General features: G+C 34.5%; 13 protein-coding genes and 1 long non-coding RNA gene across 14 annotated transcripts; 6 read left to right on the forward strand and 8 right to left on the reverse strand.

Moving 5' to 3' along the window:
- Positions 1–2,265: 2,265 nt before the first annotated feature.
- Positions 2,266–12,019, reverse strand: LOC123659451 (guanylate kinase-associated protein mars). Its single transcript, XM_045594666.1, has 10 exons — positions 11,928–12,019; positions 11,633–11,721; positions 10,534–11,479; positions 9,496–9,638; positions 7,172–7,330; positions 6,526–6,685; positions 4,694–4,887; positions 4,077–4,151; positions 2,743–3,088; positions 2,266–2,458 (listed from the first exon to the last, which is right to left on the reverse strand). The coding sequence occupies exons 1-10, from the start codon at positions 11,929–11,931 to the stop codon at positions 2,331–2,333; spliced, it is 2,244 nt and encodes a 747-aa protein (XP_045450622.1). The 5' UTR covers positions 11,932–12,019; the 3' UTR covers positions 2,266–2,330.
- Positions 12,020–12,257: 238 nt separating this feature from the next.
- Positions 12,258–21,102, forward strand: LOC123659673 (diphosphoinositol polyphosphate phosphohydrolase 2). Its single transcript, XM_045594870.1, has 3 exons — positions 12,258–12,710; positions 12,786–12,941; positions 20,008–21,102. The coding sequence occupies exons 1-3, from the start codon at positions 12,612–12,614 to the stop codon at positions 20,221–20,223; spliced, it is 471 nt and encodes a 156-aa protein (XP_045450826.1). The 5' UTR covers positions 12,258–12,611; the 3' UTR covers positions 20,224–21,102.
- Positions 21,103–23,694: 2,592 nt separating this feature from the next.
- Positions 23,695–31,801, reverse strand: LOC123659452 (protein CC2D2B). Its single transcript, XM_045594667.1, has 13 exons — positions 31,775–31,801; positions 30,870–31,470; positions 28,745–30,225; positions 28,384–28,690; positions 28,102–28,289; positions 27,913–28,033; positions 27,640–27,811; positions 26,993–27,556; positions 26,581–26,895; positions 26,417–26,494; positions 25,905–26,059; positions 25,046–25,163; positions 23,695–23,915 (listed from the first exon to the last, which is right to left on the reverse strand). Exons 2-13 carry the CDS (start codon positions 31,256–31,258, stop codon positions 23,730–23,732), a joined length of 4,074 nt encoding a protein of 1,357 aa, XP_045450623.1. The 5' UTR covers positions 31,259–31,470; positions 31,775–31,801; the 3' UTR covers positions 23,695–23,729.
- On the forward strand, positions 31,560–40,781 carry LOC123659550 (regulator of MON1-CCZ1 complex). Its single transcript, XM_045594758.1, has 12 exons — positions 31,560–31,766; positions 32,100–32,470; positions 32,976–33,097; positions 33,394–33,494; positions 34,130–34,243; positions 34,410–34,542; positions 34,997–35,097; positions 35,178–35,335; positions 36,939–37,086; positions 37,551–37,793; positions 38,049–38,268; positions 40,631–40,781. Exons 1-12 carry the CDS (start codon positions 31,647–31,649, stop codon positions 40,684–40,686), a joined length of 1,887 nt encoding a protein of 628 aa, XP_045450714.1. The 5' UTR covers positions 31,560–31,646; the 3' UTR covers positions 40,687–40,781.
- A 1,085-nt stretch (positions 40,782–41,866) lies between these two features.
- On the reverse strand, positions 41,867–43,462 carry LOC123659370 (alcohol dehydrogenase class-3). Its single transcript, XM_045594586.1, has one exon. It carries the CDS (start codon positions 43,298–43,300, stop codon positions 42,170–42,172), a length of 1,131 nt encoding a protein of 376 aa, XP_045450542.1. The 5' UTR covers positions 43,301–43,462; the 3' UTR covers positions 41,867–42,169.
- Positions 43,463–48,202: 4,740 nt separating this feature from the next.
- On the forward strand, positions 48,203–50,598 carry LOC123659659 (nucleolar protein 11). Its single transcript, XM_045594857.1, has 4 exons — positions 48,203–48,481; positions 48,547–48,711; positions 48,931–49,300; positions 49,494–50,598. The coding sequence occupies exons 1-4, from the start codon at positions 48,350–48,352 to the stop codon at positions 50,582–50,584; spliced, it is 1,758 nt and encodes a 585-aa protein (XP_045450813.1). The 5' UTR covers positions 48,203–48,349; the 3' UTR covers positions 50,585–50,598.
- Positions 50,589–52,609, reverse strand: LOC123659658 (RNA-binding region-containing protein 3-like). Its single transcript, XM_045594856.1, has one exon. It carries the CDS (start codon positions 52,004–52,006, stop codon positions 50,708–50,710), a length of 1,299 nt encoding a protein of 432 aa, XP_045450812.1. The 5' UTR covers positions 52,007–52,609; the 3' UTR covers positions 50,589–50,707.
- Positions 52,610–53,190: 581 nt separating this feature from the next.
- LOC123659689 (chitobiosyldiphosphodolichol beta-mannosyltransferase) lies at positions 53,191–55,827 on the forward strand. The gene is made up of 4 exons (XM_045594879.1): positions 53,191–53,814; positions 54,259–54,530; positions 54,771–55,056; positions 55,564–55,827. The coding sequence occupies exons 1-4, from the start codon at positions 53,264–53,266 to the stop codon at positions 55,775–55,777; spliced, it is 1,323 nt and encodes a 440-aa protein (XP_045450835.1). The 5' UTR covers positions 53,191–53,263; the 3' UTR covers positions 55,778–55,827.
- Positions 55,828–55,875: 48 nt separating this feature from the next.
- Positions 55,876–56,926, reverse strand: LOC123659605 (NHP2-like protein 1). The gene is made up of 2 exons (XM_045594810.1): positions 56,651–56,926; positions 55,876–56,329 (listed from the first exon to the last, which is right to left on the reverse strand). The coding sequence occupies exons 1-2, from the start codon at positions 56,651–56,653 to the stop codon at positions 55,940–55,942; spliced, it is 393 nt and encodes a 130-aa protein (XP_045450766.1). The 5' UTR covers positions 56,654–56,926; the 3' UTR covers positions 55,876–55,939.
- A 2,325-nt stretch (positions 56,927–59,251) lies between these two features.
- LOC123659551 (cleavage and polyadenylation specificity factor subunit 4) lies at positions 59,252–62,090 on the reverse strand. The gene is made up of 4 exons (XM_045594759.1): positions 61,877–62,090; positions 61,519–61,795; positions 60,972–61,212; positions 59,252–60,200 (listed from the first exon to the last, which is right to left on the reverse strand). The coding sequence occupies exons 1-4, from the start codon at positions 61,977–61,979 to the stop codon at positions 59,955–59,957; spliced, it is 867 nt and encodes a 288-aa protein (XP_045450715.1). The 5' UTR covers positions 61,980–62,090; the 3' UTR covers positions 59,252–59,954.
- A 1,199-nt stretch (positions 62,091–63,289) lies between these two features.
- LOC123659578 (uncharacterized protein C7orf26) lies at positions 63,290–70,376 on the forward strand. Its single transcript, XM_045594785.1, has 6 exons — positions 63,290–63,467; positions 63,542–63,834; positions 65,111–65,365; positions 66,922–67,063; positions 68,508–68,785; positions 69,996–70,376. Exons 1-6 carry the CDS (start codon positions 63,389–63,391, stop codon positions 70,146–70,148), a joined length of 1,200 nt encoding a protein of 399 aa, XP_045450741.1. The 5' UTR covers positions 63,290–63,388; the 3' UTR covers positions 70,149–70,376.
- A 681-nt stretch (positions 70,377–71,057) lies between these two features.
- On the reverse strand, positions 71,058–72,113 carry LOC123659556 (ribosomal RNA-processing protein 7 homolog A). Its single transcript, XM_045594765.1, has 3 exons — positions 72,085–72,113; positions 71,926–72,011; positions 71,058–71,846 (listed from the first exon to the last, which is right to left on the reverse strand). Exons 2-3 carry the CDS (start codon positions 71,957–71,959, stop codon positions 71,086–71,088), a joined length of 795 nt encoding a protein of 264 aa, XP_045450721.1. The 5' UTR covers positions 71,960–72,011; positions 72,085–72,113; the 3' UTR covers positions 71,058–71,085.
- A 444-nt stretch (positions 72,114–72,557) lies between these two features.
- LOC123659453 (serine/threonine-protein kinase SMG1) lies at positions 72,558–109,365 on the forward strand (the record flags this gene model as incomplete). The annotated part of the gene is made up of 2 exons (XM_045594668.1): positions 72,558–79,349; positions 108,897–109,365. Coding segments are annotated over 2 exons (6,819 nt in total), but the record flags the coding sequence as incomplete, so codon positions are not given.
- LOC123659798 lies at positions 93,746–106,032 on the reverse strand. The gene is made up of 3 exons (XR_006744090.1): positions 105,902–106,032; positions 103,169–103,171; positions 93,746–93,755 (listed from the first exon to the last, which is right to left on the reverse strand). It is a non-coding gene; the product is annotated as an uncharacterized LOC123659798 (long non-coding RNA).
- Positions 109,366–144,179: the final 34,814 nt, after the last annotated feature.

The following is a 144,179-nucleotide window of genomic DNA, read 5'->3' on the forward strand; positions in this document are numbered from 1 at the left end:
TTGACTTTTTCCGTTTGGAAGAATTTTTGAAATTGGTTCATTAGTTTTTGAGTTTGATCATAAAAATATTCAAAATAACAAATCCCATCTGTTTGTAGTTAAATTTATTTGTTGTTTTGTTACTATTATTAAGCATTATATATAACCAAAATTAATAGTTAATTTGATTATTTTCAGAATTTGACAAATAAATCGAAGATGTGGTCGATAAATAAGTTTATTTTGTAATTTTTTAACATAACTTCGTTTTTTACTATTACTTTCACATGTTCGTCACATTCGAAACCTAGAATAACTTACGTCTATCTTAATTACTACGTGTAAAAATATTTAAAGTGATAATTGTGAGTTCTAACCTCATCATTGACAAGGAAAGTCAAAATAAATTAATTAATATTAGGAAATTTGAGAAATAGAAAAAAATCAAATTAGCTAAATGGTAAAAATCATTTTGTGGTAATCGTACAAACAAAAAATAATTCTATAAGTTAAAATAAAAGATTTTGTACATTAAAAAAATATATAAAAATTAAATGAAGCATTATTTCTGACTACCTTAAGATATAATAATGTTATTACTAATATAAAAACGCAAACTAAAAATGTAAAATATGTCATAAACCTAATTTGGAAGTTAATTACGACTCTTCTTTACTTATTTAAAAACAAACAATGGCGTCTAAACCAGAAATTTTGGTTATATTTCTGCAATTACAGCAAAACGACCAAAAATGTCACATGAAAATATCGTCCCGTAAGGAAAAATCTAAGTAGCAATATTCAATGGCAAAAATTGTTCAGGCATTTTATTTATATAACGCGTCGATTTGAAATAAAGTTCAATAAAAAAAAAACCCTAACTTTAATTGGTCTATTTCTACGCCTCCTGTGATAAGTGACATAAGTCGAATTTTCATAATCGGAACGTGAGAAAAAAAAAACGTTTTTTTCTGATATAAAGAAGAGAATGGTAACAATATTGATAACGTTATTTCTGACGTCACAAAATAAAGTTGTTTTTCGTATTGTTTTCTAATGTTTACGCGGTTTTTAACTCATTATAATGAGAACTTTTCGTTTGGGACATTTTACAACAACCATGGTCACGAGAGGACAGTCCTCCCGTCGTCGTGCATCTTAAAAACTTAAAAAACCGCGATAAAATCCAAAAAAGTTATTTCATTACAATAAAGATGTTTTTACCGACACCTCTTAAAGACATTGTTGCCTCGGCGTAAAACAGGCTTGAGACGTTGCGACTCTGTGCAAAAATGCGCAGGAAATCCCCGCACCGCGTCTGCCCCGCGGGGAGTTTGATAAGAGTGACAATATAACTTGGCATTCAACAAAACATTCGGCAAACAGGCGTACGGCTCACCTGATGGTAAGCGATTACCGTAGCTTATAGACGCCTGCAACACCAGAAGCATGTGCGTTGCCGACCCTATCCCCATTTCCCCCCAGGAACTCTGATCACCTTACTCGCCAACATGGACACAACACTGCTAAAAATAGTATTATTTAGCTGTTATCTTCTGTAATGTCTAAGTCTCCATATTTTAAACAGTAAATTTCCTGCTGAACATCTTTATTTAGTAACCTCAAAGGTAACGTTATCGATATTGTTACCAATTACTGACCTTAATCTACATCCTGCGGTTAAAGTCTAATCATAACTTATTTGCAGGATAAACTTCATCCACACTGGTGAAACAGGCCAGAGGCATTTAACACTATTTTTGGTGCTTTACGATTTAAATGGGATTGATTGTATGTAATTTTATATTTAAATTTCAATACATTTTAAGTGAATACTGATTTATCTTGAGTTATATCCCTTTGAACCTTAAACTTTTGTAAACTGATAAAATTCAGGTAAATTATGTAAATAGGCAAGTGATAAAAAAACAAATAAGTCTTAATTGTTATTATCTTTATCTTTTGTTTGAGGAACATCCCACTAGGATCATTATTCTATAGAATTTACACAAAGACTTACTGTAACTGTAGGTTTAAAATAACTGTACAAGTATCATTTACGACATAATTTTGGCACTTAATAAATGTGACAAAAGGTACAACATAAAAGTATCCATCGTAAATTAGTTTTAAAATTAAACATTAACCAAAACATAACTAAAATGTATATTGAAAAAGAACAAGAACTTTATGAATCATATTTTAGCTCTCCCGTAGAATAATGATTTTTGACTTGTATCACTTGTCACACGGATGCACATGAATCCTCTTAACGAAGCGGATTGGTTACAACGACCTAAAGAATTCGTTTATTAATAAAATATCAACACTGGATAAAATCAAATTCACAATCACGCAACATGTTCATTGTTATAACTCTTCCGTCTTGACGACCTTCTAGAAGTTCCTTTTACATCGTCTACATTCATCTCAATTTCTTGCAGCGCCTTCTTTTTTCCGCTTTTCTTTTCTTCGACCCCTTAAAAATATTACGATAGTTTCAATGAATAGATAATATAATATTTCTTAAATATTTTTTAATTAATGCTAAATAAATTACAATTTTATTTATTCTCATTATTATATTTTTATTTTTGTACTAGGTTTGCCTCGTGTTTTGAATTATAAAAAATTTAATTTTTTTATTTATTTTGAAAAAAAAAAGGAAAATAGATAATTTATTTCTTAATTTTCACTAACAAAAAAAAATATAACATCTTACATTGTGGTCGCTTTCTGTGTTACAAAGAAAAATAAATATACCTTCTATATTTGGAGTTTGTAAACTCTTACGTCTGCTTCTAGTCATGACCGGACTCCGGTCTTCTGTAGCGTCTTGACGGATAAGTTTAGACCTCCTTCTAGAAGATTCTTTCTTATTCTCTTTCCCTTCTGATGTTTTATCATTATCTATAGTCTGATCAATTTCGATTTTCTCCACGCCTGATATGTCTGATTCATCGTTAAGTTTATTCGATTCTGTGATATCTGAATCCGATTCATCAAATAAAACAACTTTTATTGATTTCTTTCCAGATTTCTTTGCTGACTTCAAGATACTTCTCGCAGGTGTTGCGTCCAAGTTTATCGGTGTCAATGGTATTGGGTCCTGCTGTAATCAGAATTATAATTATAATTTAGGCTCATAGGTTAAAATTACTAACTACACATATTTTTATTTGGGGGGTAAGCTAGTAAGTCCGTGTCGAGAGTTACGAAAAGTGTGCTCGAGCGAGGCGAACAGAAGTTGAGAGGAAGATATAAGTTAGTGAATATAGAAAGAGAGAGAGAGAGTTACGTTTCGTAAGGATTATTTCATTAGTTGTAAAAAAAACGAATGTGCTTTCTTTTTACAATCTTTTTTTTATTGAAAAATAATTATTCGTATATCATCGATTATGAATTTTATGAGGTCGATCGACGAAAAAAATGGTCAAGGAAGAATACGCATTATTAAATATGCAGTCCACTGCTGGACATAGGCCTACACAAGTTTGCACCAAAAATGTCATGAATTCTTTAGATGTTTCTAACTAATAAAAATAATGTTATTACCTCAAAAAATTAATGGGTAGTACCTCGACCTTACAAAAGATTACAGCTAAATAATACTGATTTTTTGTGATTGGGTGTAAGGTCGGCAACGCGCTTGCTAAGCTACGGTAATCACTTACCGTCAGCTGAGCCGTACGCTTGTTTGCCCACCTAGTGATACATTTTAAAAAATTGTGTGTGTGCGTGCGTGCGTGCGTGCGTGCGTGCGTGCGTGCGTGCGTGCGTGCGTGCGTGCGTGCGTGCGTGCGTGCGTGCGTGCGTGCGTGCGTTCGCGTGTGTGTGTGTGTGTGTGTGTGTGTGTGTGTGTGTGTGTGCGCATGTGCGTGTGTGTACTTCTGTACGCACGTACGAAGGTATACTTCATTGGCTAGCTAACTTAACGTTGCTAACTTCCTCTTCGTTGATAAACTAACTTCAGGTTGTCGGTTTTTTGTGACGGTGTGCACACGCATCGTAAAAAGTTACTCTCATCATTTTTCCCTAACGCGTCATAAGAAGAATAACTTCAAAAAGCAATAAACAATATAAACAGCCTTTCTTACCGCACACAAAGTGTCATTATTCTCAATATTCTTGCCGATCAGTGAAGCTCGAAGCATGGCGTATGAAGTTGAATTCTGTTAGTGCATAATGAAAATTAAATTTATTTGATAGTTTTAAATACGATGACATATGTGTTAAAAACAGTGAATACAAAGCAGTAGTGACATTGCTTAATGAAAGCTTTGGTGCATGCAAATGATGTCGCTTCAGCTTGTAATATCCCACTGCTGGGCATAGGCCTCTTTCCCCATGTATGAGAAGGATCTGAGCTTAATCCACCATGCTGCACCGATGCGGGTTGGTCTATACATTCCGTACTATGAGTAACAATTGTTATCAGGTGTACATGATAACAACCGGGACCACTGTGGAACTTAAGAAGCCGACCGATGGCGGATAACCATCTAACCACTGAATTTTGAACACACACAGGCCGAAGACGGGCAGCAGCATCTTAGGTGCGACAAAGCCAGCCCTGCGGTCACCAACCCGCCTGCCCAGCGTGGTGACTATGGGCAACACACATGAGTTCACGCATTTTTGGCGCGAACTTGTGGAGGCCTATGTCCAGCAGTGGACTGCAATAGGCTGGAATGGAATGGGAGACTATTTTTACCTTCGAAGCGGACTTCTTTGCCTCGTTAGATAAAACTGCTTTCAGTAGACTTGGTTTGCGGACAGGAGTCGATTGTATCGACTTTACTGGTGACTGGACACTGAAAAATCCTGCTTCAAACGTCTTACTTTCCTCTGTGGGTGGATTTTCTGGTACATTTTCAACTTGATGTACTTTCTTGGCTTTTCGGGCAGCTGTGAAATAAAATGATATCGGTAAATTAAATAATAATAATAACAAATATTAAAACAATGGTACTTAGTTTTAAATTTTTAATTGTACTTTTTTTATGTTATGTCATAAACTCTCTTCTGTGTGTACTGATTTTGATTATTCTATTTTTTTTAACCGACTTCCAAAAAAGAAGGATTATGAAGCGATTTTGATAATTCTTTTTTTTTGGAAAGGAAATATCCTAAGTGTGGTGCCATGATAAGGAAACCAAGATCTGATGATGGAATCCCAGAGAAATCGAGGGAAACCCTCGAAAATCCGCAATAACTTTTTACTGGGTGTACCGATTTTCGAGAGATCCGAAATCCGAGATCTGATAACTACTTTTGGAGTAATCTTTGATAATGCGTATTTACTTGACTATTTTTTCATCTAACTACGTTGTATTACTTGTCGATATAATTGAAGTCCGTTTTTTTTCCTTTGCCTGCAAACACAATTATTTATTCAAAAGCTTGTGCTATATTGTATTATTTTTAAGCGAAATCTGATGAATAGTTTTTTATCATCCCTAATAATGTGTAATGTACTTACTATACTTATTTATGTTAATTGAAAGAAGTTTTTTTTTGTGTGAACATACACAATATTAATATCTATACTAATAAATGGAGAGCCGGTTTTTTTGTTAGGTTCTATTGCGAAAACTGCTGAACCGATCGAAACAACACTTATACTATAAGATGCAGCGTGTTTCATAGAAAGTTTTAGTATATGATATGTTGGTGATTACTTATTGTGTAAAAAAAATATGGACGGACAGATATATATATATATTTCTTCTGTGCGTGTGTTTGTCACCGAGCTCCTAAAAGGCTGAACCAATTTGGTTACAATTTTGTACGTACTTTTCTATGGGTTCATGGATGGTATGAAAACACAATTGGACCCGCTAAGTGGCGCTGCTATCGGTATGTCAGTAATCAAACTTGGTAGCTGTATTCCGGGCAAGACGTTTGTCTAGTCCGCTAGTTATTAAAATAAAAATTTCATTACAGTTAAGCTTATTGCAAGTAGATTGTTCTGTGTATAAAAGTCTTACCCAAAAGAGTCAACTGCAAGCCTACATGACTATAAATTGTCTGTTAATTTTGATCAATATCAAACCTATCAATTCAGCCTGTTCCATCCCGCTACTGGGCATAGGACAGGATACAGGAGAGGGTAGGCGTATTGAAATAACTGTCGCCAAAAAATAACCCTTTTTGGTGTATGCACCGTGTAGGCTAAACCCCAACGATTGGCGGGTTCGATTCCCACTAGGGATGAATATTTGTATTTGTGACAATATTTCTTTCCAATTTAAATGTCTGGCGCGAACTTGGGGAGGCCTATGTCCAGCAGTGGACTGCAATAGGCTGAACTGTAGATGTCTGTCCTTGTGGATCTCTCCACCGTGCCTCGTAGAGCATGTTAAAATGTTGGTCTCGTGTTATCATATACACCTGATAGCGATTGTTACTCATAATAGACAATATATTCATCAACCCGCAGTGGAGCAGCGTTATGGATTAAGCTCTGATCATTCTCTACATGTAGATAGAGGCCCAGCAGTGAAATATTACAGGCTGAATTGTAAAATATAATAAACACTCTACCAGCGATAATATCCTTCAGTCTGCTGCTAACAGCCGGCTTGGTTTTATTAACAGTGGGTTTAGTGACTCTCTTCTTGACCTCGACTGGTCTTTCTTCATCCACCCAGCCTCGGGCACGCATCTCTTCTAACTTCTTAAACCTCATGTCCACATTTTCGACCTGAAATTGCAATTTTATTAAAAAAAAATGTGTGTATCAACTCCGACGCAACGACTGGAGTTTACTCTTTGAGATTGACAGTCTAAATAGGAACAAAAAAAGTACTAATCTAAGAAAAAGATGAGTACCATATCAAATGATTAATACACGAATCAAATAAGTTACGAGAAACATAACGTGATGAGGGATGCAAATTTATTAACGGCGACTAAATTTTTTTGGTATATTTAGTATTTTAATATATAGACAAATATCCTGTATTTAAGGAGGTAGTAACGGAGTTAATACCCCGATAACTATGTTAGTGGTTCTGCTGCCAATTTTTGACACATTTAACACGCAGGAATGGGTATCCCAAACCACTTGTCCTACCTGAGTATGGTTATAATATTCATCTATATAATATGTTTTATATTAGAAAATATATTAAGGTGCCAACATTAGAAAGAGAGTGAATCAAACTTAAAAAAATACATCAAGATTAACCTGCATAAACACCATATCCCAGAAGCCATGCAAATCTCCAGGTGTGACGAGTGCCTGTGATGGGTCGGGACACTCACATCTGGCTAATAACGACGCAAACTGCTGTAACTTCTGAGACATCAGTAGCCTTGCCTGACCCACTGCCCCTAATACAGCTTCCTGAAAACAAATACAAATGTGAAAAGACACTTATGGGACATATACATCTCATTTTTTACTTCCTGATTCCTGTTTGTATTAGTTATTAGTGGAAACTGGACTGGTTTATGCGATATTTTGTTGTTGTCTCTTATATTTTGTGTTATGTTGTAGTTTGTTAACCGACTTCCAAAAAAGGAGGAGGTTCTCAATTCGACTGTATTTTTTTTTATATTTATGTATTTTTATGTTACATCAGAACCTTTGACCGTGTGGACCGATTTCGACAAATGTTTTTTTAATCGAAAGGTGGTGTGTGCCAATTGGTCCCATTTAAATTTATTTGAGATCTAACAACTACTTTTCGAGTTATATCTAATAATGCGTTTTTACTTGACGCTTTTTTCGACCTACGTTGTATTATACCGCATAACTTTCTACTGGATGTACCGATTTTGATAATTCTTTTTTTGTTGGAGAGAGGATATCCCTAGTTTGGTACCGTGATAAGGAAACCAGGATCTGATGATGGGATCCCAGATAAATCGAGGGAAACTCTCGAAAATCCGCAATAACTTTTTACTGGGTGTACCGATTTTGATAATTTTTAATTTGATCGAAAGCTGATGTTTATCATGTGGTCACATATAAATTTTATCGAGATCTGATAACTACTTTTTGACTAATCTTTGATAACGCGTAGTTGCTTGACTATTTTTTCGTCGATTTACGTTGTATTACTTGTCGATGTAATTGAAGTCGGTTTCTTTTTTCGTTTGCGAGCAAACACAATTATTTCCCAAATACAAAAAGATAAATACAAAATATGTTTGCAAATAAAGTGGGAGGGCCTTTTTAGCGTGATGACATACAATAAGAGGAGACGGTTTTGATTATTGTTAGAAGTACAACTTCTTTACGCACACTTGACTTGGGGAGTAAGCTGGTGAATACGTGACGGGAGCGTTACGAAAAGTGCCATCGGGCGAGGCGAATGGAAGTTAAGAGGGAGATATAAGTTAGTGAAGATAGAGAGTTACGTTTCGTATATTATTGTAGGGGCAAAAATCTAGAGCACATCACTCATCATCACTTCAGCCTATCACAGTCCACTGCTGGACATAGGCCTCCCCAAGTTCGCGCCAAAAATGGCGTGAACTCATATGCTTTGCCGGCAGACGGGTTGGTGACCACAAGAGGTCTATAACAGAAGACTCGTTCTTTTTTTTTCTTTTTTTTTTTCATAACTTGGCATTTCATAATTTTTTGTTCGTAACGATAAAATATCATTTAAAAGGTGGAAAGGAATTAGCTTTTGTGAAGTAATATTTACTAGGGGTGTCACTGAAAGTGTGACAAAGGAACAGGTAGGTGTCCAAAACAGTAGTTGTGAAATGGTAGTGTGAATGAATGTAATGAATGGTGAATGAATATAATGCATGTTGAATGAATGTAACTGAAACATATCTGATTTTAAAAGCGTAAAAACGACTCCTGCTACAAATTATAAGACTAGTTGCACCCTGTGGTTTCACCTGCATAACGATTCCATGGAATCGTCGTGATAAATCAAAAAATCTATTTTCTCACAATTCGATTCAATAGTATTTATGTGAAATTGGAACAAAATACAGTCCTTACAAACTTTCGCATTTATAAAATATTAGTAGGATTGTGTAGTGGTGAAACAGTGTTTACTGTTTCTTTCCATTTTTTTTTTCAAATATTCATGTAATTCCATCATGAAAACATTATCAGTATCACCCAATAATTTCATACAATTTTGATGACGCACAGCCATAGCGGTCACAGCGCTATGGTACAGCTATTTGTAGTGTCAAGAACACGGCAGGAAATATCCTGCTGAAAATCTAGAGCAGCCCGACTGGGGTAGCACCTCGACCTTACAGAAGATCACAGCTAAATAATACTGTTTTCAAACAGTTTGTATTCCTGTGATGAGTAAGGTACCCAGAGCCCCTGGGGGGATTGGTTGTAGGGTCGACAACGCACTTGCGATGCTTCTGGCGTTGCAGGCGTCTATAGGTTATGGTAACTGCTTACCATCAGGTGAGCCGTATGCTTGTTTGCCAAACTAATTGTATAACAAAAAATATGTTTTCAGGCGTAAAGGAGTAAATTCTATTTGAATCTGTTGAGTTTGAATTGTTTAAGTCCAAAATTACCTGTACGGCCTCCGGTAACTGGACTTGCTCAGATATCTTGTCCCATGTTTCACACATTTCTGTCATACGTTTGATTTCAGAGTTAAGTTGCCTCCTGAAGTATTCCACGTTGTCTATCTCACACAGATCTTCATCAAGCAGACCTAAAATAATGAGAAATATATATTTTATATTACGTAAGTGTAATAATTGTTTTTGTTAGTGGAATCATTTTTTTTTATGGATTTTCTAATTCTGTTCTTTATTGAACAAAACCCTGACCAATTATAATGATTAGAAATTAATGATTTAGATTTTTTTTTCTTTTATTAGTAATTACAATAAAAAAACTTTATACAGTAGTCACTATAAACAAAATAAAAATTATTATATATATAACATTATATTAATCATAATTTTTTTTCATTTTTTAAATAAAATCTCCAACCCTCAAAGCGAATTTTAATATTTGGTAGAAAAGAAGCTGTCAAATTCATTTTTTGGTAAATTTATACATTCTAACAACTTAATTTTTGGTATCGCAGAGTAACCCATTTACGGGCGATATCCAGGACGCCCGGCTAGGCAGTCCTAGACCGTATGTCAGCTTCAGCACTTGCAGGTGCAATACCGACCAAACCCCTGCGGCAGCCTACAGCCGCTTTAATTGGAGGGTCCCGGTTCTTACTATCGTTTTATAATAATTTTAATTTTAATATTAAAGTTGTTATTAATTGATACATTTGTTATTTATTATTATTATTATTATTGTAATCGGTAAATTGAACGATTTTCACACTATCTGTAATCTCACAAATTCATTTGAGTTTACTTGGTTTCGTAAGGCATACCCACGCTATGTACTAGTTATGTGTTAACAATCTTTGGAAATGGAAAGTTATTTTTAATCGATTCTCTGAGAAAAAATTATTAGATTTTAATAATTCCTTTATAAGCAGAATCTTATCTTTGAAAACTGTTTTGGTGACGATTATTTAAATTATTTATTAAAAAAAAATATTATACTGTTTATTTTCATGAAAATAAATAAATAATTACCTTCTTCAAGTTTTTTCTTCATCTCCTTCCTAGCATTATCTTTCCCACGCGACAGAGTAACGCAAGGACTTATTTTCTTAGCCTCTTCAACTATCTGCTCCGGTGTCATAGGTAAATCAACATTTATCGGAGACCTCAGTTTCTCCTCTGAGCTAGACTCACTTTTTGGAACTTTGTTTTTTGGAGTGAAAATAATAAGGTCATTTTTAAAAGCATTTTCAACAGATTTTCTCGGAGTTTTACTAATTACTGATGATTTTTCATCTGTACTTGATCCCATACTCGAACTTGAGTTAGACATTAGGGATTTTTTTGGACTCAAAACTTTTTTAGACTTGATATTTGATTTCTCTGTCAATTGTGCCCTACTTCTTAATTTTCTAGTTTCATTTTTAGGAACTGGTTTTGATTTTGCTCTGCTTTTAATTTCTTTGCTTGGTAATACTTGCCCAATGTTTACCTTATCTGCCTGTTTTGGCTGTGATAAAATGGGAAGCTGTGTCATATTTTTGAATATTGGTGGTTTAAAGGTTGCATTTATTGGTGCAAATGATGGAATTTGGTTTTTAGTTTGTTTCGTATCTGTTTTGATATCTTTCTGTTTAGAAACATTGCTGGTCGAGTTTTGTTTGGCTGATTGCGATCGAGTGACACGCCCAGACGTACTGGGCAAGGCTTTAGGTGGAGGTGGGGGCGGCACAAACTTCAGGCTTTGCTGTGGAACCCCAGCTACGAACGGTTTCTTCTTCTGAAGAGATGCTTCCTTTTTCTTTTTCTCTTTCTCTGCCTTCCATTTCTCTAGTTGCATTCGTCTGTGTTCTATTTTAGACAGAACTTTATCAACCGGCGCCGGACTCTCTACTTTCGGAAGATTTCTTATTCTATCAAACACTGATAGCCGAGTACTCTTTCTATTTCTGATGCTGTTCTCCAGTCGTTTCTTCACCTGCAAATCATAGACAAACTATCAAAAGAGGTTTAGATCCTTTTTTCTAAGACAAAAGCATTTGATATCTCATACACGAATGTAACCTACCTCATGCATTATTAAGCGTTACAAAGTAATAGTAATTTATTAATATTAAACTGGATACAGTACCCCATGAGGAACGCTTACTAAATACACCGGTTTGCTTTTGTGCTTCTTCTCGTGGTTCTGCAACAAAGCGCCGAAGTCGAAGCTCTTCTCTGAAACAAAAAATAATTGTTGAAACTTCATCTTCAATATAATCCTATAATCTTATTAATCAATCTTATAGTTGTTATAAACTTTTTTAAGAATTTATTAGACGTTTTAGTTGAAGTATTAGATGGGTAATAAGATAATATATGATATAAATAGAATATTTCATTTTAATTTTACGCTAACTAAATTACTTTAAATATATACTTACCCATTAGATGAAGCTAAAAATAAATTATACACAAAACGGAATTAAAATAACAACAAAACGAAGATTTCAAATAAGTAACTGTCACAAAACTAGCATAGACAATTAGTACTACTTCACTTCACTACTTGTGTTATGTGTATTATTTATAGTGATCTAATATTAGCCTTTCAGCTCTACTTTAAATTATTGTCTTAAGTTTTTATTTTATTAAGGGTATAATTATTGTATTCAATAAATAATTTACTAGGTATAAATTATAAAATTGTGTAGGAATAAATATTTAGGTTGAATATAAGAAACACAACCAGTGCCATGGCAATACTATTTTTAGCTTCCGGCTGTCAGCTGATAGACTCGTCGTAATTGCTTTCCAAAACCTATTTCGATTTTCCCAGAGAAAACGTCAGGCACCATTCAACATGGGCTTGAAATTCGCTATCAAGAGCTAGTTATAGCTGAAATATTGCTCTAATTGTAGTGTTATTGTTATTTTAGTTTCATTTTATATGTACATTGTGTAACTCATAAATTAGTCGAAAATGGATACGTTTATCTTAGGATACTTCGGTTATGGCGTTTGTTGATCACTAAATAATTTTGTTCGGTTGATAGTTTTCTTTCTATTTAATGTCTGCTTTTCGTTTTTAATCGTCTATTTTGTTCGTATTTACGTGTACTCTCGAAATGGTTAAGGAAAAGCCTAATTCAATACGGATATACGACGATGAGGGGTTTAGGCGCCGCGCGGCTTGTATATGCGTACGATCGGACGCCGAAACGGAGGTTAGCATTGTATTTTTATTAGATGATTCGTGATCATGTGGTGATATTCGAGAGTATCGTGTATTTTGTGCGTAGGTGTTGCTTGTGACGTCTTCGCGTCGGCCTGACAACTGGATCGTGCCGGGCGGAGGCGTGGAGCCCGAGGAGGAGCCCTCGGTGACCGCGATGCGGGAAGTGCTTGAGGAGGCTGGCGTCATCGGCAAGCTGGGGAGGTGTCTGGGAGTATTCGAGGTGAGATCTTTGTTAAACTCTTCCTAACCTCATGTCAACATAGTGTCGTCAGTGTCGACATGACATGTGAATGCTCACGAGTTTTGTCATAAAATAAAGTAAAAATAAAATATAACATTCATTATAGTGCAATTTTTTTTAAAAGAAAACAATTTATAACTTACAATCATTTATTAGTATTATTGGATGTAAATAAAATAAATATAAACTTTATTTGATACAAAAGTAGAAACAGAAGTGTAAGAACTTAGAACTGTTTTTAAAATTAATCGTTGTTTTGCTTTTTGTATCATATTAACTTAAAAAAGTGACTATCATCAATAACTTTACGAGTCAATTAACAATATTAGATAAAAAAGTTATTTAAAGATATTCAATATTGCAATTTAAGGCTCAGCTTTTAAAAAATTTACAAACCAATTACAAAAGTTTTAAAAATTTAGTGATTAGTTAATGAAGTAATTTATTATAATTTGATAAGGTTAATGATTTAATAAACAAAATTATTTTTTTCTTATCATTAGACCTCTTTAAGTATGTTTAATTAATTACAATGCACCAGGTGAATGTTTCCATGTAATTAATAATTCCAATTCTTATTTACTTAGATAAATCTTATATGTATATAAAATTCTCGTTTCACAATGTTTGTTAAAATACTCGTCCAAAACGACTGGAACGATTTTTATGAAATTTTGTGTGCATATCGGGAAGGTCTGAGAAGGTAAATGAATAACTAATACCAATTATTATTGAAAGTTATATAGTAATATTTATCAATGAAGTAAATATTTCAATTCGAGATTATAAATTTGATAACATTATCATAATTTTATGATTGATTTCATAAATTTAAATTATATTATAGTAATTTATTTTATTTGTATGAAAAGGCGAGATTATTTATAGTAATTGCAAAGATTCTGATGTATTAATTTAAATGATATCAATTTTAATAGGCTAAGCATTGCTAACCGCATCAATGAAACTCCAAGATACTCTATTGCTATAGGGACGATAAAGGGGGTTAGTTTAGGTTAGTAATTAGATTATACAGTATGATTTTTAACTGACTTCAAAAAAAGGAGGAGATTCTTAATTTGTTTGACATGCACCACACGTGTCATATAGTCCTATTTAAATTTATTGGAGATTTAACAAGTATTTTTCGAGTTACATCTAATAATGCATATTTACTTGACAATTTTTTCATCAATCTATGTTATATTATACTGTACTAGCTGCTGCCCACGATGTCGTCTGCGTGAACGCTATACAGCACCAAAAATACCTACGATTATATTTAAAATAATATTCATTTACCCGTTTCTTCTTTACATTTCATATCTACAGAAAAATTTCATAGATGGCGCTGCTTTAAAATTGTCTTATCTACTTATATTCATTTAATTATGTTTATTGGCTTAATAACTTATATTGCTTGATTTTTATAGTGTGAAGCTAGCTTATATAGCATGGTTATTAACATAATAACAACAACATTCAAATATGCGTCGTTAGATTACACATTGTTACAGAATGTGTTGAAGAAATAAAGGTTCACTGCTCGTTCCCCGTAGGTGATAGCGTGATAATTTGTAGCCTATATGTTGACCCGACTTCTTAATAATATTCGTGCCAAATTTGAAGTAAATCCATGCAGTACCTTTGAGTTTATCCCGGACATACATACAGACATCATCATCATCATCATCATCATCATTACAGCCTATACAGTCCACTGCTGGACATAGGCCTCCACAAGTTTACGCCAAAATAACGTGAACTTATGTGTTTTGCCCATAGTCACCACACTGGGCAGGCGGGTTGGTGACCGCAGTACTGGCTTTGTCGCACCGAAGACGCTGCTGCCCGTCTTCGGCCTGTGTATTGCAAAGCCAGCAGTTGGATGGTTATCCATCGGTCGGCTTCTTAAGTTCCAAGGTGGTTGTGGAACCTTGTTATCTCTTAGTCGCCTCTTACGACACCCACATACAGACAATCAGACAAAAATTCTAAAAACTATATTTTTGGCTTCGGTATCGATAGTAGATCACACCCCAAGTATTCTTTTAAAAAAATATTCAATGTACACTTTTGACGTTCCTACCATTTTTAACCGACTTCCAAGAAAGGGGGAGGTTCTCAATTCGACTGTATTTTTTTTATGTATGTTACATCAGAACTTTTGACCGTGTGGACCGATTTCGACAATTTTTTTTTAATCGAAAGGTGGTGTGTGTCAATTGGTCCCATTTAAATTTATTTGAGATCTAACAACTACTTTTCGAGTTATATCTAATAATGCGTTTTTACCTTACGCTTTTACCGATTTTGATAATTTTTAATTTAATTGAAAGCTGGTATTTATCATGTGGTCAGATGTGAATTTTATCGAGATCTGATCACTACTTTTTGAGTAATCTTTGATAACGCGTAGCTACTTGACTATTTTTTCGTCGATCTACGCTGTATTATACTCGTCGATGTAATTGAAGTCGGTTTTTTTTTCGTTTGCGAGCAAACACAATTATATTATATGTATAGATAACTTTTCACTGGGTATACCGATTTTGATGATTCTTGTTTAATCGAGATCTGATGATAACTTATTGAGTAATATTTCATAACACATATTTACTTGTCTTATTTTTTGTCTACTTACGTTCTTTTACTTGTCGATTGTAATTGAAGTCGGTTTTTTTTTTCGTATTATTTTGGCGCTGCGGTCGCTTAGAACCGAATATAAAATCATCGTATCAAAAATTTCAACCTAACGGCTACATCGTTCCAAGCTTAATTGGCTAGAAGACCAACATGGTGAGTCGAAGATACAGGTTATATCCCCGCTGGAACAGTCGATTTTTTAATATGATATTAAAAGAAAAGCTATTTTTCGTTTACAAGCAACCACAAACATCTATTACAATGGGTGGGGAGGACTCGAAATTTTGTGACATCACATTTCAAAATATAATACTTATTATATAACTTTTAGTATTAAAATAATTTTATTCTTCATACCTGTGTTGAATTGTTATTAATTTTATTGACGAAAGAATTTTATATGAAACAAATATAATTTCGAAAGTGATTTTTAATTTAATAAGTTATAATTTATAAGTAAGGCTAAATGTGACTAAATGTGACAAGGACGGGGGAGGGATGAAAAAATCAAGAAATTCTTGTGACGTAGTTTACGGATTAATAATATTTGTGTTGTTTTTAATTTCTGTATTTTATTTGTAACACATTCGGCTTTATATTTCTGTCAAAATTTTTTTAATGACATTAATTAAATAAATATTAGATACTTACTTACTTATAATACATAATGAAACATCCAAATATTCTTTGTCAATTTCTAATGTTGTATGTCGTTTTCTGTGTCTTAGGTAATATGGAAATTTTACTAATTTTAATAAATCTTTGAATAGTCTACAAGAATTAAATCTTGCCATATAGTAAACTAGCCCGTTGGTTAGTTTGTAGTGACCCTGCTTTCTGCTCCGTGAGTTTCGGGTTTGATTCCAGTCTGAGTCTGCTTGTGATATTTGTATTTACATAATTACTAGCTGAGTCTGCAAACGTCGTTTTGTCATATATGTTCTTAATCCTCCTCCCCCCCCCTTATAATTTACGAATATGAAAAATAGATGTAGGCTGATTCTCATACCTAGCCTTGCACACAATTTTTCATAAAAAACGGTCCAGCTGTTTCGGAGGAGTATGTTAACTAACATTGTGACATGAAAATTTTATATATAAGATGTATTATTTTTGTGACTTAAATAAAATAAAAAAACTATTTATAAGTCAGCTGTTATTACCTAAAACACAAGCATTATATTGTTGATTATAGGAACAGATGTCTGTTATATTTCATGAGTTTTTTTTTTTTTTTTTTATAGCTTAAACATATCTCATGTACAAAATCTTTTCCCTAATAGGGATTATAATGATAAAAATATTCATAGCAAAATTTTTGTATGATACTAGTAGTAGAATATACTAATTCGCACTAAATAAGTATAATAATTATCAATTTATAAAATTATAAAAAAGTATTTATATATAACTTGATTTGAAATTGAACAAAAATTTACTGACCGTCAATCGTATTGACATTGTCTGACATCAGCATTGCTGTATGCGCCTCAAACCTCATTGTATATCTAATTCGATGAGGATCATTCTATATATAATTTTAATTATTAATTAATTTACGAAAACAAAAGCAATAATACATTTTATAGTTATTGATACTGGTAGTGCAAGCAATTATTTATATAGTATATAAATGGTGTGGAGTCATTGTGAGGTTTTTTTTTTTTCTAAAAATGAGGCATACATCTCTTCACCTTATCATATTGATACTTATATGTGGTTGGATTTGTTATTTTAATATTTTTTAACTTTTTAAATATTCCTGTTACATTTATATCAAAATTAATTTCGTCACAAAACTTGTTTTATTTTTTAACTAAAAAAAAAGAAACATTTTTTCTTATTTATGTAGAAATTTTACATATTATAACGAAATATAGTTTACTGCTATTCTATAGGCTATCTTTTGAAAAAACCAGATTATTTTGATTGACAGGCGCACTTAACTGTGAAATATGAGATAGTAAATCTTTTAGTGATAAAAGTCGGTATTTTTTAACGTTTTTGGTCACAGATTATGTTATATGCAGCATTTGTTTCTTTTTGTACAAATTATTTATGTAAAATCAAATCTATAAAATCTCTTTGTACAAGTAGGCTATCTAGCGTCTGATATACAGCCTAGGCCTAATTCAGGTCCTAGTCACTTCACTTCAGCCTATCGCAGTCCACTGCTGGACATAGGTTCGCGCCAAAAATGACGTGAACTCGTGTTATGCCCATAGTCACCACGCTGGTCAGGCGGTTTGGTGACCGTAGGGCTGGCTTTGTCGCATCGAAGACGCTGCTGCCTGCCTTCAGCCTGTGTATTTCAAAGCCAGCAGTTATATGGTTATCCCGCCATCGGTCGGCTTTTTAAGTTCCAAAGTTGTAGTGGAACTGTGTTATCCCTTAGTCGCATCTTACGACACTCACGGGAAAAGAAGGGATGGGGACCTAGTACGAATAGAACAAATTATATAAAAAAATAAGTAATAATAATAGAAAAAATAAGTGTGTTAAGTTTGTTTTGGGAACTGAATGTATACAACATTTTTGTTCAGTTAAGATTTTTTTTTTTTATTATTAAGCTTAAAAAGTTCTTTTAAATCCATATTTTATTAATCAAAATATATAAATCCTTAAAAAATATTGTTTTAGTGTTGTATTTAACACTTGAAACGCCGCCAATAGTAATATCTTATTATTATAAATGAGCTCTTTTAAGCTGGCTTTATCGACAACACAAGTGACGCCTAACTGGTGAACCCCATGGCGTTCAACTTGTTAATCTATACAAATTGCTACTTTTTTTTTTCATTTTTTCTAATATAGTAAAACGAAAAAAAAAAGCGTGTACTCTAGACTACACGATTGAAATATAACTTCTGCACAATACTATACTACTGCACTGTGTTAGACATACAAAATGTAAAACATATAAAATGTGTGTTCGCGCCTCTCTTGCTTCGTTCGCCTCGCCTGATTACACTTTTTATAACACACTCGTCACGTATTCACCGTATTTCTTACTCCCACAAGTCAAGCGTGCGTAAAAAATATTTACTTCAACAAGCTGATATGAAAAAAGTTATCCCTTTGTGAAATATTAGCATAGTATTCGTTAATACTAATCATTTTAATAGGTATCCAGAGGTGTAACTTTTTATCCAATTACCTAATGTTCTTAGTTTTGTGGTAATTGATTAGGTTATTGGTAATTGTCAGCAATTACGTATAATGCTAGAGTTTATTTAAGTTTAAATTACATACATAATTGATTTTTGAAACCGGAATGAAATATTTGTACAAATACAATTATCTTTCCCGAGCGGGAATCGAACCTATAAATCGTCCGTGTTTTAGGCGACTACTCGCACCACTCCACCAGAGCGGCTGTTATGCCCAGCTGTGGGATGTCGTAGGCTGAATCGTGATCGTTATTTCGATATAAGTACACGGCACACATGAACAGACACAGACGCACTGTTTTAATATTATGGTATTTACGGCACAGTCCACTTGTTAGGTACACTAGGAACGTACGAGTACTTAGTGAAATTTATATTATACTTTTTTTTTAAACAAAACAAACATAATCTTTAAATTTTTATTATTTTAATTTAAATTTCACTTTTGTGTGAAATAATATCTATATGAACTTTTGCCATTTGTTTTAAAGTTCGAGCAGATATTTTGGAACTATTTATACTTTCATACTCGCTAATAATATTATAACGTAATCTCTGAAAAATTCAAATATTGTCAATAATTCAAAGTCAGAAATTTCAGAGATTTTTTCCGCCAGGGAAGACGGGTTGTCTTTGCGATGATAAAATGAGTACATATTTACTATAATTTGTAACGGCATAATAAAATACTTACGAACTTAAAATGATAAACGTATCATTTTAAGATCGTAAGTATTTTATTTATTTATTTAGTCAGGCAGTTGGAATAACTTCTAATTGCGTTTATAATGGTAACTAATAACAACATCCATTAGGATTGAAAACAGATACTTTTTTGTGAATGCCCTTTTCTGTGATATCCTTTTCCATATTTACACCACTCTATTACTAAACTATTGTAATACTAGCTGACTCCGCAAACGTTTCTTTGCCATATATGTTATTAACCCGCTTAATCCCCCCCCCCCCCCCTTATAACTTAGGGGTATGAAAAATAGATGTTGGCCGATTCTCAGACCTACCCGATATGCCTACAAAATTTTATTAAAATCGGTCGAGCCGTTTCGGAGGAGTTCAATGTTTAACACCATGACACGAGAATTTTATATATTAGAGATACATTTATATTTAGTAAAAATATAACATGTATGTATACTCTTTTGATATGAACAAAAAATTCTAAGATTCTTCAATCTTTTATCATTTTTTTTTTTATTATTGTATTCCAGAATCGAGAGCACAAACACAGGACAGAAGTGTATGTAATGACTGTAACTCAGGAACTAGCGGAGTGGGAGGACTCACGGCTAATGGGTCGCAAGCGTCAGTGGTTTTCCATTGACGATGCTTTGGCTCAGCTTGCTCTCCACAAACCCATACAACGTCACTATCTGCAACAACTGAAACGCTCCAAACAAACGAAGCCAGACGACCCGGGCAGTTAAACCTCATCTAGATTAAGATCAAAATAATTGCACTGCGTATATAAGCTTAGATTTATGCAGTTCCGTCTTATACTTCATTAAATTAATACCATCTCGGTACTTAATACTTTAACATTTGGTTGCCAGCTAACGCTAGACCAATTTTGTAAATTGCTGATTATGTTAACACAGTTATAATTAGTACATATTGTACAATTGCAATAGCTTTTGTTCTACTTGCCATTATTGTATCATCTGTATGTAATGTTATCACTGTTATGTTATGGGAAATAACCAGAGCGATCGCTATTTGCATGTGCCCTTGAGTCTTACTTTAGTTTTAAATAAGAAATGAGACAAAAACGTTATTAAGTGACTGTGTGCCTCTCTCGTTTGTAAAGTAGAAAAGAATGGTTTACTGTTGATGGTGATCTATTTACAACTACATATTTTTTGTGCCTTTTCCATTTTAAGGTTTGAAAGTAAAAATAATAAAATTCGATTTTGTAAATGTTTGTGTGGTTTTTATAGTTAAAGTAATTTTCACACAAAGAAAATATTTATATTATTTGGAATAATTTGAAAATTGTGTAACGTTGACACACGGTGATGCACTGTCGCGTACTAACACGCATTTTAACGTCTGCGTTCGTGATCGTTTGTTTTATTAATTGTAACAAAGTCCAAAGTTCGTACTTATCATTCGCTACTGTGTGTCAGTAACTAAATATATTTACAATATAATTCTCATTTTAAAATTGAAAATGTACATAAATAAGTAATAAAAATATTAATAGAAACTTGTCAATATACAAATAAGGCTTAAATATCATGGTAATACTCATGTCGCAAATGTTAACTTAAAGAAACAAATAAAAAATTTACTAGATACCGCTGTCATCATGTGACTTTATTTGATGTAATTGTCTTAAATCATCAGATAAAGAATTCAATAGAAAATTTTATCAGATCCAAAAACATTTATCATTAGAGAGATCAATGAAATAGTATCAAAAAATCTTTAAATACTGCTAGCTGTATTCACAAGCAATAATAGACAAATCGAATCAAAAATAACTATTCAAATACGCTTCAAAAAAACCTTCAAAACGTCATTTAACAAATTAAAATTTCTAAGTGATTATTATATTTAAAAGTAAAACTACCACCGATTCGGAATGTAGATTCTTCAGAGAAGAATCGGCAAGAAACTGCACGGTTACTCTTTTGAAAATAACATATTATGTTTTAACTAAACTAAGTAATAGGTTAAAAAGATCAGCTTTGTATTTGTAAAGAATAGAGATAGGAAGACCTGTGTTTGAGTGTGTTCATTCAAAGGCCATTAATACGAGTGGCGCTACTAGAGAGATGAGGAATAATTTCCCTCTTTGAAATGCATTTTTATTAATAAATTTTAAGGGGACATTCATGATATAACTATCCAAAAAAAACTTATCCCATTTTAAATTTAATATATTAAACTTTTCAGTTTTATTTTTTGTTTGTCAATGTATAACTTCAACACATCATCATCATCATCATCAACATCATCAACATCATCATCATCATCAACATCATCATCATCATCATCAATTCAAATCGGTAATGTCAATTCGGTACCATACGCTAAAGATCATACGGCATGATTCATAAATATGTATTTGTGTAAAAGTTACGTCATTGTGTAATTCCCGCCTTTTTTTACTTTTACTACACTAGCACCACAGGTACCTCTTGAAACTTTGAAAATCTTTCTTATGTCTATTCTCCATATTCATAATCTATCATCAATCTATAATCTATCTAAAACATAAAATTGAACTTTTCGATGTTATCAACGTTTTGTATAAAAAGTATTTTCGTAAGTAATTTGACAATAATTTCCGCTATCTTTTGATAGTTAAGGTTGCCATTTTAATAAAACTTATTGAAATAATATTAGAAAACCTTCGTGACATGGCTATTACCTGGCAACTTTGAATACGAATCACAGTTTTTTCAATCGATATATTTAAAATAGTATAAGATAATTTTATGAACTACGAATTCATTTATTTATAATTTTAAGATATTGCTTTTACCTATCACACGATTCTTAATGCGATTTTAGCTTTTATATTTGCTTGGTACACACTAAAGCGAAAATTTTCTTTGAAAAATTAAAATGTTGATAAATGGTAATCACTATATAATTACGTGCTATACTTAGTATGGAGATAATTTTACTGTAGTTCATGAAATATGTGGTCCTAATTTATGCTAAGATCGCAGTAAGACGGTACTGCAAATCATCTATAGCTTCACCTTTGTCCATCGAGTTTTAAGGACAACTGTAATCAATCGCTAGACACGTAACTCTTGTAACATCTCCTTTTGTCTATTTTTACGCATATTTTTATACAGCGACGGAATAAATGTTAATTTTATTTTGTTAGCATTAAAACGAAAAGACATACAATCTTTTATTTTTTTATTTAACTTAATGTTTTTTTAAGGTTCCTGAATGAGTTTAAAAAATAAATTTTATATTGCTCTTCTGGAAGCGTTTCGTTATTGCTCTTTTTACCCTTCTTTTTTCTTCTATTTATCGTTTGGTGACAATATATTGCGTTAAACGGTAATCTATTTTCCTGAATTCGAAGTCATTTATATACCGAATCAATTAAAAATGGTTTATTACTTAACGAAAGAAACGTAGACGTTACACGAACGAGCTTATTTGTTAATTATATTACAAGCGGCGAATACACGCATGAAGGTCTGGATTACAGGTCGCTGATACAATTGAATTCGTATAAAAATTAAATAGTCTTTATCAGCTGGAGGAAGAGATTTAATTTTATTCCACATCAACAAAATAATTCTCATTTAGGTTTTATAGCCTACGAATAGAAACATGGGTACGTTTCACTAAAGGCCCGCAACGCTATCGACCACGACCACAGAAATTTCCGTTCCACTAACGTAAAAAACGCCGCAGGCCTTGTAGACGAATTTTATGTAGAACGCATATTTGAGTGCTGTAAGGTGTCAGCTGTGTGCTTGCAATATGGTGAAAACATGCAACTGTGAGAGTTCAGAGTAAATATTTTGCATGGATTGGAGTAAAACAATTCGACATGGATTCCCGGGAATATCTCGTGCCATTTTTGCCAAATCGAATGTGAGATAACATTCACAATTTTACATTGACAGTTGTTTTTTTAAATTCTGGCCACATTTTGATGAAAGCAAACTCTGACCCACCTATAATTTGTGGGCGAAGTGGACACGATGTGGTCGCGAACAGTTACGTCATCTATGACGTCAAGCGATCGCTCGCGATGACCACAGGCCTTAGGCGGAATGATAGAAATGGCATTACAATAATTACAATCGTTGCGGTCACTTAGTGGAACACGCCCAATACGCCCCCCACGCGCAAGCAGTGAAAATAGGATCTCAACCTTAGCAACACTTTAAAAATTGTTATGACAATATAAAAAAAACTTTCATTAGTATTTCCTTTATTTCATTCGACTTTTTTACATTCTAGTAATGCACGCTAAAAATACCCAAACGCTTATAACGTTGTTAGAATAGGCGAACACTTCTACGCCGAGACCGAACTCGACGTTAGGGTCATCGTTAGCATGTATTGACGTTGATTTAATATTCGAGATTACGAGCTTCGTATTTATATACGGCATGTTTAGAGGAAATCCGAAGATCTAAAAAACAAAAATAATATATTATAATATGTAATTAATATATGTAACGATTAAAATAATAATCTAGACTAACAGGGACTCATTTGAATAATTACTTCTGTAAAATTTAACTTATGGCATGTTCACACTTTTAATTAGTTTTTCGTGACATTAGCAGGATATTTTTAACCGACTTCCATAAAAGGAGGAGGTTCTCAATTCGACTGTATTTTTTATGTATGTTACTTCAGAACTTTTGACTGGGTGGACCGATTTCGACAAAAAAATTTTTTTTCGAAAGGTAGAGTGTGTCATTTGGTCCCATTTAAATTTATTTGAGATCTAATAACTACCTTTCGAATTATATCTAATAATGCGTTTTTACTTGACGCTTTTTTCATCGACCTACGTTGTATTATACCGCATAACTTTCTCCTGAATGTACCGATTTTGATAATTCTTTTTTTGTTGGAAAGAAGATATCCCTAGTTTAGTACCATAATAAGGAAACCAGGATCTGATGATGGAATCCCAGAGAAATCGAGGGAAACTCTTCTACTGAGGTGGGGCACAGCAGGAATTTCCTGCTCAAAATATGGAGCAGCCCGACTGGGGTAGTACCTCGACCTTACAGAAGACCACAGCTAAATAATACTGTTTTCAAGCAGTATTGTGTTCCTGTTGGTGAGTAAGGTGACCAGAGCTCCTGGGGGGATTGGGGATTGGGTCGGCAACGCGCTTGCGATGCTTCTGGTGTTGCAGGTGTCTATAAGCTACGGTAATCGCTTACCATCAGGTGTGCCGTACGCTTGTTTGCCGACCTAGTGACATAAAAAAAAAAACTCGAAAATCCGCAATAACTTTTTACTGGGTGTACCGATTTTGAAGATTTTTAATTTAATCGAAAGCTGGTGTTTATCATGTGGTCACATATAAATTTTATCAAGATCTGATAACAACTTTTTGAGTAATCTTTAATACGCGTATTTACTTGACTATATTTTCGTCTTCCTACGTTGTATTACTTGTCGATATATACCATTTAGGTTACCTTCTCCATTAGTATAGTGATATCATATTTTTGAGAATTTATTAATTTATGAATTGTAATACAATTAACATAATACAATATACAGTAGATAATCGTCTACCTTATATGTGGCTATAAGTTGTTTAAGCCTATTTCCAAGACTTGGTCGAGGTTCCATTGGATTAAAAGCCCAATATTCGTAGTGGGGAAGCATTTCTCTTAACAGACTACTGCAATATCTAAAATAACACTTAAAAATGAGAAACAAAGTAAATAATGTGATAAATAAACGCATCACACTCAACAGCCTCCAACACGTACGATTGAAAGCCACCACACAAATACAAACATCTTGTATGTAACAACAAATGGTTCATAGAAATATTTGTAATAAGCGGGAATCGAAGCTGCGAGAGCCAACATGGCAACATAGCACTTAATAAAGTGACGCCAACCGTCCTCTCGTCTATTTCGTTATTTTATTTTTTTGTTTGAGAATTAAATCCACTATTTTTAAACGACTTCAAAAAAGGAGGAGGTTACTCAATTCGACCGTATAAATATTTTTATGTATGTTCGGGGACAACTTCGTCGTTTATGAACCGATTTTGATAATTCTTTTTTTATTGGAAAGTAGATATCCCTAGTTTGGTACCGTGATAAGGAAACCAGGATCTGATGATGGTATCCCAAAGAAATCGAGGGGAAACCCTTGAAAATCCGCATAACTTTTTACTGGGTGTACCGATTTTGAAGATTTTTAATTTAATCGAAAGCGTATGTTTACCATGTGGTCACATTTAAATTTTATTGATATCTGATTACAACTTTTGGAGTAATCATTGATAATGCGTATTTACTTGACATTTTTTGTTTACCTACGTTGTTTTAATGGTCGATGTAATTGAAGTCGGTTTTTTTCGTTTGCCAGCAAACACAATTATTAAACTAAACACTACGCAAAATATTTGTATCATCACCTGTTCCATATAGTTTTAACACGAGAACGCCATTTTTGGACTTTACTTTTGATTTTTGCCTCTAAATTGAATCGTAAGTGTTCCACGTTTCCTGGCTTGCTGTACAAACCCTCTGTGAGTATTGGTTTTGTCGGAAATAAAGGTTTGTTTAAAACCTGGAATAGGTTATTAAGATATTTGTTTTTGTTTTTTGTACGCATATTATCAAAATTAAAGTATATGTCGTAATATGTTTACTTTACTATGCTTAAAACACAAAAAGCTTATAATACAATTTTTTCGTCTTTATTTGTACTACCGTCGGAAAAAAGTTAATTTTTTTAAAATAAGTATTTAAGGACAATATTAGATGTTATTGACGTTAGTTTACGATTTTTAAATTTCGTGTATAAAAAAAATCAATTAGCGCGAATAGCCTACTATAACGAATCTAACTACAAATAGTTAAAAAAGTAGAATAAGAATTAAGTATTAACATAGAATTCGTTTAAAATTTACTTAAAAATATTTACAGCTTTCCAATCAGACGAATTCGTAAACTCAAATGACACACTCTCGCATGATTGAGAATCTTGCATATTCACCCAAATCTGAGAAAAAGGTTTTGTCAGTCAATATTAATATAAGAAAATTCGTCAGATAATATACTTAAGAGAAAAATAATGAGAATATTTACATTTTCACTGTCGAAGACGTAACTAACTGTTTTGAGAGGACATCCAATTTCTCTCAATTCGAATCTTTCGCCAGATACTGCATCATACACATACCATATAAAGCCATCATTTTTCCTAAATAATTTACTGTTTTTTAACTGGTCGCTTATTGTTAATACTTTATTCTTAAAATATTTCACTAACACGTAACTGCTTTGACCACGAGGCAAACCAAAACCGACAACGACCCAACATTTTATTCCCAATTCCATAAAATAACTAGCCAACAGGATTGTGTGGTCTAATGGAGATCCGTATAAAACTTTCAATAATTCCTGAAAACCAAAATATTGACAGTAAAATTATGGTTACAAAGAGTAAATTAAGTCAACTGTTGAAATATTTCCAGAACAAAATCAGAGATCCCCTTACCACTCCCATTAATGTGACCATATGAGATTCAGTCATATCATATGTAGGTATCAGAGAAACATATCGAACCACTGCATCTACATTCCTTGTTAGTTCATTTTCCTCACTCTTCCAAACCTCAAAATTACTACTTTTAGAAGACGAACTCTTTGAATGACCGGAACCTCTTGAATGAGCTGATTCGTTTTTTTTAGGATCTAATGGAAGATAGTAATCAGGTAGGGGTATAGGTTGAAGAAACTCAGAAACACACATATTTTTACCACAACTACCTATGAATGTTAATGAAATATTTCTATTTGGAAAATCATTGACATAATCAGTTACAAATTTATTCAGCTGTTGTATAATATAGTCATCTTGACCCTGTGTTGGGACTGGTTGACAGTACATTTGATATCCTCCCAAATGAGACACACTAGATGTAATTTGAAGAACCAAAAGTGACGTTTCTTTTTTCATAAGCTGTGTAATTTCTGGAATTAAAGATAGCTTTTCTTTTGATGACACACTTTCGTAGCCAAATATCAAAGGTGGAATGTTTACTTTAAAAGTGCCATGAATCTGAAAATTATTAGGCTGCTCTAATAACAATGTAACGTGGTATGCAAAGTAAAGATATTATAATAAAATATTGAACTACATACAGTGCCCAAACTTAAAACAGTATGCAGAGGTATCTGTATAGCTCCTAACCATCTATTTGTTTTTCTATAATATACTGTACTGTGTAATGACTGATCATCGGAGTGCACTTCTGTAGCGTTATCTTTACATTCGTCATATATATTTAGATTGATAAAGGATAGTGGCTCAAACCTAAAATAATAAATTAGAATAGTAAATCTGCCTTGTTAAGCAACCATTTCAGTTTTATACGAGCATTTTAACCTACAAAAAGCATTTTACCTAAAACCTACCTCGTCTTAAGTTTAACAGAGTGGTTCCAAGTTGGGTGACATCCAATCGCTGTCGGTGTCCTTGCAGATACATCATGATAACTTATACTAACAAACGGTCTCAACGGCCGTACTTTGAATCCTGTAATTTCACAGGACTCGTAAAAATATTTTAATACACAAATTGTGAATTTTATTTCTTAAACTCACCGGCTATTTCATCGTCGTAATTTACTTCCTCTGTCAATGTAGTGGCACTGCGGTCTGTTAAATTGAAAGCTTTAAGTACTTGGATTTGTATTTCTTGTTCATTTATCAGACTTTCCTTCAGAATTTTCTGCTTTGTAATATTCGAAAACCCAGCCAGAGATAAATCCACTTCGTTTAAAAATATACTTCTAAAAAAATGTGTTTCAAAGAAGTTTTAAATCATCTGTTTTATATTAATATCACTATATTAATGTAAACTACCTATAAATATATTATATTTACCTAATACTTATACCTCCAAAATCCCTGACCACATCTTTGTAAGTTTTCTTCAAAAGAAACTCATTTAAGCTTACCATCAAATTTTTATTCAACTTTTCTACAAATTTCATTCCTATATACCTTTGCAAATCTATAGGATCCATCTCAGCACTTTGTTTTACATCACGATAATCTTTCTCTTCACTCTTCTGTAAGCAAGCCAATTGTTCCGTCGAAATCTGACTTGTAAATAACGGAATAGCTTTATCCTCTAATCCAACAAATCCACCAATATTTCTCAGATGCAACAATTTAAATCTAGTGTCGTCTTGACTATTCTCTTTAAAATCAAATTTATTTTGTACATTAATAGATCCAATACAAATGTTTTTTAGTCCATTCATTATGTTCTCATCATTTTCAACGTTACACTCATACAAATCGTTTATTAGTTCTGTTAGTACGGGTAAGCTAGTTTTCTCTTTATTTTGTAGTAATTTTTTGATCTTTTGGCCAGTATTTATACAACACTTAATAGATTCGCCTTGAGTATCGTTAAGTTTTTCGTTCCAGCCGAATTTAACATTTACTTCGCCTGTCGTCCATAATTTCCCTTTAAATAAATTACTAGACTTTAGTCTAGCTTTGTTTTTACGACTAATTTCTTTTATATCATACCCGCTGCCAATTATTTTATTATTCGGCTCGATCGTTTTATTATAAATAAACATATTTTTAATGAAACTTGATTCATTCATATTTTTCTTTATATCAAAGAAATTTATATTGAAAGATGATACATTTTCGTCATTTTCATACAAAATAACATTAACATATTTATTGCAAGGTAGAATTTCAATAGATAAAGACTCTAGAAAATCAATATCGAATTTCCTTTTATCATTCGTATACTGTTCAGATTCGCAAACGAAAACATCATCGACAAAAATTTTAAAATAATAATAATTCGATACATAAGCTAATTTTCTCTTATTTTCTTGTTCATTGAAAATATTGTCATCAATTTTTAGGAATACCTCAGTCGTATTTCTTGCTAATACATCATCGACAATCTTTTCTACGCGGACTTTCAACTCTTCATAGTTAATATTCAATTTAGGTTTTGCAATTATTGTACTCTTTTCATTCATACCACTTGAATTTCTGCCCCGTTTTAATTCCTTATATTCGAGATACTTTAGTACGAAATCGTATTCTATCTGCACGATTAAATCTGAATATTCAGTTTCATAGATTCGAGACCATTCATTTTTAAACTTGGTATCATCCATTTCGTTGCGTTTTACTTCTAATCTATAACCAGTTTTCGCTGTTCCCGATTTCTCTCTTACCATTTCAATATCAAACCATAGTGATAATAACGTATGAATAATTTCTTTCTCTTTCTGTAAAGCTTTGTAATATTCTTCCTTAGACTCTAACATTATTTTTGTGTATTTCAAAACACTGGCATCAAATCTTACATCTTTTTTACTGTTTGGATTTATTTCAATTAATTTTTCTTTTAAGCTGTCCCTTGTTCTTCTATTAACTTCAACATTCTTACTTATGTCGCTTAATGACTTTTTTATTGTTTCGTATTCCTTATAAACATCTGTTAGTTTTGTGGAGAGAAGTTTTTCTAGTGAGAACTCATGATGATGTTTAAACTTAAGATTATTTAATATAACATCTAAAAATCTAGGATTTTGTTTTGTCTCATTTTCTAGATATTCTGTTATGATATCGCTAAAGAGCGACGGTTCCATGTATTGAGCATAAACAACTGTATTTTTTCTTATACTACTTTCGAGAACTCGAGGAAATATTGGACTGATATTTACAGTTTTACGTCTTACTAATCTGCAAAAATAAAGTAATCATGGAATACTTTACCTATTAACAATAAAATATACATATTGATTAAAAAAAGGACAATATTTTTCTAAGTTATCCTTCTTTTGGCGCGTTAGGGAAAAATTATGAGAGTAAATTTTAAAAAGGCGCGTGCACACCGTCATGAAAAAAACCGACACCTGATGTTAACTAATCAACGAAGAAGAAGTCAGCTACGTGAAGTTAGCTAGGAAATGAAGTATTACTTCTTACGAGCGTACATAAGATCACACACACTTTTTTTATTATAAACAGACTAGAAAACAATAAACACAAACAAGAATACAACAAATAAAATGTTACGCGCTGTTTGTTACTGTCAGTAAATTAGTGGGAGTACGCATTGAAATGAATGAGTGATTTTTTTTTAATTTAAATTATACTTCGATGTTTAAGATTCCTTAGATACTATTCGAATTAATTATTGTAATCTTGATGTTTCTTCGTCAAATCTTAACCATTTTTGATGATGATTCATGGAAAAATAGTTGAATATATGTGTTAAGCACATACCGCATAACAATCAGCGAGGAAAAGCTAATTTCTGTATTTTTGTTATCTTTTAATTGTAAGACTAAGCGTAAAAGTATATTATAGATTAAATTAATTACCCGTTTTCAATGTTTCCCGATCTCTTATACTCCAAGATACCACTCAAATTAGATTTTTTCCATAAATAACTATCCTGCTCTTTTCTGTAATTCAAATAATTTACATTATTTTTTATAAGAAGCGGCTTCGCTAACAATTCAGTATTTAAGATATCTAAGAGTTTTTTTGGTTTTTCTTTCTTTTTGGTTTTTTTCTTCTTTGATACAGCCTTTTTTATTTTTTCCGTATCATCCTGGACAAAGAAATTATATTCGTTTACCGGTGTAACGAAAGGTTTGGATGGCACAATATCTTCTCTAATTACTTCTTGACTTATTTCATGATATTCTTCACTATCACTTTTGTTTAGATAATCTTTATGAATCGAATTTAGTTCTATACTTTCCATTATTTCCTATTAAATAAAGTTTATCCCAACAATATCAAAGAGAACAATATGTTTAACTTTTTGGTTACCATAGCAATTTTCTTCTTCATTCACTTGTTTGAATACAATATAGAGTAAATACGTATACGAAAGTAACCATGCGTATACCAAGTTGTACTGACTAACTTAACAAATTTTTCATAATTTGTTAGTGTACAAAAGTTTATTGTTTACTGAAAATATAAAATAAACTTAAGTAATTAATTAATTTTTTTATTAATTTGATCATTACGAATTAAACGTCGTAAGTCATAACATGACATTATATCATATGTCAAAACAGAAAAGTCAAAATATTGCTCGAAATCGTTAAAGTGCTTTTTGTTTTTGGGTAATAATTATTACAATAATGGCAAATTTTTGTTTAAAGGACAGTGATAAATACTACCTCTCGCTTTCCGAACAACCTAAAAGATTTGACGCTGATAGTCCTGTGACCAACGTATTTTTTGACGACACAAATGGAGAGGTACCTACCTTAAATGTTGTTTTATAATAAATAAGTAAATAAATCCTCATAATCACATTAAATTTTATCTTATAATGTCATATAACAGCATATATAAAAGTATATCTATTAACAATTGCAGTTCTATGTTATTTGATCATTAAAACAAATTTTAAAATACATTTACTCTTTTCTATTTATATCGATCGAACGATAATAAATAGGAATATGATATCGATTCGAAGCTTAATCATAAATAAAAATTGCAATACTGTTTTTTTTTTCAAATAAAAAAATAAATCATTAATAAATAAATAGCAAAAAATTAAAAGACTTTCTAATGTTTGATTATAGGTTTTTACTGTCAGATCGGGCGGTGTAACAGGTGTCACAGTAAATGGTATGGATGAAACAAAAAGCACTTCATTCAGAATGCAAGACAAAGGACCGATTATCTCTATAAAATTTTCACCCGACCACAAAATACTTGCGATACAGAGAAATATTGAAGGACACAATGCAACCGTGGAATTTGTGAATTTTAAAGATCTCGCTCCAACAAATGTTGAGTATTACCACACATGTAAATGGAAAAATTCAAAGATATTAGGCTTTGTGTGGCCGAAAGTGAATGAAATAGCCTTCATAACTGATCATGGAGTAGAGCTGCTACAGGTCTTACCAGACAAAAAGCAGTTAAAGACTATAAAGGCTACATCATTTAGGTATGAAAGTGCTTGATAAATCCATTCAGCCTGTGACATCCCACTGCTTAGCTTCCCATTCTTAGGCTTTCTCCATGTAGGAGAAGTGTTTGATATTAGTAAATTATAAAAATATATAGGTTTTTTTAATACTGAATATTTTTCCCTATTTAATTTTTTTTTTTTGTGTCAGTATATTATATTTAAAATAAATGGTTATTGTAAAGTCAGTTTACAGATGATAGTTTTACGTGATAAAATCATAAAGAAACTGATGAATAATCGCATAATTTTAGGAATTAAATTAAATTATTCTCACTGAATTATCATTATTTTGTATAATACAAAGGATTTAATTGAAAATACAATTTTTTTGATAAATAAACATTTATTTGTTCAAACCGCTAGCTCTGAAGTCACACGAGGAGAGAGATATATGTGTCACAAGCCAAGGCTTGAGCACTTTGTTTGGTTATTTATTTAAGATATTACAAAAGATTATAAGTATTTTTTTTTAACTTTTCAGTTGTGCCTGGTTTTCGTGGTGTTCTCAAAGTAACATTATCCTGCTAGCTGGCAACAATGGGGCATTGTTACAACCATTCTCCTTGAATAACTCTACGATCAACAAATTGCAGAAAATAGAAAGTATACATAACTTTTTATTCATACACATATAAATACACAGTTATTTTTTAAAAGAGTAACTCCGCAGTTACTTGCTGATTCTTCCCTGCAGAATCTGTTCTGCATTGGTAGTAGCTTCACTTTTAACCATAATTAATGTGTAAAAATGACTATTTAAAGGTGTTTTCAATGCAATTTCATTTGAATAAATTTAATTTTGATTTTGATCATATATCATTAATCATAGAAGTAATAGAAGTTATATTAATAAAATATTCGTTATTGTACATCATAAATTTATGCCCTTTTGTTGCAAGTGGAGTGGTCGCGGCCAATAGTGGAGCGCGATGTTTTTATTCTGCGTCTGTGCGGCGCGGCGTGGTGCGCGCTGTTTCGACACAGCGGGGGACCCACCGAGGTACTATTACTAGACTACTTACAACTAGCCTACTTACCACTAGCCTACTTACCACTAGCCTACTTACCACTAGCCTACTTACCACTAGCCTACTTACCACTAGTCTACTGACTACTAGCCTACTTACCACTAGATCACTTACCCATAGACAACTTTCCACTAAATAACTTACCTCTAGATCGCTTATTACTTGACCATTTACCACTAGACCACTTACTGCTTACTACTAGACTGGATTACCTCTAAACACTGTTTCAGTTATTGGTCGGATACAATGATATGGATATTAAGAGCTGACAGGATATCGTTATAAAGATATTTTATGACATTTTATTTCTTCGTTGTATAATTATGGCACAACCGTACAATCCGCCTGATGGTAAGTGGATACCATAGCAGAACGCCTGCAACACCAGGAATATTGCAACCTTATGCCTACAGCTATTGCCGACCCCAATCTGGTCGTTCAAGGCCAGGTGGTAGTCAAGAGAGTATGCGGTCGATCGCTAACCCGCTGGACAGACGTCACCACAACGGCTAATTAGTCCACCATGGTCAGTGTATCTCGCGACGCCTCTAACAAACAAAAATGGAAGCACATCGCCAGAAGATCGACTTTTCTTTATTTGTTACAGGTTTGGCTCATACCTATATCTGGTGGGGGGGCAACACAACATGTCCTGAAAACTGGTCTAGTTGGACGTTTTGCTGTCAGCGTGATTGACCAGCTACTTGTTATACATCATCAGGTAAATAATAGTTACGAAAATACTAATTTATTTTATTTCAATTTCTGTCTGTATCATTTCTTATTTGGTTTTCGAAAGAAATCACACACACTTATATTTATTTTTTAAATATAATAAAATAATATATAAATAGCAAATAATAGTTATTTAATTGTTCGTCCCACAGTCAAGTCAAACATCGCAGATATTTGACATAATGGACGAGTCGAAGACAGAAAATAACACAGTTATTCACGTTCCTGTGGTACAAGGGATTTCTATGAAGCCTGCCGTTGTCGACGATCAGCCCTGTCCTATGTGTATCCTTCACAATATGTAATTAAATGAACTCGAACAGGCCTAAGCACAGCTGAATTGCTGTACAAAACCTCCTTCAAATTTAGCATAAGGATTGGAGTTTTATAAGCTGCGCTCCTCTAATTGCAGGTTGACGTACTGCTTCCCTATCAAAGGCTACGATAGTTATCTGGCGTTTATGATTACAATGAGGCCAAAGGCATTACGTTCTTTCGAAGCTCGTTGGACAGACCCACAATGACAGATATTCATATTAGAAACCAATATGGAAATTACTAAAAATGTCTATATAATTGTATTGTAAAATGCAATTATAGGTTCTGGTAATTAACTTTTTATCATTTTTGTATATACTGATGTAGTTAAAATTGTATGTGTTCTGTAATACATAAAAGTCACATTTTTGTTGGTCCCATGAACCGGGTCACTTTTTGCATATCCTTAATAGACATACAGACTCAGGCAACTGGGTTGTGTTTCAACCGAATTACATAATAGACGCGCGTCTTGGCTGCCTCTGGAGAGTCAATCTCATACCTTCTGGTCTCGCACACTCAGTAAGTATAAAGAAGATTTTGTATTTTAAGGTTTTATGATTAAAGATTTCCATGATAAAAGTTATTATTCTCCCATTCAGGTGCCAAAGGACGAAATACCCAAAATAGTAGCCGTGTTGTTAAGACGCAAGGATGGAAAAGATACCATTTATATGATCCTAAATCAGCTTGTGACAGAAGCTGGAACATATCTAGTAGAACTGACTAAGGCGTTTGATGAAATCAACTCCGTCTACAGGTACCATTTTGTATAAGAAATATTACACTCTTCGTAGTCTACTGCTGGGATATAAGCCTCCACAAGTTCGCACAAAACATCAGCATTATACACTATCTCTTCAACTTGCTGATTCTATAGGTCTGCACGCTGATTGTCTTCAAACTTGTGGGCTAATACCTTCCTCAATATCAACATCTCGACATTGTACAGGCAGGACACATTGCCCGAAAACTTGCGGAATCTTCGAATCGACAAAAATCCTGAACAACTGCGAGAAGGTATTCCAGGTATTGGTAACTTGGAGTTAAATTTGGATGGTCATCGTCGCCGTAAAGTACATAACCTCAGCACCTTGACATATCGCCAGTTAAAATCAAAATCAAAATTAATTTGTCAAATAGGCCTCAAAAGCACCTTTAAATCGTCATTTTACAAATGTCGGATTCGGAACGGAGAATCTGCACAAGAATAAAAATTGTGCTTTTTTATAAAATTGGCAACATGTTGCATGAAATACAGTGCTATTAAATCAACACATCTTGATCATGAATGTTATCCTCAACCGAAAAATAGGCTTTAACTATTAAATTCTTTTTAACACAAACTTCAAATTTTTTTGGCAGTTGCAAGAAATCAATCAAAATCAAAAACAGCTTTATTCAAATAGGCCCCAAGAGCGCTTTCGTAGCGTAAAAGTATAGTTACCACCGATTCGGAATGTCGATTCTGCAGAGATGAATCGGCAAGAAACTCCACAGTGACTCTTTTGAAAAATAATATATAAACTGTGTTTTAGGGAAAAATTAGTAACATGTTGCATAAAATACAGCGTCTTTTCTTTGTCTTTATCTAATTTTTTTTAATAAATCTTTCAATTTATGTTGAGACAATTCTAAAATTGTTTGTGGGATTTTATTTTATATGCAAAAAATATTTAAGTAAGAATAAATAAAAAAAGCCATACACACCGGTTAATTATGCTCGTCATTCTTTTGTATAATCTGCCGAACAGTATGGATGTGGTCTACGGTACTGAGGCAATTTCGAAATCCAGGTTGTTACGGTGGTTGGAGTTCATCAAATTTTTGGCGGGTTGATTGAACCGACCCTCGAAAACAGCTTATCGGCTAATAAGTGAGATCTGTAGTTTCTCAGATAGTACCAGGGTGGATGACAGCAGGTCCTTTTTTTTCGTGGGGAAAATCCATCATGGATACCCTCCGACGCGGGGGCGTCAGAGGGTTATATCAGACTCCTACTGACTAAAACACCATCACGTGTGAATAGTCGTCCACCTGGGTGGGGCAAGATGGGGTCGCGCTAGCATTCACCACCTCGCCCCGGCGGTAGGATGACAGCAGGTCCTCATCTAGGCTTTTAGGACAGGTCGTCCTGCGGCCTTTAGGATCTTAGTCGTAATTTCGCCATCCCTCAAGGCTCTTCCAGCTGAACTTTGTGCTGTCCTAGCGCCGCACTGATCTTGTCGACTTCGATATCCAGGATCTACCGAAAAATGGACCAACATCTCAGAACAGAAGTTTCAGACTTATGTGCGCTCGACGAGTACAGCTGTTCGTAAAATTTTTCGACGTTCTCTAAGGTCTGAAATTGTTGTCATTAGGAAATGGGCAGATTTAGAGGTGGCACGTAACACTGCGGGCCAGGCGGGCGTCTCGCGCGCGCCCGCGCACTTCCCCGTGCTCGTGTCGCAGGCCGACGTGTGCGCGCGCGTGCTGCAGGCGCACGCGGACGACGAGCGCCTGGTGCAGGTGAGCGTGCGAGCGAGCGAGCGTGCGTGCGTGCGTGCGTGCTTGCGTGCGTGTGTACGTGCGTGCGTGCGTGCGTGCGTGCATGCGTGCGTGCGTGCGTGCGTGAGTGCGCGCGTGTGAGTGCGTGTCCTGCGCTTGTGGCGCAGACTGGCCTAAACAGCAGTTCCTCTTAAATTTCAATAATTGTATTTGCTCACAAACGACAAAAACCAACTTCAATTACATCGACAGGAAGTACGACGTAGGTCGCTGCCCTTTTGGATAACTCAAAAATTACTCGTCACTCCCGATAAAATTTAATGGACCACATGACAAGCACCTGCTTTCGATTAAAAAAAGAATTATAGAAATATGTGCTCCCAGTAAAAAATTATAAGGTTACATAAATAAACAAAAATACAGTCAATTAAAACCCACCATATTTTTTTGTAGTTGGTTAAAAAGTATTTCCTTTTGCTTCTTAGGTAGTTACAGCCTACCTCGCCTCTCTCTCCCGTCACGACATGGTGGTCCAACACCCGGTAGCGGAACTCTGTGTACGAACTCTAGTAACCCGAGGCGCTGGGGGCAGACTGAGGTCATTGGTGCGCAGAGGTTGCCTGGGGGATGCCAGGCCACTGGCGTGCCAGCTGTTGAGCTTAGGACACATAGACCCGGCCGCAGCTCAAATAGCCTTGGATATGATGTGGAGGCTGAAAGCATATGGGGTAAGCTTTTTAAGGTGTTCGAAAATAGCAGTGTAAAATGAACATAGAAGTAACAACAATGAGTTTTTTAAAGTTTCAATTCTAAGTATAAGTTGAAAGGGATTCGAGATGTACCAGAGAAATATATTTTCATTCAACTGAGACATACTGACAAAAAATACCATATATCCGTGTCAAATAAATTCAATACCTAACAATATACAATAACAATTTTCTGTACAAATCCTTTAATTAATAACAAAATTGTTCATATAGGAAGTAGTAGAGGTCCTGCTTAGTTGGAACGAACCAATCAGCGCTGTTGGAGTGGCGAAGCAAACTGGGGGGATATGGCTCAACATTCCCCCTCGCAAGCTCCTTGCAGCGGCTAAACACTATGCAGAGGATAAAAACGAACCCACTGCCTTCATGGCGGTATACCACGCTCTAGTAGCCAGGAATGAACGATTAAGAGGCAGTCCACACTTTTTAAAAGGTAATCTTGTTACAATAACAAACAAACGTCTGACACTCAACTACGCACAATAGGAAACTGGGCAGCTCAGAGTGTCGGGCTGATATAATATGAAATATATATTGGCCGCTCTTTATCATTATGCTTAAAAACAGTCTCCTGGTGAAAAAGGTATTTATCTCACAATATTTTTTTGTTCATACTTATAATATTTAAAATTGTAATGTACTCATTACTGACAATATCACAGAAATTTATTTTTAATTTAAAAAATACACCTAAAAAATGTATTTTAATTTTGCTACCAATTTTACTCAATCCGCTTGGCCTTATTTAAAACTGACACAATAACACTTAATACATTTGATCTTTATTTCTACTTGGTGCTTTATTTGCTTTTTTAAGTTTAGCCCGTAATAATAATTAATAAAATAAATTAATCTGTGAAAAAATTAACCAGGGATATGTATGTCGACACAAGAAATTTTAAATTAAATATCTGCAGTAGTTTAGACACAAAATAACTTTACAACTGTATTTTTGCCTGCTAGCGATAGATTTCACACACAATTTTGATGGAGTTTACGTCAAAATTCTATACTAATAAGCAAATACAGAGAGAGACAGAAAATTGAAACTGGCTTTTAGACATGGTATCTAGTATATATTATGTGGTTTAATTGACGTCTGGATTAAAATCTCTTGAAATTGGTATTATTTTTTATATGGGTTATTGGTGGGCATTTGTGTAGACAGTTTGGTGAATAATTTATAGTTGGCACAAAATTTGTAACATTTTTCGAGTGATTAAATACCAAAACAATCTACAATCGCGCCCTGAGTATCTATTACGCGCACTTTGTAACGTTATCGCATTTGTATCTTATCATGTCTTACTTATTAGGAAGATAGATACAATAAGGGAACTGCCAACTAACTTTCGTCATTTCATAAAGCGTATTTTTTAATATTTTTTGTTAAAAGCATTTTGTACGCCTTTGCTCATTTTGTAAGCATTTGGTATCTGCCAAAATCACTATGAGTTAAAGTCTTGTATTTGGTCATTGCTTCTACCGCTTCTTTCTTAGCGTTAAGAAACTTTCAGCCTTTATAAAATTTACGGGCTCTTAATCTAATAGATGTTTAATCACGATTAGTTAACAATTTATAATTATAATTTATACTAGCTGACCTGGCAAACTTCGTATCGCCTTATTTTTTTTCTTAAATATAATAATTACATATATCAAAACAAAATATACCCTATCTTTCAAGTTGGATCAAACTGCACACGGTGTGCAAATTTGATTAAAATCGGTTAAGTAGTTTAAGAGTTCATCGCGGACAAACATTGTGACACGAGATTTATATATATTAAAATATAACCATATAGGTAAACCATTATTGGTTTCCTACAAAAGATAATAAAAACTAAAAATGTATTTTATTATTATTAGACAACAAAAACCAACAACAGTTTTTTTTATATAACACATGCCCTTGTAGAGGTTGTCACAATTTTTTAATTAGAAGTTATACAGAAAATATCGAAAACCTCGACTTTGAAAATCCCATAGATATTGATTAGGGTAAAACGTAATTGATTACACTTGCAATTGTATCATGTGTAATGTAATTATTTCTAATTTCGTGCTAACATCAGGCGCTGCTCGTAAACAAAAAACAACTGACGTAAATTACATCGACAAGTAATAAAACGTCTACCGTAGACGTAGATAGTTTATGTAGACGAAACAATGGTCAAGTAAATACGCATTAGTAAGACGACGCGTTGGCGCAACGGTCACAGCCATAGATGCGGAGCGTGCGGGTTCGACCCCGCACATGACAAACATTTGTATTGGCCATACAGGTGTTTGCCGTAATCTGGGTGTTTGTGCAGTCCTTGTGGGTCTCTCCACCGTCCCTCGGAGAGCACGTTAAGCCGTCGGTCCCTGTTATGTACACCTGATAGCGATCGTTACTCATAGTAGGAAATATATCCGCCAACCCGCAGTGGAGCAGCGTGGTGGATTAAGCTCTGATCCTTCTCCAACATGGGGAAAGAGGCCTATGCCCAGTAGTGGGATATTACAGGCTGAAGCGTAAATACGCATTATAAGGAGTAACTTAAAAAGTACTCGTCAGATCTTAATCAAATTTAAATATGACCAAATAACAAGCACCAGCATTCGATTAAAAAAAAGAATCATCAAAATCGGCCCACCTGTAATAAATTATGAGACATAAAAATTCAGTCTAAGAACTTTCCTTCTTTTTAACCGATTTCAAAAAAGGGGGATGTTCTCAATTCAACCTTTTTTTTTATTTGAAGTCGTTTGAAAATTCTCTGCGGTTGTATTTATTCTACTTTCATTTTCAGGCGACCAATGTGATGTCTACGTGGAATATTATAAACAGCTGACGTCCGAAACTTAACCTTTAACTCAAGTTTTAACTTTCGGTATTGATAAGGTGATAAAAGATTTATAATTACATTTTGGACTGGATTCATATCTCATTATTATTGTAAATGATTATTGTACGTGTGATATAAAAAGTATTTAGTTTATTCAAAAAGTTATTGTTTTAAATTTATATGCATACTTCGTTGACATTAAAAATTGTATAAATGTTAAATAATAATATAGAGATAATATATTTGCATTTCAAATAAACTAAGTACATGTAAAAAAACCTGTTTTATTTTTGTGTATCAAAAAAAAAACATCTAAAAAAGCGGTAAAAATAACTAAAAAAAGTAAAAGCTATAGTAAACTTTACAACAATTAGTAAGGATGGAAAAAAATAAGTTTTTATTTGCTTCAAAATCCAATTTTGTTCGTACATTAGGCAACTGAACTGCGTAGGTATTGTGTACCTAAACATTTTAGCTGCTTATATAACATTAGTCTCAAGGTCGCATGACCCCTGTTTTTGTTATAAATTGTTTGTCGTCATGATCAAAGATTATTTCTTAAACTCAACAATCTGAAAAATTATTTAAAAGATTAAATTAGCTAAATTAATTTGTAATTTTCTTAAATTGTAATTCTTAAAAAAATTAAAAATATTTAATACCAAAAACCTCTAAAAATATAGAAAAAAAGGTATTGCATAAATTTAGTCTAATCGAAAACTAGATGGGATTACTAAGAGATAATCTCGACTTTACAGAAGATCACAGCAAAATAATACTGTTTTCAAGCAGTATTGTGTTCCTGTTGGTGAGTACGGCAACACGCTTGCGATGCTTCTGGTGTCGCAGGTGTCTATAAGCTACGGTAATCGCTTATCATCAGGTGAGCCGTATGCTTGTTTGCCGACCTAGTGATATAAAAAAATCCAGGATTTTATCTCCTACCTTTGAGCATAGAAATTGAGTTAGCTCACCAGTTTACTGCTGTGACTACACTATACTATACACTTTGTTACCAGTCCATTCTTTAGGAACTGTGGTGCCAGACAGCACATAAAACTTAATATCAAATTACAGAGTTCAGTAGGTCATTACAAAATATATTTTCATGATAAGGATTAAACCTATAATATCACATAATGTTATTGATATAAAGATATTGAAATTCTTGACAAAATTTGTAAAAATAAAAGTCAAACATTGTGAAAAATATTTATTTTGTATTTTTACAAAAAAAAAAAAACCATTTATGGATAACAGGAATACAGTTTTACTGTAGTTAAATGCTTTATAAATAGAGAAAATTGCTTGACAATATTTCAGTTGGACATATTTAAAATATATTATATACTTTTATAAGTAGAGGTAGTAACTGAACAATACTTCAGTTAAATTACAAAAATAAATCATACGAATACTTCAGTTGTTTGTATTTAAAATATATAAATTTAGTTTAATGTTTTTATAAAGGAGTAATTCTTGAGGGTATTATAGTTGATCTGTTTAGAACTCGACAACAGCACGGATAGACTTGCCAACGTGCATCAAATGGAAGGCTTCATTGATTTCATTCAGAGGCACTTTGTGAGTGACAAAGTCATCTAATGGCAGTTTCTTGTTGAGGTAGTCTTCGACCAACTTGGGAACATTGTCACGGCTCTTGTAACCCCCGAAAGCAGTGCCCTTCCAGACACGGCCCGTCACAAGCTGGAACGGCCGGGTACTGATTTCCTCTCCTGCTGCCGCTACTCCAATAATCACCGACTGACCCCAACCCTTATGACAGGCTTCCAAAGCGGCCCGCATGGTGTTTACATTACCTATACATTCGAATGTGTAATCTAAACCACCATCAGTCAGGTCAACGAGTACTTGCTGGATAGGTTTGTCATAATCCTTTGGGTTAACAAACTCATTGACACCAAACTTCTTAGCAACTTCAAATTTATCAGGGTTGATGTCTACTCCAATAATACGTTTAGCTCCAGCTACTTTACATCCCAGGGCAACAGCCAAACCAACGGCACCAAGACCGAAGATTGCACAATTTGAACCAGCTTCGACTTTAGCTGTGTTTAAGGCAGCACCATATCCTGTAGTAACACCGCAACCGAGAAGGCAGACTTTGTCCAACGGAGCGACATCGTTAATTTTGCACAACGAAATTTCTAGAACAACCGTGTATTGACTGAATGTCGAACATCCCATGAAGTGGAATAAGTCTTTTCCTTGGCAGTGGAATCTTTTCGTGCCGTCGGGCATGACACCCTGACCTTGGGTGACTCGTACTTTCTGACATAGGTTAGTTTTTGGGTTGAGACAAAATTTGCAAGTTTTGCACTGGGGCACGTACAACGGTAAGACATGGTCACCTGGTTTCACAGTCGTAACGCCTTCCCCGACACTTTCAACGATACCACCACCTTCGTGACCCAAAATTACGGGGAACACGCCTTCTGGGTCTTTTCCAGATAAAGTGTACGCGTCGGTGTGACAGACGCCGGTTGCTAGAATTTTTACACGTACTTCTCCAGCTTTGGGCGGGTCTACTTCGATCTCCTCAATTGAAAGAGGTTTTCCAGCCTCCCAGGCTACTGCGGCCTTGCACTTAATCACTTTACCGGCAGTTGACATGTTGCGTGACACCCGACCAAGTCTATCGCTTGAAATTAAATAGTCAAATTTAAAAAATGTAAAATGTAGATTTCCGATAAATTAGTGATAACCCGGTACCGAATTGTAACAAATTGTAATAAAAGTGAAACTATGATAGAATACAATCATTACATCATACACAATATTAGGTCATATGCCAGAAAGAGATGAAAGTAAAACTATTCGTTTACTCTGCACTTGACCTTGGCTAAATAAGATACACATGTAGTTGGCAAGTGAGAATAATAAATTAATACAACAAATATAATCTATACTAATCTTACGTTTTACGTACGTTTGTTTGTTTATTATTTTAAACGTACTAATCTCAGGAACTACTGAATAATAATTTTAAAAAAGTGATTTGAGATAATTTAAAAATAAAGTTTTTTTTTATGGACTGCACTTGACGAGCAGGAATTAAGAAAAATGTTCAAAAATTGAGGATAGAGGACAAGAGGAATTTATGACAGGATTTAGAACAGGATGAGAAGAAACAAAATAATATATTTTATGATGAAAAGGAAATAAAAAATAATAAAAAAACATATATGGAATATAATATTAAATGTCTTTTACTAAGAAATAAATAATCCAATACAATTTTATATGTATCATATTTATTTCGTTTAAAATATTAGTAGAAATACGAGAAATATATACAGACACAGAACATATTTTATGTACACTTATACCCTATGGAAAAAATCTCATAAAACATGGACAAATGCAGACCAAATTCTCCTACCAAGTTATGAGAGCATAAGAGTTCTCGTAGACTCCATAGGGTAGCTAAAATTGATAGTTCAGAACTATGTATTGAACTGTGTTCAGGAATATTAACTAAATTAAAAGGAAAGTTTTTCTCAATGAGAAAGGCTACTCCGCCAAAACAACAAACTAATCAATAATATCCAATAGGATAGAATAGGATAGTCAATAGGATCCCGAGATCTAGATATAAATGTTTTTTTTTTTTTGTATGATTTAATAGGATTTTGGCCAATATTTACTTCTTTACTAACTTCTGAATAAGATTTATATGACGTTGGTATCCCTTTATTGGCCTCTGCATATGATATACATTGTTCAGCCATATGTAATTTAATAGATTTTTGCGTATTTAATTCAGGGCACGCTTTACTATTTGCCATATGGTGGCCGGAACATAGACAGCAAAAATAATTATCATCATTGGCATTGCATGATTCTGATGTGTGCTCCTGACTACATTTTAAATACCTTGGCTTAGACCTGAACTGCAATTTTGTGTGTCCATAACGACAACATTTATAGCATTGAATTATGGGAAAGATGTAAAGCTCGACTGAAAGAAAATTGTAGCAAATAAAAATTCTTTTTGGGAGTAGCCTGCCATCAAAATAAATTACGACTGATTGTGTGGGCTTTCACACAGTAGCGTCTTTAACAACAGTTTTGTAATTTAAACGTCTTACCTGTACAACTTTACCACAACCAACAGGTGTAGAAATATTTTTTATAATTTGTTCTGAGGACCATTCTATTGGCACACCCCTAACGATACCGATTCTAATAATGTTAAAAGATAGTATAAAAAAGCGTGATAACTATTTTCAAGAAGCAGGCTATTATTTAAAAATGAGTTCGTATCTTTAAAATTATTAATGCTACAGAAATTCTGTTTCGTCCTGTCTTTTTAACCGACTTCCAAAAAAGGAGGAGGTTCTCAATTCGACTGTATTTTTTTTTTTTTATGTATGTTACATCAGAACTTTTGCCCGTGTGGACCGATTTCGACAAATTTTGTTTTAATCGAAAGGTGGTGTGTGCCAATTGGTCCCATTTAAATTTATTTGAGATCTAACAACTACTTTTCGAGTTATATCTAATAATATGTTTTTACTTGACGCTTTTTTCGTCGACCTACGTTGTATTATACCGCATAACTTTCTACTGGATGTACCGATTTTGATAATTCTTTTTTTGTTGGAAAGGGGATATCCCTAGTTTGGTACCGTGATAAGGAAACTAGGATCTGATGATGGGATCCCCGAGGAATCAAGGGAAACTCTCGAAAATCCGTAATAACTTTTTACTGGGTGTACCGATTTTGATAATTTTTAATTTAATCGAAAGCTGATGTTTACCATGTGGTCACATATAAATTTTATCGAGATCTGATAACTACTTTTTGAGTAATCTTTAATAACGCGTAGTTGCTTGACTATTTTTTCGTCGATCTACGTTGTATTACTTGTCGATGTAATTGAAGTCGGTTTTTTTTTCGTTTGCGAGCAAACACAATTATTCAAGCTGTCATTAACAATAATATATATCTTATTTTTCATGAGGAAATCTCCGAATGTGATTGGGTGTAAAATCGCTCCATCGTTATCGCCTTTTGTAATTTTTTGAACATGAACTAAATATGTGCTGTGTGGCTACGGTACTAAAGAATTTAGCCACCCCCTCTCTTCCCGGGGGTGTCGTAAGAGGCGACTAAGGGATAACAAGGTTCCACAACCATCTTGGAACTTAAGAAGCCGACCGATGGCGGGATAACCATCCAACTGCTGGCTTTGAAATACACAGGCCGAAGACGGGCAGCAGCGTCCTTGGTGCGACAAAGCCAGTACTGCGGTCACCAACCCGCCTGCCCAGCGTGGTGACTATGGACAAAACACATGAGTTCACGTTATTTTTGACGTAAACTTGTGGAGGCCTATGTCCAGCAGTGGACTGTATAGGCTGTAATGATGAACTAAATATGAAGACACGTCATTTTTTATTATAAGCTAGCGGCCCGCTCCGGCTTCGCACGGGTATAAAATATATAGCCTATGTCATTCACTGAAAAAATGATTAAAATCGATCCAAGTAGTTTTGATTTATTTATTACTGCCCGCTCATAAAATAAACGCGACCGATCGCTGCTAAATTCCAAGTGCTACAGAAAAACCGCGGCCTCCGACGCGCTATTTATAGGCACACTCCCGCCGCTCCGGCTGGCCGGAACCGCCGCAAATGCTACGTCCCGCAATTTTTAAATCTATAATATCATCGAAAATATTCATTTAAATCATATGCTGTAAAGGGCCATATAGATCTATATTAAATCAACAATATATTTAAGGTATTTAATTAGGTAAGAATTAATGCTGTATTGGTTAAAATCGCTTCGAAATCTAGCCATTATTTGTCGTAAAAAGTAAATGACATAAAAATGTTATTGTGGCAGAGTTTTCTGTAGACTTTTCAATGTGTACAATACTTAGTACATTATTTTGATAAATCTCGTAGGGTTCAGGTTAAGCGGAAAAAATGTAATTATTTACGACATCACATTAGAAACCTCAAAAATAACAGTATTTCTCCACTATTTGATGGATGTTATTATACATATAAACCTTCCTCTTCAATCATTCTATCTATTAAAAAAAACCGCATCAAAATCTGTTGCGTAGTTTTAAAGATTTAAGCATACATAGGGACAGAGAAAGCTACTTGTTTTATACTATGTAGTGATATTTCTGCCTATGGGATTTTTAGACTGTGATTGCGGTACCGAAACGGGGACTTTGTTATTTTCATTTTTATTAGAATCTCATCTGATTTCTCAGACTCCGAACAATTACAACCAACTTTTTGATTTCCCGCGTTTTTTCTAACTTTCTTATTACAATGTTTGCAAATTTTATGAAGACGAGATCTCATAAGTGGCTTTTTAGTCATAGAGTGGTCAGTTTCCATACTCGATTCATCGTAATCTATAGTAATGAAATTACTATGTTGCGGAATATATTGTGAATAAAAATCAATCCCTCCACCCGGGTCCGGAGGTTCGTTTATTCTATAAAGATTTACATACACTTACCAAAAATAGAAGAAAAACAAACTAAATACAAAATTAAATCTAAATAACTGAATATATACACTTTACACCTATTCCGAACTATATCTAAAATAATCTTAATAGTAGCAAGAAAAACACAACTGCGCGCGTTTAAGTTTCCCGCTCATCCCCCCTAAAAATAAATTTGAGAAAGCCAGAGCCTATTAATTTCTCTCTATGGTATCTATGGTCTTATATCACAAAATTAACAATAATAAATATGTAACAATTTCATTAATTATTTTAAAATATCGTAATCATGTCAAAAGTTTGTTGATCAATAGGATTTGGTAAGGTTAATCCCAACTCTTTGGATTCCTAATTTAATTTACTCTCAAACTTGTTACTCATTGACTAACTGTACTGGACTTTACTCATTGACTAACTGTTTATAAATTAGCCTAAAGTTTTTTGGACTCCGGAACCCCACCAGCATCGGATATCATTCTACTGGAGGCTGTGCCTGTCGTCACAGTTGCTTTTATGTGCCGCGAGAAAGTTCTTTACCTTAAAATATAAGATTTCATTCTCGCAGGCTCAAAGCACTCTAGTATATAATTTCTAGCATGGTTTATTTAAGAGTGCTAGTACCAAAAAGTATTGTTTGGTTCGCAAAACATATGTGCATCTTGGTGCGTCTAGTTCTAGCCGTCTATTGACTGTTTATTATTAAGATTAAGGGAAACTGTCTTGTATAGTTTTATGGATATAAATATTACCGCTTAAGCCTTGAAATAATAATCGCTTAAAATATGAATAAGTACAATATCAATATAATTGTTATTAACGGAGTGAAGTGACTTGAAGTCGAATAAAAAAAAATCTAACAATATATTGAGAATGGGATTTTATTTTAATGTTGAAAGTTATAAATTTATTTAATTAATTACGACTTCTTTTTCTTTAATTATTCATTAAGACGCGTTTCCAAGAAGCTTATGTTTTATATATGCTTCTTACGCGTTTCGTTAGATACTAAACTAACATAGAGTATGACGGTTCTCTTTACCTTTGTTTTCTATACTGTGCTGTCACATTGTCATCTTGTCAATGTAAATTGTCAAATCCACGCTGATCACCTAGGTATTCCAAAACGCATGTGATTTTAGTTTTTAACTTTTTACGCTATGATATTTACAGGAAATTACTGAGCCATGGCGAAACTACACAATTACTACGTTTTATGTCCACTTATCGATCAAAACAGTTTTTTAGGTGTATCTCAAGATTCTGACGTTGAAAATGTTTTAGTTACTTTAGGCAGAAATGTTATTAATAAATATAGAGTAAGTATACTTTTATATCAGCCAATTTTTATATATTGCTTTAGTTACGATAGTGTTCTTTACAGCTTTCAGATCAAAAACAAATCGGCGGCTGGACTTCAAAAGAACACGTAACTTCTACTGTTATTTTTGATAAGGACCAAGATTCTTATGTGGGAGTTTTCAATAGAAACACAATCAAAATGTGGAAAGAGGATTCCGATAACTTGGACAAAACGAAAAAATACAAAGTAATTAATTAATTAAGCTTTTTTATTTCAACATACACATACTGTAAATAAATACTGTATATAATTGTAACCTCATGCTAGTTACTTTCATTGTTCTTCTATATTTTGTTTATATTACTTTATTTTACAAATTTTGTTTACATTTAGCTTTAATTAAGAATGAATGAACATGTAAGAATTAATTGTTTGTTTTTTTATCAAATTAAAACTTTTTTTTAGTTCCCAATCAACATTTTCAAGTTGATCCCTAGAGAAAATCGCCCATCATTGATAATATTTAACAATGGAAATTGTGCATCTCTTCCTTACGCACTTGATAATAGAAAGACCTATGAAAGCAAACAGCTTATTAAAGAGTCCGATTCAATTATTGATGTAGCTTGCTTCAGTGTAGAGTTAACAGATTATGTTTGTTATGTCGTAAAGAATGCTAAAGACAATTATGAAATCCTGCTATGTCCCATCAGAGAAGAATTGGGTGACATGGAAAAGTCAAAATTGAATAAAATTAAAGTGTCTCGACCAGATGATGTATATGTAGTTGGAGAATTAATCAGTGTAGATGATAATTACTGTGTTTATTTTTTGTGTAAGTATATCTATTACTTTTTTTATGTATATACAGGTCTAGTTTGAATTTAGGAACATTTTTTTATCATATTTTAATTTCTAGTGCTCTCATAACTACTATATAAACAAAGATTACTATAATTATAATGTTATTGATGTAAAGAAATATATCACATGTGTGAGATACTTAAAGATTATACTTTTATTTTCAGGGAATGATGGTAAAATGACAAGTTATGATCTATTGAAATCATCTTGGAAGACTATTGGCACAGTGCCGTGGATTTCAACTATGTCCAGTGTATCTATTTCCTGGATGGGCCAGGATCATCTCATCTTGTTTGGAAGCAATACAGATCAAGATGGAGCTATTATTGTTGCCTATAATGTAATCCTAGGAGTAGGCTCATGCAGATACCCTATGAAAATGTACTCAGAAAATGCAAAACTATATTGTTTCAATGGCCGTATAATTCTTGAAGCTTCTAACCACATTGGAATGTTGCCCTATGTCCTGGAAACTAAAAGAAATCTTTCAAGTCTCCTGGGATCCCACGAAATAGTAGAAGATACATGCATGGAAATTGCAGACTGGGACACTCCCGTTGAACCCATGTTTAGCATTATAGATGAAGTAAAAGATTTACTAAAAGTAGGTTTAACTGAAAGAGATATGTGTGCACAAGTAATTCCTCCCCTAGTTGAAAAGGGAGATTACAATCAGCTATTAAGGGTTTTAAAGAAATTTAAAGATGTGCCAGAGACTGTCTTATCCTTATTAATAAATTATGCTATAAAACTGGTTAATCCAGGAAGTGTTGACTTAACAAATCGCGATAACTTTGTTAAATATTGCAATTGTGAAGTTGGAACCAAAAAAGATAAACTCATTCTCAAGAGCAAATTTAGACTTCTGGACTATTTGCTTCAAGTGACATTTAGTGATGCGATGCTGATACCCCATTTGAGAAATGACTTGTCTTTGGACAGTGCATTATTCCTAATGTCATATATCTCACATTTACTTGTAGATTCGGACAGAATTGTCAATGAAAGCTATGAAAGCAAACTATTTGACTGGTGTATCTTACTTATGGATGCTTTTTATCAGCAGTATTTGTTGACAAAAGATGAAAAAGTATCTATTGTTTTAAATTATACACAGAAGGTTATTGAGAACCTTATAGACCATTTGTATCAAGTTGATAGTGCTCTGCCCTTGTTACATAAAATATTGTCAGGAAAACAAGCAGAGGATATTGAAGAATCATTGTCATATGCTATTGAACTAATTGAAATATAATTACTTTGTTTTAAGGTGTGTTTTATTAAATATCTTTACAATATTTACAGACTTATTTAATTTTTGGCTTATATTAATACGAGATTCCATGGAATGTAACAATATAAAATTCGACACAAATACTTAGTCTACAGTTTTTTTAGTAGCGGCCCGAGCAAATTGAACAACCATAGGTTTCTCTTTTAACAAATATCCATTTGTTTCGTTTAGGGCTAATTCTGCAATTTTTACTGATGGAAACGTTACAAAACCTTGACCCTTCATTCGTCCCTCCTGCATAACTCTCACATCAAAACCGACTTGCTCCTCCTCTGGTATATGTTCAACGTAACGCTTGTATATCCTCTTAACATCTTGTTCGGTGACAGTCTTAGCAAGATTCTTAATGTACAACCTCATCGAAGGCTCTCCAGGGTGATAGTTTTTAAATACTGGTAGAATTTTCATATCTCCGTAAGACATTCTATTCTTCAAAATTTCTTGTTTAGTAATAGTGGGTGGTTCGAGCTCCTCAGAAATAGGTTGTGCAACAGGGGACTGCTCTTTCTTCTGAAATTTACCAAGCTCACCAATAACTGGTGTGGCAATTGGTTCATCGGCTTGTTTCTGCAAAGCGTTTTGGGATACTACTAGGGATATTTTTTTGGCTTCTGATACTGGAGTGATGACGTCAAAAACTTCTTTTTGATCCACCTTGACAGTTTTGGGTTTCGGTAAGAGAGCTGTTGAAAGAACGGCAGCAGGACGTTTTCTGGTTTTAGGCAAGATATGTTTTCTTTTTATCATTGATGGCAATGGTTGCTTTGGTATTTCATCGCCACTGGATATCTCAGACTCAGGTTCACTTGGTCCCTCCGGGGGTAGAATAGACATTTCTTCTATAAAATAACCTCTAAAAGTTTCTTTAAAATAGTTTAGAGCAGCTTCGTTTTCTTTAAAAGGTGTACCAAGAGACATCTTATTCATAAGGTGTAAAGTTTGAGTATAAAAAGATTTGTGAACAAAAAGTTCATAGATAATATTAATAATGATTTGTGGATTAACTTTGGGGTAAGAATATCTTAAATGTACCGGTGGAGGCTGATAGAAGTCAAGGGATGGGTTCCATGCGTTCATAATTCTTAAAAACTCTTTTATTTGGTTTGTGATATTCGAGTTTGTGTCATCGATTTTCGAAGCCTCAGTAGCTGGCTCCTTTTCAAATGAATATTCGACGACTAGCCGTCGTTGCGCTATCTCCAGCATGTGCAGTCGTTGAAGAGATGCTTTTGCTTTTTCCACAGTCGAGAAAGATGCGAAAATATAATCTCGTTTCTTCAATTTTTCCCAAACCTTTTCCGCTCCGAAATGTTTTAAAAGCTTTTCCTTATCTTCGAAAGATAACGACACTGGCAAGTGCCTTATGATAAGTACTTTAGACATGTTTCTATTTTTCTTGGTCCTTCTGTTTTAACTATTTAATCAATAATAAAATAAAACTAGAAAACTGACCGTTTAAGGACTCTATATTTGTCTGTTTTTGGATTACATAATTGATATAAAAATCCATAATACTGACATTAGTCAGTAGTCCGTATTCAACTACGTCCAAACATAATAACTTTTTAGAGAAGTAATTTTATTAATTGTAATGAAAGTGTAATGAATTAAATTAACTCACTAACTCAATACAAACTTAACGAATTAGAAAAACTAATATACTTCATGTAATCAACGAAGAACTAAACAATTTTTGTTACTTTTCAAAAACAATAAACAAGACCACAGATTATGACAAAGTATTAACATTTGTTTGTTGACATATTTTCTTAAATTCAAATTGTTCGTTATCAATTGATCAAAGAACTACCTTACCTTACTACCTTACTGGCTTACTGTCTTATTAGTCTATAGGCCTGTTTCACCAACTATTATACAGAATTAGTAAGTTGAAGTGGTAGTGGGCTGTTCATCTGTGTCGCAGGACCGATGACCGTTGGAGCAGACGGGTCCTCGAGTGAAGGCCGTGTCTTGGCAAACGCAGTGGAGGACGTTCTCCAACCCGTTGAACCGACGATCTGCGTAAGATTGCCGGTGAGGGCTGGATGAGGATTGCAGAAAATTCAGGCCTATGTCCAGCTGTGGACTGCAATAGTCTGGACTGATTATTATATATCACTTTATTTATATATTGATGAGATTGCTAATTCTATGATTTTTTTGAACATTAAATTTAGCGCATTCTGCTGGTGCACTTAAAAAAAATCACATTCAAATTAAGCATTTAGCACAGTTCGGCATTGTGCGCCTTTGATACGCATTATTCTCAGTAATTAGAAAACTACCGTTATATCGTCATCCTTCAAATAGCGTTATCCACAACTGGTGAAACAGGTCCATACCATACTCCATGTAGTGTATGAGTAAGACGCAAGGAAGTTAGCTAAACTAAAGTCTTTAGTAAAGACGCTCGCTAGTGTCACTGTAGCACATACGAAATGAAATTCTGTATTCAGTCACAGAGTATAGTAATACTTACAGAAATATTCAGCGTTGGCTCTGTGTCTCTGTGTAGTCTGTGTCATTCATACCAAAATTACAAAAAGCTGTCAACAAGTTGATATTTTGATAATAATTCACTTAAAAATAAATTGTAAAGGAATGAAAATATTTATCTGAAACTAGTTTTAAATAAGAGTCATGACTGACCAAAACTCTAGAAAGGCGGTGAAAATTGTAGTTTTAGGAGATATCGGTAGGAGTCCGCGGATGCAATATCATGCGCTATCGCTCGCCGGCTGTGGATTTGATGTCAATATAATCGGTTACGTTGAGACTAAACCTCTTTTAAGTATACAAGAACATCCTCAAATAACTGTTACTAAGTTATACCCCTTAAAAATAGAATGGGCTCCAAAATTGGTGCAGTACTTCGCAAAAACGCTGTGGCAGACGATAAGCTTAATCTTAACGTTATTTATTACTGGAAAGTGTAGTTATTTACTTTGTCAAAATCCACCAGCTATACCCACATTACCTGTGTGTAGATTTTACTGTTTGGTCACTCGTACAAAATTTATAATAGACTGGCATAACTATGCGTATTCTATAATGGCTCTTTCGCTTAGTTCTAACCATCCACTATTGAAAGTAGCAACTTGTATAGAAAAGTTTTTCGGACAGTCATCAAATAGTAATCTGTGTGTAACATATGCAATGAAACAAGATTTATTAGATAACTGGGATATAATGTAAGTAAAAATACACACACACACTTCAGTCTATCGCAGTCCACTGCTGGACATAGGCCTTCACAACTTCGCTCCAAAAATGGCGTGAACTCATGTGTGTTGCCCATAGTCATCACGCTGGGCAGACAGGTTGGTGACCACTGGGCTGTCTTTGTCGCACCGAAGATGCTGCTTCCCCGTCTTCGGCCTGTGTATTTCAAATCCAGCAGTTGTATGGTTATCCCACCATCAGTCAGCTTTTTAAGTTCAAAGGTGGTAGTGGAACTGTATTAACCCTTAGTTGCCTATTACGACACCTACGGGAAGAGAGGGGATGGCTATATTCATTACAGCAGTTATTTTCTTAAAATATCTTTTAACACATTCTATAAATTCATAAAGAGTTTGGTTGATTTAAAGCTTCAGTAAAATAATCATATCACAATAAGCGTTTCTCTTTTCTAGAGCTACAGTTCTCTACGATAGACCACCTAAAATATTTCACGCAATAACGCTAGAAGAAAAACATGAATGGTTCCTTAAAATAGGTTCCCAGTATCAAGAATTTAGACATTCAAGTAAGGATAGTAAACTTGAAACCACTACAACACAAACTGCTTTTACTAAAGTTGAGGGGAGTATTGTAAAAACAATCAGTAATAGACCCGGGCTTTTATTTAGCAGTACAAGCTGGACACCTGATGAGGATTTTAGTATTTTAATGGAAGCATTACAAGGTCTGGTTACTTAACATATCAAACACATGTTATTAGTTATTTTGTTGCCATACAAGCATTGGCTTTCCATCTAAAAAATTTTTATTTATAAAGTATAAATTAAATTTAAAAAAAAATCATGTTCTGTACAATCTATTATTACTTTTGCCTACAAATAGTTAAATATAATTCCTGAAATTAAATTTAAAAAAAAACTTTTTTAAATAAGCACCTATTCAATGCATTATTACTATTTTTCAGTTTATGAAACAACATATGCCTTAGCTAAAAATTTGCCAAAATTAATTTGTGTTATCACTGGAAAAGGACCCATGAAAGACTATTACAAGGAAAAAATAGCTTCTCGTAATTGGCAGCATGTGAGAGTGGTGATGCCCTGGCTTGAAGCTTGTGATTACCCAACTATGGTAGCCAGTGCTGATCTCGGAGTCTGTCTCCACACGAGTTCCTCTGGTTTAGATCTACCAATGAAAGTTGTTGATATGTTTGGAGCTGGCTTACCTGTTTGTGCCTATGATTTTAAGTGGTAGGTTTACATGTTACCTAATAGTACTACTTATCAATTATATTTTATATAGTTTATGAATGAATATTCTGAGTTCCCAATACCCTAGACTTTTGATAATTTGAAGCTCAAGAGACCATAGAAAAAATTCAAATTAACAAGTGTAAAATTATCAAGTGCACTTTATAGGTATGCTAGTCCTGTGTTCCAGTGGTTATGGTGATTGTAATAGTACTTAAATATAGACCATAACATGATCAATCAATAATAGTCATGGAAATTTATTATAGATTACACATATTTTAATTTTATTGAACATGAAAGTATTGAAAAATTCAATAATTATGTTAATATTAAATTTAAAATATTATATCCACAAATGCCTTTTTTATAAATACACTTGATTATATAGTAGTAATTTAAATAAATTACACATCTGCATTTTTTATTCGTGTGTGTAAGTTAATACTAAATTTGTTTAATACAAATAAATAATTTAATCTGATTTTGTTATTATTTCTGTTTTAGTCTAAATGAGTTAGTGCAGAACGGTGAAAATGGATACACATTCTCAAATGGTGATGAACTGTCAAAACAAATAGTTTCATGGTTTCAAGACTTTCCTAATAACGATAAACAAAATAAAATCGCCGAGACAATGAGAAGGAACCTAATGAAGTTCCAGGAATCAAGATGGGAAGACAATTGGAATTTACGAGTTAAAAAATTATTTGATAGCTAATAATCTATACTTATTTTTATAATATGGACCAATTATAATTATGTACTGTTCTAATTTATAAAATATTTTTTTAATGTGAAATGAAATAAAACATTGAATAAAAGGAAAAAATTTATTGATGCAATTAATATAATTACAAAAATATAATTTCACTTACTAATCTTACACTAAGAGTCTCTCTATCTCTTGTTGAATGCTTTGTATTTGAGGCTTGAGTTGTGAGCCCTCGTTAATGGTTATGGAGCAGGCGACAATGGGCCTCGACACCCCACAGGCCCGACCAAGAGCTTGCTTAGACCTAACAAACACATACGGCACATTCTTATCTTCACATAATATTGGAATGTGGAGCACAATTTCTAGGGGTTCAGCATCAGCTGCCATAATAACAAACTCAGATAGACCTCTGTTCAAAGTCTTAGTTGCCTCATTGGCACCTTTACGAAGCTGCTTGTAGTTGGCGGCTTGTTGAACGAGGTTCAGTATCTTTGCTGTGAGCGGAGCATCAGCCAGAGGGTAGGCTTTTGGGTTTACATTAGCTTCGGAGTCAGCCTAGAATTAGAAATATTTCTTAAACACTAATCATATTGAACATAATTGATTTTAAATAAAGTTTTATAGTATAAAACTTAAATTATTCTGTGACAGAAAAAGATTATAAAAATAAAAATACTGAAGTTTAAAATTTTATATCCTCCCATGTGTGATTTATTTTTATACACATTCAACACGCACCGGTTATCACATTGTCAACATAACCTAGACATCAAACATGCGCTATAAACGTGTTTAGGATCAACACCAAAAACGTCTGACCGGTATAAAAATTAGAAAGTTTAAACACTTAGCAATATAGCAGTATGTGAAACTTACCATTTTAATTCAATACACCACGCTTATTCAATACAAATCAACCTCTCAGCGATTTCTCGCGTCACTGAGGAAGTTGAATAGTTTTAGGAGTAGTCACTGCTACTAAACTTCTAATTATGAAAGTATATCGTACTTTCAGTTTGAGATGTCGGTAAAGTAAGTCATACAATAAATGCTCACAAATATACTTAATAAAGTAAGAACCGGACCATGAGACGCTAACCTCAACAAATTTTACACATGAATGACAATGACACTGACAGTAAAAGAAACAGAGAAAAATGTTGAAAATTGAAATTCTGATTCTGACGATTTGACATTTGAATTTTATCATTTAAAAAAAAAGTACAAGCAATATTAAAGTATTTATTTATGAATATCTATTCTTATACGCTTATAAAGAATAGTACACTTATAAACAATTGATGAAGGGATAGTAAATTTGAGCATTTATTAATGAAATATAGCTTATTAAAAATCAATCCTTACAGGATAAAATTTTTTTTTACATATGCTCCAGAAAATGCTGAGATTAAAGAAATAAATAACAATAGTTTATTTAACATTATACATATTTACAATTCACACATTCAGAACTAAATATTTACAGAAAGTTTTGGTACAAATCATGTCCGCGTGGAATTTTGCCAAGAATGCTAGCAGCATTTCCCCGTTGAATTGCTATGCCGATTCTCTGGGCAAAAAATACACCAGCCCTCTTGTCACCAGTGGAGGTAATAAGGCGAGGAGTTATCTCATTAAAAAAATTTCAGCACTGCTACTCCAAGGTCCAAGCGTTTCGACTGCAAACGGCTCAAAGATATAATTTAGAATTAGTGACGAATATTTGTGCCGTTTAGTCGTTTCAGCTTTTTCCGCTGCGGCTCCCGCTTTTAAGACTGTTTCCCTGACATGAGACGGAGTAAGTGTATCAGCGCCGGTTGCGTCTCACAAAAGCACCCGTCCCCTTATAATTAAAGGAATTCATATGGAAATATACTTTTAGAAAATCAACTATTGGTTCCGTATGTACCCATGCAGCTGCTTTCTCATGTCTCGCATTTGTGCTAACATCGGATTTTTTTTCCATTAACTGCGTAATATTGATATCATCCTGCTAAAAATCTGGAACAGTACGACGGGGTTAGAACCTCGACCCTGTGGTCGAGATTAGCTGTCTAAATAAATAAAAATAAATTTTTGACAATCTACTTCTTGAAATTCTACTCATTCTACTTTCTACACCAAATCCTTCACTGAACAACCTGGTCGACTTTGAAACTCCATACCCTTGTCGATTACTGTTAAAGAGATTGATTTCTTCCTTTTTTTAAAAAAATAAATCCGTTAAACAACACTGTTAAAATGAATGGGATTTCATCCTTAGCTTAAGTATCCAATTGTAGTTTATCTCTTTTTGTCACTATTCATCAACATCAGGGGTTCCCAAACTTATTTTGTCTACTGCCCACTTTGAAAATAAATTATCTTATAGTGCCCTCATTTTTTCACCGACTTAAAAACCACTATAACTTCAAATTAAATTAATTTTTGCAAGCTATATTAGCAGAGATTAAACATTAATTCTAAACGAGACTTTTACTATAATCCGCAACAGTTAAACTGAGACCTGAGCGCAAAACGATTATTGAAACGCAACTTTATAGTATTTAGACAGTTTTAGACAACTTTATAGTATCTTTTTTTTTTTTTCAAAATCAAACAACCATCGATTCTAATATAAAAACTAATGTGAAGGATGATTTAAATCGCCCCCCAAGCCTCTACACAACGCCACCATTTTTTTTCTGGGTCTCTAGCCGCCCCGCTTTAGGCCTGCAGCGCCCAGAAGGGGGCGTTATCACCCACTTTGGGAAAGGCTGATCTACATAATATATGAATAGACTAGATGTGCCTAGGAATTTAACAAAAAAGTTATTGTTCAGTTCGCAGAGTTAAAAATAAATAAATTTCTATAAATAGTAGGCTGAGTTACTCCTTATTACATCTGCTATCTGCCAGTGAAAGTCCCATCAAAATCGATCCACCCGTTTTAGATATTAGCCGGAACAAACAGACAGACAGCCAAAACTTTGTTATTTTCGTATATGTGCTGTGTACACATCCATATGCATTTAGTAAAAAGCAGTTATTTTAATATTACAAACAGAGCCTACAATTTTATTTACTTGTATAGATTGTGTATTTATGTAATATATATGTAAACAATTTACCCATATATCTATTTATGTCTGTTTATTCAGTTGTTTCACATTATTTTCTTTAAAATGAAATTGTATAATAATAATAATAATATACCATCAATATATGGTGTAGGTTAACTTATAGAAAATAATCATTTCTTATTCACATTTTTACTGATTACTATTAATGTTACTTTTTTTATTGGTGTACAATAATTTTATTATTATTGTTATTAGGGATCTGTTTTTGGAATAAAATAAAATATTTGTAATATATTTTGGCAGACCTTTTTTTACACATATTTAGTACGTATGATCCTCTTGAGCCCCTTAGGGTATTTTGGCTCTAGGGTTAATACGCCCATGTAAGTACAGTAAAATAAGATAAGAATACAAATGAGAATTTCATATTTTATTTTAATATACATTTTAAGTATTTATTTACATATTTATACTCACATGTCTTTCTATAAGGTTTTCAGACAATTTTGTTTATTATTGTTAAAAATAGAAATAAATTCCTCACGATATCCCCTCTTATCTTTTGAATTTATTTATTTATTTATTTAAAGTAGACAAATTCTTACTTTCAAATGTTAGAAAATACAGGATTATATCAACAAACTGCAATATTAGCCAAAAGTTTGTATGGCTTAAACATTCAGCATACAAATATATCTTACACTTTATATTTTTAATGACATTGTCATCTTTGTTTCGCAACATTTGGAACAAGCTAACCCCATTGCCGAAACCCTTTATGTGCATACTTATTTAATTCATATGCAACGTGGCAGAGGGATTTGTATGGTTTGACATGGGTTTCCTGACATAGTTGCTATACAACAATTCATTATTGTAATGATCAAATTTATAATACTACAAGCAAATCAATTGCTTAAAAATTTACTAGTACTTAATGAAAAAGTCACTACCTCCATACTCATATATTAAAAGGTTTAGTCACTTGTAACTTGTACATATAACAAAGTCTTGCGACGCATAGCTTCAAAGATGACTACAAATATAACTTCACTTAACTTTCACAACAAGAGTTCAGAGTCAGTTGAAGCCGCTTATTTAGGCTTCACATACCTATACTAGTTAGGTTTCTTGAACACGTTGTTATTGTTCTGGCCGCTTTGATTTGACAAGAATGCAAGGTGACCTTTAGGGCACTTATTGGCGTAGTGTCCTTTTGTACCGCACTTGAAACACGTGACCTCTTCTAATGGTTTGTGTATCATACGTTGTAGTCGATGCATGTCGTCGCTGTCACTAGCTGGTTTGACATAGCCTAGTGCTCTGTATCTTGCTTCTTCTTGCTTTTGAGCTACTTCTCTTTGCTGAAATACATAAAAATAAAATGCTAATAGATACACTTTAATTTTTTCTACAATTATTAAATAATGCAATTGAAATTGATATCAATAATAAATGTCTAGAAAGTTAAGTGTGCCACAAATGAAAATGAAACTTAAGAATATTTTAAACGGCTTTATTTATCTGCTTAAATATATGACATATTAAATTTCATATATTTAAGCAGATAAAAAAAGTCACAATATATGAAAACCATACAATACAAATACAGTACAAATATACTTTATTGTACACTAAGAGACACAATTACAATTCTGTATTAAATTACTCTATGTGGTGTACAATAAAGAATAAATAAATAAATAAGAAACCTTTACATCAAAAAGGAAAACATAAACATGTACAAAAGGCGCTCTTATTGCTAAAAGTGCACTTTCAGACAACCGCAGGCATGAAAAAGACATGACAAGAATTAGACGGCGTGGAGGTGTACATAGCTATATGAACATAATTATAATCATACAAATATACTCAAATCCTATTTATAAATACACATTCATATAGATATTTTACAAAAATATATATATATATAAAAATACAAATAAATATACATACAACAGAAGGGACGATGAAACGGCTAAAGTGATCAACAATAAAATATGTTTGTGAATCCAATAGTAATACAAAGCACTCTCTTAAATAGCAAGGTGTCTTGGATTGAACAGTAAAAAGACATAATCATAAAGACAGTAAAAATAATTTAATACAATATACAAAAAAGGTTTATTTCTTACATCAGGTGGTATCTTGTTACACGATGAAGCTTTATGACCAACTTCTGAGCAATAATGACAGACAGGCAAACGTTTCTGATCTTTGGTTTGTTCCGGAGGAGCGGGCAGTTCAAACCTCGGATGCATGTACTTGCAGCTCTGACCATCAGGACAGAAACCGGCTAGGTAGTTCATACATAACACTCTTCTGACATGTCTGTGTCTACAGTGTGGGCCATGCCGGCAGAAACCTCTGTCATACCTGGGAAATAGCACATTTACAAATAAAAATTATAGACATTTATTAACTTAAAAATTTATTATTAATATCCTCCAGCAGGGTGAAAATGTTGCTGTTTTTGATGTCTAATAATGATTAATATCTATATGGTCTATATAAATGTTGGTTAAGATGGAAGTCAAACCCACAACCAACAGCACAACATTAATTTTATATCAAAAGTAGGATAAAACTATCTTTTGCTACATTACTATTTTCATTATGGCAATATATTCTTTATCTTATTCCCCAATAGATGCATTTTCAGAAGATTCACAAAGTACTTACCACGGGCAGTCCTTAATTTTACTCTCAGGATCTATGTGAAGGAATGGACACTCTTTGTTGTGGCATGCATTAAACCTTGCATAGAAATAACATTCAGGCATCTTGGACATGTCATATTCGTGCAAGAATTCACACTGGTCGCCCTTTTTGCATAGCCCTCGTAGCCAATGTTTACACACAACCGTTCTATCACCTCTCACGTGCCTATAGGGGCATTGTGGCCCATTGCTGCAACCACCCGGTTGACTGAAAAATTCACACACAGCCGCTGTTGATTCTGTAAATATATTGAAAACAGTGTAAAACGAATATTTTAAACGTAATGAGCTACTTATATGTTATGGTTAAGGTATCTTACTGTCCATCCCGGGAAAGGGTAACGGTAACGCTCCATACTGCTGTTCTAATGCGTAGTCTATATCAAATTTTATATGATCAACATTTGCAACAATCACCTCCATTTTTATACTCTTTTTGAAATGTTTAAGCGATAAAAGTAACTTTATTTTAATAATAAATAATAAACAATACTCCTGCAAAGCACTGCAGACTACAACACAGATTCACTACAATTAAATGTCAAACAGTCAAACAGTCAAATGCCAGTGCTAAATGAGCTCAGTGTTGCCGTTTTAGCCATTTAGTGGCTAGATCTAGCGGATTTTCAACGGTTTTAGCCAATAAACAATCCATTTTAGCCACCAAAATAAATCTAGCTACTTCTGGCTGCTTTTTAGATTGTTAATACATACACATTTTTATTACTATAAAAAGTCTACCGACTAATACATACCACCATACGATACCAATACTACCAAACTAAAATACATAGTTAATTTTAGGCAGCACCAATAATATCCGCATTATGGCAGGGGGATTCCCGAATGAGTGTTTATCTTTAACGTAATTTACGTTTGATCGAATGAAAATGGACCGTATTGCTATTGCTGTTGAGCCTAGTTTGTTTTGCATAACGTCAATACTACTCATGTCAAAATGTCAAACGGAGCGAAATGTTGTTATTGTTTACGCATACGCAATACGCATTTTTTTTTAAATTAAAGCATGTGAAACCGCGGGGCACAGCTAGTATACTATAGTTAGTAATTCAAAGTAAAGTAAAGTCGTCGTAGTTTTTTTAGGTGTATTTCAAAACTAATTCAAGTTCCAATTAAGCATCAGCACAATTTAGCATTGAGCTCTACTGAGTCACATTATGCTCTGTAATTCGAAAACGCACACTTTAGCCACTTCTAGCGGAATTTCGGAAGTGATTTATTTACAAAACTGGCAACTTTTTTCTTTGATGTAGCCACAAACTAGATTGTCCTAACGGCAACACTGAATGAGCTTCTTGACACAGACCAAAGAGTTGAGAGAATGCTACAAATTAATTGTGAATATTAATTGTAAAACAATGTTACAATTAGTTAATTAGTCATTTGCCATGCATATTCATTTACAAACTTCTTTTCTCGAAAGTAAGCCAGAATCATACGAGATATCTTTTTCCGCGTGATATCTAATATAATTATATAGCCTAAAGCTAAACAAATATTAAAGTCTCAGTCAAAAATGATTTATTATTGATATTAATATTATTATTATATATTTATTTTCTTCTTCTTCTTCTTCTTCTTTTTTAAAATTGGATTCCTATAGGAATTGCCAGTCAGAGTGTTTTATAATTGTTTTTATCATTCACGGTCAGTCGACAAATGTCAGACTACAAATGTCAGATGTGCGTTTCTGTTTATTTTAATTTTATTATCTGTCACATCGCACTATAAGTCAACGAGTAAATATTTGTAATTGTATGTTGTTAAAATTTTAATATTATTTCATTGTATGTATGATTTATTAAATAAAAATGTCGCTATCCGATCTAAAACATTCTTTAAGAAAATATGAATTCCCTGGATGTGCTAAGGAAGCTCTTATTAAAATAGGTAACCTATAAAGTTATTCATTCGATTAATTCTTTATTATGAACAAAATTAATGTATGACTGAACATTTTTCAGAACAGTTGCTGGTAGGACGTGCAGCGCCTAGCAGCAAGCAACTAGATATAGCAATGGACATTATATCGGAGTTTGTTTTTTGCGAGACCGATCGTCGAGGAAATCGCCGGGGTTTGAATCCATTGCAAGAACTTCAACTCATAGACATAATATGTGATTACCTCTCGGCTTGTACGAATGATACAACCAAGAATACAATATTCTTATCCCTTTTTGGAGGTATGGAAAGCCAGAGAAAGTTAAAAGTTCTTAGCATTCTAGCTAGCATGGCTGTTTCTGCGTCTAGTACACCTGTGAGTAATTGTCACTGGTTTTTATTACTTAGCCAATTTAAATTGTTATAAATAATCTTTAATAAATAAATAAACGCTTCACACTCAACGGCCCCCAGTAGGATTTTCTCCTGTGTTCGACCGAAAGTTGGGTTTCAGGCCGAAACTGAAACCGAATATTCGGCCGTGGCTCCAGTTTCGGCCGAAAATTCCTTAAAATATTGAAATTTTGTGCATTTTACCCATTATTCTGCTTTAATTAGGACATGATATGAAAACAGTATCTATATGTATTTTGTTGTAATCATTTATTTAATATAATATAAAAAATATTGAAAATATTTTTATTATTTTTTCAAATTAAGTTCTCTTAGAAAAATGTTCATCAGTTATCAATAATAATCAAATCACTAATTGTTACTGTATCATTAAATAATAAATACTAAGTATTGGTATTTTGAAATCTTACTAATACTTTGGTTTGTATTTGTACTAAGAAGAATCATCAATCTAAAGTGTTGCCGCGAGTAACGAAGGTGAGCGTGCACGACAACTTCCGAAATCAGTTTCGGCTTCGGCAAAAGTTTCGGCCATTTTTGACCGAAACCGAAACTGCCGCCGAAACTTGATTTTTGGCCCAAACTCGGTCGAATCCGAAACTGAACTTTTGGCCGGACACTACATGTTGTAATTTGTATTGTATACATTAACCAAAAAACAACAAATATAATATCAATCTCATTTTTTTAAATATAATTAGGTTGGCAAATCAGTGTACGGCTCACCTGATGGAAAGCGGTTACCATAACTTATAGACTCCTGCGGAATCAGAACCATCACAAGCGCGATGCTGACCCTACCCCATAAATGCCTCGAAAATCCCCCACCCCCAGGAGCTCTAGTCACCTTACCCATCACAGGAACACAACACTGCTTGAAAGCATTATTTAGATGTGATCTTCTGTGAGGTCGAGGTACTTTCTCTGTTGGGCTACTCCAGATTTTGAGCAGAATATTTCCTGCATCTGAATATGCCCTCACCTTCCTAACCCACTAGGGTTCCGATAGATGATGTTATTTGATCTGTTTATTTACCGTTTGATATGGTATTAATCTTTATCTTAGACTATTAAGCCTTTTTTGTGCCTGTTTAGACAGTTGATCTGATGGAGTAAACTCCAGTCGTGCATCGGAGCTGACACACACACACACACACACAAACACACTTTTTTATTTTGTACCCATTTTTAATAATAAATCTTGTGCATTATAACTTGAAATGTGTATTCCTCATCAGGTGTTATTAGCAGTGGGTGTATGGCTACAGCAAATGGGCTGTTCCTCTACTCAGTCATTACAACTTGTTGAAAACGTCATAAAAGATCATTTCTACTTGAACACGTCAAACCAGAGTGCTCTGAAGACATTAGCAACCACCGCACCACAATTTGTATCTAATTTTATCACTGCGGTGACGGAGTTATACATGCACGATTTGCAAAAACCAAAGAAAATGCCTCCGAAAAATTTGTTAGAAGTTATTACGTCTTGGGTAAGACTTTCTCATTATAATGTGTTTATATCTAATATAGTTGAAATTCGATGGTAAAAAAGAATAATGAATCAAAAACTTCTAACGTTATCCAAAACTGGGGAAACAGGGCCCTAAAGATTATTTAAAAATAAGTTAATGTGAGATTAACATATTACGTAAGTATACTTAGAATTTGAATTATTTTTTTTTACAGTTTTTTTAAATAGCTATCATTACAGCCTTTACAGTCCACTACTGGACATAGGCCTCCACAAGTTTACGCCAAAAATAGCGTGAACTCATGTGTTTTGCCCATAGTCACCACGCTGGGCAGGCGGGTTGGTGACCGCAGGGCTGGCTTTGTCGCACCGAAGACGCTGCTGCTCGTCTTCGGCCTGTATATTTCAAAGCCAGCAGTTGAATGGTTATCCCGCCATCGGTCGGGTTCTTAAGTTCCAAGGTGGTTGTGGAACCTTGTTATCCCTTAGTCGCCTCTTACGACACCCACGGGAAGAGAGGGGGTGGCTATATTCTTTAGTACCGTAGCCACACAGTACTAAATAGTACTAAATAACTATATTTCACAGTAATTTTTTGAAAATAAATAATATTTGGCTGAATATATTCGGGCACTAGCATGACTAAAGCGGTAAACCAGCGCGACTGGTACTTCTTGAAAAAATAAATGAAATCCCGTAGACCTAACCTCAAAATTAGACCGTTCATCGGCATAATTTCGTTCCACGATGTTTCCGGCGCCGCGGCACTTCGGAAGGTGCAGTGGAACCTTCGACGTTGCGTAACAAAATGGGCGAGCCGGCGCGGCTGAGGCTGGTCCAAAAAGCCGAAGCCCGACTGGGGTAGTACCTCGACCTTACAGAAGATCACAGCAAAATAATATTGTTTTCAAGCAGTATTGTGTTCCTGTTGGTGAGTAAGGTGACCAGAGCTCCTGGAGGGATTGGGTCGGCAACGCGCTTGCGATGCTTCTGGTGTTGCAGGCGTCTATAAGCTACGGCAATCTCTTACCATCAGGTGAGCCGTACGCTTGTTTGCCGAACTAGTGATATAAAAAAAAAGCTGCGGAAGCGCGCTGTGGGCGGGGCCTGCGCTCCCTCCGCGCCTCCGATTTCTAAATAACACTCTAGGGGCTATCAGGGAAACGGAACCATAATAGATTTGAAACTGTACTTTGTGCCAGTCACGCTAGTCACGCAAAATTACCGCTATAGTCACGCTAGTGTCCGAATATCCTTATCGTATTTATTTATCAATAATTCAAAAACAATTTTTTTTTATGTTTAAAAAATCATCTACGATATATCAATATTTTTTACTGGTAGTTATAGTTACTGTTGTTGTCTAACATATAAAGATCTCGTTTGTTTGTTATTCAACTCCTCTTAAACCCCAACTTGACATATTTTTGTTTTTTTTTTTTGCACATATATGGTAGATCTGAGAATAGGACGTAAGCTATTTTTCATAAATCCTAGGTGATAATGGTGTCACTATCCATATGGCTGAACAACCTTTGCCGGGTAAGCTATTAAATATATATTTTTGTAACACAGGTATATTCCAATCCATCTCTATGTATGTCGGCACAGTTAAATCCAGCTGCTTTACCGAGTGGCTCGATTCCAATGGCTGCTGTTACACCACTCGCTGGACTTATACATTGGTGTGCCTTGGCTCCACTTTATATTGACGAAGGTAATCAAATCATCCATTGTGAAATATAAAAACAAGAACTTTTTATTGCATGCCTAAAAATCGTTACAATAGAAAAGCAGCAATGTCTTCCAGACAACTTTATCAAATTGTTTGTCAATTTATCTGCAAAAACAATAATTTTTCCTATTGTTGTATCGGATAATGGCCTATTAGCGAAGAGTTTCGACCAACACCTTAAGAAACTCGCTTGTCTTTTGGATCAACAAGGGTTGGATTCAAAAGACAGTGTTGCTTGAAACGGCCCGCATTGTGACGAGGTTCCTCAGCCTGGAACCTTAACTACCAGCGGCTTGGGCCTCAACCTGCCACCAGAAGACTACTATTTTTATTTTTTTAAATATATTTTTTTATTTATTTATTAAGCTTTATGCACACAAAAATAGAAGATACATTTTAGAACGATTATATACAAAGACAAATAATGTATGTAAAGGCGGCTTTATCGCTTACAGCGATCTCTTCCAGGCAACCTTTAATATTGAGGTATTTTTGTTTAAGTTTTTTATGCGTGTTGTGATTATTTTGTAAAAGTTACAATGGGACTGGCAGTCCAAAAGGACAAAAGTCCTTAAAATCTATAAAAGAAAAAAAAAACCTATAATAGAAGTAGTATATGAAAGATATGTCGGTAATAGTGCGCAATTAACAACGCAAGTTTATCACACATAATTAAATCAATTTATAATACTTAACATAGTTATATAACACAATATTCATACATTTAAACGGTATGTATCTACATAAACATACATATGTAAATACATATATACATATGTAAATACATATATATGTAAATAAAACATTTTTATTTGTCTTTTTTATAAATACATTTTAAAATGTAATCATAAGGAAATATATATTGAATAAAAGAAATAATAAATAAATAATAAAAATCTATATAAATTAAAAATGAATGTTGCTAAGCGCATAACTCGGACGGATGATCGATAATGGATTGACAAATTCTGTTAATTTATTTTTTTTTATATTCCTTAAGTCCCACGGAAGGTTTTTATAACAAACAAAAAAAAAAAACAACAAATTAAAGTTGGCACTCGGAAAACGTTATATTTATTTTACTACTAGCGACTCGTCCCGGCTTCGCACGGGTGCAAAGCTGATCATCACTTCAGCCTATCGCAGTCCACTGCTGGATGTAGGCCTCCACAAGTTATAAATGTACATAGAAATAGACATATATAAATAAATGAATAAATACAAATATTACACCCAGACTCAGGCGGGAATCGAACCCGCAACCCGCGGAGCAGAGAGCACGGCCACTACAAACTGCGCCAACGGGCTAGTCAAGTAAACGTTAGTGTAAATTAAAATGATGAATGATTCGTAATGATGAATACAAAAATGCATTATGGTTATCAATAATTCAATTTTGCTAATAAGATTGTACAAAAATTTACAGATAAAGATATGGAAGAAAGACCAATAAAAAGAATAAAACTGGAGGACGAAAAACCTTCAATAGTTAAATCTTTACCGAGTAAATCTCTCACAGAATCTGAATTGTACATAAAGTTGCATCTCGGAGTCCTACATAGTTTGCGAGCTGGAAGACGGACACACGGACCCCCTACTGCGGTGAATGCTCAACATTTAGCGGCTTTAACACCATTAGTTCAAGCGTATGCACATCAACTACTAAAACGTGGTGTTAAGTTACATACTGATACTAAATTACAGGTGAGAATTTTAACAATGCCTTGTTGGCCTGTTTAATCATTTGTGGTTAAAGTTTTTCCTAAAAATAAGCACTACTAGACTTTAACAGTTAGGAGATAGACCTTTTTAGGACTTAAAATGTCGCATGAATTTACAATTGGTATTTTGATTGGCACCTTATGCCCACTTCCCTGATAACTCCAATAATTTATAAATAATTAAATTTTAAAATAATATCTCTTTCTGTTCAAGTAATTTCTACAAAATTTACTCTCAGCGCAGGTTACATAACTACTCAGCATTACTGTTTCACAAGACTTTATTCTCATATTTTTGACCGACTTCAAAAAAGGAGATGGTTACTCAATTCGACCGTATATATATATATGTCGGCGCGAGACACTCTCCGATGTCAAAATCCGGGTTTTTGATATCGGAGAGTGTCTCGCGCCGACATATATATATATATTTATGTATGTTCGGGGATAACTTCGTCGTTTATGAACCGATTTTGATAATTCATTTTTTGTTGGAAAGGAGATATCCCTGGTGTGGTACCATGATAAGGAAACCAGGATCTAATGATGGGATCCCAGAGAAATCGAGGGAAACTCGAAAATCTCCATAACTTGTTACTCGGTGTACCGATTTTGATGATTTTCAATTTAATCGACAGCCGATTTTTATCATGTGGTCACATTTAAATTTCATCGAGATCTGATTACAGTTTTTGGAGTAATCTTTGATAATGCGTATTTACTTGACTAATTTTTCGTCTATCTACGTTGTATTACTTGTCGATATAATTGAAGTCGGTTTTTTTTCGTTTGCCTGCAAACAATTATTTATACTACAGACAATATATTGTTTTTAAAATAGTAGTAAATTCAAGCAAAGATACAATAGCTTGTAACTTACACAAAGTATTCTATGTATATTTTGTCAATCGTTGTCTACTTTTAAAGTAATTTTAACATCAATTCTAAAACACAATTTTTTGAAATGGATGAAGTCAGTGTATCTCACAGAACCCACTTTCTGTTTTCCAACTCTGCATAATTAGTGCTATCTCTGTTTCTCTACTCCGTTCAAACATTGTTATCTCTGTTTTTGGCTCTGTTTAATACATTTCAAATTATTAAAAGCTGTCCATACATAATAATTATAATAATATATCCAGTACATTGTCTTAATATTGTAGTGTATGTACTAATTTTACATTTTCTTTCAGGATTGCTTGGATAGAATAGGACAAGCAGTTCAAGTGGCTCTAGCAAATGGTTGTGTTTACGGTAACATAAGCAATCTGCTTGCCGCACTAGACACATTGCCGGAGAACAGGTTACTTCGTATTATAATCAAAAGCCACCAGCAAAATATATGACAGGTGCTTTGAGGTTCCGACGTATTAGCAGACTATGAAAACGAAACTTCCACTGAAGAGTTTTGAAGATTTCTAGTTGTTGTAGTAGTAAAAGTACATTTTATATAAAGTATTTAGGTACGTACCTACGTAACCGGCACACAACTCGCTGACAAGGCTAATCATAATATAGATTTGCTTTCAATTTAAGTTTTAAAGGATAGTGTGAATAAAGATATGATATATGAATGGATAATTTTTTTTATCTAAGCCTAAGCGCGCACTGGCGGCCGGGCCGCGGCGGCAGTGAAATGTATGTACATCGTATCATAGAGCGCGCACTTGGCCGCCGCGGCCAACGAGATCATTGCGGCGTACCTGCGGCCAGCCGCCGCGGCCAGCGAGATTCGAAGAATTGTACGATCGTGCGCTAGTGTGCGCGCACTGGTCGCCGCGGATAGATGTTTTACTGTTTACGGAGTGTTCAAATTATATCGTTATGGGCTATGGCTTGGGAGCGACGCTTGCGGCTGGTCGCGACCTGGTCGCAATACTGGCCGCTGTGGCCTGGCTGCCAGTGCGCGCTTAGCCTAAGTGCTTATTGAACAAGTCAATCTTGTATTCTTCATAATTTGTTAGTTGTTTAGTTGAATTGATGTATATAAACTGTAGTTTAACTGTTAAGTGATAAGATATAATATCTGTACATAAAAGTAAAATAATTTCTAATAAATATGTTGATTAATATGGCTTAAATTTATTTAGTTACTACCTTGATCGTTTTATAAGAGTGAACATTCATTTAATCATTAGTACTTTCCTCCTTAGCAAAGAAAAAATAAGATTAAGATTTGCTGGAGTCATAATATTAAATTAGTATAAATTATACAATTAAATAAGGGAAAGAAGTGTGACAAATGAAACCCTTTATTCTGTAATGTAAATAAAAACTTTAATTTCAAAACGGCTTAAATCTGCGGCTCTGTTTTATTTGTGCAATCTTTTGTTTATCTTCTTCAAACTTCTGCCTCAGAGCCACGATATGTTTCATTTTGGACTCTCTGATTTGGAAAGTGTAGAAGTTCTTAAGTTCCTTTCGTTTTTTATTCTTTTCCTCTTTGGCCATTATCCTATTTTCCACTTTCTCTGTCCGAGCAAAACTTTGAATTTTACCTTTTTTTGTAACCGTCACCCATCCTTCACTATCCTCTTGCTCGAGCTCCTTTTCTTGTTTTTCTTCTAACTCTGTTTTCTTGTCATGATTTTTCATAAACGCTTCTATCCTTTCTTTGATTGTTTTTGGTTGTTCTATAGAATTATTGTATTGTTCAATCCATTTTTTCATACCAACTTTAATTTCATATCCATTTGCATTCATGGGGTTCAATTGTGTTAATTTAAGAGCTTTATCTAGTTCTGCGACTTTTTTAAACACTAAATAGCATATTTTAAATGACGGTTTCTGTATTTCTTTACTAAATGCATGTGAACTTGTGTCGGTTGATACAGTGTTTGATGATGTGGAAAATATAACAGACTGCACTTTTCCAGCAGCACTAAAAGCGTTCATTAATCCCTTTTCATCGGCATATGGTGGCACGTTAATTATAAGCAATGTTCGTCCAGACGGCTTGTCATTTGTGTGATCTCTCACAGAATGCTCTTTGAAATAAATTACATGCGGCGATACTGAGTTCTCGTTTAGTTTTAATTCTAGAGCTGTAAACATAATAAACTATTAATACAATCTTTTCTTTTATTTTTGTGTAAATAAATAAGCAAATGTACAAATATTTACCTTTAAATTGGTGGGTTTTCTTAGTGGTTTTCATTTTTGTCGATTTATTTTATCTTTAAAAGTACACTATACGTCACGTTTTAATCCTTGAATTAACTTTTAATTAATAAAACAATCACAGTTGATTAATATTGTTACAATCTAAAATAAACACGCTACCAAAGCGTATTTAAAGGTACACACTACACGCTACTAACCAAACTACTAACCATCTACAAACAGAGGTTATGTTGACAATCTACAGGTGACAGCAGCTCCTTGGTGACAGTCAATGCCGAATATATGTGTGACAGACTGAAAGTTTTAAAGCCTTATGTCCTAAAAAGTTAGCGATCGAACGAAGCGAATTACACTGCGTAGTATTCGAATATTTTTTTTTATCAAAATACAACTATTATACAAACTAGATGAGCTGTATGGATTAAGTTCGTGTAATAATTTTTTTAAACAAATTTAACATATTTTTTAGGCACCAAATAATACGAACTAGCTAGTTAAATTTTGTTCAGAAATAAAGCGACTGACAGTAAACGTTTTTATTATCTGTTAATCATATCTATTTGTCTCTGTTGGCGAAAGAATTTTGACAAAAAGCGTTTGTGTGTCTAAGGTTTTGATCGTATTTTCGTTTATTTCTACGGCAATGTGTGGTTATATTTATATTTTGGGAACAAATTTTAGTTATGCTATCCACTAGTGCAAATAGTAAAGTGAAAAGTGCTAAGTTATCGGATAATATTGACGTTCCTGATCGGGACGAAATCGGACATGAAAACACAACGGACGATAAGGTCAGAGGTTATGTTGGTTCATACGATGTTCCTTCGTCGTTTGGAGGTCCCAGGGACTCCCGCTTCCGGTCACGCGGTCGGGTCACTGAGTTTCGGCATTCCAGGGGTGGCAGCAGGGGTGGAACGAGAGGCCGAGGCGGTTTCCCGCCAAGGGGTGATCGCGACGAAAACTCCTACAAATATCACGAATCGCTAGCAGTTACTAACAACGAAAACTGGTCACAGGGAAACAATAACAAATTTTATGAAAGATCCGACTTGGTAGTAAATCTACCAGAGGATCCGCGTATATCTAAGCTTTTGCGCCGTTTGTGCGCCGAAGTTGATGTTGAAAAATCTATTGCTATATGTACCAAGCTGCAGGACGCGGTAATGATGCCAGAAAATGTACGTTATATCAGAAGATCTTATGATATATTAGTAGAATCACTATTAGACGTGCTATATGATGCGCCAAGCCCCGAAACTAAGGAGTGTGCAGCTGTGGTACTCGGTAGAATTGGCTTCGTCATGGGACCCGATTTTCGCAAACACCTGGATTGGATAATGTCTACATATTCGGTTCGTAACACATCAATAAAACATCTGCTCATTCTATCATTCTCAGAGACGTTTCAACTTGACTTTCAAAATCCAAGTTTAGCGGATTTTGCTGAAATAACTTTGAATAAACTGCAAACCATTATTGAAGCTGCAGATTCAGCCAATGTTTTTATGGCTGCTATAAATGCAATGATAGTCATGTCAAATTCCTATCCCGAATACTTTGCTAATCATTTTGTTGATACAGTAGACATTCTAGTTGGCTGGCATGTAGATAATGCTCAACCAAAGAAAATTAAGGAATTCGCCTTACAATCCTTGTTTAAACTTAGTCGTCATTGGCAGGCAGATGTTGGGTTTTCTGTAAACTTATTAAATCAGTTTGTCGAGGATATGGTGGCCTATTCCAACGACTTGGATTCAAATAAAAGTGACAAAGATGGAGAAGTAAATTCATATGAAGAGTGTATGCAAAAGATTCCATCTTTTTTAAACGTCTTTAATACTGTTGTTAAAAGCTTGGGTACTCTATTAAGTCCCAATGTGTCACAAACAGTTTCCTGGACCTTTTTGACAGATGCTCTGTCGAAAATTCTTCAAGTGATGAATGAGACTCTAAAGGAAGAAGCAGAATCGGATCTTATTCTCGCAGGTAATGAATGCATAACATTGCTATTAAAATATTTGCAAAACAAATCATCACCTGGCCTACCTGCTTTATATTCCTTAATATCTATGGAAATAGAAAAATATTTACAAGTAGAAGAGACTGTATGTCTCAGTATCATAAACTTGATATCGACCACAATAAAAGAAATTGCATCCAATTTACCTATAGAATTTATAACTCAGATAATAGGTCCAGGATCACTATTACGACCCTTGCGCTTTTCTGATAATACCCATATTTTACATGGTGAAATGTCTATATACAGTAATCTGCTTAATTTGAAAAATATCCCTTTATTGCAAGAAGCTTATAAATTTGTGTTGAGTGATATACAAAACTCATATTCCATTTTATTACCGGACATCCAGATAATTGAAGTTGAATACTCTGAAGATTTCACAAAAGATGACGCTGAAAAATGTGTTATATTCTGTCTGCAATGTTTGTCTGACTTAGCAAATGCAAGTAATTCTATCATAGGAATGTGGGCATTACAACCTAGTATTCTAGAGTTGCTAGCAATCAAAATGACTCCACACCATGAAATTTTAATGAAAGAAAGACCTGCATTACAGTATGCCATATTATACTTGCTTTATTCTCATTGCAAGAAGAATAACCATTTTATTGCTTCAAGTGACTTGGTGACAAACTCACAACAAAGAGCCAATGACTTATTTGGATTATCTAACCTTTCATTAGGAGAAGTTTCCAACTCCAGTCCTACTTCAGGTCACCTTGCTGTTATCTTAAACACTTTAAGCATTGTCCTTGATGAACAAATGTCAAATGAGACATTAAGTCTTATATTAACTTGGATATCAGACATATTTTGCCAGCTGGATAAATATTTGCCATTAGTCAGCATGTCAAAGAATTTCCTTTTATTGATAACAAATATGCTCGCTTTGGCACACAGTTTCGATAGCCACATTGTTCTGCTTGTTATTAAGAATTTCCATTTTCTGCTCAAAAATAAGAATATGGTTTGGAATATGCTTTTACTAAAAACATTAGCTGTTTTGTGTACATTACATATAGATAATAAAAACAAGGCGTTAGCTGATATTTGCAAACAGGTTTTATTTGAGCTGCCATGGGATATAGTTCAGCAAGAGTTTGATAAGCAAACAGTTAAAATATTTTCAAGTAGGAAAGATAGCAATTTGGTTATTAATTGTGACACAAAACTAAATTCATTTAAAGAGTACTTAATGCGAGGCTCATTTTCTAGTCTGCCTAATCATCATTTTAAAGCCATTATAAATTGTCTCATGCACACAAATATGGATGATAAAAATTTTCTGCTCGACATTTTTGTTTCATCCTGGCCATTGCAAGACACCGATGAAAATAATTTACTGTTCTTCCGGCAGTGTTCAACAAATTTTACATCTATTTGTGTGAGTTGGGCACTGTCTGAATTGGCTCAAACATGTATAATCCAAAAGCTTAGGACAGTGCTAGGTAAACCACAAGAAACCTTTACTAAAATAGAAGGAACTCTAAAAGGAATTGCTCGGGAAATAAGTTCGATGGAAACAAAGTATATAGCTGGAGACAAAAAGCTATTAGAGATTGTTGTATCCGAACAAGTAAGAGTACGATGTTTTGTAGAGTTTATGATGTTTTTGGAAAAATATACATACAATGCAGCTGAAGGAACAGCTGTTGTTCTACCTGCTGTTGCAAAACCAGTCAAAACATTCTTTCATACTAATTGGCCAACTTGTCGAGAATGGCAAAATCGTGTACGCTCCGCGGCTCTTGCAGTTAGTATCTACGGTGGTCATTACGGGGCTGCCATTTATCATGCTTCATTGATATTACAAAATGCCGCAGCTAACTACGCCCATACTAATATTGACGTAGAAGCCATAACAATGAGTGTTGCACGCGCTCTTATAAAGATTAAAGAACCAGAAGTGCTACATGGTTTATACGTGTGGATAAAGCAAACATTTGATTTGAAGCTGTCATGGCTTATCGGAGCGGAAGAACAAGCAAATTCTCGTTTTGAATTAGCAGCCGATTTTTATAAGAAGTTGTACAATTGCAATTCGGAAAATGATGATAATGAAATAGGCATTTCTCAATCCGATATTAAAGTAAATAGATTTATTGATGATCAAATACTGGAAAGTTACAAAAATATACAAAGCTGGGAAGATATGGAAGAATGGAAAGAAAATACTAAACTCTGCAAACACACATCTCCTTGGGAGTTATACACAGACCTAAAAATGTTTGAAGAAAATAATGAAATTCCAGAACTCTGCAACTGGAATATACTCGATACAGAAGCTAATGAATTATATAAACACTCTTGCTCGTATCAAGGCTTAATGGATAAAATTGAAACGTCATTAATATCATCAGCACTAAAAATTTATAATAATGACTTTGATGAAAAATATGAAGAAATGCTCAACAGATGCGAAGAGTTACTAAACATCAGTGCTGAAGAATTCGCTAGAAACAATTCTGTTCATTTCTTAAAAGATGTTGCAGTAATGCAATTAGCTAATCACGGTTTAATGAATGTTATTAAAAATGGAAAAGCAGTTACGAATCCCTTTAAACCTTCGGCCTTAAAAGAAAATATATATGGAACTGAAATGAAAAACTTAACTCGTATTCTGTGGTGGCATCAGTATTTCACGAAGTTGAATATGACGGAAGAAAACGTATTTTACAACGAATGTCTCAGATTAGATGTGATAAAAAGCGCACGAAAGAACGCGAATTTGTTGATGGCAAAAAGGGAACTTTTAAAACATTTCAAAAATAATCCCGCTTTTCAACTGTGCCTAAACGTAAACAGCTTAGAAGAAGTGGGTGATGTACTTCTTTTGTCGACAAATACATATGATCTAGATATATGGACACTTAATAATGCCACTGCATTGACTGAACTTTGTAAAGTGACTTATGCGAAAGATGACTCAAAGGTACAAGCTATTAATCTTTGTGCAAGTATATCACTTGGATTTTCTCAGAAGTTAGCAATGAGTGAGCAAAGCTACGAGCTACGTGAAAAAGGAACTAGAATGCTTTTGACTCTTTCCAAATGGGTTCAAAATGAAAATGAGAATATATTAGATAATGATTCGCCTTTGACAAAATTAGTATCTGCTTTACCAGAGATTGGCCTAGTTGACAATAACATCTCGGAAAATGTAATTCCACTTACTGATTCTGCTGTTGGAAAATTATTACAATTTGGTGTCAATCAATGTCCTGGTCTAGCTAAAGCATGGGCGAGTTTTGCTGCATGGTGTTTCAGATGGGGTCGCAAAATGGTTGAGTTTAGTTCTAAAACTCGTGAACAACTTACTGATAACGATAAACTTCAAATAGAAAGTGTTATGATAGGATGCTCACCCCAAGATTTTGAAGCGGTTTGTGAAATATTATCAAAAACAAAAGCAACTTGTGACGAGGAAGATATAGATTGGAATGAAATTAATACGTCTGAAATGATTGAAAATCAGTTGCGCACGGTACCATCTTTAAACAACGCTTTTCCCGAACACCTTGCTCTGCTTGTTGATATCTGGCGCCAAGCTCAAAAAAGAGTTTTCTCATATTTCGAATTATCAGCTGATGCTTACTTCAAATTTTTGCAGTTGATTTGTGCTTCCGACTACATAAATCATAGTGGAGAAAATGCAGTTGTAAATGCAACACTACGACTATTGCGGCTAATCGTTAAACATGCAATGGAACTGCAAACTGTTCTTGAATCAGGATTAGCGAATACACCTACTCAACCATGGAAAGTTATAATTCCTCAATTGTTTTCGAGACTTAACCATCCAGAAACTTACGTCAGAAAATGTGTTTCTGATCTTTTGTGTAGATTAGCAGAGGATACGCCACACTTAATTACATTTCCTGCTGTTGTTGGTGCCGTGGAAAATGAGCAAAACAGTTTTACGGACCTTCATGTTCCGAAATCATTTTTGTCCAATGACGATGCGGATAGCGATGATGACTTAGATTTAGAAGACTCAGGTAGTGACAAAGTTGTCAATAATGAATTAAACTCGTGTTTCTTGGATATGGTAGAAACTTTAGCTAAGCAAGCTCCGAAAACTATTTTGCAAGTAAAATTATTAGTAAAAGAGTTACAAAGAATAAATTTACTATGGGATGAACTATGTCTTGGAACTTTGGTACAACATCACACTGAATTCAACAAACGTCTAACGCAGTTAGAAACTGAAATCGCAAAGGTGAAAAACAACGTAAACCTTACACCAGAAGAGAAGGAAAAACTTATTAAAGAAAAACATCGAATCATATTTGAGCCTATAGTCTTTGTCTTAGAGCAACTTAATCAAATAACTTCAGCTGAACCGGAAACTCCTCATGAAATAGCATTCCAAAATAAATTTCAAGCTATTATTGTCGATGTTATAGACAAATTGAAAAATCCATCGAACCCAGAAAAGCCTCAAGAATCGTGGGCGCCATTGAAACAACTACAGATTAAGTTACAGCAGAAAGTAAATAAAAGAACATCTTACATCTTGAAAATGTCGGATATAAGTCCAATACTATCCGAAATGAAAAATACTGTTATCACTATGCCTGGCCTGCATACGAATCAAAGGACTGTAAGAGTGACTATAAAATCTATAGAAAATAATGTCGCTATTCTTCCAACCAAGACCAGACCAAAAAAGTTGGTATTTTATGGTTCCGATGGCAAATCATATACGTATCTTTTTAAAGGTCTTGAAGATTTACATTTAGATGAAAGAATAATGCAACTTTTGTCGATAACGAATACTATGCTAGCTCGCGATTCGGAAAATAATGACAACCAGACGTACAGAGCTCGTCATTACTCAGTTATACCTCTTGGACCTCGATCAGGTCTTATAAGTTGGGTAGATAACGTTACACCATTGTTTGCTTTATACAAGCGTTGGCAAAATCGCGAAGCTGCCATTCAGTCAGCAAAGACGAATAAAACTGTAAACGTTCTTCGTCCATCTGAGCTATTTTACAATAAGCTCAATCCACTGCTGAAAGAAGCTGGAATATCGACCGAGAATAGAAAGGAGTGGCCAGTGTCGATTTTGAAGCAAGTCTTAGAAGAGCTCTCGGCAGAGACTCCGCGTGATCTCCTGTGGAGAGAATTGTGGTGCAGCAGTGTGAATCCGGAACAGTGGTGGCAAATGACTCGTCGCTATAGTTACTCGGTTGCCGTGATGAGTACGATCGGTTATATTATCGGTTTGGGAGATAGACATTTAGATAATGTATTAGTGGACTTGACATCCGGTGAGGTTGTGCATATAGACTATAATGTGTGTTTCGAGAAAGGCAAGACTCTCCGTGTGCCTGAGAAGGTGCCGTTTAGGATGACTCCCAACTTGGTAACGGCTCTTGGTGTGACCGGCGTTGAGGTAAGTGTTTTGTTATTTTTGTTTTTGAATGAAATTGAGTATGTACTTATTAGCTTTCCGCCGCGGCTTAGCCCACATGGATTACACGATTATGACTGTCCCTTTTTCTATAGTCAAAATATAGTCTATATTAGTCATAACGAAGTTAACTACTTTAAAATCGGTGTAGTAATTATGAGTAAAAAAAAATCTAATCGAGTAGAGATTAGATTTTTTTAGTGGTGAGTTTTACATAATGATATTAGTAAAGAAATCGTCGGTTAATCATTTCTTGCTAATGTTGAGGAATAGCAACAAATATATAATAATGTACGTAATAAGTCTTAAAAATGTCGTTAACGAAATAAAACAAATTTTAAAACTCTTGCGAAATTAGTCATGTTTTTAAAATGGTGCAAGCATTTCTTATCAAATATTATCGATTTCCTTACAACATTTTTCCAAGCCCTGAAGGTAAGGCAAACATTTTCGACTCGGAAATATCTTATTATAAAAACAACCATTCAATGAAAATTCTTAAGTTTTTGAGAGTCATTGATTTGACAACTACAGCAACGCCTAGGTAGGTCGTCTAGTTGTTGACTTCGTCATATATACACTGAGCGACTCTACTTCCATCTTATATTTAGTAAGAACTCTTTGAACTATGATAATATAAACAACAGTCGCCAATATTAGTATCTGTTGATTGATAAACTTGACTAAAATATACATATAGTCTTAATATTACTAAGTTGTGACTCATTCAGATGAGCTCTAATCTATGTTCATATAAAATTTTAAACGATTTAATTTTTATTTTTGGCTTTGAATACATATGCATGCAGTATTTAATTATTTAATAAATTGGATTTTGTTTTGCTCTTTGTATATTTTATTCGGTGTAGTAATTCTAGAACTTATTTTGCTGAATATTTCGCAATATTTTAACAAACAAAGATAGCGACATCTGTCCTTGTAATGTAATTTATACCGAAGCGTTTAGCGACTATGTTGCTGATATCGTTCCCGTTTCGCTCGCTAGATGACGTTGAACGTTTTATTTTCAATTTTGTATCGGCTTTAACTAAAAAAAAAGTGTTCTCTGCATGGATTAAAAAGTTTGTAGCTGATAATAGTCATTCACAATATCTTTACTGAATTTTATTTTGTCTGCTTACTATTACAGCATGACACTTTTCTACTTTCTCATAAATTCCTTATTCAGTGGCTAGGTATATAAATAAGATGATAATTATTATGTGATGTGGACATTTATATGTACCTAAAGTTTAAAAAATAATAATATATTTAAATAATTTTAATATTTATTACTATTTTGTCATTATTAAGCACATAATACAGCTATCGTGTTTGCTCAATTTTTACAACTATAACAAAATTAATATAAATCTGGCAATATTAAAAGCGACAGTCTCAAATATCGAACCTGTGTTTTCCAACTTTTACCTACATTACGTTGACAATTTATAATATTTTCTTGTTACATAAATATAGCTTTGTTTTCATCTAATTATCCTAGAATATTTATGATCTTGGAGAGTACATTACATACTACGCAATGTTTTTCTTACAACTAATTAGTATCCTCTGTCTCCATGGTTTGTATGTTACGAAATAAAAGATCACGTCTACGCATTGTTAAACATATATTATATATTTTTACATTAAACATTTTAGTGTTTTTTTATTTAAATATCTCAACGTAGATGACAGAGAATAATATCTTTACATTAAAATTTTCCATGTGGCAGGGAACTTATTAGAATTTTTTTAATAAAAATTTAACAATAAAGCTTTCATAAACTTGAGCGTAGATTGAACAGTTAGGTACCTAAATGCGAGTGGGGTACCTACAGTCACTAACAAATTTAAATCTACAAGCGTTTCACGTTTCCCACACAACGTCCTTTGTTCATTCGTTCACTTCACTACACTACGTCAGGCCGCGTCGTAGGTTTGTGTACGGGAGTGGGCCCGTCTGGAGCGTAAGACGGGTTCGAGTCTCCCCTCTCCGAGTCCATATAGCCGGCGTTCTCTATAATTCTACACCTCGCTGTATCCGTTTCGCGTTCGACGTAAAGCAGCCTCGCCGGTCTACCGCCCATCGTGGTCAATCCAGTTGGCGTTGTCCGAGTGATCGAACCTTCACGAAGTGCAACCGATCCCCTTTTCCTCTCGGGAGCAGGTGAGCCCCTGTATTCCGACGTGTCTGGTCTCTTGCAACGAAGCAGTTTGGCGAATGCGGCTCGAAAGCCGGCGTTCTTCCAAGCGTATATAAGTGGGTTGATGCCAGAATTTGACATTGCGAGAGATGACGTTAGACGGTACACGATGGGATTATGCAGCTGCATGATGGGCAAAGTTTGCGCGCACGCAACCACCACGAATGGCATCCAACAGATTGAGAAAGATCCGAGGACCAGTAGGACAACCTGAAATTAATAGACCCTTAATATACTTTTTACTAATTATAAAGTAAAAACTACGTTAAAAATGGTTAAATCAATTATTTATCATATCATTTAAAAAACAATAAGGTTTTAAATATACTTCAATTTGATAAATGTCTTAAATGTATAAATCAAACAACATAATTAATTATATGTTCTCATAATTGCTTAAAAACATTGTAAAAAGCGTTTAAGCGTTATCATCATAAATTATTAATTAATTATAAATTTAAATCTGACTTTTTAGTAATAGAGAGCGCTCAAAATTTCTACCTCTCACGCGTATCTAATATTAAAAACGTATATATATCGGATGCAAACCTGTATACTCTTCCAATCGTTGGCTCCTGTAGGGCAGCAGGTGTTGGCCCGCATGCGACGCGCGTGACACGTAGCCTCGCGCCATATTCTCCAGTACAAGACGAACATTACCATCCAAATCATTGAGAACATGGGTGCCAGTATGCTCGTCGTGTACGCCTTTGGTACCACCTGTAATGTATACAAAATAAAAAGTTAAAGTTGTGGTCCTCAACATAAAAATTGAGCTTAATAAGCAATTAAAACCAAACACAATATCGACTATGACAAGTCGTGAATCGTGTGTCCCTTTACTCTTTAACCTATAAATAAAAGATAAAATTGTTCTTTCGCATATTTCGAATCAATTTGTTAAAGATTTATTTTACTCAGGTAGGGCACAGCCCGATTAGGGAAGTTCCTCAACCTTACAGAAGATCACAGCTAAATTATCTACTTTGCAGCAGTGTTGTGTTCCTGTGATGAGTAAGGTGATCCCGAGCTCCTTGGGCAATATTGGGGGTAGGGTCGGCAAAGCGCTGACGAGGCTTCCTGTGTTACAGGGTTCTATAGGCTACAGTAATCGCTTACCATCAGGTCAGGCGTACCCTCGTTTGCTAACCTAGTTGTATAAAAAAGATGAAATTTTAATAGTTACGCCTACATTACTTATTTTATTCGTGCCAAATAAATTGCAGTTTAATAGTATTCTTTTAGAAAGATTTAGGCATTTTTGCTACACGATTACTGAGAATTTACGTACCATGTTCATCTCGCAAGCTATCCCATCGCGCCAATCGTTCCAGAACATTGGTATCGAGCTGATGCAGACGGCAACAGACCACGTGGCGCTCATCAGAAGACGAGTTATCACCTTCGTCATATAGCGGCTGTAGTGAAGCGGGTGAACTATCGCTATGTACCTGAAATTAAAAACAGTAATATTAAAAACTAGATTTGATAAAGATAACCAAATTATGATGGCAGTAGTTCGTAATTTATTACGTGAAAATGTTTCAGAAAAAGAAAGTTAAGTTGATTTAAATTTCTCTCAAGGCAAGTCGCAATTTAATTAGCTAGACCTGATGAAACAATAAAATGATCTAAGAAGTTTTTGTTTTATACCAATAGAGCACGTACATAATTACATTCCAGCTTAGATGATGTAATGGTATATCAACAAAGTAAAATTAATGAATAATGGAGTAAAAATATTGAAGTATTGTGATAAAATTAAGAGGAATCAATTATGTAAACGTTTAATTTACGGTTTTATACATATTCTGTATTAATTCAAATATTGGAAGTATTTCTTTATTACGTATATTGTAAGTGTATTCTGTTGAATCACATTCTAGTGTTATTGATTTACAGTAAAGTAAATGTTTAGTGAAACACTGTGACGTATGCGAAATGCATATCCTTACCTGTCGACAGCGATGGCTATGATGTTGTAAATGGAGGCGAGGCACGCGAGTATTATGAGTATGAATCTCATTAGACATGACCATTTGATTTCTCCAAAGTCGTTGTCCAGGTAGAACACGAGATGGTATGGCAGCGTGAGACCCACCATCAGATCCGATATGGCTAGGTTTAATACGAATTGGTTGGAGACGAGCGACGATAGCCGGCGGCTCATAGTGACCGCGAGAATGGTGAGAGTGTTGCCGCTGACGATGAGCACCATCAGCGCCCCGTCGACGATGCTCCATGCCCAGAAGTTGTAGAGGTCCGGGCCTTCTGGCGACGTCGCGTTCCACCACTCGTCACTGTCATTCCCCAGTACAACGTCCATACCATCGCTGGTCGTGGTCGCCAGCGACCCCCACTCTGATAGATTCGACGTCGTGATCGAATCTTTAAACGCACATTGTCTTAATTTTTAACACCACTCTTGTTTTGTACGCACTGATATGTAAGGTCTTTTGATACATTTTCTTAACACACATATTTATCACTTCTGCCGCTTACAGCGCCTGCAATTAAACGATTTTGAAATTACTAAAACTGTTATCATAAAATTTGAAATATATTTAGATATAGAAAATAAATTTTAGTTTTTTTGTTCAAAACAAAGCATCAAACGTCATTAGGTCCCGCTCTAGGCGAGAAGAAGGAACACCCCAGAGCTTTTAACCGATGAGGGGTGGCATTTGTATTCTCGATCAAGGTTGACGCAAGTTCAACGCGTCGTGATTTACAAGCGAGCATCGTAAATATTTAAGTAGCTGGCGGTAACGATATTTCTGTCCAGTTATTATTTACGAATGAAGATAAAGAAATAGAATTCGGCATAGAAACAACGATGGATCGAAGAAATTGTTAGAGCTTTTAGTGTTTGGAAATGTAAGACCATTTTCTTGACCTTCGTGTAGCTTATACTTTATCGACCTAAATATATTGTGAGTGACATTGTGCCTTATAAGTCATAAATAATGTATGTTAGGAACGTGCTTAATATTTCGTATCTTTTATAAATTTTTGCGGTTTAATCCACGATGTTTATATAGTATTATTATTATATATACTTTATTGAATTTAAAAATAAGTACGTATAGAAAATAACATAATAATAAGGTTTATGGCAAAGGTGAACTTTCTGAAAGGTGATCTCTGATAGAGATCTCTACCAGTCAACCCATGGTCATGAGTGTTTCATAAAGCGAGGCAAACTTAATATTTTTTTTTTATTCAAAATTATTATTTTTTATACATAAAAAAATAATAATAAATATTAATTTACTTATCTGTATCTTTTCATTAGCCTTTGATTTTTCGTATACATTTTTACAATTTCGAGTTATTAAATTTTATAATTATCATTAAACATTGTATGATGACTTATGAAATTTACAGTAATTTATTATTTAAAAGAATTCAATCATAACGTAGATAACATAAATAGCTAAAAGTGACCTAATGTAGACTTTTTAAAACTGCGTTTTGATTAATGAGGAATACATCCGGCTTTTTGTCCGTGTACACACAAATCATAATAGCAATGACAACTGCAATATACGCTCGCTTATGAAAATTTAATTTTATCCGAATGTAGAAATCATAATGCTTGTCTGGATGCCAAGGTTAACGAGATTCTAATTATCTAAAAGCTGGAAAGCTGGATAGATTACACGCTTTCTTTAAATTATTTATGGAATAACTGATGGTTTCATGAAGATACGTTTTCAGATTACATAGTCTCGTCTGTAATTATTTAAGCAGATATTTAAATTAATATTGTATTACATAAATAAATAAGTATGCGAGAGAGAAACTAATGTTTAAATATTGTCTAAATTGTTTACGGTCTAGGGTATAGTGATACAAGGTAAATGAAGTCCTATTATTCCGGTCACGTCGAATCTATTGCTCAAATAGGTTGTTTAGTGCCCTTTCGTTCAATGTAGCCGAGCGCATTGCTAGGACGATCAATGACTCATAAATATGCAACGGCTTCACCCAATCGTTCTGATGTTATTTGACATCTGCAATGCTCCAGCTGTATCCCACGCAAACATTAACAAACGCCAATTATGATCAAGAATAAGGCTATGGAAATTTAAGTTAACTGAAAATGAGAAAAGCTAGCCGACTAGTCCGAAAAACTACAATATCAAAATAAAAAAAATTTCTTTAGATGCTTCTGCTTCACCTTTGAATCTTCATTTATCCGAATATCTAAGATTTTTTTAAGAAATCCATTCAGAATCGAAATTCTGCTCAGAAGAATCAAATAAGAAATCTTACAGTTACTTTACAGTCTACACAACACAATACAAAAACGTATCATTAAGGATAATACTTGGCGTATGATAGACATAGAAGATAATCTAAATGAGGAGTACGTATTTTATATTACTTTATTATAAAATGAAATAGTTATTACATAATATGCGCTTTCGGCAAAAGTTTTGTGAAGCAGGTATTAGTTTTATTTATAGCAAATACTTAAAAAACTTCAAATACTCGATCTACGTAAGATTGCCGGTGTAGGCTGGATGAGGATTGCGGAAGACCGGGATGTGTGGCGCGAACTTGGGGAGGCCTATGCCCAGCAGTGGACTGCGTAAGGCTGAAGTGAATGAATGAAATAGCAAATACTACTTTGGATATATATAATTATAAATTGGTAATTATATAATTTGTATTTACGGTTGAATAAAAAACGTTTCATTGTTTTATTTATATAAATAACTCGTAAACAACGAAACGAATTCTTTGTAGCTGAAATTAGCCGAATTTTCCAGACTCGCATTCATCGTATGGCACCCTTTGGAAGCGGGGTGGAAGGTACGTTACGACATTCACGATTTTGAACTATATTTAGAAGCCACGTGCAATAAACGATATTGTGATCTGGTATATTGTCTCTATTGTCTAACTTTAACACTTTGTCTATCATTGTGTTCACGGATCGATTCGCTTGAAGGACGTTTCACGGACTGCAGACGATATTGAAAATAAAAAATTGACATGTAATAATCAAATCACCTGGACTGTGCCTTTATTAAAAAAACAATATTTTTGTAATCAAATCTCTACATTAAATGCGTTTTTGGATATGCTGTTATGAAAAAGTTATATAGTTATGATCATTGTGAATATTTGATCTAAATTATACATAGTTATTGTTCATGTCAATTGACTGTTAGTTTTTTTGTTAAGATTTTTAATTATAATGCATTATTACATGTAATGTTTGCCCGTAAAATTTTTTTAGAAATATTTGTCGTAATTACGTTGAAAAAGAGGATACTATTGTATATTTTCAATTTTGCAGTATTGAATTTTAAGTAACATCATTAGTTGAGAGACTAAATGTAAAATAAGTCTTTAGGTACTCACGTACGTGCATCTCATATTGTCACTTGTTTGTCATATTGTTAATTGTCCGCTCTTGTTATGCGACGAACGTCGTCGGAATCAATATTACATGTATATAAAAAAAAAAGATTGATACAAATACTAGTTTTTACCCGCGGCCTATGTTACTTGTAATATACCTTTAAGAACATGTGTAGAAAGTTTCATGATGATCGGCTAAGTAGTTTACGCGTGAAAGCGTAATAAACAAACTTACATTCACATTTATAATATTAAAATAAAACTCTTTTCAGTATATATAAATTTTTAAACAATAGATACACGCTTTATCCTAAAAGTCCCTTTTAGTTCTCGCCACGATAACATCTGCACGCCTAATCTAAATGTTCTTCATTTGTAAGAACCGAACACGTCCACTAACGCAGCAGCCGATGTCGTGACAATTGCATCAACCTACACTTTTTAATTACACCGTATTGTTTTCAATTAGTTTTCAGTTAGTCATATTGAGACTTATTATTATTATTACTTATTATACCCTTTACGGCATTAAATAAAGCTTTTTTAGTGTAGCCGAGGACACAATGGATCACCTTGATCTTGATTAATCGAATTAAAATCGTCTTCGTCAATTTCATCCGGTTCACACGCGAGCTCATCTCGATTCCTAACATTTATGATGTCACGCTTTAACGATAGCTCGAAGTGTTTAGCGGCATTTTACTGAGACATTTTAATTAACTCAACTGACATCAATTACAACACGTATACCAGTACGTTTTTGCTGTTAAGACGTGTCGTTAGTTTTTGGTAAAGTGAAAAAATCGTAACGATAACCCAGGGGACATAATAAATTCATGTTTTTCCAGACGCATAGCGATTGGTAGATCGACGGCGGACCGGTCGCCGGGGGTGACGGTGGTATTACAGATTCATGTTGCGATTCCAAGGATTTCACATCGATGTTTCGAAGGTTACCGGGAAGGTCGCTCCATTTATTAAGCGATTATTCGACACCATCGTCAAATTAATAAAATTTTATAGTTTCACGATATTGGATGTAATTTATGTAAATAAAAAAAATGTGACAGACGTCTCAAAGTATATCACAAAACAAAAACCCTATCTGGTGCCCAAACATCTTTCTAATTGACTGTTTTTGTGAATTGAAAATAATAATTATCACTGGAAATTAATATATTCATTAATATATTATGTTAGTAAGAAGACTTGTTTGTTTGAATGCGCTGATCCTACCATCTACTTGAGTTTTGTTTATCAGAAAAATTAAATTTCTTAGGCTATAAAACAACACGAAAGGTTAGCTTAAAGATGGATTTGTATAGTATATTTACATATATTACGCTTGACTGCCAGAGGTTTATTGTAGATACAAATCGCACAGAAATGTGAATACATCTTTTGATTGTTACATACGATGTTTATAATGTTCAAAGTTTGTTTGCCATCTATGGACTTTGATATTTATGTCGAATTGTGTTTCCGCGTTGGTAATTAGTAGTTTCGTAATTTCATAGTTTCTTTTTAAATTGTAGATTAAAAAAAAATGTCTAGCTCTCCTTTTTAGCATTCTCGTTACCGTAACGAGGCCTTATTGTGAGACCAAGGGCGCGTTCCGTGTACTCTGTTCAAAAGCAAATAATCGTTCTTAATTTGACATGTAGTATTTTTAAATTGTTTAATTTGCATGCCTATTAATCTTCAATCTATCTATATAAATAAAAATGAATGTTGCTAAGCGCATAACTCGAGAATGGCTCGACCAATTCGGCTAATTAATTTTTTTGTATATTCCTCAAGGCCCATGGACGGTTTAAATACTTAAAAAAAAATACTATTAATTTTTGACAGAACTAAGTCTGTACTGGCAGCTACTTTGATAAAAGTCTCAGCGAAAAATTTGGTAGACGATTTCAAATACCTATATCGTTTTTATTAAAACGAGCAACCTTTAAAATTACCGTTCTAAACAAACATAGCGACTGCGATATCACGAAACCTAAGTACCAAACACAGAACATTGAACTTTTCGTGATTCGGCAAAATTGGTTTACTTATGTATAAAGTTAGACGTCTAATCCTATTTATTATCTGCTCTTATTGTGTGCTGTCCTGAAATTTATATAAAATTTTTATATAGTATCAATAATAGCTTAACTGAATTTGTATTTTAGAAAATTCAGAAGACCAAAGTTTTGTATACCATTGGTCTAAAATTTCACAAATAAATTCTTTACAAAAGAAACAGAAGGAATATTTATGTTTCACCGATCTGTAGCACCTGGTACCTATCGCACAGCATTCGAAGTTGATAGCAGTAAAGAAAAGTAGTATGTTATCGTCTTGGTTCGAGACTTTTCACGTCTACAGAGAAAAGTGATTGCTTTGTCTTTTCCCGCCGCTGTTTTTTTGTTATACTGAGGCTTAAAATGTTTCGTTCCTTTTCCAATTTTTCATTCCATGAGATAAAAATTTGTTATCAGTATAAAATGGAAGTTTTGTATTTCGAAAGTTTCCGAACATACGGTGAATCTGTAAAGTGGAGTTTTGGGCGCAAGATGCGTGAAATGAGTTTGGTTTTAGATTGCTCTAGCCATTGATCTTTATATTCCGTCTTTTTCACAAAAGCATTATTTAGAACTTCACAAAATATTCCTACAATATGTGTATATGAAATAAATTATACGATATCAAAATTTATTAAATCCGACGTTAACTAAAAGTATAATTTTAAAGTCTTAACTAATTCCTAAAAGGTATCTTCAAGTTTTCTCATCGCTTAACTTTCATTACAATTTGTTTCTCTGGGGAAATTCGTACTTACATTGAAAATATATAGAATGCTTAATACTCGTGTTATTTTAAGCGAACCAAGTTCAATTTCGAAGAAAGTAAATGTTATGATTAAAGTTTCCTAACGTTTAAAGTTCAGTCGGTTTCGTGAAGGTTATGAAATCAATGCGGGTATTTCAATGTTTTTACTGAATTCGAATTTAAAAGAAGTTAGTCTCGGAAATTTATTAAAAAAAATTTTTTTCTTAGAATTAAAACCTTTCGTGGACCTTAAGGAACATAAAAAAAAAAAATTAGCCGAATCCGTCGAGCCATAGTTATGCGCTTAGCAACATTCATTTTTGTTTATATAGATTAACTTTCTGTGTTTGATTATTATAAGATGTAAGGCTTTTCCTACTGGGAAATAACCTCAGTCAGCTTTCCTTAAGTCGTGATTATGCATTCATAAGAGGTATTTACATTTTAATGTAATCTCTCTAGTTCAAGTAGAGCCTTTGTCCGCCAGAAATAGTTAAAAATACTAATTAGTTTTGCTGATTTTAGATCAAAGGAAAAATTAAATTACCATCTTTAATCTTAAATTGTGTTAAAATCTTATTAAATTCCGCCCTTATCGCGCGTTAATCTTGAATTAACAGTTGTAAAGGGCTGAGAGATGCGTCTCCTTCGATCTTATCACTTTTCAACCGTGAATTCAGTCGCTTGAATGGCCACTAAAACTTTCTAAAACTTATTAGTTTCAGTGATATACAAAATTAACTCATAGTATAACTTGATATAAAACATTCAATTCAATGCTATAATACATTCAGTATATGGACGTTACAAGCTTTGTTGGAAGTCGCCGATCGATCGAACGAATTTGCATTCAAGTGCATGTATTAACTTTCTCCGAACATCTGGCTAATGCAATATCGATTGATTTCGAGTCATATTTAATTCATACGTTTATTTATGATTAGTGGAAAATTTTTTCAAGGTCTCGATGACTTACTACCATATTATAGTCGTTAGTATTGTATTTCCTTCAACCGTTGTTTGTTCCGCGTTTGTGAAAACGGTAGGCCGTGTAAGTGAAAAAGTTGATGACGGTTGCCAAGGACGGCTGTCGCGTTTGTGATTTTGTATTTGTTCCGAGAATATAATAGTGTAGATTACTAGGGTTGTAACTGTTATAACTTTATTCTCCTAAACTTAGGTACTAAAAATAAGGTTTAGTCCAAATCGAGCGGTTACATAAGTGGGGGCGGGGTGTAGCCTGCTGAAAGCTTACGTAAGGATGTCTGGAAGTTTTATTGCAAATGTGAGGTCTATTTTAATTTTGGTTTTGTTGCGGGGAAGCCACCCCAAACAGTTTTCCCCTCGAGACGCGTACATTTCCCATATTGGATGCATTTCGATTTTACGCCGACCAACGCGCCTCTACAGTTAAATTATAGATATTTGTGTTTTAAAAAAAATATTAAAGTGTATTTAAAATTGTAATTTTAATTAATAAACTCTACGCGAGGGTTCCAATTTAGAATTCTGTATTGAATTTTTATTTCATCAAAAAGAATTTCGTTAGGCGTAAGTTGAATTTCTTTCACGAATGCAATCGGTGAAGCGCTGAACTCGATTGCTTTGTAAATACTCGTAAAGCGGACATCAGTCGTCCGGATTCCTCTGTGTAATCCCGTCCAACGTCAATATTTACCTCAGTAACCGTGGCATTTGTAACTCAGTGGAACCAATGTACTTCCCGCCAAAACAATCAACAATCATCACAATAACGTTCGATCATACACCCCTATTTGTCGTACTGAAATTCATACACTGTAAAAATACACCGTAACTTTTCCCACTTCGAAACTCCACGAGGATTGACAACGTAAGGTTTTGTTCGCGAAAACGTCAAGTACGTACGTACGTACGGCTCGGCGGTCGGCACGCAACTAATGCTGCGGGTGCCGACTGCCGGTAGCGGTTTTCAAACTTAAATTTCGAGGCCTCTATGGGCATAAATGTACGCTAGTGCCAAAGGTCGTAGGTTTTCGTAGCGAACGAAGGAGAAAGTTTTGTTTATAACTAGCTGTATTCCCGATTTCATTAGTTTATATTGCAAATGAAATTTTGTTTATGTGATGAAAAAAATATAAATTTGGAGATCATGGCGTTAAAAAGAGTGTTTATTGAACGAACATTATGAAAATGTCATAAAATGAAAACAAGGTAGTATATACTCGTAATATATAACCTTAGTAAATAAAACTCTTAAATATTAGTACAGTTAAATGAAAATAGCGTGTTCTTGTGAAATAAAAATGTATGTATTTGAGTGTATTTTAATGTATTTGAAAAAGCAAATTCAGCTTTGAAATGGATTCTTTTATTTCAATCAAAAAAGTCGAATAAATATTCTATTTTATACACCATATACTCGTATTCACTCATTTGTTACATGGGAAGGTCCAGAGGGGTGGAAACAATCTTACGGATACTTGTATTTGTATATTGCAGTTGCACTTCCCGGAAGTTCCGGAAAAGCGCATATTATATTTACAAACGTGAAGCCGCTATGAGATTTAAGAAGTAATATTTTCTTCGCTCAGCTCGTTCTGGGTCAACACCGGATTCAGGCAAAGAAAAATCAACATCAAGTGCTTTAGCGTTCCGTTATATAAACTGCTTTAATTCGGCCTGACTGTAAATGTTTTAATTTCAAAGTTTCGAGTTTGCATCTATAAATTAATGTGTCTAAGAAATTAGGTTAAGTAATCTCCGTGAGTTTTCTATTTCACGTGATATTGGAGTGGCCATATTTTGCTGTTTTGACACTGTTGACAGTTATCTATATGTTAATACGTGAAGCAAAAACTTTGTTACCGTTTTTACGAAGAGGGCACAGACGGAGGAGTACGAAATTTCGCACACTTATATTTTATATAGAGAAGGAGTGCAGAGTGCTAATTTTTTTAAATTAAAAAACATTGCTCGCACTATCATGTATTTGACACACACGCATAATTATATACTCTTTTGTTTATTATTATAGAAGTAAAGTCTTTGACAACAGAACCTTAATAATGTTTTAACTTATAATTGAAATATAGTATGGTCGAATTTCGACCACTGGGCATAAATGAATTAAAATAGTATCTGATAACTTTATGATAAACACACGAGCGTCTCTTCCTGAGGTATGCAACTTATTGCTTGTGTTGCTGATATAGCTATTTTTTTTCAATAAATACATAATGTTACTTATATTTTAGATTTTATTATTTGTGTATACTTTCGAGATAATCGAAATTACATTTTCACTTCAGCCTATCGCAGAGGGCGCCCCACAATGCGTTTGCCAACACGCGGTCAACGAAACTAAATTACATTTTATTGTTATATTAAATCTGTTGGGTCTACGTGATCATTTATTATGAGTGGGTTTTGAACAAATGACCGCTAGCACAACAACAAATAGCTATGACCATTACATTAGTTCTACGACGGTTTGATTATCATGTTCTCGTTGTTTTACTGTATTAATATAATTGTAAGGTCTTATCTCTCAATAATAGTAACTCGTTTCAGTTTAATTTCATTAGCTGTAGGCGTCTCCCGTCTACCCTCAGTATACGTCTTTGAAACGGTGTAATAGATACGGTTATAAAATGAAAGGGTTCAGATAAAAGGTTATAAAACGTGTAAGGTTAACCGTCGTCAGTTTAAATGATGCGTGTTTTAACTTGATCACGTTTCATCTCTGAAATTGCTGTGATTTTTAATGTTATTTTTTATTATCTCTCTCTTCCAAGCTATTCGTCTCATTTTTTTCTATACAACTAGGTCGGCAAACTCACGAGCGCGTTGCCAACCCTATCCCCATTCAGGAGCTCTTACCTTACTCACCAACAGGAACGCAACACTGCTTGACAGCAGTATTATCATCTATGATCTTCTGTAAGGTCGAGGTACTATCTCAGTCGGGCTGCTTCAGATTTTTAGGAGGAATATTCCTGCTGTGCCCTATCTTAGTGAAGTGGTGTGGTATATATAGTATTTGTACTGTTATGATTACTCATATGATTGTGGGGTCAGCTTTTCTTATTTTCCTCCTCCACTTCGCTTTTTCATCCGTCAACGTCATGAGTTACTTGGCACTCATGCATGTCCTTTGATACTACATCTCCACCTTATCTTGGGTCTGCCCCTGGTTCTTCTACCAGGCAGAGAAAGTTGCAATGCCAAACTGACATCGTGCTCAGGATACCTTCTTTTTACGTGTATAATGTTAGTATTATAATGTAATTAATGTAATGTCATTAATATAGACTAGCTGGGCCACGCGGTTTCACACGTGTTGATTTGAGAGAAAATAACCTTCCTTCTTCTTAAAGCATACCTAACCTTCCTTTTTAAATAGTTTAAAATTTTTAGTTATGCATGCCGGTAGAACATGCAATTATCTATAAAATGATATGTAATTTATGTGGAGTAATTGTGAGGGTTTTTTCTAAAAAGGGAGGCAAACATCATAACCATAGCGTATTAATATATAGGATATAGATAATTAATAAATACATAATAAATGTAATCTAATGTTCTATATAAATCTCAGCTCAAATAATTAAAAATGCCTTAGGGTGTAATATTTGTATTTATATATTTACTATTTCCATGTATATTTGTTAAAAAAAAAATAGCTATAGCAGTCCGCTGTTACTACTTACTGTTAATAACACAAGCATTAAGTTGCTTACCTTAGAAACAGACGATCGTATGTGAATGTTATAAGATATTTATTTATTTAATGTAAAGCCAGCGGTTATTCATAACGTAGACTATGCTGAGGGGAGTTATAAATTCAGTCACATGTCTTGCGCGAAGCCCTTTCATTTAATAAAATTTTAAAATAATATCACACGATCGGTACGTATTTGTAATAAATCTTAACTGAATCTAATTGGAAAGTAATTTTGAGTTGCAAGTAGTATTAGTACGTTTATGGCTTGATAGAGATTTATAAACTTTCACGGTAATAAGCACTATTATTAGGTTCACAACCACAATTCAGCTTGTAACATTCCACTGCTGGGCATAGCCTTATTATTAGAGTAGGACTGAAGCTTAACGTAACGATCGCTATCTGGTGTATTTGATAGCAACTGGAATCGACAGCTTAACGTGCTCTCGGAGGCACGATGGAGAGACCCAAAAGGACAAGCATCCAAACTGGAAATAAGTGTTTGTACAAATACAAATATCCATCCCGAGCGGGGATCGAACCGGCAAACCGTCGCTGTTTATTAGCGGTAGCAAAAATGATAAATATCGCTATCAAATAATAAAGCAACGTCGATCCACAGAGGTATCAGGATAATATCTCACCCCTTCAAGGTATTTCTAGAAATATGAAACGAAATACGCTCCTAATATCTTGTTGTAAAACACGCTCCCATAGTGTTTGTACGACTCATCTAATGCTGGGATTATGTACGCTTATCCAAGCGATTCTGGATACTTCAGAGATCGCCTTAATGCCTTAATGATATTCGTCTGTTACAACAATGCTAATTTTAGTGTACCGACTTATTTATATTTGGGTCAAAGTCTAGCTCGTCTAGTAAAGTACCTTAACCTTACAGAAGGATACAACAATTTTTTTTTTTATTTAACTAGGTTGGCAAACAAACGTAGGGCTCACCTGATGGTAAGCGATTACCGTAGCTTATAGACGCCTGCAACACCAGAAGCATCGCAAGCGCGTTGCCGACCGAAAGTCAGTTAAATAGTACTTATGGTTGTGTTGTGCCCTGTAGTGAGTAAGGTGATACCTCCTAGAGAGGGTCGGGTTAGCGGTCGACAAAGCGTTTGTGGTGCTTCTCGTTTTCCAGGCGTCTAAAAGCCACGTTAAACGTTTACCATTATTTATGCTGTATGCATGTTTGCCGACCAAGTCTAATGCCAGTTTTTTGGCAAATAAATGGACAAAACAAGTTCGTTTAAATTTACTACATTAGTTTGCAGAGCAATAATTCTACTCCTAGACGGTGTATCAAGATCAAATGTACATCAGGTTTTAAAACAGGCCATCAAGGTCACAAGTGTGAATCACCGCATCCAGTATTGTGTATTAGATTATGGTGTTATGCTTGAATAAACATAGACAATTAACATTCATACAGATAATTTTTTATACAATTCCTAGATTGAGTAATTATAGCCCATAATTGTTTCAAATAGCGAATAAATAACGCCCCGCCGCTGGGCTTAAACGCACACTTTTGGTAGGCCACATGCCTTAGCACTGGGCAAGTTATCTTCGCCTGAAGTTGTTCAAACACTTAATGATGCCAAATGACAGTAAGATGGTATTTTTCTTTCTCCGATTAAGTAGGTAAGTAATTTACACATATACTTTTTATACAATTCCTAGATATACATGGAGGCAAGGAGGTTATTTCATTATTTCGATGGGTACATAACAAGTATTTAAAATTATTTCAGTGTAATTCGAGGTATGTCTTAAGGCAACACTGTTATATTATTCTAGCAATTCAGCTGAAAATACAATATATTACAAGACAGATAAGGGCCAGGAGAAGGGTCAGAGGCAGGTGATCTTATTTGCACTTGGGTTATTGCTGTTTATTTTTATTTTTGACTAGCAACTGTCTCTGACTTCGTTTGCAAAGTCGTATTGTTCAACTATCATAGGTATGGGCGTACCCAGAATTTTGTAAAGGTGGGGCAAAAACAAATATAAATCTCAATAAATAGAACAAAATTCTTTCTTCAAAATTCAATTTTTTATATTTATTTTCACTATCCACAATACTTCAATAATAGAGTTTTTATCTAAATCTGCCTAAAATTTCCTTATAAAATCTAAAATATCAATTATTACCTTCGAGTCAGGGTGGAACAAATGCCCCTGTTGTATTACTGTGGGATGGCCAAGATTATATATAAAAATTTTCGCCGTTTGTTTTATTTTACATAGGTGCTAAACTCCCACTGATCGTACCGTGATGTTATATTGAATATAGTCTTCCTCGATAAATGCTTTGTATGAGTTTTTGAATTTGAATCCATAGTTCCTAAGATAAGTGCGTTCAAAGAAAATTATGAGATTTATAATATTAATGCAACAGCAGCAGTAACTGCGGAGTTTCTTGCCGATTCTTCACCATGGAATTACTTTCCGAATCGGTGGTTGATTTGTTAAATGACGATTCGAAAGTGCTTTTGAAGCCTGTTTGAATAAAGTTGTTTTTGATTTTCATTTTAATTTAATATATGTACGTTTAATTTTAAATTTACAAACTAATTTTTAATCACTATTTTAGTTTAGTTAACTAAATTATTTATTAAATATATATTTATATTTTAACCGATTATTTAAAAATTTCACTGGTTGTTCAATAACTTCATATATTTATTGATTCATATTTGATTCTTAAAGTAGAAACATACATTTTTTTTCCTTTATATTTCAAAGTTCTGAAAATTGAATACCGATTGATACTATGGATGGACTAAATTGGAGCTGCTAGTCAAATGATTCATAAAATTCGGAATAGCTTCAGATTGCATTTCGCCTTGCTTTCACAGACGTCCTTTATTCGCTGATTGCGTCTAGATTTTTGTCGAAATGTGAAAAACTTGTGCAAAAAAATAAAAAATAATAATAATACAAATAACGACCGCTTGAATAAGTGTTATGTTTAGTTTCCGCTCGTAGCAGATTTGTGTTTGTTTGTATAAATATCTCGGTCTGGTCTAGTTTTTTCTCTTCAGGTCTCCCCGCTGTCTCAAGGATAAAAAGTAGAGCCTTCGGTCCCAGTTGTTAATTATAAAATGTTGTGATCGTTACTCATCGTAGCAAATTATCCTCTAACTCGCTGTGGAGTAGTGATTAGGCTACAAGCCGTCTTCTATATTGAAAAGATGCCTTATTCTAGCATTATAATGTATAAATTGGTTCGGTTATTTTACGACAGAGTTTTCTAAATAAAAAAAAATTTAAAGCGATGGAAGAATCATTCCTGGTAATATTTCAATAAAAATATAAGACTTTTATATTTGGTAGTAATGTATAAAATATACGTTTTGAACGTTGAGAAGATGTAGAAATAATGTACCGTTGATCCCAGCACGTCGGAAGGAGTATATAAACAGCCCTTTTTGTAATCATTCCTTTGCTAACGTCTGTTTGTTTTTCATTTGTGAACCCTCTTGTGGATTATCTTTTAGTTTTCATTTATAATTTAAATAGATCTACAATTACAAGTGCTTGTTAGTTTAGTAAATTAAGATTTTGTGTAATGTATAGTAAATATTGAAATAACTAGTAAACGACGTTTTAGACGTCTGTAATTCCACAGGCATCGCAAGCGCGGTACAGACCCTACCCCCAATCCCAGGAGCTCTGGTCACCTTACTCACTACAGGAACACAACATTGCTTCATTCACCATCAGGTGAACCATACGCTTATTTACCGATCTAATTTTATACAAAAAAAAACAATCTTTATAAATTCAGTCATATGTCCTGACATGGACATAAAACCTCTTTAGTTGCTTAAACCAGGAAAAAATAAATGACATATCATGTGATCAAACCATTAACGAACGCTTTGCTTGCTTGCGATAGATATTCATTTTAAACATATAATTATTTATTATTTATAAATTAATAAAAACAGCCTATGTAATGATATAAGTATATGAACGAAAATAATTCATAAATAACGATTAGATAAGGTTTTATTAGCGGTTATGTTATCGCGAGGGGAAACATCGATCCACGTGGTGTGCTTATCGGTACGTTCTAATCTGGTATTATTTCACCATTATGATAGTTTGATTATTAATGTTTTACACGTATGTACATCGCGTTCGAATTTATGTATATAACGACATGTTCTTAAACATGTTTTCTTTTTCCATGTAGGAAAGATTGGAACTTATCCATCATGCTGCTCCGACGCAGGTTGGCGGATATAATTCCAACTATGAGTAACGATTCCCTACTATGAGTGACGCATGCAATTCGGCCCTCAGTACCCGGCAGTCCTAGTATTTCCGGCTCGACAGCGGTCGCGGTAGCAGTGGGACGGAGGGTGCTAAGAATCATCGGAGGAGACCCTCCTCTCCTCTTTTTGATTACTTCATTCTTCAAGGAGAAGCCCCAAAGGAGGTGGGCATAGTAGAGCCCTAATAATGTGACGAGGAATGAGATAGATTTCATCATGGCGGATAAAAGACACATATTCAGAGATGTCTCAGTGGTAAATACATTTAACACGGGCAGCAACCACCGGCTGCTACGAGGCACTCTGAATTTCTACCTCCGAAAGGAGCGAACCCGCTTGATGAAATGTACTCTCCTATCTACGCTGCTGCAAATCCTAAATGGCTCCGAGCACTCCGGCCCGTTGGACTGATAATAATCTACGTAACAACGCCGGTGGGGGTTGGGTGACGACTGCAGAGAACTGAGAAGTTTGGCGAAAACTTGAGGGAAGCCTAATTTCAGCAGTAGACTACGATAGGGTGAAGTGATGATTAATGATTGCTATTAGGTATTTATTATAACAACCGGGACCGCCAGCTTAACGTGCTCTTTGAGGCACGTGGGGGAGACCCACAAGTACCAACACCCAAACTGGAAAGAAATATTTATACACCATTCCGAGCGCGAATTGAACGGCGTCTATACGTACCACTACACCAGAGTGGTTATAACTAACTGACCCTTAATATTTTGCTTAAAAATTGTTGTTATACACGAGTTCCGCAATTTTCTTAAAATAAAAAGTATCATACATATGACCGACCATGTGTAGTAGACCCTAAAGAGTAATAAACAGAATTTTTTATTCTCCAAGCACGTTTGGGCACCATTCGGGAGGATTTAGGGTATGTAAGGTTCGGTAACTACCTTTGGGACATGGAGCTCTATCTAAATCGAGGATATGCTAACGTTGTGTACAGTTTAGTTAAATCTAGTGCCCAGTGTTTTATGTATTAACATTAAATTTACATGTTCTTCGTCAATATGTTGTTATAGTTCATACCGTAGGTATTACATAGGAATATGTGTATGTAAAAGATGACATGAAATATTTTTGTTATTATGTATTTCATCATCTAATCACTTCAGCCTATCGGAGTCCACTGCTGCACTCATGTGTGTTTTCCCCAAAGTTCTTAAGTTCTTGTTTCTTAAATTCCAAGGTGGTTGTGGAACCTTGTTCCACTACCACCTTCGAACTTATAAAGCCGGCCGATGGCGGGATAACCACCCAACTGCTGGCTTCCAAATACACAGGCCGAAGTCGGGCAACAGCGTCTTCGGTGTGACAAAGCCCTCCGGTCACCAGCCCACCTTCCCAGCTTGGTGACTATGGGCAAAACACACGAGCTCACGTTATTTTTGGCGTAAACTTATGGAGGCCTATGTCCAGCAGTGGACTGTATAGGCTGTAATGATAGTGGAACTGTGTTATCCCTTAGTCGTCTCATACGACACTCACGGGAAGAGAGGGGGTGGCTATATTCTTTATTGCTGTAGCCACACAGCTTATATATGTATACTAATAGGGTGGCAAACGAAAATTCGTCCCACCTGATTGTAGGAAATTATCGTAGCGTATGGACGCCTGAAACACAAGAAGCTTATTTACTGAGGTTTGGCAGAGGAGGAAATATCTTGATCAAAATCTGGATAACAGACTGGGAAAGTACATCGACCTTACAGAATATCTTCTTCTTCTTCTTTGCCTGGCTCTTTCCCATTTCATTTGGGGTCGGCTCTCCGTATCATGTGCCTCCAGACAACACGGTCCTGGGTCTTCTCTTTGGTGACTTGGGCTTGTTTGAGGTTCTTATTTACTACGACCTTACAGAATATCACATCTAAATAATACTGCTTTCAAGCAGTGTTGTGTTCCTGTATTGAGTAGGGTGACCACAGCTTCTAGGGTGATTGTGGGTACGGTCGGCAATGCGCTTGCGATGCCTCTGGTGCTGCAGGCGTCATCTATATCTAATCGCTTACTATCACAGGCGAGCCGTACGCTTGTTTGCCGACTTAATCGTATAAAAAAATTTATTATAAAGCTGAAAAATTTATTCGTTTAAACAAGCTAGTCTCAGGAACAATTGGTTCGAATTAAAAATTATTTTTCTATAGGATATGTCCATTTAATGAGGAAAGCTGTAAGGAACTTTTTCCATAAATTAACGCGTGTAAGACCGCGTGGATTAGCTAGTGAGATATATATGCATTTCCGTTCACGCGGCGGACGCAGGAGAATTATTGCGTGTGTTATCATTTCCGAGACTCTGAGTACATACGTTCTTACCAAGAGTGGCTATGAAGATCTCAGAGAAAGAAGTGTAATTTTTTTAATAATGAAGTACTAAAAATAAAGCCTACATTTTAATAATTAGAGATTACTCTTCATTTTTTTTTAATGAAATTGCAAATTTCTTTTAGAAAATCGCTTTTATATATATATTATATATTATTTTCTTTGTTACAAAAATTGCTTCTTAGAGCGACATAGAATAGTGGCAATCTTAAAAAGATTAATGTCTTTCTGTCCCTAGCAGTTCTAATGGCTAATGTCATCGATTCCCATTGAAAAGCTACACAAATAAATAAAATTGATGTGTCTGTTTGTAATATTAAAATAACCGCTTTTTACGAAATGCACGAAAAAGGGAATAAATGGATACATCCATACTGTACATATACCAAAATAACATTTTTTTTTACAATTTTAGTCTGTCTGTCTCTCTGTTTGTTCCAGCTAATCTCTAAAACGGCTGGACTGATTTTGATTAGTAAGGAGTAACTTAGGCTACTTTTATTCTAGAAATTTATTTATTTTATAGCTCTGCGAACTGAACAATAACTTTTTTGTTAAATTCCACGCGTACGAAGTCGCGAGCATAGCTAGTATTTTAATAAAAATAAAAAAAATGATGCAAATAAATATTATATAATAACATAAATTTAACGCTAATGAAATACGTGATATAGATCTAGTATTAAATTCTTCGTCAAATAAATTGTAAGTCATCACCTTAAAAAATATACATGATAGTATAATTAAAAAGGTCCTAAGAACATACAAGTCGTACACTAAAATAAATAACATTAATTTCGTTAAATGTAAGTGATCTACGAAATGAACCGTGAGCGATTTCAGGTTAGGTCCGGTTCATTAATCCGGCTCGTTCATTATTTAAGCTCGGCGCCAGATTACAGCTGTTCAGATTTTATGACCACTCACTACCATTCGTCTCCGCTCCTCTCATACGTTTTTATCTATTTAACGAGTTCATATGAGGAAAAAGTTAGCCAGTAGCCTTCTTCGATAGATGGGCTATCCAACACGAAAATATATGTATAATTCGAACCAGTCGTTCATGAGATTATCGCGTCTAAACAAGCAAACAAACTTTTCATCTTTATAATATTAGTATAGATTAACTGGCTTCAAATAACTTTGTTTGTTCGCAAACGAAAAAGGACCGGCTTCAATTTGCATACTATTATTACGGGTTCTTTCTTTACTTAGTATGAGAGTGTACACAAAAATAATTTCACCTCCTTTTGATGTACCCACGCTTAACTGACTGAATTTCGTTTTACTATCTACTGATCATAATGCGATTTTTTCTATGTACATTTGTTTTAATTGACGGTAGACAAATATTTAAGAAAAAAAGCTCTAATTACTAGGCAGGCACTTTATAATACATACTTCAGCTTTTTCTGTTTTGTATACGAGTATAATTATGTTTATAATTGATGGTAAATATGAATTTTCTTATAAAATGTTTTGGTAAATACTAACATTCAGTTTTCATAGCTTAACAAAAAAAAAAAGGGGGGGGGGGTTCTCAATTCGATTGTATTTTTTATTTTTATTTATGTTACTTCAGATGTTTTAACTGGGTGGACCGATTTTGATATTTTTAATCGAATTGTGGTGTGTATCATGTGATCACATTTAAATTTAGATCTAATAAGCACTTTTCGAGTTTTATCTAATAAGGCGTATTTACACCCAAGGGTGGGGGAGGGGGGGGGGGGGTTGGACGTCCACGAAATGTGACATTGTGTAACAACGGGGTGTGGAGAGGTCTAAAAAATTGTGACATCTTTTTTCAAAATATGATATATATAATTATTGGTATTAAAATAATTTTATTTTTCATACCTATATTAGAATGATGCTGATTTATTGAAAAATAATTTAAAAGGAAATAAAAATAATATTGAAACCCCTCGCTTTAGCCTTTAATATCCCACTGCTGGACATAGGCCTCTTTCCCAATGTAGAAGAAGGATCAGAGCTTAATCCACCACGCTGCTCCAATGCGGCCAACATCGAACCCACAACCGCCAGCGCAACAGCCACAAACTAGTGCTGTGACCGTTACTTCAACGCGTCGTCGTTGAAACCGATGTTTTATTTCATCATTCATCATTACAGCCTATACAGTCCACTGCTGGACATAGGCCTCCACAAGTTTACGCCAAAAATAACGTGAACTCATGTGTTTTGCCCATAGTCACCACGCTGGGCAGGCGGGTTGGTGACCGCAGTACTGACTTTGTCGCACCGAAGACGCTGCTGCCCGTCTTCGGCCCGTGTATTTCAAAGCCAGCAGTTGGATGGTTATCCCGCCACCGGTCGGCTTTTTAAGTTCCAAGGTGGTAGTGGAGTTATCCCTTAGTCGCCTCTTACGACACCCACAGGAAGAGAGGGGGTGGCTATATTCTTTAGTACCGTAGCCACACAGTACATGTGATGTTTTATTTAACTTAATTTAAAGGAGTAAGGTAGCAAAATATGTGACGTCACACTAGGTAGGGAAGGGTGTCTCATAAATGTGACAATCTGTGACAAGGACGGGGGAGGGGTGAAAAACTCGTGACACGTAATTTATGGATGGATGGACATGAAATACAGCGCCACTAAATCAACACAAGATGTGTTTATGATAAATATATTCTTGAACCGTATAATACACTTCAACTATTAAAGACTACAAAATCTTATCCCTTATACGCTACATTCATTTAAGGCATACCCGCATCACAGACGGTCCTAGTTGGCTCCTGAACAAAATGGCCGACCTGGCGACGCGCCAGGGATGTCAATGTCATGAACACACTTTCTCTACCCAGCTCTGTATTACCCTTGATATATTATTTGATTCGATTCTATAACACCGTCGCTTTTGTTTATATAAATTGTGATCAATAAATAAATATATTTGACGCGCGCACACGGTCGTCTGTTTCTAGGGCAAGCAACTTAATGCTTGTATTATAGGTAACAGCCGACTGATATAGTTATATATTGCTTTTCGATACACCTATAAATAATATATATTACACCCAGACTAGAGATACAATTATAAACCCAGATTCGGGACGAGAATCGTACTTACAACACTCGGAACAGAAAGCACTGCTCACTGCGCCATCAAGCTAGTCAAGTTTAAATATATAACTGATACAGGTAAGTGACTACCGCAGTTCGTAGACGCCTGTAACACCAGAAGCATCCCAAACGCGTTGACAATCCTATCCCCAATTCCCCCAGAAGCTCTAGTCACCTTACTCACCAACAGGAATATAACACTGCATGAAAGCAGTATTATTAAGCTGTGATCTTCTGTAAGGTCGACGTACTTCCTCGGTCGGGCTGCTTCATATTTTGAACAGGAAATTTCCTGCTGTGCCCTACCTCAGTTATAAAATTTAGACTCAGCAGTCTTGCGCAAAATTCACAGCAGTTTGTCTAGGAAATCTTAACTTTGTAGAAGGTACCATTCAAATACTACTCGTAAATAATGTTCTGTTCCTGTGGTGAGTAACGTCGCTAGAGCTCCTTGAGAGGGTCTAGGATAGAGTCGGCAATGCTATACGTAATAGGTTACGGTAAACGCTTCACTTTAGGCTTTATAGTATATTTGTTTGCCACCCTAGCGTATGATGATTAAATTAAAAATAAAAAAAATTATAGTCTAAAATTCGTAATAAATATAGTAAAAATATTTGCGAATAGAAGAATAATAAAAGTGTAGCCAACCCCACTATTCCGCGAAATTAAAACGATTCCTCAGCGTAAATACGTTACAACACGTACGTACACTCTGTTTAGGAGTTTATCTCTTAGAATAGAAATAGCCGTTTTAGCGATAGTTTGACGGTAGTTAAAAAACAAACCTAACCTTTGCTAGCTAAAATATACATAATAAAAAAATAAACATGAAAAAGTTATAAAATAATAGTTAAGATAAAAGGGAAAGCCTGTCTGTCGCATAAGCTTTATAGTCGATTAGAGTACACGACACACAAGAAAATCGTATGAAATAATGAACAAAGATTACTAAACATTATCTTATTATATCTACTTTAACTTATATCTATTACTAGCTGACCCGGCGAACTTCGTATCGCCTAACAGTCGATTCTTTAATTTTATTATTTTTTTTTTAGAATTTTTCTCTCCGTAAGAACCATCCTTGTACTTCAAGGAATATTTAAAAAAAAGAATTAGCGAAATCGGTCCAACCGTTCTCGAGTTTTGCGCTTAGCAACACATTCAGCGACTCATTTTTATATTATAGATATTTTTAACCGACTTCAAAAGAGGAGGAGGTTCTCAATTCGACTGTATTTTTTTCTTTTTTAACCCGCGACGTAAAAAGAGGGTTGTTATAAGTTTGACGTGTCTGTTTGTCTGTCTGTGACTCCGTAGCTCGCGAACGCATGAAGCGATTTCAATTTAGTGTTTTTTTTTTTGTATGAAAGGTGAGTTACGGGCGAGTGTTTTTAGATATGATTCATGAAAATAGGTTGAGTCGTTTAAAAGTTGTGGGGGGTGAAAGTGAGGAAGAATAACCGAATGTCTGCAAATATAATCTAGTGGGGTCTCAAATGAAAGCGCATCACGTGCACGTTACAAAATAATGTGTTCAATGAAAATCTGTTGAGTGCTGAAAAAACTCTGGGGGTAAAATTGGGGAAAATACCCAATATCTGCAAATATGTGTGGTGGGGAGAAAAAGAGGATGGAAGTCCAAATGTCAATAAATTTACCGAAGTACCAAATGAAATAGCATCACACGCACTTTACAGAATTAATAATAAAAATAAATGAAAAATATATAAAAAAACCGGTTGAGCCGTTTGAAGTTAATGGGGCTAAAAGTGGGGATGGAAAACAGAATGCTCGTGAATGTATCCTAATGTTGTATCAACAACTTAACAAAATCTACATTAATAAGTGTACCTATATAAATATAAATTAATTATAAGTGTACCTATAAAAAGTATAAATTAAAAATTAAATTAAAAATAATTGTGTTTGCTCGCAAACAAAAAAAAAAACCGACTTCAATTACATCGACGAGTAATACAACGTAGATCGACGAAAAAATAGTCAAGTAACTACGCGTTATCAAAGATTACTCAAAAAGTAGTGATCAGATCTCAATAAAATTTGTATGTGACCACATGACAAACATCAGCTTTCGATTAAATTAAAAATTATCAAAATCGGTACACCCAGTAAAAAGTTATTGCGGATTTTCAAGAGTTTCCCTCGATTTCTCTGGGATCCCATCAACAGATCCTGGTTTCCTTATCATGGTACTAAACTAGGGATATCTTCTTTCCAACAAAAAAAGAATTATCAAAATCAGTACACCCAGTAAAAAGTTATGCGGTATAATACAACGTAGGTCGACGAAAAAAGCATCAAGTAAAAACGTAATTATTAGATATAACTCAAAAAGTAGTTGTTAGATCTGAAATAAATTTAAATGGGACCAATTGACACACACCACCTTTCGATTAAAACAAAATTTGTCGAAATCGGTCTACCCGGTCAAACATAAAAAAAAATACAGTCGAATTGAGAACCTCCTCCTTTTTTGGAAGTCGGTTAATTAAAAACCCCGACACAACAACCCGAGTTGTCTTTAAAAAGTAAAAAATAATTAAAGAAACTCAATCTTAAAGTACCTAAGTATGTACGAGTATTACTAATTCTAAAAAAAATACATCACATAGCATAACTTTTCACTGTGTGTACCAATTTTGATGATTCTTATTTTAATCGAAGGCTGGTGCTTGTCATGTGGTCTCATTTAAATTTTACCGAAATCTGATGACTAATTTTTGAGTAATCTTTGATAATGCGTATTTACTTGACAATTTTTTCGTGTACTTACGTTTTATTACTTGTCGATGTAATTGAAGTCGTTTTTTTTCGTTTGCAATCAAACACAATTATATTTTCTGCTTTTATAGTAATTGATTTTCAATATCGTTACTTGCGCTGTAATTTATTAAAAATCTTTTAATACATTATGTACTTAAATGTATTACTATTATTAGTATACTTTAATATGTTTTAGCAAGTATATTTAAGTTAATACGTTATAAAGAGAAACCTTTTTTTCTCGGCTAGTTCCATTGTTATCTTTTCGCCCTCTCTTCTCTGTTCCACAATTGCGCGACGCTCAACGTTTGGTACGGTAAATTATTCTTTTGATATGTTCCTTTGATTCGAGTGGTAGTTGCCGGAACGTTTTGACAGCTACGTATATAATAGTTGATGTTTATTATGAAATTTATTATATAATGAAAGTGAAAGGTCCAAGTTTCCGTGGAAGTCTCCATTAGGATTCTCTCTCATGTTTTCCATTAGGGTCTTGGTGGTGCGGAAAAGAGCACAATACACAAGCACAAACGCCAGATCACGACAAACATCTATATGCCTATTACAAATTTTTGTCATGTGCGGGAATAGAACCAGTGACTGCAAGCGCACAGCCAGTGCTGCTGTGTCAATGCGTCATCAACTGGAAATCGGAGATCGTAACAAATTGGTATAACCGTTATACGAACTTATCGAAACTCCTCCATATTGAAAAAATATACATTTGAGGGTACTTTATTGTCGATACTGTAGTCAAAAATGTATTTTTTTTTTGTGTGAAACTGTATTTTTTTAAATATTATGGGGTACGGATTTAACTTGATATTATTGATGAAGGTCGAAGGCTCACCGCCACTTTTTGTATTTATTCTCTAGATCGTCACATCTCTAAAATAGCTAGACCAATTTTGACGGGACTTTCACTGGCAAATAGCTGATGTAGTAATGAGTAATTAAGGCTAATTTTATTTTGCAAATTTATTTATTTTATAACTATGCAAACTGAACAATATTTTTTTTTGTTAAATTCCATGCGGACAAAGTCGCGTGCACAGCTAGTATATATATATGATTAAATTCAAAACAATAATTTTTTTTCTTAACAGAAATAACCTTTCACTAGTTATTCCACGTCTGTTTTCTCTCTAATCACATCGTACCCTCCCCAGTCCAAATTTTTTTTCAATCTCATTTCTACCCACAAAACAACTCATCTTTAAAAAGAGTTGCAGTAGTATAAATGAAATAACTATTCAAAACAATATTTGTAACATTGTGAATATGACATTGGATTCTATTTATACCCAAATCCTGTATAATCAGTTCTCTTGGTTAGGATGACACGCAGAATGTTTACTTTGTTGTAACACAATAACGCGTTGACCAATTCGATTCATTCATCTTTTAGTTACAAAGCATACGTTTTAAATAATGCTTCGTCTGATATTTCAATACGTTTGATTTGTTAATACAGTAATTGCAAGCTTCATAAGCATCAATATTGTCCAATTTACTTAAAACCTGATAATTATGTTTGCTAGCGAACGAAAAAGACCCATTTCAGTTTCATCGACAGGTAATATAACGTAAGTAGACGAACAAAATTAACAAAGACACAGTCGCCCCTACGATTTTCGAAGTCTCCCCTCGATTTATCTGCGATGCTATCATCACATCCTGGTTTCCTTATCATGGTACCACCGTTGGAATATCTCCATTCTAACAAAAAAAGAATAACCAAAATCGCTTGATAAACGTTGAAGTTATCCGCGAACACACATAAAAAATATATAGGTATATACACGGTCGAATTGCGAAGTCGGTTAAAATATGAATGTTATATGTCAGTTATTTATACTATATTTTTATTCTACTTTGTATATTTATGAATTTATTATTGTTACAGGTAAGCTGGATACGAGTTACTTGTTGAAGTATATCCGGTACGGTGAGCAAACTAAATATTTTACTAAGTTAAATGTGGCGATGTTTATCGTCGAAGAATTCCTTGGAACTTTGACAATCTAGGTTTTGGACTGTACCCAAGAAATGCTACAGGTTTAATAAGCGTTGGAAGTTTTCATTGAAAGTTTTGATTTAGTGTGTGTAAGCAACTTTCATTTGAACCTATTCCATGCTTATTTGTTCACGTCTAGTTTATTTCTTTCTTGTTTCGCCTTTGATAAGATTTGGGTGACTTTTTTATATGACTGATTTAGAATATGCATAATCGTGCTTGAATGTTGGACTATACATTTCGTTATACCCGTAAAACTTATGTAGATCGTCGGTCCTGCGGGCCGGAGAATGTTCCATACTGAAAAATAAAATTAAAACGTAAAACTTTTTTTTTCTTCATATAATTCTATAAAAATGCAAAAACAAAAAAGTACTCAAACAATACTCGATAGTCAATTACGACTTCGACAGAACTATTAAAAAAAAAACGTGACATGTGTTTTTTAGGTTAACTCATAGCAATACGTATAATAATCATGAAATTTATAAGCATTTTAAACTAAAAACCCTTACATACATATATATAGTATTCAATTTTTATTCAGTGCTATTCCAGTCGATAACAGTAATTTGGGGGCACTGTGACACCGTGCTTCATCTCGAATTACGTATTGGGGGAATGGTTATTAATCTTGCGAAGTGGTGATTATTGTCGCCAGTTTGAAACTCAGGCACGAGTCGGTCAAATTTTAACAAAAGTTAGATAATTGCGCCGCCGCGTTGGCGCAACGGTCACAGCCATGGATCGTACCTGTTGCGCTGGTAGTTGCGGGTTCGATCCCCGCACATGACTAACATTTGTATTGGCCATACAAGTGTTTGCCGTGGTCTGGATGTTTGTGCAGTCCTTGTGGGTCTTCCCACTGTGCCTCGGAGACCACGTTAAGCCGTCGGTCCTGGTTGTTATCATGTACACCTGATAGTTATCGTTACTCATAGTAGGGAATATATCCGCCAACCCGCATTGGAGCAGCGTGGTGGATTAAGCTTTGATCCTTCTCCTACATGGGGAGGGGAAAGAGGCCTATGCCCAGTAGGTGTATATTACAGGCTGAAGCAGATAATTGCGGATTTCAGTATTATGATCTCTGGTATCATAAGGAAATGTAATTAGTATAACTACCTAATGATTTAAATAGATTTCGGAATGGACTTGTATTGTAATGTTTAAAAAGTAATATTCCACGAACATTTATATATTCTTGTATCCAAGTGAAAAGCATTACATTTAACAACGTACATAGCGTTCAGATTTCGTACAGCAGTGGTAACATCCATGTGAGTCTGCCTGTCGACGTTTTTGAATAAATTTAGTAGTACCTACTATTTCTAAGCTATGGACGAGTACAAAAGTATCGATTAAATAGAAGTATTAATACGTTTGGAAAATTTAGGTTAACTCCGGTAGATTTTGTAAATTATATCTATCGAAACCAAAATTACTTAAATATAGTTAATATAGAAAGTGGATTGTAAATTGTCATGTGGGCACGCAACTGCGGGGGAAAGTTTTCGTCGCTTATTTGATAGTGAATGGAGCTTAATTTGCCTTGCTTCGGTTCAGTGGGTGTGCGCGGACGTGTCAGAAATGCGGGACCAACGGACGATGCCATATTTTTTGTTTTATATTATATGATACTAGCTGACACCGCAAACGTTGTTTTGCCTTATATGTTATTAGCTCCCTTAATAAGGGAGGGGGGGGGCTTATAACTTAAGAGTATAAAAAATAGATGTTGGCCGATTCTCAGACCTACCCGATATGCACACAAAATTTCATTAAAATCGGTCCAGCCGTTATACCGCCGAGAATTTTATATATATAGGATGATTTAATACGATTGGTGTAATTATTTCGTGATGGATGATGACCGCGGAGAATTAGGAAGTTGAGCGCGAACTTGCGGTGGCCTACGTCCAAGAGTGGACTACGATTTTCATAGGTATAGCGATATGTATCAAACAAAAACTATTATTATGTATTAGTAATTAGTGGAACCTTGACTATAAATATTGATGTCACCTTTCTAATGTTTACGTGAATTTCACTAATGACAATGAAACAACTTTTTCGGATTTTTAAATGCCCGAAGTTTCGGATACTACAGCAACCATGGTCACGGGGGGACACGATAATTTTCTGCTCGTTTTTTCGATTTTAAATCCATAAGAAACTCCAAAAAATTATTAAAAAAAACTAAAAAAATCGACTAGAATTGATCCAACCGTTGAATTGATTTAAACGTGCTTGACAACACTCAGCTATTTATTTCTATTTACATAAATGTAGTAATAATTATATATATTTATAATATTATTGTCATAAAAAAGAATATATTTTTCAACTAAAAATGAACTTAACATCGTAGCTACTCAAACAAGTCGAGAAATGTAAAATATATAAGACCTCTGTTCAATAAAAGTAAAACTCTGTCGATTGTAAAATGTTTATAGAGAAAAATTGTAGCATAAATAAGGGTTAATATGAATTCGGTTTATGGTATCGCCATGGCGGCTTTCGCTGGCAGTTTGCCAGCTCGTTCCAATGTCAATGGCACGCAAGGCTGATACATGGAACGATTTGTATGAGTTTGTAGGACTCGTGTATGTGAGCTGCATGGTGATATAATTCAGTAGTTTTCCGCAAAGGCGCGTTTGCGTAGTTGTTACAGAAACTTATTAATGTACTTAGTTATCGCGGGTTTGATGTCCGAACATATCAAATTTATTTTAGTAGTATTTGTGTAGACCTAGCTAGTGCTCGTGTTGGGCTTGTTTCCCGTGTGGATCCAAGCGACGGGGTTCCCATACTTCTTGAGTTCTTCAGCGAATGTGTCAGCATTTTTCTAATCAATTATAAATAATCTTTTTATTGTTTTCTACTTACCTATATCCCGAGGTTGGTATAATTTAAATAACTTCTTAATGGATTTCACTCTTACCTCCTTTAAATTCGATTTTTTCCCTAATTATGAAGTTGATGTCGATGTTTTATGTTAGGCTTTCAAGGAACAAAATAATAATGTGATTAGAAATGAAAATGTTAAAAATTTTAATCAGCGGTCCGTTTAATTATAGTTCAGAATACACCGCGTGTCTGCATAATTAACAAGAGACACGAGTTTATATTTTTATAGCGAAAGTTTAAACCGTAATTCTGTTATACAATTTTCTAATTTATTTTTTGTGTAAATATACAGTTCTTTGTAATTTCACAGACTTGATCAAACGGACATAACTTTAATTAATATCAACGAAAATGTTACATTTTAATAATTAAAAAATTGCGAAATTTAATAACGTTTTTGGTAGACTTAGGTATAAAGAATATGTAGAGAGATTATGGAATCATGGTTTAATTATTAAGTGTTATAGTAAGTAAAAATTAACATTAATAAAATATTAAACAACTAACACCCATAACCCACGGTAGGGATGAAATACTGTGCGGGAGATAACCATCTCTATAGCCTCTGCAATGATTTCTGACGAGTGGGAAACAAATCTGCGACCATTATTAGCACAAACCCCAATTTCTGTGGCAGCTACATACAACGCATTATCAAACGCTAATAGGGTATTAAACACGATATTTTTCAGGGCTTCATCTAAATATGATGCGTACCCTATTACTAAGACACCGCTGCCTGTCCATCCGTTCATTCGGCCGTTGATCTAATCAGTAGTCCCTAGGAAGTATAGTTAGAAGACCCTATTAAAATTAATTATTTTAACAGTATACATAATTATGCGTATTACTATGATCATTAGAAGGAAAAATATTACAAATAAAATAGAATTAAACACAGACCTCTCCTACAATTAACAAACTCAGGTGAGCCGTACGCTTGTTTTCGTAATAGAAGTAACCATGTTAATCTAAAATCTTATATAGACGAATAAAATTCTCTATTAAAAATTCTCTAAATATTCAGATTTTCGCTGATTTTTAAATACACGAAAATATAGCATTAAAAATATATACATAAAATTCGCCATTAGTGAGCACGTTTCCGCTCACCGTTATAATACAACGGAAGAACTACGCCATATTCGTATTTGTAACTTTTATGTAAGACCTTCCCTCCTCTCCGTCACGTATCTGATCGTCCCACGTAAAATGTGACTTAAAATTCCGACACTATTCTATTACAACTATTCTATTATCAAACGGATACCTTATAACATTTAATAGGAGACATACCCTCGTACTTTGAAGATCTGTAGGTGTTTGTAAGTAGAACTTCAAGCTTATTGAAGATCACAGCCAAATAAAACTGCTCTTAAGCAGTATTGTGTTCCTGTAGTGAGTAAGGTGGATAAAGTTTCAGGTTAGGGTCTGGCGTAGGGTTGGCAATGCGCTTGCAATGCTTCTGCTGTGGCAGGCTTGTTTGCCACACACGTATTATAAATCAAGCAAGTGCCGGTCAAAAATTGGTTTTATACGTTATAGTTAACAATAGAACCTTATCTCGAACGTGGTGGCGCCGCGATGACACAAATTTTTATGATTGCCGATAACTTTATTGCGTGTTCGAGAAGCTGCCATAAAATAAGCTGTAATGACTGTTTATATGGCCCCCCTTATGTTTACACTGACTCATATTGAAACTTATAAATTTGGGCACATTAAAATGCAGATTAAATGTGCCTAAGTTATATTTGGTGCATATAATTATTTTCTGACTTATTGCAGTTGTCATAGCAACTAGCAGTTGGCGTACGTGTTTTTTATTTAATTTACGTTTGTGTGCGCAAATGTATTTCTAATGTTTTAGACCGAGAGCCCAGGAGGGCTAGACTTTCGTCATTTCATAAAAGCTGAAAAATTCTCAGTGCGTGATCCCAATACCAAGAAGTAATGGCCAAATATGAAGTTTAACTCATGGTTATTTTGGAAGATACCAGGTATCAAAGGCGTACTTAATTACTTCGCACTCGCACCCACGGCCAACCTTGCTATCGAAATTGACCGGCTACTGAAGAAAAATCTTCTAATAGGTACCCAAGCGACACGTATAAAGTTCAGTGTTTATACGACGACATTAGTTTAGTTACAAAAGTTTGTGGGTCTGGTTAACGTGATATCTAATATTACTTCGGACAGAATATTAAAAAATTACGCATAAGAAATGACGTTAGTTGCCACTTTGCCCGCCTGTTGATACCTGGTATCCGCCAAAGTAACCATGAGCTGAACTTCATTTGTGGTCATTGCTCCAACCTGTGTTGGGAGCATGCGCTGGGAAACGTTCAGCTTTATAATGATGAAGGTCTGGCCCTCTCGGGCTCTTGGGTTATTTAGTCAAAATCAAAAATAGTTTTATTCAAATATACTTCAAAAGCACTTTCAAATAGTCATCTTAGAAATTAGAGAGCGGAAAAGAGGCCTATGCCCAGCAGTGGGATCAGGAGTCAGTTACAAGATATTCGTGTAACAAGATTCGCTATTATATAGCAAAAATGCTTTAAGTAAATAAAAAAGTAAATGTAAATTTCTTTAATATAAAGATAAGGAAATAAGGAAGATTATAATCCAATAACCATGTTTCCTCCGAAAAATCTTTAATCCCGTACGACAGCGCGTCGTTTTTCTTAATATAACTTCAACGTATAATTGCGTTGAAGTTTCGTACCTTCGAGTTGCTGATAATACTAAGGATGAATTTATTTCATAATACAATATTATCGGTAAAGAAACTTGACAAAAATAGGTCACAATGGTAATTTATAATCTATTCTGTTTTCGGGATTATAATAATAAATTATGATTAGTTTCATTAGTACGTGGTTATATATTTTATATTCTAAAGGCCTGTTACATTGGTTTAAAAAGTTACCTAACTTATTACGTCATCTGACAGATACCACTATCGAAGTCCACTTTGTCGGTAACTGTTGTATGTGTTAAGATATAGTAGTAGCAAGTAGTGCTTTAAGGACCAGTTTACCTCCGTTTGATAAGACTTATCAGTATCTTATATGCGAGATAAACTTCATCAAAAACCGGTAAAACAGGTAATAACAATGATTTAAATAGACATATCTTAATACACATATCTTAATACACATATCGTTGCTGTTAACATTTGGGTCACTTAATTTCGAAGTATTTTCAGATTTTAAATTCTCAGGCTCAGATCGAGCCACGAATATCTGACGGAACGTTTGCCTCGTACGTCGTAGCGATTTTCAGAACTGTAATCCGTAGAGAAGCGGCGCAGTAGGTAATATAATGTATACTCTTTCTTAAAAGACGAGGCATAACCTAGATTTGATTTTTAAAATCGTAAGGTTTTATAAGTTGAAGATTAAAAGATTATAAATATACACTCGAGAGCATAGAAATCGCACACCCCCTACATTTTCATTTTGACCGCAAATATTTTTTAAATTTAATGTTGTTTGCGAATACAACTTAAATTAAATTAAAATACATATTTTTAGCTTTCTAAAAACCCATTATGTATAGCCTTGACCTTCGAAATCATTACAATAGGAACAAAACAACAGAATGACCCAAATTCACTCGTTACAGGTAGCTCGGTTTGTAAGACTTTAAGCAGGTATAAAAGGTCAAAAAAACAATATTTTTTCGAAGACAATGATTTGTTAATACGAGGTATTGCCCCCCTAGCCTGAATAACCGCTTCCATTCGATTTTTCATTGTAGAAATAATTTTTTTTACAAACACTTGCAGTATGCTGTCCCATTCTTCCTTGATTGCGGTTTGGAGCTCTCTTAGACCTGTCGGCGGTGCGTTTCTTGCCCTTACTCTTTTCTTTAGATCATCCCATAAGTACTCAATAGGATTGAGATCAGGGCTTTGAGCAGACGACGCCATAACGGGTATTTCAACCTCCTCCAAGTACTGGCGTACTATAGCGGCGGTGTGTGATCTTGCGTTATCATGCATAAAAACGAAATTTGCGCCGATAAATGCGGAAAAAGGCACAACATGTTATGTCAGGATTTCCTCGATGTAACGTCGGGAAGTCAATCCCCCGATCGACGGTCGGTATCGGCCCCTGTGATGAACACAAGTTCAGTGTTCGCTTCCAGTGAAATGCCTCCCCAAAACATGCACGAACCACCGCCGTATGAGACCCGTTCGGAGATGCAGCACTGAGAAAAACGCTCACCACATCTTCGATAGACTCTACTCCGTCCTTCGTTACCATGGAGACAAATCCTGGTTTCGTCAGAGAACAGTATTGTCTTCCATTGATCCATTGTCCAATTTAGGTGATTTCGTGCAAACTGAAGGCGCGCTTGTCTGTGTACTGGGGTCAATTTTGGGCCAGTTGCTGCTCTGTGCGCTATCAGGCCTCCTTTGGCTAGTCTTCTTTTAACCGTCCACCGACTAACTTCCACTTCTCTAACTTCCTGGAGTTGCTGTCCGAGTTGAACTGCAATTAACCGGCGACTTCGCAGTGATGTCGTCACAAGATAACTCATCGTGCTGAGTTGTCGTACGTTTTCGGCCTGATCCTGGTCGCCTGGTAAAGCTACCAGTTTGTTGATATCGCTCGTATACACGTCGAACAGCATATCTGCTCAAATTTAACTGATGAGCCACTTGACTTTGGTTCTGTCCAGCTTCAATTAGTGCAACCACTTGAGATGCTGCTTCCAGTGTGGTATCCATTTTCTTGTTCAGAATGATGACGTATTCGGTAAAGGACCTTTCTGACTGCAAGTTGAAATGTAAATGATGTTATTTCAATCATCCCTTAACCTTTTATACCTGCTCAAAGTCTTACAAACCGAACTACCCGAACGAACGAATTTGGGTAATTTTATTGTTTTGTTGCTATTGTAATGACTTCGAAGGTCAAAGCTACACATAATGGGTTTTTAGAAAGCTAACAATGTGTACTTCAATTTAATTCAAGTTGTATATGCAAACAACATTAAATTAAAAAAATACTTGCGGTCAAAATGAAAATGTAGGGGGTGTGCGATTTCTTTGCTCTCGAGTGTAAGTACAAATTCAAGTTAGACCGTGTTATATAGTTTAACGGCAGTTTAAGTTTTCTATCTATGAATTTGCTCACTAGATGTAGAATTTTGACATTAGCTCCATACAAATTGTGTCAAAAATCTACAGCTACTGCGCAAGACCAGAGATAGATGTATATGAAAACGGCCCTAAGTTTCATATTCTTTATTTACTCACATGAATAATTCACTTATCAAATAACTCACTCGTACATTAAGACAATGATAAAACTCAATTACAATTTTAATAGCTGAAGGTTCTGTCAATATAGTTGCGAAATTAATAACAATAATTTAATTAATTTTATAATGGCGAGAGAAAACGCTTTAAGGTTGACTGTCAAGATTTCGCTTTTTGCTTGTGATATATAATCGTATTCGTACAAATATTTATTTCTCAGCCTGTAATATACCACTGCTGGGCATAGGCCTCTTTCCCCATGTAGGAGAAGGATCAGAGATTAATCCACCACACTGCTTCTATGGGGGTTGGCGGATATGTTCCCTATTATGAGTAACGACCGCTAAAAGGTGTACATGATAACAACCGGGACCGATGGCTTAACGTGTTCTACGAGGCACGGCGGGGAGACCCGAGACTGCAACGCGTCTACTAATCCTTTGATGTAGCTTGTGGATGTTGTTTTCACTCACAACCAGGTGAGCCAACTGTCCGTTTGCCCCCCCTCTTCTATAAAAAAAGACTCACAAGGACTGCACAAAAAAAAAAATTAGAATCCTTTACGATTTTGCGTCTCATCCTTGCGCAATATTTATTTCTGATCTGCTTGTAAGTTTTGTTCGTTCCCGCCCTCCTAATTTCGTACTGTATGTCTGACCTTATTGTTACCACAGAGACCTGATAACTTTTATTATTCATAGTAGGAAACTTCTCGTTTTCTATTGTTATTATAAAATCTATTCTAGATCTCTCTTATCGTTATAGACATTTGATAGCGACCTTCCTATCTTTCATACTTACTACTCATAGCAACGTCACTCTAAGCAGTTTTGAGCATGGGCGCATTTACAGTGTGGCAAAGTGGACATTTTCCCCACCCTGACTTGAAACTAATAATCTATATAAATAAAAATGAATGTTGCTAAGCGCATAACTCGAGAATGGCTCGACTAATTTGGCACATTTATTTTTTTATGTTCCGTAAGGCTCACGGAAGGTAATATAATACTTAAAAAAAAAAACTATTAACTTTTGACACAACGAAGTCTGTCCCGGTAGCTAGTAAAAGATATTTATGACTTTAATATACAAAAATCTTGATACTTCCATGATTTTGAGTGACCTTTAACTCTTCCATACATACGGATAAACATGAGGGTGTTTACAAACTGGTTCAATCGTTGTGAAACTAAACGTCATTTTACCTCGTAATACAATTTTGGTTTTTCAATTTCACGTATAACGGATGACAGTGTAATCCTACCCAAACATTGAAGCTCGCTCGACTGTCCTACGTTCCTTCTCACCTTCATTTTAAATAATAGACGCCCGTTATTACACTCGTTAGTCTTTCGTTCTTTGACAAAGATTTTGGAATGGAATGGATAATGGAAATTTATTACTTTTTTCTCAAATATTGAATCAACGAAATATTTGTATGAGAATATTTTTCGTTTGATGATGAAAATCTGATCTTCGTTTTATTTTTTAAAAAGTTCCAATTTGTCATAATAATATAAAATACTGAAAATGAAATCAAGTAAATATTTTTTTATGATTTTTTTTATAAGTGTATATCGTAAACAAACAATTTTGAAGTAGAAGTGATAGGTATTATAACAGTTTATGTGTAAATCTGCTACTCGTCAACCGGACCATTGACGTCGTTGGTATTGCCCTGCTTTTTCCTTCATGACCTTGGATTTGATTCTTACCCCGAGTCTTGGTGTAATATTTATATTTACATGAGCCATAGTGGTAAGTAATACAGGAAGAATTTAAAGAAGTTAATATAGTTTACTAGACATTTTCAAACTGAGGTAGGGCACAGCAGGAATTTCCTGCTCAAAACATGGGGTAACACTGGGGTAGTACCTCGACCTTACAAAAGATCACAGCTAAATAATACTGTTTTCAAGCAGTATTTTGTTCCTGTTGGTGAGTAAGGTGACCAGAGCTCCTGGGGGGATTGGGGATTGGGTCGGCAACGCGCTTGCGATGCTTCTGGTGTTGCAGGTGTCTATGAGCTACGGTAATCGCTTACCATCAGGTGAGCAGTACGCTTGTTTGCCGACCTAGTGACATAAAAAAAAACATCCATGTTAGTTTCACTCATGAAGGGTTATGTATTACAGGCTTTACTTTTTTGTAAAAGAATAGCTTTTACCCGCGGCTTCGCTCACAGTGATTTTTTTTTATAAAAAGTATCCTATGTTACTTCTAATACCTCCAAGAATATGTGTACCTACAAACTTTCATGATGATCGCTTAAGTAGTTTTCGCGTGAAAGCGTAACAAACAAACTTAGATTCACATTTATATTATAGGGATTAGGGATAATTAACTTTCCTCTATATACAGGATAGGTCATTGTGTACATATGTTTTAATCGAGTAGATCCCGTGAACACTGCATGCAAACAGAAAAACAAACTCGCCGGCTTTATCATAAAGTATAATTATCATTAGTATAGATAAATCCGTGTTAATGTGTATTCGTTAATGATTATAAATGCTGATAGGAATACTTGTACACAGATAATGTTTAATCTGTCATCGAGTACAACAAAACCTAATATTAATCGACTTTATTTATCGGGGTAGTGTCCTGAGGCAGATTGGGAATAGGGTCGGCGACGCGCTTGCGATGCTTCTGGTAATGCAGGCGTCTATACGCTACGGTAATCGCTTACCATCAGGTGATCCGTACGCTTGTTTGCCGAACTAGTTATATATTAAAAATAAAAGTGGATAGCTGGAAATGTATTGTTCACAAATATTGAGCAGTCAAGTGGAGAAAAAGCTTGAATCTTAAAGATCACATCAAAATATAATAAAAATAATGCTGTTTCTAAATAGTCCTGTGTTTTTGTGGTCAGTATGATATCCAGAACTCCCGAGGAGCTTTTTCGTCATCCTATGATGATATTCCTGGTTTTGTTGGTATCGGTAGGCTACTGTAACCGCCTACCACCAGGCGGAGTGTATGCTTGCTTGGCAACCTGGTGGTATATTTTTTTAATTTTTTTTAACCATCAAAATATTAAATTCCTACTTTTGTCTGGAACAGATCGCTCTTCTAACGATAAGACCGCCTTTGTTGTCACAGTTTTTTTATTTGTACAATAAAGAGTATAAAATAAAATATAAATTAACTAATGAATCGAAAAAAGGTTAGTTAACGCCTATTGAAATCATACCACATAGTCAACTTTTAGGCCAACCAAAAAATAACCGTAGCTAATATTTTGTTATAACAAAGCACAAAATATAAAAAAATATACATGTTTATTATACTACAGATACCATACAGATGTTTGCCGTAGTCTGGGTGTTTGTGCAGTCCTTGTGGGGTCTTCCCGCCGTGCCTCGGAGAGCACGTTAAGCTGTGGATCCCGGCTGTTATCATGTACATCTGATAGCGATCGTTACTCATAGTAGGAAATATATCCGCCAACCCGCAATGGAGCAGCGTTGTGGGTTAAGCTCTTCCTCTCCTACATGGGAAAAGCGGCCTATGCCCAACCGTGAGATATTACGCGTAAGCGTATACATTTATACACATATAGATATACCGATTCTATATTTCGTTCTTTAATTAATTTGGCCTATCTGATTCTCTTAGTAATTCAGAGGAAAATTAAACTTCTTACGCTTCTGTTTTATGTTAACTATAAACAAAGCTTAACTTTTAATAAGCTTCCTGTTTCATTTTCCTTTATTTCAATTGATGAATGTTTGTTGAGTTTCATTTGACAGTGACTTTTACTCTTCGGGATTAGTTTGAAATGTGATTAGACTTGTAATAATAAAAATAAGAATGAAGTTACTAGAAAAAATATAATTGTGTTTGCTCGCAAACGAAAAAAAAACCGACTTCAATTACATCGACAAGTAATACAACGTAGATCGACGAAAAAATAGTCAAGCAACTACGCGTTATCAAAGATTACTCAAAAAGTAGTTATCAGATCTCGATAAAATTTATATGTGATCACATGATAAGCATCAGCTTTCGATTAAATTAAAAATTATCAAAATCGGTACACCCAGTAAAAAGTTATTGCGAATTTTCGAGAGTTTCCCTCGATTTCTCTAGGATTCCATCATCAGATCCTGGTTTCCTTATCATGGTACTAAACTAGGGATATCCCCTTTCCAACAAAAAAAGAATTATCAAAATCGGTACATTCAGTAAAAAGTTATGCGGTATAATACAACGTAGGTCGACGAAAAAAGCGTCAAGTAAAAACGCATTATTAGATATAGCTCGAAAAGTAGTTGTTAGATCTCAAATAAATTTAAATGGGACCAATTGGCACACACCACCTTTCGATGAAAACAAAATTTGTCGAAATCGGTCTACCCGGTCAAAAGTTCTGATGTAACATACATAAAAAAAAAAAAAAAAAAAAAAAAAAAATACAGTCGAATTGAGAACCTCCTCCTTTTTTGGAAGTCGGTTAAAAAAGGAATTTATTTGCTTGTTGTGGATAGTTTTCAAAGTTTTAAGACGTAATTCGTTCATTATTTAAATTTCGAATTGTAATAATTATAACTTTTATAATGTTTTTTAATAGCCTTTTAAAAATACTTGAGGCTTATATTTACTGAGAGTTTTAGATATCTTTATAAGCTTTAGTGTGAAGTTATATGTCATGTATTAATAACCCTTTAATGATAATATTTATCTATCTTTCTACTCGGTCATTAATTTTGATTAAGGGCACTCCAATAACGCCATAAGAGCACGGATGATTTCGACAATGTCTGACATGAAGGAGATCAATCAATCAGTATCAATACTAATACTATAAAGTTCCTTAGAGTTCGTTTGTTTGTACGTGCTAATCTCGGGAACTACCGTTTCGAAATAAAAAGTTATTTTTGTGTCAATGGTTGAAATTAAACTACTCTATATAATTATGGCAAACAACATTTGTATTGAACGTTTTTGCACGATGCCTTAACATTTCATGTAATCAAAAAATAGGAACGTTGTATATGTTCGTAATAGAAAGATAAGAATTATTTTATAAAATTTATTGTATTGTAGGATATAATATGCAGTATAAAGTTATGTGTACTGCAAATTTTAAGCTACACATAATAGCAATTTAAACTCAACTTATTTCATTTCCCTAAACGCACGTGTTTCCGAATTTATAAAATTTAAATGAGCGTCTAGTTTCAGAGTTCTTCACTTAAATTTTAAAATGAACAAAGGCTTTCGGCCAAAGGTAAATCTACCTGTTATATAATGATACTGTGCCTCGTGGTTTTACCCGCTTAACTTGAAATCCCGTAGGAATATCGGGATGTAAAGTAGCCTATTTGTTAATCTGGATCCCCAGCTACTTACGTAAAGAGTTTAATTACAATCCGTTCACTAATTTTTGCGTGAAAGAGTGTCAAACATACACACACATGCATATATCCATCCTCACAATATTTTGCATTTCTTATATTATTAGGGTGAATGGTCTTATGAAATATTTTTAAAATAATTGTATTTACAACGTAAAAAAACATTGAGATCCCTTGGTAATGAAAAAATTCTAATTCCATATTTAATAGCCAAGGGATCTCTGCTGTTAATTAGAATTTGACACAGAAAAACGGAACCTGTTTTAATTATAACGAAGCGGTATGACAAACATTAAAACAGTATGTAACAGGTAATTCAACCGCTCTTGTAATATATCAAAATGAGTAAGTACTGGGTTTACTCGTAGAAGAAATAAAGAGACTTGAAAAATTTTATTGCGCTTTTTTTATACAAATAGGTCGGCAAACAAGCGTACGGCTTTCCTGTTGTGTTGCCCAAATTCAGTCTTGGTCTTGCAGTCTTGGTCTTGTTCTTGCGTTTTTGCAAGACCAAGACCAAGAACAAGACCGCGTATTTTTAGCAAGACCAAGACCAAGACTGACCGTGCAAGACTTGAGCAAGAACAAGACATAGCCTGCAAGACTCTTGCGTCTTGCAGCTAGGACTTAGCGCTATTTCACTGAGTAGTTAGGTGTAACAGTTCGGTGTATAGGTAGGTACGCTTAGGAATTCTATGAGACGCAAAAAACTGTATCAAAGAATATGAAAAACTGGACCTATGCGCATTACGACTAATACCATAAACATAGCGAATAAAAAAATATCTATTAAAATCAAACTGAGTGCATGCATAGTTACGTTTTAACCATCGGCACTTTGATAATGCGGCATCAAAGGTTTTGTACTTACTTCTCAAAGAAATTTGCCGCTTTTCGGAAGTACATGGTTATGATACACGCGCCGGCGGCTTCTTTTGAAATCTAAAACAATCGTTGCCGCCACGCCGAAATCATAACATTTGACACTATTTGATTGCCGCCATAGGGCGTAGGTATACTCATGCAAAATAATTTCGAATTTTAAGAGTACCTACAGGTGTTCCAAAGAATAAATAAGTTTCAGAGTGCTTAGAATGAAAATGAATACATTATACTGATCACGCAAGTAGTATTATGATTGGGATAAAATGGTAAGGATAGGTAGTAGCTGTCATATTAATTCATTCTAGTAAGTATATATTATAATATTGATTACTTATATGGTTTTAAACTAATTACTTAGGTACTATTATTACATTTAGTCATTATATTTCTTAAGTTTTTACAAGAAAAAATAGCAAAAAGTGTTCAAATATCACCCGTTTAATAAATATTGTAGCCACTTTTAAATATACTTGAAACGTGTAAAAAAATTCTACAAAACTAATAAAATAATATAAAAAGCGTAGGTACTTACCTACTAATAAAATAAAAAGCCTGCGATAAGAGTTTTGTATTACTTACCAGCCCGAATATCTCTGAGAGAGATGATGAGAGTAAGTATTTACTAGCTGTGCCCGCGACTTCGTCCACGAGGAATAGTAACTTTGGAGGTATTTTATTTTTTATTTTATTTATTTTATAGGCAATCCGACAGCGTTATGTTACAATAGTATGTTACAATATAATTTACAAATATGGCCAAAATAGGATCACACTGATATATAAAAATATTATTCTTTATAAATTACATAACTAGACACTATATTTAAAAAATAACAGAAAGTAATGAAAAGTAAACGGCTATGTTCCGTATCCTCCACTGCAGTTAGAGGTGAGTGTAAGACATGAAAAGGTGAATGCGTGTTCGTGTAGGTGTGTGCATGTAAGATGAAGGTGTGTTAGTGTGGGTTTGTGTATAAATCTGTAGGTGCTGGTTTTGAATATTTTTGATAATACTACGAAAAATGCATCATTTTGATTTCTTTTTTAAGTGCCGTCTTCGTTCTTAGGTAAAAGAGGTCTAAGTTTGGATACTGCGTGTTATACGTATTGACAATACGGCAGAGGACCGAGTTACGTGCGTAATTAGTTCTTACTCGAGGTGTTTGGAACAATGGTTAGAGCGTCTGGTTGTCTAGAGCGTCTTGATGGTATTCGGAATTCAATCTGGGATAAAAGCTCACTGCAATCTATTTTCCCACTCACGATATCATGCAATAGGATAATGTCGTACTGCTTACGACGTTGGGATAGGGATTCTATTTGGTAGTGTTTACATGAATCAACATAGGTGGGACAGATTCTGTAACTTTTGAAATTTAAAAGTTTTATAAATTTTTTCTGGAGTGATTCAATCCTGTCGATGTGTACATTGTATACAGGGGCCCATATACTACAAGCGTATTCCAGTATAGTTCGAACGAAGCAGAAGTATAAAATTTTGATACAACCTATATTTTTAAATGTGTTGCAAACTCGTGATATGAAACCTAGTTGACTATATGCTTTAGAAATTATTGTATCGATATGATTTACAAAAGTCATTTTGGAATCTAGTATCACCCCTAGGTCTCGAACAGAATCGACTCTTACGACGGGGACATTGTTTATAGCATAAGTATATAATATAGGATTCTTTTTACGAGTGAAAGTAATTTGATGACATTTAGCTGTGTTTACAGTGATACGATTAGTTAAATAATATATGTATAGATTATTTAGATCACATTGTATTTTGTGGCAATCAGTGATGTTATTAATTTTTAAATAAATCTTCTTGTCGTCAGCAAACATTATAAATTTAGAGTAAGTTAAACATGAACCAATATCGTAGAGATACGCATTGAAGAGTAATGGACCCAGTATAGACCCCTGAGGAACTCCAGAAATAACCGAAACGTAAGAACTTTGCACTCTTCCCAAGGTTATGGCTTGACTCCTATTTGTTACGTACGAGCTTATCCATCTAAATAGGTCACCCCTTATACCCAGGGCATGCAACTTGTGTAACAGAATTACGTGATCAACCCTGTCGAACGCTTTTTCAAAATCTGTGTATATAGCGTCAACTTGAATACCACTATCCATTGAGCGAAAGATGTAATCTGTGAATACCATTAAATTGCTTACAGTAGAACGCCTCTTCATAAATCCATGTTGCTCATCCGGGATCGAAGAGAGAATTAACGGACTTATAGATTGGTATACTAATTTTTCGAAGATTTTACAAAATAAGTTTAATTTTGAGATTGGCCGATAATTCTCAATCCGACCACGGGAACCACTTTTATGAATGGGTATAACTAACGCTTCTTTCCAGATACTAGGAAAAGTGCCAAAAACGTTTAAAGAAAGATTAAAAATTAAGGTCAATGGCTTAGCTAGGCAAGAAGCACAGTTTTTTATAAACGTTGGAGGGATCTTATCACTACCTGGGCCCTTGTTAAGATCAATACTTTTTAGCAATTTTAAAACCACATCCTCAGAGAAGCTTAGCCTATGAATTGTATCAGTTGATTCCGCTAGTGGTGGGAGATTATATTGAGAAGCTGGTTTTTGAAATACACTTTCGAAAAAATGGCTGAAACCTTCGCAAGCGTCCGCTTCACATCGGTAAGAATTGTCACCTAATGTTAGTACGTTGGGGTATCCTGTGTTGTTGCTACGTAATGTTTTCAAGTATGACCACAGGTATTTAGGGTTCCTCTTAAGATTTATTTGTATATATTCTTGATACGAATCGTAACATTTTGCTTGGATTTTCTTTTGTCGCCTACGTAGAATAGAAAACTCATCGTAGTCTCTGGGATTACCGTGCCGAATCCACCGCCTATGCGCTCGGAGTTTGTCATTTATTACGCGTATTAAGGGTCTTGAATACCAAACGGGAAATTTATCTGTCTGGTGGAATGATTTTTTTGGTACAAAATCATGTATGACTTTATTAATAATTTGGTAAAATTTTTGAGTTATTTCGTCTATGCTATTTCCCTGAAGTATTGTATGCCAGTCAAAGTTGCGTAGAAAGTTATTGATTTCGTAGTAGTCGGCTTTAAAGAAGCAATACTTTATAAAAGATTCGCGTTTAATACAAGGCAACATAAGATCCGGAGCACTTAAATTCAAAGATGGGTGATAGCCATCCTCAGAGACTAACGCAGTAGAAGATCGAGAAACATCAATGTGGGTATCGCTAAATATTAAATCCAAAATATTATTACATTTATTAATACATAAATTATATTGACAAAATCCAGATAGGTTACATGAGTCGATTAAATAATCAGTCGCTAATTGTAAGTCCGTAGAAACGCTTCTTTGGGTCGTGTGGCCCGATGGTGACCACATAATATGCGAGATATTGAAATCTCCCCCTATGATAAAATGATCGTTAGGATGTAATGATACGATATTAGTTAGCTGACGCGTAAAATTGTTAAGACGCTCGACGTGATTATCGTCAGGTGGAATATATACTACACATATATGTAAGTTGCGCTTATCGCGAGCGTCCAGTGCAGTCGCTGCGACAGTCGTCCAAAGGCACTCGACGCCTGCGCATGCCCAGTCAGGACGCTCGCGCGCGCGCAATTTCTGCTTTATACACAGCATGACACCGCCGCCGTGCTTTTTGGAAGATGTAGATTCGTTACGATCGCATCGGAATAGGTCGTAGCGGTCATCGCACAGTTCACCCTTATAGAAACCCTCTTTAAGCCATGTTTCAGTGATAATCACAACGTCGTGATCGCATGTTAATAGATTATTTCTGAATTGCACAGTTTTTGTACGTAAGCCGCGTACGTTTTGATAGAATAAGCTTAACTGAGGCATTGGGATATTTTTATTATGTAATAAAATGTAGTTTGTTTTACTTTGATCGCATTCGAGTTAAAATATACATGATTAAATGAGTGCAGGTTACTTACATACAGTGGGATGAACATGGGAGCTGGAATATTACATTTTAAGTATAAATATTTTTTCCCTTTTAGTGCGTTTAGTAAATTACTACAGAGTAGTATATCAAATCGCTGATAACAACAGATGCAATTTTTATTTATACGATAAGCACGAATCATGATATTTGTATAGATGCAGTGTAAATGTGAATCAATGCGTTGTGTGATGTACAAAAGTAGTGTATGCGTATGTGTTTTAGAATGTATATATAATTTTGAGGTATAATGTGACGTGTTGTAAGGTGTGTGCCTACAGTGGAGGGATAAGACTGAACAACAATAAATAATACATAGTGAGTACGACTTCATTTTACATAAAACGACAATAGGGACCGGAATTAGCATCAATGCTATATTATTTTCTGCAAATCCTTTTCTGTAGCTATGGTTATGACAGGAGATTCTTCGTTTTTTCTCAGAAAAATGTTGCAATTCCTTATCCAAGTGAATTTATACGACCTTTCCTTAGCACGGATTTTTACGGCGTTGAAAAGTTGTTTATTTTCGGGGGTTAGGTGTTCATTAACAAAGAATTTCCTGTCAGGACCGGCCAAGTTTAGATTTTTGGTACCAATCCCCCTCGCCCTACGCAGTCCCGCGATAATTTTGTCCTTCAACATCCTACTCTGAAGTGTTGCAACGATTGGTTTTGGTCGGCCTTCGATTTTACGCATAGGCTGAACGCGGTGAGCAGACTGAATTTGATCTGGCTGAAGTTGGACCCCAGCGTGATTGGCGATTCTCGTAACAAGTTCAACCGGCGACTCGCCAGTGGTTTCGGGAAGTCCTACGATTTCAATGTTGAGGAGTCTCGCTTTTTGTTGCTGTTTACTGAACTGTCCCTGCAGTTCTGACAACTTGTCTTCTGTCTGTAGTAAGTTATTTCGTAATGTAGCAAACTCTTTCATCAGGGATTCATGTTCGTCCAGTAATTTCGAGTGAGACTCCTCAAGGAGATCATATTTAGCAGTTACAGCCACTATCTCTTTTCGGATTTCTGTGAGTAACGTATTTTTTAAGTCGTTAATTATTTCTATTTTTAACAGGCTCAGTTTGGAGTCCATCATGGAGCCTATACGGGATATTAAGTTTGTATCTTCCATGGCCTGAACAGCAGGTGCAAGGGCTGGAGGCAGAGCGGTTTTCGCTGTTGGTGATGCAGACTGAGCTTGTACCGACGACGCAGGGGCTGGTGGTGGCGGGTCCAACAGCGTCGCCGTCACGCCATCCCTAATAATTGCTGTTTTCGAGGCTGTGCGCACCGGCGTGTTGCTGTTATCCCCGACTTTACGAGAGCTTGTCACGCATAAGGGGCACTTCCACTGAGATCTTGACAAATCATTGCTGAAACCGACACAGTCCGAATGATATAGGCGCGTACAATGGGCACACTTGATACGCTTTTGTGATACCGTTATGGTGATCTTGCAGGCCTCACAGATTCCAGCCATTATTGTAATTTGTAAGAGATTATATTAAACGTACACTAAGCACAATAAACAACGTCGGCGACAATCGAACAAGCGGGTACGTAGGCACCACTATACACAATTCCGAATAACACCTTATTGTCGATCTTCTGTAGAAATCCCAATATCACAATCGAGTCCCGTAGTATTCGTTAGGAAAAAGTTCTGATAGTTAGTTGGTTAAACACACTATTCACTTAATTTACTAGTTTTTAGCAGAGATGATAACAAACACAACCGTTCACTTTTAAGGTGGGTAGCCGAAAAAAGGCAACCCACTTGGGCAACACTACTTTCCTGTTGATAAGCGATTACCATAGCTTATATATAGGTATAGTGACGTTCAGGACTTATTTATTTATTTTAAAACTTCTGTCATCAAACATACAAACGAACTCTTCAGCTTTATAATATTAACTCTTTTATTAAACTATCTAAAACTATCTAATTAAACTCTTTTATTAAATTTCTTATAAGTTGAGGGTTCAATCTCTTTCTAGACAGATAAGTATTGTTCTTTAAAATACAGTCAAGTTATTGTAATTAATTTGTTTTTTTACATGTTTTAGCAAATGTAAGCTTATAAATCATAAATGTTTATTAAGAAACAGTTACTTCCATGGAAAACGACATATAGGTCAGTTGATTTTTCGAATTTCTTATCAAATCTTCAGTTATTTATTAATCTGCTTGATCTTTACTATGGCTATGTTAATTCAAGCTCACAATGTTCCAATTCTAATACGTTTTTCTAAGATTTAAAGTAAACTTTAATAAAAATAGTAATAGACTAATAGGTAATTGCAAGACTTGCAAGACTCTTGCTGCAAGACCAAGACCAAGACCAAGACTGGGAGCGCAAGACCACGACCAAGACCAAGACCAGGTGTATTGGCGCAAGACCAAGACCAAGACTGGCTAAGTCTCGTCTTGTTCTTGCATTTGGGCAACACTACTTTCCTGTTGATAAGCGATTACCATAGCTTATAAACGCCTGCAACACCAGAAGCATAAAAGGGCGATCCCGACCAGTATAGCAGTATTATTTAGCTGTTATTTTGTGTGCTTCCCTATGCGAGCTGCTCCAGATTTTGAGCATAATAATTCCTGCTGTGCCCTTCCTCAGTTGCGCTCCTTTAGATTCGGCTTGTTTGTGAGACTATATTAACGCCTTCTACTTCATGTCAAACGATTCTGGACTACTTTTGACGATTCCCCAAACCATGTGACATAACTTTCAGAAATCAACTCTTTTTATTTTAACTTTAGCGACGCGAATGATGTTCTTATTGTATTACTATAAGTCAATGTAAATTGAAGTCCATTTTTTAACGATGCGATTAATATTTTCTTAGTGGTTAAAGTGTTAACTGACACTTATCAGGCGGAATACCAAAGGGTTACATCAAAGAGTTATCCTTTATGACAGCGGTGTGTAGAGGTACGTGAAATGGAATTTAGTCAACGGTATGACTAAGGCTTTGTAGATTATAGTGTCATCACCCAACGCCCGTAGCGTTTCGTTGTCATTCAGTATCTTATGGTTTGTAATAATTTCCATATATTATTAATATAGCCATATAATTCATGAATATATTATTAATAACAATATTAATGTTTTAATAGTATTTACATGTGCATGTTTCTCAACATAATTTTGAAGTATTTATTAAAAAGAAATTAATAAATAAAGCGCATTATTTGGTGCAGGATTACATAGTTGATAAAGATGTGTGGACTTAGTGACGCTTTATTTCATGCAACATGTTTCTAATTTTGTTCTAAAACGCAGTTTATATATTATTTTCAAAAGAGTAACTGCGGAGTTTCTTGCCGATTCTTCTCTGTGGAATCTACATTCCGAATCGGCGGTAGTTTCACTTTTAAGTTTAAGTGATAATTATTTTAAATTACATAGGTGCTAAACTCCCAATGGTCGTATCGTGATGTTATATTGCTTATAGCCGTCCTCGATAAATGATTTGTATGAGTTTTTGAATTTGAATCCGTAGTTCCTAAGATAAGTGCGTTCAAAGAAAATTATAAGATTTATAATATTAATGCAACAACAGCAGTAACTGCGGAGTTTCTTGCCGATTCTTCACTGCGGAATTACTTTCCGAATCGGTGGTAGCTTCACTTGAAAATAATAATCGCTTTAAAATTTTGATTTGTAAAATGACGATTCGAAGGTGCTTTTGTTGCCTGTACACCATAAGTTTTAATGTGAAAATCGCGGTAAATCCCGTAGAATAACAAGTTTATATGTGTATTTATAATCTACCTTTGTACAGCGAGTGTTACGTCACTGTGTGCACACTTCTGTGACATCAAAACGTGTGACTACACGTCATTATGATGTCAGCATGTTTATTAAACTTTATTTATCATTAAATTATCATTATAATCTTTTGATATGTATACACTAGCAAGTCACTGGTTACGTTTGACTTGTTACGTAGTGAATCTATTGATAAATTGATAAGTATGTATCATTATACTTTATTTTCTCACATAAAAGAACCTAAACTAGAAAGCTTGTATAATCAAATGGAAGATAGACTCATTATGGGATAAACAGTTAACAAAATATACGTATAAGACTTTTTGGATTGAATTATATTTACGACTATATGATCCACGCAGTATTACATACATTAATATTTACAGTACTTCAATCGTCGTAGCCCTCTATCATTTAGAAGCAATGTAGCCTATCTTAACAATATTATAAAGACGAAAGAGAAGTTAAATAAATGGATGTTGGTTACTCCATCACGCCAGGACAGTTAAAGGAATATAGATGAAGTAGAAAAAAAAGCCATAGTCGTAAATACTTATCTTAATTATTTACCTACACTATATATATATCTCACGATCACGTTTGGACTTACCATCGAATTGGAGACACTAAGATTTAGTTCGTAATTTGAAGCATGCAGTGTTGAAAATAATACGTCTCAACGTTTTGACAATAAAAATGTAAATAAAAAAGGCATTGGCACTTAAAAGTCCATGGTTGTTTAAAAAAATATAGATGAAGTTAGACACATTGCTAGGTTAAAAACAAGAATAGTCTAAAGTTACTTTTGCCTCGGAAAAATTATTAATTCCAATGGGAACGGTTTTCTCAAGAAAGAAGTTACGGGCGACAGCTTTATAGCATTCATAACACAGTACAGTTCAAAGTTCAATAATTAAATACCTGTATAAGTAAATACGTAGTGTATTATTTTATTTAATCATCAAGGTGAGCCCTTGACCTGTAGGTTACTTTACTTAATATTTTACTGCGCAATGCGATTTAACCAATTCCTACTCAATTATTATGGTACTGACGCGGTAACTTAAAACGTTAATTAATATGAGTTGAAGCTACCTATCCGAAACGTAACATTATTGGTCAATATTAGTCAAAATACAGTCTTCAAAAACATTTTTTGAATTGTCATTAACAAGACTTTCGGCCAAGATTTGATAGAAAACAGTCCAAACACGGTTGTTATTAGTATACTAATGGGTTGTCTGGAAGAAATGGCTAATTAGCCATAAGTCCGCCCATTGTACTTCACTGTCTGTAACTATCTTTATGCTTTGTTTGTAATATATTTGCGGTGTACAATAAAGTATAAAATAAATAAATAAAATAAATAATACTGTGTCTACTATTGGAACTGCTCTGCTGTAGCTGTCTTAAAAACATTTTTTGAGTTGTCATTAACAAGACTTTTGGCCAAGATTTGATAGAAAACAATCCAAACACGGTTGTTATTAGTAAATCTGTGTCTACTATTGGAACTGCTCACAAAGATTTCAAAAGGTAAGGTAAAAACATTGCCATGTTTTATCCCATATTTTATCGTTTTGTTGAATTATATGTTTAGCGATTATAAGTAGACAAAAATCAACAATATCATAGGTCATGTACTTGAGGCGAGATGAGTTGGAACTCGTCGTGTGTTTCATTGCCGCTAAGGTTGACCACATTCTCAAGTATTGCGTTATCTAATACGAGTTTCTGACGTAATGTTCATTTACAAACAGTACTTTAACTAAAATAAAATGTTATTGCAATTTGTTTCGTTATGACTACTTTTTTTGTTATAATTATGTCTTCTTGTACTTGTAGATAAGTCTGTAGGGTTTTAGTCCCTTTATTTAGTGCTATCATTACAGAAGTACGGTCCCCTTGTCGCTTTTTGTTACTTTAGTTTACTGACTAAATCATTTCTTATCACTACATAGAATAAAACAAGGTCGCTTCCCGCTGTCTGTATGCTTAGGTATTTTTGATGCGGCTTTCTTTAGTAAATAGAGTGGTTCCAGAGGAAGTTTTATGTGTATAATACACGCATAATATAGTAGAGGAACACTGATAGCTTTAGAAGTTTCTATTGTGATGTCCGTAAATTAACACATTTTTTTTGTGTTTGCGCTGCAAATATTTATTTTATATTTAGTATCAGCATTGCACCCATGCGAAGCCGGGGCGGGTCGCTAGTTTAGATATAAGGTAATGTGTTACCGAGTGAGTTTAGTGTAGTGACCACCAATCAAAAAACGAGGTTAACGCATACATTAAAAACAAGATATTGTACGCTTAGTTTTGAAATTTAGCCCAGTTAAGTAGTTTTGTCTATTAAATCGACACTAGCAATTTATACTAAGCTAACTCATAAAAGTGAACTTTACAATAGAGGCTTATAAAAGGGAAAAACGTGATACCTTTTATATTAATTAAGATTGGTATGAAATTTGGTATCTTTACTAGTTAATTTATTCATTGCAATTTCACAATTTTTATTATTACAAAAAAAAACACACTTATTCAAGTTGCGTTAAGAAAACCAACTTATCGAAAAGTGTTTGTGAAAATTGTGACTTCAATAACAACTAATACAACGTATTCAACTTAGAAAAATAATCATAAATCAAGTAAATACGTGTTATTAGATATAATTCGAAATTACTTGTTAGATCCCGAGTAATGGGACCACATGGCAAGCAACACCATTCGATTAAAAAACAATCAATCGGTCCATCCAATAAAAAGTTCTGATCTAACATAAAAAAAAAACTTAACTATAACTTAGAACTTTCATACTTTTCGGCGGCGCCAAAATATCGGCTGTCGTGGGTTCGATTCCTGCTGGGAGTGGGTATTTATGTTTATATAAATAGTTATTATCCTGGTGGGTCTCCCACCATACACCCCACCATGCACGTTAAACTGTCGGTCCCGGTTGTTATAAGGTGTGTGAATAATAATAATAATAAGCACCGTGAATTTTTGCAATAGTGTGAAATCTGAGTTGGGGCACAGCCAGGGCCGTCTCAAACTAGGCTGGGGCCCTTGGGCACACAAGAATTTGGGACCCTTTTGGAAAGTAAAAAAAGCGAATTATAATAACATTTTTTTAATTGACCATTGATGTAATAGCGTAGTAGGTATATATGCCTTGTAAATACCTTCTGATAAGATTACTGATCTGTGAAAAAGGTGTAATGTGCCCGACAAAAATGTTTTGATAATAAATGTGTAAGAGAAATTGTCGGTCCTTCGAATCGGCCCCTTGAAGATTGGGGGCCCTGTGTGCCCTTATGGAGAAGTCGGTATTGGGCACAGCAGTAACTATCCTGCTCAAAATATGGAGCAGCCCGACTGGGGAAGTACCTCGACCTTACAGAAGATCACAGCTAAATAATACTGCTTTCATGCAGTGTTCTGTTCCTGTGTTATGTAAGGTGACCATAGCTCGCGGGATCGGGGTAGGGTCGGCAACAAGTTTGCGATGCTTCTAGAGTTGCAGGTGTTTAATTAGTTACGGTAATCGCTCACCATCACGGGAGCCGTAAGCTTGTTTGCCGACCTAGTTGTATAATATCGTGTTTGATGGGAAACGAAAAAAAAAACCGACTTCAATTACATCGACAAGTAATACAACGTAGGTAGACGAAAAAATAGTCAAGTAAATACGCGCTATCAAAGATTACTCCAAAAGTTGTAATCGAATCTCGATGAAATTTAAATGTGGCCATACGATGAACATCGGCTTTCGATTAAATTAAAAATCATAAAAATCGGGACACCCAGTAAAAAGAATTATTATAATCGGTTCATAAACGACGAAGTTATCTCCAAACATACATAATCTCTAATATATAAAATTCTCGTGTCATGGTGTTAAACATTGAACCCGCCTCGACCGGCTCCGAAACGGCTCGACTGATTTTAATAAAATTTTGTGGGCATATCGGGTAGGTCTGAGAATCGGCCAACATCTATTTTTCATACCCCCAAGTTATAAAGGGGGGGGGGGATTAAGCGGGTTAATAACATTTGTGGCAAAACAACGTTAGCGGGGTCAGCTAGTAGGAGTATATATATATAGAACCCGTTTGAATTGTTTACTCATGTGATATATCCGAGGACTAAAAACAAACCGTATCGTCATATTGTGATAAAGCTGATTATTTATTTAGGTTTCAAACAGTAGTCCATGTTGCTTCAATAATACAAAATCAATATTTGTGTTTTCATATCTTTAATTTTCATTCGCTTGTTAACGCGACCTCATATTGGAATTTTTGATATGTCAGTGAATTGTGTAGAATATACATATTGGATACGTTAAAAGAGTCAGTCAGTCAGTCAGTCAGTCATTTCAGCCTATTGCAGTCCACTGGTGGACATAGGAAATAAAAGTGTAAATAAAAAAAAATGTTAAAAAAAAGTACAAAGAAAAAATTAACTGCTGCTGGATAGTATCTAATTAACAATTTTTTTTTTTATTATTAAATTTCGATTGAAAAATGCTTTCAAAGTACGATTTATATTGGTGAGTAATAATTTTTGATTCCGTTTCCATATCGTTTCGTATACCGTTTGGATAGTCTTATATCTGATTTTGGACTATTCCGTGCAGCAGATTTTATGTGACGGCGAGGAAAACATACAGATAGATATATAACCAATAATTGTAAACCAAATTTGGTTTACTGCTACTGCTCTCATAAAGTCCACTATTATTATTTTTTTGTTTACATCTTTATGATAGTAGAGGAATTTCAATGAAGATGTGATTAATATTTAACCAAGAAATATATCACGTTTTCATACGAATGTGTCAGAGTAATAATGAAACGATTAACTATCTATCAGACAGGTTGTGATTGATCGAGATATTAGACGATGATTAATCAAACGACATGATATGTCTAGGCGACTACTAAGACCTTAGTAACCACTTCACCCGATCTAAACATCGAAGCGTCGTAAAATCGATGCGTATGTCGTAAACAATATTTGATATAAAATGAAGAGATTAGAATGAGAGAGAGATGACGAACAGTGAGGTTTTTTTAGTTAGCTTAGGACGACGCATTGGTGCAGCGGTCACAGCACCGGCTGTTGCGCTGACGGTCGCGGGGTCGAACCCCGCTCACGACAGACATTTGTATTGGTCATACGTATAGATGTTTTTCGTGGTCTGGGCGTTTGTGCTTATGTGTGTTTCCGGATCCCCGACACAGGAGAAAATCCTACTGGGGGCCGTTGAGTGTGAACCGTTTATTTATTAATTATTTATTTTTTATATTAATAGAGTGGCATACAAGAATACGTCCCACCTGATTCTAAGCGGTTATTGTAGCATACGAGGATGAACACTCCTGACACCTGAATGAAAAACACTAGAAGCATCGCAGTTGCTAAACCCTAACCCTAATCCCGACATTACAATACACAAAACGCACGCAAACAGTTCAGAGCAGTTTTTTTTTTATTTGGCTGTGTTGTATGAGGTTGAGACGCTCTCCATGGGCTGCTCCAAATTTTTCTATTTTGTCTGAAGGTTGTCTAAGAGATTTAATACTATCAGGCTTTAAAAAATTATAAATTTTTCAACCGACCCTACTAACTGTAGACCTTAACAGATAAGGGTGGAACATAAAAAAATTAATGCACGCGTTACAAACGGAGATGGCACAGTAGTTAATTTTACGACATGTAACCCACTTCGTTCCAGTATTTATAGTTTAGAAAATCGTAAAACACTCGTACAAATACATTGGCTCCTAAACGGTATAAATTTAATGGCTTTTTAACGTTTGATGTGATACTGACGATGTACGCTTGCGATAATTTTTTTTTACTACATACTCGGTCAAATTTTTTTTAATGTAATAATTGTGTTTGCTCCCAAACGAAAAAAAACCGACTTCAATTACATCGACGAGTAATACAACGTAGATATACGAAAAAATAGTCAAGTAACTGCGCGTTATCAAAGATTACTCAAAAAGTAGTTATCAGATCTCAATAAAATTTATATGTGACCACATGATAAATATCACCTTTCGATTAAATTAAAAATTATTAAAATCGGTACAACCAGTAGAAAGTTATTGCGGATTTTCAAGAAGTTCCCTCGATTTCTCTGGGATCCCATCATCAGATCCTGGTTTCCTTATCATGGTACTAAACTAAGGATATCTTCTTTCCAATAAAAAAAGAATTATCAAAATCGGTACACCCAGTAAAAAGTTATTGCGGATTTTCAAGAATTTCCATCAATTTCTCTGGGATCCCATCATCAGATCCTGGTTTCCTTATCATGATACTAAACTTGGGATATCTCCTTTCCAACAAAAAAGTAATTATCAAAATCGGTAAATCCAGTAGAAAGTTATGCGGTATAATACAACGTAGGTCGACGAAAAAAGCGTCAAGTAAAAACGCATTATTAGATATAGCTCGAAAAGTAGTTGTTAGATCTCAAATAAATTTAAATGGGACCAATTGGCACACACCACCTTTCGATTAAAAGAAAATTTGTCGAAATCGCTCCACCCAGTAAAAAGTTCTGATGTAAAATACATTAAAAAAAAAAAATACAGTCGAATTGAGAACCTCCTCCTTTTTTGGAAGTCGGTTAAAAATGTGTGTACACTCATTTGAGTGATAATCGAAACTATAATGCTGGAGCGAAAACATAGAGTCACTGCCGTGTTAATTAATGTGGTCATTTACAAAATACAAAAAATATATTCACTAAAATAATTCTAATGCGACGTTTAGTATCAGACGTTAGTAGTTATTATTTTATTTGAAATCCTTAAACTGTGGTTAAAATAAAAAAATATAAAACACGAAGAACACACACAGAGAGAGAGAGAGAGAGAAAGAAAGAGAAAGAGAGAGAAAAAGAAAGAGAGATAAAGAGAGAGAGAGAGAAAGAAAGAGTGAGAAAGAGGAGGAAAATACAAAAGTAACTAAAAAGATTTCTATTTCAAATGCTGTCAGCGTCAATTAGTTACGAGCGGTTTGCGTCATCATTACAGCCCATACAGTCCACTGCTGGACATAGGCCTCCACAAGTTTACGTCAAAAATAACGTGAACTCATGTGTTTTGCCCATAGTCACCACGCTGGGCAGGCGGGTTGGTGACCGCAGTACTGGCTTTGTCGCACCAAAGACGCTGCTGCCCGTCTTCGGCCTGTGTATTTCAATATAATCAATATTGCTTCTTAAGTTCCAAGGTGGTTGTGGAACCTTGTTATCCCTTAGTCGCCTCTTACGACACCCACGGGAAGAGAGGGGGTGGCTAAATTCTTTAGTGCCGTAGCCACACAGCACAGCGGTTTGCGTAACGTTTAATAAAAAATGAAAAAAAAAACCATTTTATGTTATAAATAATTTTAAGAAGAAAATATAAATATTTTTATAAAATTCTAGAACTCACTCGAATGGAAATAACGTTTTTTTTTATCTCGTTGAATCCGAGTGGGCGTTACAAAGCCTGACAAAACAATATCAGCGCCGGCTTTCATCTGTCCCAGACAGATGCAGGCTCCTTCGGATTGAAGTAATAATTCAAAATGTTAATTAAGACTTGGTATTATTGTAGTTATTTATAATAAGAGCGAGAATTGTAATGTCTACACGTACTTACAAGTAGTCTTTAGTTATATATTAGTAAAGTTAAAACATATATTAATATTAATTATTTATCTATAAGATATCTTGTTATTGAGACGGATGTGAAGTATCCGATAAAGATACATAGCGTTGTTTTTGAGAATATTATTCGAGTAAATGAAAAGTTAACTCGTTCTGGAATTTTTTGACCACTTCGATAAATCGTTTAAGTGATTTATGTAATATTTTGAAGTTGAAAGGTTTCGAATTGAAAAATTATTTTAGTTTAAGTTAGCCCATTTACCGAGGACAGGTGTAGGCTATTTTCGTCCTCAAATTAACGCGTAAAAATCCGCCTGATACGACTATCATTCAGTCATGCTTCCATTGTTCCATGTTCCCATTCTTATACATGTACAATGTATACGTATCAAGCAATTAGCAATGTAACAGCATGACTGTTTGAACTTTAAACCATCTACTTATTGCCAACAACTTGGTTAGTTTCAAAAAAAAAAAACAAAAACATTAAACTAAAAATACTAAATCTAGGTAAAACATACTTTTCCTTTAATAAGGTAAACCTAGTAAATCTGATTATGATTCTAATTTCGTTTGACTGAAGTTTTTAATTATTTTTTTAATTGGATAAAAATCTCTTTGCCTCACTTTCCCACGTAATCATAAATATATAAAATTAAACTCGCTGACAATGCACATCTGCTTGTACAATTTCATAGAGGGTGCGGGTTTACGAGGTACAAATTTTATTCGTTGCGTCATCTTTGACGGTGACTCGGAAGCCTTTTCTTTTGCTCAGCGATTATCTATTATTGAAATTTATATTGGAAAAAAATTACAAAAGAGTTTAATGACGATTTTCAGCTTGGTTCATATAAAATCATTAACCCTTATAACGTTATGTATACATTAATACGCGAAGCAAAAACTTTGTACCCCTTTTTACAAAAATTGCCCGGACAGAGTTTTCTGTTTGGGCCATGGGACACCATGTAGTCGTACACCCAATTTTTCCGTTGCGCGGTGTCGCGGAGAACATGACCCCGAGCCAAAGTCAACTTAAAAAATATGTCTTAGAAAAATATGTCATATAGTGTAAGGATAAATTCTTTAAGAATGGGTACGGTAGAAGATACAATAAAAACTTATCATACAAATTTTGTAAATAAGGACTTTCAAAATGGCACCAACTCCTTAACCTACAACAATGTCCTTAAATATAATAAATATGTGTGAGATAGCAACAGCGGCTATCGCTTGTGTGGTAGACGAGACGCACAATGACCCAGAAAATTAAACAAATATTTGCTCACATAAAGCCTTGAGCTATATCGAAGCCTCAGCTGCCAGTATTCTAAAAGGTCGACATATAAAAGTATTAATATTAACAGTATTGATTTTACGAAAATTTCCTCGATCTCTGGTGCTTGTCAAGTGGTCCCGTTTAGATTTGATACCTGATGAGTACTATTCAAGTAATTCCTAATAATGCGTATTTAATTCACAACAACTAGGTACGTCGTCGATGTAATTAATAAAAAATTGTTTTTCGTTTGCTCGCAAACAGAATAACATTTATAAAAAAGTGCGTGCATATGAAGTCAGAACACATTTCAGAAGTGAAACTTCTTTGGCAAACTAATTTTTAAGTTTCGTTTATATTTATACAAATCTAAAGCTTAAGATTTCCATTCCAGCGCCATCTAGTTTGCAATGTAATACTATCGATATTAATGCAACAGCCTTTGTAGTTTCTATAGTACACGCTAGGTGGCTCTGTTGTTTGACAAAAAACGTTGCCGTTACATCAAAACGTCGCACATCTTCGTGCGTTTCATCCGTAAAAATTTTACCCCCATGCGCCTAAAAAAGTTAAACTTCAAAAAAAAAATACGTAAAAACATAAAGAAGTTCGTCCTTACAAAACTAGCAAAAGTCGCTTTATCTCATTTCTGCAGGATCACATTTTTTATTTTTATCATCCCGCCCCATGTTGTAAATTTGTCCATTGGCAGTGTGTATATAATGTACCACAATATATTAGAATAGACGACGCGAACTTTTTTAAACATGCTTACTGCTACACATCTTTGCGTAATAACCTACACAAGTCCATCGTATTATCGTATTATATTTAACGTTTGCTTTAAATAATATAAATGATCTTGCTTACTATAGACAGAATTCGGACATGATTCCATATCAATGATTTTGTTTGTCGTAAATAATGTAAACTTTATTTTGGTAACAGCATGTTAGCTACAAAATTGTGCACGGTCAATTATTCTCTTCATCTTAAAAGTAATATTTTACAGAAGATCACAGCTACATAATACTATTTTCAAGCAGTGTTGTGTTCATATAGTGAGTAAGGTGACCAGAGCTCCTGAAGGGGAATATTTGCGATGTTTCTGATGTTGCAGACGTCTATAAGCTACGGTGATCTCTTACCATCAGGTGAGCTGTACGTTTGCTTGCCGACTTGGTTATATATATAAAAATAAAAAATAAATCTGGGTTGGCGGATACTGTTTTTATGTGTTGTAAATAAAACGAGTGTGGTTTAGACCACACGACTGAAGTAAAACTTACGAAACGTAACTCTTTCTTTTTCTATCTTCACTAACTTATATCTCCATCTCAACTTTCATTCGCCTCGCCCGATTACACTTTTTGTAACGTTCTCGTCACGCATTCACCAGCTTACTCCCCAAGTCAAGCGTGCGTAAAAAACTTTTACTTCAAAAGCTTCCGTACACGCTGTATTCATCGAAATAATAGGGACAGCGTTTCAATAATTTTTCGCTAAATTACCATCACATAAATTAACAAGTTTTAAGTGTCTACACTCAAATCGGTAACGCAGGTGTGTACACATTTACGAATTACATTCCTAAAGCTACCGTTTCCGCTAATCGTAATCCACCAGACTTAATGGAAAGTATGAATAAACAAATGATTCTGATTGCTTTGCGTCCTAACATTTACCAAATGTCAGTCATTGTGAATGTGATCAACTTTTAAATTGCAATTATGTTTAACAACAATTTTACTAATTATACTAGCTGACCCCGCAAACGTTTCTTTGCCATACATGTTATTAGCCCGCTTAATCCCCCTCCCCTTATAACTTAGGGGTATGAAAAATAGATATTGGCCGATTCTCGGATCTACCCGATATGCCCACAAAATTTTATTTAAATCGGTCGAGCCGTTTCGGAAGAGTTCAATCTTTAACACCATGACACGAGAATTTTATATTTTAGATAGTAATTACTAACAAAGATTATTCTACTTGGTGACTATGGGCAAAACACATGAGTTCACTCCATTTTTGGCGCGAACTTGTGGAGGCCTATGTCCAGCAGTGGACTGTAATAGGCTGAAATGATGATGATGATGATTATGTTGATATAAAGGAAATTATATCAACTTCGTTATTCGTTCTGTGCCCCGCGGTTTCATCCGCGTTAATTTAAGGTAAACATAGCCTATAACATTCCTCGGTAAATGGGCTATGCAACACAAAGATAATTTTTCAATTTGAACAAGCTGTTAATGAGATTAGCGCGCTTAAACAAACTTCAGCTTTATATTGTTGGTATTGATTTTGTTACAAATAATTGTAATAAAATTCGATATAGAATTTTTTCTTATACATTCATTGTATGCTGCCGAGCTTAGGTTGTAAAAGGTAGTCTTTTGTTACTTTTGTCAAATTTTGAAGTCATTATGTTTCTTTTATGATTACATTTGCAAAATATATCACCAAACCTATTTTAATTTTATAATTACTTTATTTAATTAGTCCAACTAAATGCAAAGCGGTCACCAACCCGCCTGCCCAGCGTGGTGACTATGGGCAAATTACATGAGTTTACGCCATTTTTAGCGCGAACTTGTAGAGGCCTATGTCCACCAGTGGACTGCGATAAAAAGTTTGTAATGTACGAGTATGTATGTATGTAAATGCAAAGCCTTGAAATAAATTTCTTCCGATTTCAATTTTGATACTTAACAGCCTTATTTATTAAGCAATTACCAGCAATTATTTAGCTTATACATTATATTTTCCAGAATATAATTATTTAGCTGATCAAGGACGCGTTTCTAAAGTTTTTTGAAATGATTAAACGTCGTTTCTACAATTGTCTAAAGCTAGAATTTCTAAGTTTTATTCCATTGTTCTGGACTCTTACGAATCTTTTAAAAATGGCTTTCTTCTAATAATGAATTTATGAAATTCAAAGTTTCCCTAAATGTAATTAAATATTTTACTAAAACTTTTTTCATAATCCGTTTGTTACAACAGTAATATTTCTGACTAGCCCGTTGACGCAGTTTGTATTGGCCCTGCTTTCTGTTCCGCGCGTTACAGGTTCGATTCACTCCTGAGTCTGGGTGTAATATTTATATTTACTTATATGTATTCATATATACATATATATTTCAATGTATATTTATCAAAAAATAAAATAGTTATAACAGTTGGCTGTTACCTGTAACACAAGCATTAAGTTGCTTACCTTAGGAGCAGACGACCATGTATTTATATTTATTTATTTAATATTTATTTACATTATTTATAATAAATGTAATTATTTATTATATATTGCAAGAACAAATGAATAGTACAAATGATAAATTGAACGAAATCTTGAAGTAGTCTATCCTTTAGAAATAAGAATCAATTTATTATCTTCGAGTGTAGAATAAACATCTGTAGCGCAATTTATTTCGTCCATTACCGTAAATATGAAAATTTATTCCATCTGTGAAATAAGATGATTACTTATAGTGCCGCACTGGAAGCTCACTACTGAATATGAAACGTGACTTTGAGATATTCAAACGTTCCTTTGCTTATTATATTATAATAGATGCGTAAAATTTGTTTGTTTGTGATAGAAACACTTTGACACTGATCATCATCATCATCATTACAGCCTATACAGTCCACTGCTGGACATAGGCCTCCACAAGTTTACGCTAAAAATAACGTGAACTCATGTGTTTTGCCCATAGTCACCACGCTGGGCAGGCGGGTTGGTGACCGCAGTACTGGCTTTGTCGCAGCGAAGACGCTGCTGCCCGTCTTCGGCCAGTGTATTTCAAAGCCAGCAGTTGGATGGTTATCCCGCCATCGGTCGGCTTCTTAAGTTCCAAGGTGGTAGTGGAACCTTGTTATCCCTTAGTCGCCTCTTACGACACCCACGGGAAGAGAGGGGGTGGCTAAATTCTTTAGTGACACTCATGATGCGGACTAATAATTCATTCATCATATGGTCTATGTATATGATATAATTC

The sequence above is a fragment of the Melitaea cinxia genome, chromosome 14 (genome assembly GCF_905220565.1).
Source record: "Melitaea cinxia chromosome 14, ilMelCinx1.1, whole genome shotgun sequence".
NCBI lineage: Eukaryota > Metazoa > Arthropoda > Insecta > Lepidoptera > Nymphalidae > Melitaea > Melitaea cinxia.

Coding starts and splice junctions, on each gene's coding strand:
- LOC123659451 (XM_045594666.1), bottom strand. Junction 11,480..11,632: donor TAGTAAGCGTTCCTCATGGG/GTACTGTATCCA, acceptor TATGATTTGCAG/GTGAAGAAACGACTGGAGAA. Junction 4,888..6,525: donor ACTGAAGGATATTATCGCTG/GTAGAGTGTTTA, acceptor TTTATTTCACAG/CTGCCCGAAAAGCCAAGAAA.
- LOC123659673 (XM_045594870.1), top strand. CDS start 12,612: ATGGTTAAGGAAAAGCCTAATTCAATACGGATATACGACGATGAGGGG. Junction 12,711..12,785: donor GATCGGACGCCGAAACGGAG/GTTAGCATTGTA, acceptor TTTTGTGCGTAG/GTGTTGCTTGTGACGTCTTC. Junction 12,942..20,007: donor GGTGTCTGGGAGTATTCGAG/GTGAGATCTTTG, acceptor ATTGTATTCCAG/AATCGAGAGCACAAACACAG.
- LOC123659452 (XM_045594667.1), bottom strand. CDS start 31,258: ATGGAAAGTATAGAACTAAATTCGATTCATAAAGATTATCTAAACAAA. Junction 28,691..28,744: donor GAATGGACTAAAAAACATTT/GTATTGGATCTA, acceptor AGAATAGTCAAG/ACGACACTAGATTTAAATTG. Junction 28,290..28,383: donor TTTGGAGGTATAAGTATTAG/GTAAATATAATA, acceptor ACATTTTTTTAG/AAGTATATTTTTAAACGAAG.
- LOC123659550 (XM_045594758.1), top strand. CDS start 31,647: ATGGCAAATTTTTGTTTAAAGGACAGTGATAAATACTACCTCTCGCTT. Junction 32,471..32,975: donor ATAAAGGCTACATCATTTAG/GTATGAAAGTGC, acceptor TTAACTTTTCAG/TTGTGCCTGGTTTTCGTGGT. Junction 35,098..35,177: donor CTTCTGGTCTCGCACACTCA/GTAAGTATAAAG, acceptor TCTCCCATTCAG/GTGCCAAAGGACGAAATACC.
- LOC123659370 (XM_045594586.1), bottom strand. CDS start 43,300: ATGTCAACTGCCGGTAAAGTGATTAAGTGCAAGGCCGCAGTAGCCTGG.
- LOC123659659 (XM_045594857.1), top strand. CDS start 48,350: ATGGCGAAACTACACAATTACTACGTTTTATGTCCACTTATCGATCAA. Junction 48,712..48,930: donor ACAAAACGAAAAAATACAAA/GTAATTAATTAA, acceptor ACTTTTTTTTAG/TTCCCAATCAACATTTTCAA. Junction 49,301..49,493: donor TTACTGTGTTTATTTTTTGT/GTAAGTATATCT, acceptor TTTTATTTTCAG/GGAATGATGGTAAAATGACA.
- LOC123659658 (XM_045594856.1), bottom strand. CDS start 52,006: ATGTCTAAAGTACTTATCATAAGGCACTTGCCAGTGTCGTTATCTTTC.
- LOC123659689 (XM_045594879.1), top strand. CDS start 53,264: ATGACTGACCAAAACTCTAGAAAGGCGGTGAAAATTGTAGTTTTAGGA. Junction 53,815..54,258: donor TTAGATAACTGGGATATAAT/GTAAGTAAAAAT, acceptor TCTCTTTTCTAG/AGCTACAGTTCTCTACGATA. Junction 55,057..55,563: donor TGTGCCTATGATTTTAAGTG/GTAGGTTTACAT, acceptor TTTCTGTTTTAG/TCTAAATGAGTTAGTGCAGA.
- LOC123659551 (XM_045594759.1), bottom strand. CDS start 61,979: ATGGAGGTGATTGTTGCAAATGTTGATCATATAAAATTTGATATAGAC. Junction 61,796..61,876: donor ACCCTTTCCCGGGATGGACA/GTAAGATACCTT, acceptor ATATATTTACAG/AATCAACAGCGGCTGTGTGT. Junction 61,213..61,518: donor AAAATTAAGGACTGCCCGTG/GTAAGTACTTTG, acceptor GCTATTTCCCAG/GTATGACAGAGGTTTCTGCC.
- LOC123659578 (XM_045594785.1), top strand. CDS start 63,389: ATGTCGCTATCCGATCTAAAACATTCTTTAAGAAAATATGAATTCCCT. Junction 65,366..66,921: donor TAGAAGTTATTACGTCTTGG/GTAAGACTTTCT, acceptor TTTGTAACACAG/GTATATTCCAATCCATCTCT. Junction 67,064..68,507: donor TCCACTTTATATTGACGAAG/GTAATCAAATCA, acceptor AAAAATTTACAG/ATAAAGATATGGAAGAAAGA.
- LOC123659556 (XM_045594765.1), bottom strand. CDS start 71,959: ATGAAAACCACTAAGAAAACCCACCAATTTAAAG. Junction 71,847..71,925: donor GAAAACCCACCAATTTAAAG/GTAAATATTTGT, acceptor TTATGTTTACAG/CTCTAGAATTAAAACTAAAC.